This window comes from Symphodus melops (genome assembly GCF_947650265.1).
Source record: "Symphodus melops genome assembly, chromosome: 7".
Taxonomy (NCBI): Eukaryota; Metazoa; Chordata; class Actinopteri; order Labriformes; family Labridae; genus Symphodus; species Symphodus melops.
Genome location: NC_136697.1, coordinates 19,150,338 through 19,294,516, shown reverse-complemented (window position 1 = coordinate 19,294,516; position 144,179 = coordinate 19,150,338). Strand labels below are relative to the sequence as shown.

The window sequence follows — 144,179 nt, the reverse complement described above, 5'->3', positions numbered from 1 at the left end:
TCACATGAAGAAAACTTCCAGGCAAAAAAAAACAAATTTTTCTCGTCTCAGGGAAAAATGAGGGTTGAATTCATGACCATTCAACACTACTACCATGTTTCTAATGATACACAGCTTCATGTAAATGGGTGAAGTATCCCTTTAACCGATAGTTGAACACATTAACGATCAATTAATCATTAATGAGCGACAAAATGTTCACCTTTTTCTCAGTTTGTTTTACTGAAACCATTATAGCAGCACAATAGTTACTTGAAATATGAATTAATTCAATACAAACTGTTTGAGAAAATAAAACAATGAGGCTAAATATCCAACTGTCCTTATTTATTGACGCTGCTAACAAACCAATGCCAATCGGGCACTACTGTCATTTCTAACAAGGCTGACCGAATTCAACTCCTTATAAACATCAAAATAAAGTGGATAAAACCATGTGAGCCTCTTCATTCTACCTCTTCCTGCATCTTGCTACAACAGCACATAGAAAGTCAATGGAATGGCGTAAATTGCATGTAGGGACTCATTGTGCAACGAAATGGACTAGAAATGGTGCGCGAGGGAGGCGTAATTTCTGTCTATCATGGCTTCACGCGAGTTCAAAATATCCAACTTCAGCTAGGCTGACGTCAGGAATGGAGGACAACGTAATAACTGGAGTCTGTGGAAAACTGGAGTTGCGAAACTCTAGTGGTCAGTCACTTAGCACTGAAAGCGGCAGTATTTCGGACCCAGTTCCCCGCTGTGGCTGATTATACAAGATGGAGACGAAAACAAACATTGGTATCTATTTGAAAAGGCCCACCCCCTCGGTTTGTTGCTTCAGGGTCAGACGGGAGAAATTTTGCTTCAATAAATTTGATTAACACAATGAAATTTGCACAAGTGTCTCGAGATTTGTACGAATTGGCGCTATACAAATAAATATTGATTGATAAAGATTGATGTAGAAATTGAGCAATAAAACTGCAAATAGTTGTTCAGCTGCATTTATTTGTATTGTATTTACATTTGGGTTATGTTTATGTTTGGGTTCAAGTTGAGCAAACTTAAACTTGTAATTCATACTGACAGGCATGTCTGTGTTTGCAGATTACAGGACGAGTTGGATTTTTCTTCAGTAATTGGGTTTCAAGTGGATGGTAGAATGAACAACATAATGCAGGGAATATTAATAAGCTAAAGCAATACTGAGGCACTACGAAGCATTGCACTTTGTTTTTTGTGTGCAGGCTTTAGATTGAACTTTGAGATGTGAAATTACTCAATAAACATAAGACATTTCTTTAGATTTATAGGGTTTAGGTTGGTCCATATCAGTCCTAAAACCCAAAAGTAAGATAAGTATGATCTAAAACCAGATCCGACAAAATACCTCAGCTGTTAGGAAGAACACCCTGCAGTAAAGCAGTCAACGTTTAAGAGGACATACATCAAGCAGCAGCAGAGATGCAACTCTGCACTGAACAGAGCAAGCCAGTGTGAGGAAGAAAAAAACACAACCTCAACTACAGATCCAAGCAAAAGTGATCTTTTGCAATTCTCCCCACCTCTGTTTTTCTACTTCAGATAAAATAGCAGCTGGCACTGCAACTCCAAAAGTCAATAATTGGGAGCTTTAAGTTTAAATGTAATAACTTCAATGTAAACCCCAAGTCTCTAGTCCTTTAAGAAGTGTGGTGCTCATGTTTAAATTAAAAATCATTTGGTTCGCAGCGATAGGTAATCCAATCAAAAAAACTCCTGATCTTTTTTGTATCTGCACCGCAGATCTAGTTCTTTTATTGCCAATACAAACCAAATAAGCATTGTTTGTGCAAAAGGTTTTTAATGACTCACTCCATAAAAGATCAATAATAAGCCAAAGGTCAACGCATAAAGACAAAAGGGATAATAGGATGATTTAAACATCAACTTTTTAGGCAAAATGCCTGTCTGAAACATGTACTCTTTAAAATGTAAAATCAATAGACACAGAGTTGACCAAAGGTGATGACACTTGTTGATGCATATTTGTGCTGGTTGCATTCACCTGTAATTAACCATACCCGGGTATATTGATTTTGAATTCTTAAGAAGAGATGCCTCAGATGTGCAAAAGCTAGTGTTTAAATATCTTATTTTGTTCATGTATTAGCATACCAGCTTTATCTGTTTTTTTTGTTGTCTTGCAGCCCTTATGCTGTGCTCGTCTCTTTTTGTGATTCAATAAGCAGCCTAGCTTATGAATTTGTGCATCAACAGAGTAATCACTACAGGTATCAAGTTTTGTTTTGTTGTATTAAGGAACAAACACTGCAGAGAAAAAATAAAGCAAGCACTTCACATAGCCTTTAGCAATATGTCTATATGACAGACAGGTTGTGATAAACATAACAGCCAACTATTTTCTTTTTCTGTGACTGCACAAATGTAAAGAAGCAACAGATGTTCACACGACAGACAGACAGACAGACAGACAGACAGACAGACAGACAGACAGACAGACAGACAGACAGACAGACAGACAGACAGACAGACAGACAGACAGACAGACAGACAGACACCTAAAAGCAGAAATCTGCCAAACAACAGAGAAATACATGGCCTTCCTCATACACTCAACCAATGGTTGCTTTTTCAGAAGCTGCAGATGACCTTGCATAAACACAGCCTTTGATAAGAGCCTTTTCGCGTTATCTACTGCTCACTATCCGTTTGGAGAACTCAAATGAGAGAGGAGATGCAAGGGTTCAAGACCCTGGACACAGAAATGGTAAAATACAGTGAAAAGAATCTGCACTAATTAAATATTCAAGTTGTAACACCAATATGTCATTCACTAGAACAAATGTGGCCTTTACTAGAAAAACAGATAAGTGTCATTTAGATAGTTAGGCAGGGACTTATAGAAATATGTTTCCTTTCTTTTTGTATGCCAAGATATTAAATAACTACACCTTGCTAAAGGTTTTAAGTAATCAGTCCAGAGCTATTTTAAGAGCTTCAATGATGACAGTATTATAAAGTGTTGACACTTAAAGCTGTTTGCCTTAGCTTAACTGTCAATTTACTTCACAACTTGCAGTAAATTTCTCCATGTTTACTGCTCACCCATAAGATGATTTATGGTATGCATGCATCTCAAAATTGTCTGGAACCTCACCGGTATGATTAGATAAATTAGCATGAAATAGTGCTTTGGAGGAATCTGAATGTGTGATAAAAGGTTTTATTTGTAGTCTGTTTCTTAAGGTACCTCAACTCTCATCAACCAGGAATACAGAAGCTACAGTACATCATACAATACATAAATGCTCTTTAGACAAGATGTAAAATCATTTTATGATGTGCCGTATGGGTTTATACTGTCATTTACATGCCAGTATTGGAGAAAATCATCAAGGAAATTAAATACTATTAAAGTAAGAACAAACATGGGGGATGAAACATATAAGTCCCTACCTGTACCATTAGTTTAATCAGGTATGTGTTTCAAGATCAGTTAATGACAAATAATTGTGTATTTAAAGTTGGTGAGCTAATGCAGTATACAACATGACTAGAGCTAGAGATACGGCAAATTTATAAGTGAAATTACATAGGAGAAAACAGCCAGAAAACGTAATGTAAAAGACATGTATGTTTGACAAAATAGAAGCATGAAAATCCTAGGTGTGCATGTGTGAGTGTGTGTTTTAAAGAGTCCAGGATTGGAAAAAAACCTTTCATCTATCTCACAAGACAGGTGCATAGGAGAGAAATATGTCGATGAAAAACCTAACAATAAACTCCTGCACACTGTTTAAATATGTCTAGTACGGAAACAGACAGTGACTGAAAGAGTCCAGGACAAATGGAGATGTAAACAGGGGCGCTCTGGTAACTCACCTGATACAGCATACCTCTAGCGTAAAGTTGCTGGGTCCACCACACATCTCAAGTTCCTTTCAAACTCTGGGACTTTTGCTGTATGTAATCCCTTCTCATCTCTCCCCATGATGTCTTCTTCTCGAAAGCCCATACTAACTAACACATGCAAAAAAGACAGCACAAAAAAAACAGCAAAAGAAATGTAGCACTTCATAATTGAATAAAACATATGGCACCACTTTAACAATCTGCCACCACAGTGTCGCTAAGTTAAATTTCAATGCACATCCACCACTGTGCACTGACGTGTGCAAATTTACTGTGATTTCTTTATAATGGTATTTCAAGTGGGTTTTTTTTGTTTTGTTTTTTAATATCTGATGAGAAGATGTGTTTATCAAAATGTGTTAAATAGTCTAAAACCAATCAGGAGTAAAAAAAATAAATAAAATACTGTGCTTCAGCGGGTAGTGCCAAATAGGAGATTGTAATATGGATTTAACACAGAGCAGCACAGTATTTTTAAAAAAATGCTTTCAGACCACAGATGAAAACAGAAGAATTCCCAAACACATCTGCATTTTGTCCGACAGCTCCATATTTAATCAGACAAAATGACAGTGGGGACATTGAGGATGGGATACTGGGGCCTGTTTAAATCCAGTCTATGTCACAATACCATACATTTTTAATGAGCATAGCCTCACTGTGCATTCATCAATCTGCAAAAAGCACAGGACTTTACGAAAATCAAGAGTGAGCTTACAGAAACATAAATGCTGGTCAAAAAAAGGGTTTCCCTTTTTGTAAATGTTATGGTATTTAGACATTCATAGGTCATAAATATCTCTCAGACTACAAGCTTTAATGAAGATCACAATGGATTTCAATTGAAGCAACTTCAGGAACATAACACAGACACCGTTTCATGCAGTCCAAAAAATTGTTTAAGTGCGCCACCAAGTGGCCGCTATTGTTATGTGCAACAGTATAATTTGCATTGATATAATTAACCTAATACACTTTAAGAAAAGCCCAAATATATACAGTAGGCTATATTACCTGCCTCAAAATAAACGTGTAGTAAGCCGTCTAGCGTTAGTTTGACCCCTTCCATGATTTTAACGTGTACCCGTGATCGTAATGTGGCGAGGAAGAAAAACAAAGCAGGTGAATTTAATCGATCACTAATTAAGGCCAACTACATAAACAGCTTTGCACGAGACAGAAAACTCGGATTATAATCTTCTTGAAACGGGATTTAAAATAGTTTAACATTGTCGAAATTCAAGAACTTGAACGTTTAAAAAATGACTAACGATATACCTAAGAGAAAGGGGAAGACCCCAGGAGAGAAAAGGGGCAAAAGAAAGGCCAAAAGAAGAGAGACTTACGCGATGTACATCTATAAAGTTTTGAAACAGGTGGGTAAAAAAAATAATAACGCGAAATAGCATGAAGTGCATCGCTTTTTTTCCCCCCTCCTGCTTTTCAAAAATACCACTAAAAGACATTTCCCGATGCTTTCACAGGTTCACCCGGATACAGGGATTTCAAGCAGAGCCATGAGCATCATGAACTCCTTCGTGAACGACCTGTTTGAAAGAATCGCCACAGAAGCGTCCCGGCTGGCTCAGTACAATAAACGCTCCACCATCACCAGCAGAGAGGTGCAAACTGCAGTGAGACTGCTGCTGCCCGGGGAGCTGGCCAAACACGCTGTGTCTGAAGGCACAAAAGCTGTCACCAAGTACACCAGCTCCAAATAAATACCGTAACTCACACCTCGAGTTATTCTACACGTTTCAAAACACCGGATCCGTCACTTTGGAACCCGATACATGTCAATAAATGCATAGAAAAGATGATTGTTGTTGGGTTTTTTTTTACATTTTAATCCCCTACTTGTTACTATCAAGAGGGAAAGTAACACGACATTATAACCACTAGATGGTGTATTAGCGCATTTTACATAATAAAAGTGGGACACCTCAGTCTTTGAGTAACATATATTGAATATGAGCCCAAAAATAATGGATGAGATATAATTTCGATGACAATTATAAATGTGGATTATTACAAATCAAATAAACAAACGTTAATTGGTTAAAATAAACTGTTTCGCGTAGCAAATGACACTACATGAGGTCAGTATTTCCTTTATCTTTCATACTGTTTTTCTCATCTTTAAATATTTGCCTGTGGGGTTATGTTTTGCCTTATCCCTTTAACAACCCCACCAAGAAAACAAGCTGTAGAAACATTTTTGCTTGCAGTTCTTATTGCATTCTGTGAGAATGAGGTGTTTTTTTATTCAACAGACTATTTAGTTTATGAAATATTGACCTCTAGCAAATGGTTCAGATGTCAGTTGATGGTTACATATGACATTACAGACAAATAACATCCAACAGTAGTTAAAGTTATGTAAAATGCTACCATAGAAGGAAATTAATAAGACAAACATATCCAGGGTATTGGACAGTCTTATTTCTCTAAGTATGCCAAAAAAATGTTTTTTAAAAAATAGAGCGATTCCACATCAACAAATGAAAATAGAACATCAAACAAGGAAATACTGCATTTTTAGATTTTTTATATTCACTAAATCCATGTTGTAGTGCAAAATCTAAATCCTCAGATTCACTACACTTGCAATTGAACAATATTTTCAAAACATTCATTTTTTTAATTCAACAATTAAAGAAGGAATAGGGCAACATTTGCATCTCTTCAACATTTCTTCACAACACAGCTCAACTTTTCAACTGTTTTCATAATTTAATAGGACATTACAGGAGTCTCTTGGAGAGCCTCCAAGTCTCTCAATGTCACACCCCCACAGCCTAGTCAATCCTTAGGCCGACTCCAGCTGGCTTTGGTTTCAACATACAGTAAATACAACTCACTGTATGCTGTCAACATTATAACTATGTAGTCTGTTGTTATTTTGTACTCTAGGCTATCTCACCAGTAGTTAACTTGGATCACAAAAAACACAGATGAAAGAAATTAGAGTAGGCCTGTTGTAGAAAAAAAATATGTCATCCCCTTCGCTTCCCAGGTTTGCATAATAGGACTACTTGTGTACAAAATTAGAAAGGTTAGTTAGTAGGAGAGGTCGCCTACAGAACACACCATAGACTGTATGTACCAAGCACACCTACTCCAACAGGTGCCTGACATAATTTGAGGGACTGAGATGTAAGAGCTAAATAAATGCAACTGAATTTGTTCCATATTTGTTTTAATGCTTTCTACTGAGTGAAGTCTTCCTCAACTTTACAGACCCACCAATATGATTGAAAAATTGTTTTGAAGATACCTGAAGCTACTTTTGGGGTAGGCCTGTATTTATGTATTTATCGTAATCCTAATGTAAATCAGTGGCTATAAACTATCTGTCTTTTGATTAGTGAAATCATCATCATATGTGCTCAATGCTAGGATGTAGACATTAGTTTAGCTAAAGGGACCAGGAACAAGTTATCATGCCAAGTGTAGATTAAAGAAAGTTTTTTGACTTCACTTACTGATGCTTGGACATATTTTTAGAAACCTTGAAGTCTTATCAAACTGCACATAAGTCCAATTTTGAAAAACAAGCAAACACATAATTAAATAACTTGTTGGCACTTTCCACTGTTCAAGCAAAGATGGCCATTGTAAATGACACAACCACTTTGTTATAGGCCACAACATAATCGATAAGCTACTGGATAGAATTTATCAGAATTTCCTGGATATTTGTTCTGCACGAAAAACGTTTTTAATTAGATTTTTAAAACAAAAATCATACATGTATATAAAACAGATCTGAACTGAACTACAACATAAGAAATTGAAAAACAAAAAACATAATGTGTCTTGTTTAAAAATGTTATTTCACTTCAATAATAAAAAAAACTTTGGTTCTTTGTAAATCCTCTTGTAATATAGGCAATTTGACTGGTGTAGACAGAAGTGTCAAAACCTCACTCTTTATGCACTTTTTAATGCTGTAAACTAATAAGTGTGCTCCAGTCTGCATTCAGGCCCATTTTAAACTTGATAAGATCCATTATTTACTTATCTTAAAAATAAATGTAGCCAGGCCTTTTATAAAGTGACACAGGAAATAATGCAACATTGTATCCTCGTTGTTTATTCTAATCAGGTCTTGAAAAAGACAACACTGTCAACTGAATACTACTTGATTACAAGATAATGACACAGTCCAATCTGCATAAAACGCAGGAACTGATAAAGGTCTCTCTAATTAGGATGTTGTTTACATCCAGTTTTATATACACCTATTAGGCGACCCTTGTCAACATCCTAAGCCGGGTTCACTGCAATAATGCACTTGATGTGACTCCCACCAATGACTGTTATTGTTGAGATACCCATTTTGGTTATTTCCCAGTATTCTTGGTAATGATATGAAATCAACCGATGTTATTATGAGGGGGATACAGTCTTTGATGGCAGTGACTTTGTTCGCGATTATCATGGCCATTTAGGTTTTGTATCTTGCAACCTTCCCCATATCCCCTCATGCCCATGCCAAGTGGTAGTCATTGCTGTCTCCTTTAGGCAGACTGCTATGAACATATTATAGATGGGTGCATTAGTGAGTGATGCAGAGCCCAGACTTGCTTGCCTTGTTTTCGTGTGAGAGTGCATCATTAGAAAATGTTCCACTTGGCAGGGAAGCGCGTATTAACTGCAAGCGCAATGAAATGAGGTTGTGATAGATGGTTAAAGTTATACACGACTATTAGGTTGAAATATGAACCTCTCAATTGTCATGATGAAACAGAGGGCTATTTGCGTGGTGATCAGTGCATTAAGAGACAATTGGAATCTGCAAAGACCGATACAATACATTATAGGTAGTGGGCTCAGCACTGAGAGAGTACAGAAAAAGTAATCATGTCCACAGAGTAGTTTGGAGCTACTGTTCAATTCAGGGCTCCATAAATTCATTTAGGTTATCTACCAACATCTTGAGCATTGTGATGAGACCTGGGGGAGATTTGCAAACAGGGCCCTGAGTTTAAACCATAGTGTGGACTGTGATGAGCCATACATGTGGAAGTAAACCAGTGTTGATTGGCCATAAAAGAAGCGTTGTGTCCTTATAGAATGTCGAGGTCAAAATGATAATAAGAAAAAATCTGAATAAGCTAAAATGTCAATCAGGAACAGTAGACAAATGCAGCCTCTAACTCCCCTTCAGTTGACGTCATTAGCCAATTAAGAATGCTCATCTCTTCCAACCATGGTGACCTTTCGACTATATTTCTGTAAAACTTCCAAGATGTGAGATGATTGCACTGCAACTGCTCTTACAGTAAAACATTGTACATTTACTGGCCTTCATTTGGACTCTTCAGATCGAATTAGAAATCAGCTACATATAACTCATTGTTATATAAAATACCTGAAGGATAATTGAGTGCTCTTGCATACTGGTAACTCTCTTAAAACTTAGATTGTTCTTGGTGTGCACTGACTCTGTCTTAGACTAACAACAGATCCAATTCCAAATCCATTAGCATTTAATATTACTGTAATTACTGTGTACATTTCATTATGTTCTCAGTATATTAAATGACTGCTCAGTGTGGAGGGAAGGCTATAGTTTAATCTTTTTCTGTATTACTGAGTGCCACAGTACTCAAAACAGCATTAAGAGGCACATAATCAGAGGGAACTAATTGCCTCTGATTCCATAAATGAAGTGCTTCTCTCTCATCAGGGCTGTTGCTGATGTCCAGCCTCTCACTGCCTTGGGAAGGGTTGGCAGTTGACCACCAGAAAAACCAAGGAGAGACGGCTACTGGTGGGTAATGTGAGAAAACCAAAGATTTAATATGTCCACAGGGGGGCTGTGAGGGCAGGGGGTGTTACTATTGCTGATGTTTTTTTTGTTTTTTTTTGTTGCCATCAGAGTTTCCTCCGCTGCTGAGAGGAAAAAAAATAAAAGAGAAACACGAATGCCCACCATTTGAGAAATGAATTTATCGAAGTCGCTGTCTTTTTCCCCATTAGTAAGTGTTTAGTTCAGCGTTTTAAATAATTGCGTTACCAGGAATGATATTTAAAATACATTTGGGAGTCAATGAGGCGGGAAAGTGCCTACATGTTTTGCTGATGACACCCGGGCCATTTGGAAGACATCAAAGTAGAGAGGAGGTAGCCCAGATGCATATTATAAACTCATTATGTATATCATTTAAAAGGATGTACTCCAGCCGCAAAAACAATATTCCTAGTCTCTCTCTGGTAATGTGTGTTTTCAAAGTTGAAACTCTTACTCGCCTTCAGTTTAATGTGGCATCTATTACCAAACTGTAACATAAAATAAATGACCTTGATTTCCGTACCAGAACAGTCGTTAAGGTATAGATGAGATGCAGGGGTGCTTTTGTGTGTTCAAATGGCAAAGAAGGTAAAACCTCTCAGCAAATATTATAAAAAATATATTTCTCCACCTGTGGTGCCAACCTGGTTTTCCACAGAGCTTACAGGCACCTTGATGGACTCCAACACAGAGGTGGATAAACAGACATTCAAATATATGCATTTGATGCACTGCATATCCAATAAAGAACAAACAAATCTAAAAACGAAGGTAATTCTTAGTCACACTTTTCGGCCATGAAAACCTAAACTGGGTGTAAGGAGTAAAGAGATGGAATCAGTTTTGTTGAAGTGTTCCAGAAGTACTGGAAAATGGTGGTCCATCAGTCAAAATAGATGTTTATCAGAAGCTTAGCGAGTAAGCTTAAGAGGCTTAATTATGTACCATCCCTCCACCGTTAGAACTCTACACGTAGGGCAGAGTGACACAGCGGTTGCCAGTCATTCAGCCTAATGTTCTAATACAGGGAGTCATGTGGATACACAAAATCCATTAAGGCTGTTGAAAAAAAAAAAATCAGAGCAGAAAAAGACATTTTGCAAACACATTCTCACAGGGGCTTTTAGGGCATCCATATCTGCTCTTCCTCTAAGACAGAATTTGACCTTCAAAATCACCCAAATGTTAAAGTCGGCTTACTTACTGTTATAAGTTTATCAGTAAAAAGCGCTGTTAGGAAATGCATAATTTGGATATAACAGGGATTTAGCCTTTTGTATGGACTTGTCTTGCTCCGTAAATTTAAAGTAAACAAAGAGTAAATGCACAAAATACAGTATACTTGAAAATGAAATCGAAATAAACCTCCTATTTGAGGTTGTTAAAGGTAAGTTCAATAAGATTATGTGTATTTAAAATGCTTTTTCATACCAAAAGCAGAAGTCGTGACCACATTTGATTATCAACTCATGCATGGCTTGCAGCCTGACACAGAAACATTTTTATGGCTGTAACTCTGCTGGAGGCAAACAGGAGAGGCTCAAGTGTCTGCATGTGAGGCATAAAAATAGCATTAGTTGTCACTCTGCAGTGAGGGTCACATACTGAATATCAAAACAAGTCTGTGAACCAACCCTGCGAACAGCCGGCAGGCACATAGTAGACATTAGCCAGAGAGAAAGAAACAGCAACAGAGATAGAGGCCTTTTCAGAGTCTCCTCCACTTCATCATACACATTTTACAAAACCACTTTCCTCGTTGAGAGGCGAGATATCAGCATGTCGCAAGGCAGCTTTGTCTTCACACCCATGGCCTTACGCTCTCTTCAACTTGATGAAGACATGCTGGAGAGACACAAGTACAAGAGGCAGCTTGCTTCCCACCACTTCAATAACTACATGCTGAAAAAGAAGCTCAGGGACAGAGCACAGCCGAGGAACAGCACCACTACGCCTGCAGCCATCTGCCAGGATGTGGTCGTCCAAAATGCTCTGTACACCGGAGACCTGGAGGCCATGCAGCACCTCTTTCCTCGAGGATCCACAGCAAACCTCATCTTCGAGCCGCAAGGAGGGGAAATGCGCTGGGTCGCCACGGGAGAAGGTAAGAGATGACATGCGTCTTCATTAGGATTTAATTTAGCAATTCTTATGATTGTGCACATCATCATTGCTTCGTCTTTTCCTGGAAATTAGCATACATCAATGAAGAGCAATGTGTAACTGGTGCATCTTACTCTGAGGCAGCATTAAAAGAAACAATGATGCCCTATTTATAGCCAGAGACTGCAGGGCAATATTTATACCATTCACCTTTCACCTATGGCAGAATAAGCTGCTTGTCTTTTGATTTTGCAGAGGACTTACATTTTGTGTCCATTTTGACTTGTTGAGTGCCTCGAAATTATCCCCCCTTACATCAAGTTCAAATGTTGGATTGATACGCTGTGCAAGGTTAAATACTACCAAAATCATTCTGTTGTCAAAAACTGTTTTTTTCTGCTTATTTTAATGATTTGAACCCATAAGAGCATTACTGATTTACTTCAGTGGTTTAGTTGAGTCAGTGTAACACACTGATCATTGGCTCCCATATCACTGCACTGGAGAGGTTCGTTAGGTCAGCCAAAATATCATATAACGCCACCCTGAAATAGCACCGTGTGCACAAACAACCAAGCATAAGTGTTTATTTCCTTCATGAGAAAGCACACAACATAGCAGCAGAGCAAGCTTGAGCATGGCATATGTAGCTCCTAAAATGAAGTGGCACAAACAGAAGAAATACCGGAGCGATGTGATCGCCACAGCGAAAGCCAGTGGCTGTGTTCTGCAGTTCTGGAACTCTTTGCTTGTGGGCGATGAACTAACGGTGCTCAGTATCGTGGACGACGATGAGTATTGCCACCTTATTGATGCAGTTTATGACACCAGCAACATAGATGAATGGAAGAACTTTAGATTTAACTACAGAGGCCTGAGTAGGTTTGCCAGACAGTTGTGCTGAAAAGTCATGGCCTTCCTTTTTTTTGGCTATTGGGCTTTTTTTTTTTTTGCATTATTGCATTTTTTGATTCTAGTTATTTTAAATAATTCTATAATTAATGTTTTAGATTTCTTACATGTGGCATGTCAGCTTAGTGATTTAAAAGGAAAGGGTTAAACATAAAGCCTGACTTGATTTCAACTGTTCTACTTCTTCAGGACTGTGGTCCCTGAGTTATGAGCAGGAACTGACCACACCACTTCACATCACCGCTGGCCGAGGCTTCACGGACTGTCTGAGACTCCTGCTGCAACGGGGGGCCAACATAGACCTGGCACCTGGAGGCACCACGGCCCTGCACGAGTCCTGTGAAAACTGCCAACCAGAATGTACTAAACTGCTTCTGATCCACGGCGCCAACGCCAATGCTGTCTCAGAAGATGGTCTAATGCCTCTGCATGTTTGCACTAGCCCTGAGTCTTTTGAGTGAGTAAAGTAGAACAAAAATAGAGGTTTAGGCAGTCAGTCTTAGCCCAGTGTACTTGTGCCCAAGAGGGTACAATTCATGATCTGGTGAAAAACAGCCAAAGTGATGGTGCTCAGCGTCTTATCAGATAAATGCACAAATCTTAGCAGGTGGAACAGCAGCTCATTATGAGAGTCAACAATTCAGTAAGACAGTTTTTAACATTAGCTGTCACATGCCTGGCCTACTGATCATAGAACCATTTCACCTGTTAATTGCTGTTTGACCCAACTTTTTATAAGGAAGAGAGACTTTTTAGCATCATCAAACTAACCATTAGATAATTGGATTGCTACACCAAGGAAGTAGCAGCAGAATCCCTGGTTGAAAAAAAAATAAATAAATTAAGCAAGGGTTTATTAATTGCTAATCAATATGAGTTTTCTTTCGATAGAGATGATCGTTAGTCACGTTCTCACGTACTTTACCATCATTGACTACATACTGGAGGAGAGTCACAATCTAGCAGGGAGAGTATTGAAAAAATATTGCTAAAAGTGCTACATGAATAGATGAAACATGGTGCTCCCGCTAGATTCAACATCACAGATCCCTTGAATTGCCCCTTGGGGACAAATAAAGTTTTTTTAATTGAATTGAACAGTCTTAGTCTCAATATCCTATTCTGAATTGAAGCTATATTACTTCATATTCACATGAATTAAACATTGCAAATGTGATAAAAGATTTTGAGTGAAATAAAACTTCCAGGAGAAAATTACAGATACTTGCATTGAAAGACAACTTGTGTTAAGTTACAAAACAAGGTTCTATGATTCTGTCTGCAGATGTGCCAAGCATCTCCTTCAGTATGGTGCAGCTATTAATGGTCGCACTTTAGAGGAAGGTGACACTCCCTTACATGTGGCAGCCAGGAATGGCCTTCCTGACCTCGTCGATCTCTACCTGCGCTATGGAGCTGCTGTGGACAAAGTGAATGACGAGGGTCTCACCCCATTGAACGCAGCTTGTTCACAACCCCAGGAGCTGCAGGAGCTTCAACATTACTTTACAGTGTGCCAGAAGCTGCTGGGGGCCGGGGCCAACATCCACACCATGGACCAGGACAAACGCAATCCTTTACACATGGCCTGTAAAAACGTCAATCCAGACATAGTGGATCTTCTGCTGGCTAAAGGCGCCTGGGTCAATGAAATGGACTACGGTGGTGAAGCTCCCATGCACAACGTCCTAAAGGTGGTCTGCTACAAGGTTTCCCATCAGCCTGAGAGGATTGTGCGTGCTTTGCTTAACCACGGTTCAATACGAGTGTGGCCTGGAGCTCTGCCCAAGGTAAGAAATAAAAGTCTGCATGTTATCTAGAATAATGTATGGAAAAACATGTGCACATACACTCTGTGAGGAGTAAAGCATTCCAGGATGGTTTGTAGTAGCATAATTGTTTTTTTTTTTCAATGGGAACCAATTATTCATCAGGGTGGCTCATTAAGTATAATTAGAAACTTCTGCACATGTAACACCTTGAAATTCTTGAAACACTCAAGTCTTCCTTGGAAAATTCCAGACTTCACAACTTCACAATTTAAATCATTCCCATCTCATGACACAACATGAAGTGTTGCACTCTCTGCGGGGAACAGACTACAACTATCAGTAAACCCACGTGCATGAGACAAAATGCCTGGTTCCTAATTAGGCAAGTGTTAATAGGAGATTAATTAGCACTAATTGCATAATTTCCAGTTAAACCCCTGGAGGGAAGACCAATCTGTTCATTTCACAAGTGTTTAATTACTTTATTTCTTCAGTTCTATGGAGTCACAGGCTCACTCAGGAACTTCAGTGATGATTATATGACTGTGTAGCCGTGGTCTGTGCCTAAACAAAGACTAACACTGCTATTTCATATATGGTTCTTCTAGGTTTTAAAACACTGCTGTGTGTCTCCACGCACCATCGAAGTTCTTCTCAACGCTTACAGTTACCTTAAAGTCACAGACACCTGGGTTGAGTCTGTATCACCGGAGGTGTTAAAGGCAAGCTTGTTAATTAATCAATGAATATAATTCTACCAATGTGACTGTCTTAATACAGCTTTAGATTTGCATTCCTCTCTCCAGGTTGTGTAAGTTGATTATAGCTGTAGTTGGTCAAATTTGACCTTCACATGATCAATATATTAATGCAAGGACATAACTCATTTTTTTTAACCAGAATGTCTTGCTTTTTTTTGTACTTCATTGTCATTGCTTAGTAATACAACAGCTGACAGTAAAATCAGACAAATGAAATCAGTGCTCATTAAAGGATTTCATATTCATCTTTTTTATCCAACAGGAGCACAAAGACTTCTATGAGTCTGTCTTCTCTCTGGCAATGACTCCTCGCTCCCTGCAGCACTTGGCTCGCTGCAAACTCAGAAATTTCCTGGATGGCCGAGTTCACCAGGTGGTCCCTAAACTGGATCTGCCCACCTTTATCAAGAATTACCTGCTGCTGGAGTACAGGGGTTATATCCATTAAAAAAGCACTGTGGTGAGCTTGTAGTTAGTAAAATGGAGACGGGGTGCTGTAATGTTTGAGAAAGAAGAGGCTGTTCACATTTTAAACGTAGTGATAAAAACACTCGTGACATCAACCGTTAGCACTGAACAATTGAGACACTTTTTGATTGTTTAGTTTTTTCTTCTTCCATCTTTCGGCACAGTTACATGTTTGATGTTGCACCACAAGAGGGCGCTGTAGGCTTGAGTGGATAAACTATACCGTATGTGATATTGTGTTTTATATTTTCTATTTAAGATCACAGTTTTTATTGTAATTCTGCACTTGGTAGTTGAAAGATAGAATAACTAATAAAAGATGTTTGTATTTTTATAAATAAAGAATATCAACATAGTTTGGTATGTATGCACATTAAGAGGATTGATTATAGCTATCAAATGCAGGCATAAATAATTACTCTCACTAAAAATTACTTTAGTAAGGACTTTTATATAAAATAAATAATCTTCATATCAGAATAAAACACCTCCGTGACAAACTTTTTTTTTTTCTCCTTTATGTTATATTGCCTTTCTTTCCTCGGTCCTCTCGTGCTTCGGCTTGTATCCTGGTGTTTTTATGTCATTTTTCCACATTCACGGTGTTTTGTTCAGAAGAAATAAAACAGTTACAAACACTACTTTAAATAAAATCCTATTAATCCTTTATATTTAAACAATTCAATGTGAACAGATAGCTAGCAAATCAACAATCAAACATGTGTTACCACTGCATAAGACGCATTCAAAACAAATTATAAATGTACTCTACTCTGCACGAGATTCCGATGCTCTTCTTCTTTAACCGAACTATTTAAACTTTGACACGATAGGAAAACGAGAAAGAGAAAACTAAGGGTAGTTAGGAAGTGGCACCTGTCAGTATCCATTTAGTCATTCGTAGAAAAAAAAAAGTTCTCTTTGAGGTATAGTTAAGGTTCCATTTAGCACATTTTGATTTACCTGCAGAACTAACTGATCAGTCTACCTTATACTGAAGACAACAGTGAACACATTTTAAGTAGTCTATTTTCCTGACATAAATATAAACATTGATCATGTTGTTGGAACATACTTCAGGTCATCCAATAGAGTAAGACTTTTGGAGCAAGAAAAAGATCCGAATGATTATTATTTTATTTGCATGTACAATTTATTATTATGTACAAAAAATTGGACTAATTGTAAAGTGTAAAGATGGTTTCACTAGATCAAATAGTGCTGCTGCTGCTGCTTCTGCTGCTGCTGGAGTCACTCGCAATTATAAGAATTAGCCTGGCCTGGCCCTCCACCTCTAATCAGAGCCGCTGGTGATATGTTTATGTCCTCGTGCAATCAGACGACCGGTTGGAGAGCCTGGGCACCCAGGACTCAATAGGGCTAATCATCATCAGTTCCCATTGCCATTTAAAAGGTGAAATGATCTGCGATTAAACCAGTGCTTAAAGGAAAGAGGAGAGTGATTTTTTTCTTCTTCTCCCTACATGCATTTTTGATCAGGGATGAATTTCATCTTCTTGAGCGCAGAAAGTGATTTGTGCATTATTTAATGCAGGAAAAAAAAACTTTACGCATGATGTAGGCCACTTGATATATTGTCCGTTAGAAATGTTAACGTTTAATAAAAATTAAAAAAAAACTTGTTGAAATTAATCTCCTACAAAAAAGCGAAAACACTTCGATTTGACTTTGGCCAGTGTCCACGCACTCTGCCGTTGACCTCGCATAAACCTCCTTTATCTGAATCTAATTTCGCACAGAGTATCTCTCTCCAGGGAACAATTGTTGCAGCACTTCTCTTTTTTTCCAAAGCCGCCTAACGCATTGTTTTTATCCGCGGAGAAAGGGCCAGAGAGTGAAGAAACATCTGCCTCTCCTCCCTCCTCACTCTGATGCCCATCGGCCCCAATATTCCAACAAAAGGCTCCGTTGTTTTACGCTGTCCCTTGAATCCAGAGTAATTACTTATCATCAATCAAAATTAATAATAGCTGATTGGGTTGGTGTGGTCAACGATTATAGAAGGGGAAGGGCTGGAGCAGTCTCTCACACCGTTTTGCAGTCAATGGTGAACCTGGCAAAAGGGGAGGGGGGGGGGCTTAAGCGAGGGGGGGCGACCCGTCTATTTGGTGTCCACTGGGAAACTACCGCCTCTCAAGACGGCCAAAAAGTCAGAGGCTGAATAAGGAAATGAAGCGTAATTTGAGGAAGATGGATGAGCCCCCAGGGAAACACCCCCTTTTCATTCCTCTTGTATTGCAGATGATAACCAATGCTCTCTCTCCCTCTCTCTCTCTCTGCGCACACACAGTCACATACTCGAAGCATGGGAGAGGGGCGGAGGGAGGAGTTGGTAGATAGATAGAGAGCGTGTGTTTATGTCTCAGTGTGTGACAAATAAGAGGGAAAAGGTAGCGACAGGGCTCACAACAAAGCGCAGAGAGAGATAGAGAGAGAGAGAGAGAGACAGACAGGGTGCAGAGATCCGGAGAAGCAGCAGTCCACTCACTCCCAGGAATGACAACGCGGCGCAGGATCTACTTTCTCTCCGTTCCGTTCTTACACTGAAAGTTTTACGCGTCGCCGAGGGAAAAGGGACACCTGCTTTTTAAGTTTCCACTCGCAAGAAAATACTTGCCTGCAACATGCAGAGACCAGGCGGCCAAGGGACAGCGTTCTCAATCGACTCACTCATAGGGACCCCACAGCCCAGACCGGGACACCTGCTCTACACGGGTTACCCCATGTTCATGCCGTACAGACCTTTGGTTATCCCACAAGCTTTATCCCACTCGCCTTTAACGTCTGGGATACCTCCTCTCGCGCCTTTGGCTTCTTTTGCGGGACGCCTCACGAACACGTTCTGTGCCAGTTTAGGACAAGGGGTGCCGTCCATGGTCGCGCTCACCACCACAATGCCAAGTTTCTCGGACCCACCGGACAGTTTCTACCCACCACAAGAGCTCCCAGGCCCGCGTTTGAGCGCAGCAGATCCCGGGGCGAGGAGGCTGGAGAGTCCGCACTCTGAGGACCTCCACAACCGGGACAAGAGCTCTGAGCTGCTCAACTTCTCAGAAACTTTTCAAACTATATCAGGTAAGCTTGGCCTCATTGTTTATTCAGTGTATTTAGTCCAAACTAAACCTGACGGTCGTTGCGTAAAAAGTGACCACTGGGCGTAGAAATGTGTTAAAATGACGTTAGTGTGGTCAAAGGGACCAGTTTAAATAGAATTGGGCGATCCTTCATCAGTTTTTTCAGACCATGGTGACAGTGAACTAAAAAATCCTTGTACATTCTTGTTTTTTAATAGCAGGCTTGATGTAGGCCTAAAATATTTCTAAATTGGTCTTTATATGACGATTTTGAGAGCATGCTGAACTACATTTGAAATAAACGAAAGTTTGGTTTGAAGGAGAACTTAAGCCTGTTTCAAATTGCCAAAACCTTGCAGAGCAACAAAGTGTTCACACAATTTTCAACTCTTAACAGGCCAATTCAAATCCAGTTGTTATGCTGCTTATTCAACATTTCAAGTTGTTTTTCGCGGTTTCTTTTAACAGCCTGGAATGTGCCAATGATTGGTGCCCTACATCAAAAGAAACTCATTATCTTACGCCTTTCTTTTTTCATCCGCATTTTAGGTGAGACCAAACTATACAGCTCAGACGACGAGAAGCTGGACCGAAAATCCGCAGACACCGCGTGCAGTGACCGGGAGGACAGCTCCGTGGACAGCGAGAACGAAAGTTTCTCTGACGGGAACAACTGTGGCTCCCTGTCCCAGAAAAGCAAACTGAAAGCCGGCTCTCAGGAGGCGTTACCCACCGGCAGCTCTGCGGGGAAGAGCCGGAGGAGACGAACAGCTTTTACCAGCGAGCAGCTGCTGGAACTGGAAAAGGAGTTTCACTGTAAAAAGTATCTTTCTCTGACTGAACGCTCGCAGATCGCGCACGCGCTTAAACTGAGCGAGGTGCAGGTGAAGATCTGGTTTCAGAACCGCAGGGCCAAGTGGAAACGGATCAAAGCCGGCAACGTGAATAACCGGTCAGGAGAACCGGTAAGAAACCCCAAAATAGTGGTCCCCATCCCCGTGCACGTCAACAGGTTTGCAGTGAGGAGTCAGCACCAACAAATAGAACAAGGGACCAGGCCGTGAACTCAGAAAAATCACAAATCTTCAAGCAAGAAAAAACACTGACATGTTGAGCGCATGAGGCAGGAGGCGCAGGAGGAGCCGATCATCCTGCCTGAGAGCAGAGAATTAAGACGAACAATTATTTGGCATAATGCTGTCATTTTTATTTATTCTTCTGTGAATATGTAAATATAAATGGACTAAAAATGGTACAAAGGGGCACTATGAGAGGAGGCTGTAAAGATTTTTTTAAGTATTTATTTGTAGGGCCAAAATGTTCTGTTGTGCATGTCCTTATTTGGTGGAGCTGGATTTTTGTTTTGTGTTTCGTACATTTGTTGAGCACATTTGCATGTCATGTTTTACGTTTTGTTTGGAGGCTGTAGGTTCCACAGTTGACAGCAATTTGTAAAGAAAAAAAAAAGAGATGTGAAGGAAATAATGACCAAACAGGGGACAAGTGTAACGTATATTGACCTAATAAATCGCTTTATACGAAAGTTTGAATCTTTTATTATTCAGAATACAGAGTAACAATGGTTTTGTTTTGCGTAAATATATCTAATCAAACTGACAGAAAAAAATATGGCGTGGAATTAATTTCAACCAGGCGCATTTGTATATGTTAGAACTAATTTAAATGAAATTGATCGTTACTAAAAATCCTATGGACAAAATTTTGAATTTGTAGTTTTGAAAGAACGCTAACAAAATGATGTGATGTGGGATATTTACAGGATTAATTCAAGCATTTTCGTCCTGCAGCTTTTAAAGTTTACTACAACAATGAACGTTTTACGGACATTTATTTTAGCTTAATTCTTACAGTTTTTCGTATAAATAACCGGATGCTATAAAAAAACAACAACATGTATTTCAATTTAGAAACATCAGCGTCTGAAAGGTACATAGTTAGTTTTTAAAAAACCCATCAGTGATTGATTTGTCTTTAGGAGGCCGGGTTGTCTCAGTTGGACTGATGGATCATCATTAGACTGAATACATTCAACACACCGTAATACAGGTACCTGTCAGTCACTGTTCAGGGAATTTTAAACCCACAGCAGCTCTCATTGGCAGCTGTTTTTGTTGTTGTAAAATCCTAAAATGAAGTGTGTGCAAAAATATATATCCCTATCATTTCACAAGACATGTAATAAAGAGGCTCTAAATCAAATTTAAAACATGCAACAACAACAACAACAAAAAAAACAAGTTGTACTTTCTGTAAAATATTCCAGTGTGTCACATAATGGATCCAACACTGTATACTTGAATAGTGTCATGTTCTTTACCGGATGTTTTCCAGTGTCATTTCATCTGATGTTCACTCATATTTTGACACCTGTAGATCATTTTTAAAAACTAATACTTAAATATGATCATATTTGATCAGCTTTGATAAGATGATTATAGAAACCTGCAGTTGAAAATATTTTCCCACACGAGATTAATATTTACCACCTTAGTGAAAAATGAATGGAAAGCTCCTGCAATTACTATGGAAACTTAGATTGCTAAAGATCAGCACTTTTAAATAATATGCAGTTAAAAGAATCTGACCACATAGCTCTCCTTACAGAAAAAGGCGGAAACATTTCCTATTGTTTTTATGCAAACTTTTACATTTGCATGCGTCTCTCCTGGTTTGGTTTTCTCTGAACTGTTTCCAGAGAAAGCTCATGTTGGAATAATTCAGTTCAGCTCAGATGAGACAAAGTGATTAGTTGTTCCAAAATAGACTCATGCCTGGAGCCATGTTAAACCTAATGCAGTAGCACCTGTTGAAGTGAGAATAGGGCCGGATAATTCAGATTTTTAATTAGAATGAATATTTGATCAAATTAACCTGCCTCATTCTCAATACACATTTAGCCAAAATATGGTGTTTTCTATTCCTGAATAGAGCAGAGAAACACTTTGCTATCTTTTTTTTTTTTTTTTTAAATTCTCTCATGGATGCCAACTCTGAAAAATTAATTTATAGTTTGACCTCAGAGTGTACACAGACATTTGGTGACCTGGGTGTCCATGAGTAGTAAACTTTATTCCACTGTCCACCTCATACATCAAGACTGTGACACTTGGATGGGGATTGAAGGGGAGATGATGGTGTGAGGGAGCAGTCAGTGGAAGTTTTATTAAGTCCAACAGCTGACTAATACAGACGGTTCAATTCCACGACGTTGTGACAGAGTGCAAAAGACTATTTCAGTGTTTATGAGCAGCCGGGTGGAGGTGACAAGGAGCCATGACACAGCACTGGGGTCATGATTGTTGTTATTGTGGACATCCTATAGCTGAAGTGTTTCATTCAAGATTTTCTTCCAAACTATGTTCTGCTCACTAATAACCATCAAATTCTAATAGTTTAAACATATGCTTACACACTGACATACACATATGAAATGTCACACCTGTATACTCTCAAACCTTTGACAACATTACACAGTTTTTTTGGTGTTCCTCTTTTCTTTTTAATCTTGATATGACTTCATACTCTTGCATTACCTTGTGACTTCCACGCCGGTCAAGCTTAATGAAGAGAATTAAACTGAATTGTACACACCTGTGTAAGTACAAACAATATGTTTCTTCCCTGAACAGATCCAGACAATATTTGTCTCATTCTGCAATTCTTCTACGTGATTCACAAAGTAAAATATCAGAAAATCTCTCCAGCAATGATGTGAAAACATTTTTACATTCCTACCTAGAGAGAGATGGAGAGAGAGTAAGAGTAAAGCCATGAACCGCATTAGTGTCTGTTTCTGAGAGTGCAGCCTGCTCAGCGCTGACTGCAGGCCTGACTTCTTGGGAGGGTCCGGACGGCAGCGGCTACAGTGATGTATGGGCAGATGCATCAAATCGCACAAGATAAACAAGCGATGAGTTTCATCAGGGCCATCATAGCTTTAATTTGGCTGCCTAATGAGTCAGATCTAGTGGCGGAGATAAGAGTTGTCAGAGGCCCGGCTCTAATGAATTTCTTGCCACTTGTAATCAAGGTTGCCTGTCTGAGGGGGGATGATTAATGGAACCCTGGAGGATTCCCTCGGCCCTCAGCCTTCATTACAGCTAATGCATTCTCAGGCAAATTAACAGAGAAACGCAGGCGAAAGCCAACGGGGAAGAGGAGTGAGTGAGAGAAATAGAGAGAGAGAGGAAAAGAAGAAAGGGAGAGAGGGAGAGAGGGATGGGAAGGGAGTGTTTATGTAAGACAATAGGAGAGAGAGGAGGTGAAGGAAAAGGTGGAGATGAAGCAGCGATGCGCTGAAATCCTCTGATAAGAGAAGAGTTCAAGGATATGTAAATGAAGGAGCGCAGACAAGAGTTTGGGTCAGTCAGAGAGGGCAGGGGGCAACATGGATGTACTGGTCAGACATGATGGAGCTGAAATTGATAAATGGATGTTCACATCTGCATGGAGAGATGGTCAGATGGAGGGAGCAGGGTGGATGTAATTACTGCTTAAAGAGGTTAAAAGGGTGAAGGGAGGAGGAAAAAACATTGAGCGACTGTAACCTCTCCAAATCAAGACACAAGTATGTGAGACCAGAGCAACTTAAAGCAACATTTATGTTACAACCTGCCATGTCTGTTAAAGTGGCCCAGCAGCATGTTATGGAAATATGATTTTAATGTTTGCAAATATGGTCTCGTCAGGTCTTTGTGTAGCTATCCATCAGCCTCAGACCCACCTCTGCAATCTTGGAGGCAATTTGTCTGAGAGGAGGTGGGCGGCAGAGAGCCCTCCTCACTGTTTAGCAGGCCCTGATGAAATATCAAAACACACAGCAGTGCAGACAAGCGCTCCAGAATCAACACAACAAACACGAGTGGCTGGGGTCTGCAGAAGTGTGTGGCATGGTCATAAATCACAGGACTCTTTCTTTTGGTCGTATTTTTCATGAGATGTAGAGTGAAATGACTCAGTTTAGTAAATGTAAGTAGGTCTTTAAATAATTAGAGCACCTGAACACTAAGATTTAAAACTTTAGCATGTATGATTAAATATTTTCACGTAAAAACAATGGATTACCATTTATTGTTTTATGACTTAAATAACTTTTGACAATTTAAAAAAAAAAGGGTTGACCTAACTCTGCAGTTAATGTCACAGTTAAAAAAAATGGAAGTGTTCTTGTCTCTATTCATAGTGAAGAAGTGTTATCCACTTACTTTTCAGTGAGCATTCCCACAATCCCTGCAAAAAAGTCAGGACACACCTGTGCACTAAAGGTCATCTACAAATTCTCATTACACGTCTTACGTTACTGCATTCTCACTTCCCAATTTTCGAGTCAGACTGTAAACAAAGGTGACCAATGTCCTTAATTGCTAAGCTGCGTCTGTGCTGGAAGCTGAAAAAGTTGTTTGTCACTCTCAGAAGCTTTGCACAATGAGTTGATGGGTTTCATGATTGTTATTGGACTAATGTTTCTCAGGGGAAAGTTAGAGGACGGACAGCTGTCAAGGCCAGTAGTCAATTTGTTTATGATGTGTAAATCTTCAAGCAGAACCAAAACATCACAATATATTCAGTATAGGAATTTGATTGGGTTGATACAAATGCTTGTATGGGTGTTGGATCAGCTTCTAATTGCCTCTCCATGAATGTGAGTCTGATCTGCACTTAAATTTAATTGTACACTTCCACCAAGTTTCATAAAAATTTGGCCTGATTATTGTTTGTAATCCTGCAATCAATTTGACAATACAGACATCCCTTCAACGGTGGTACTGGTAGCTAATGCCATAATCTCTATCTGCTTCGTATATTAATTAGTAAGTATTCTTAACGAGTTTGCTGTAAATACTTTAAGGTGGTGATGAGCCAAGGTTGAGTTTGCATCTTGAGTCTACTGTTAAAAAGTGGCCTACATATCAATTAAGGGAGGTTTTAATTTTTTTTTTTAAGTCAAGTAAAGGCCAAACATCATAAAGAAACAAAACTAAATGTATAAACAAGTTAAAATGCTAAACAACAGTAAACGTTCGAGTAGACACAAATAAATAGGTTTTTAAAAATGACTTTAACTGTTCAGTTGTGGCAGCTGGTCTTATATTAAAAGGTTGTTTATTCCAGGTTGGAGCAGCAATAGAAAAGACCATAGTGCTTTAAATGGAACATAAACAAGTTCCCTTGGGTAGTGATGTGCTGAGCCATTTAATGATTTGACATGACTAAGAACTGTCAAATAAGCTACACTTTGAAAAGTCTTTCTCTAGATATAGTTATATTTAAAACGTATACTTACGTGTTGTGTTTTTGTATGTGAAATTATCTTATTCATTTACAGTAAACAAACCGGTAACTTTCAACAGATTCAGATTCGAGTTATTCTAAACCCAGATTGTTGCAGAGATATTCAACATCAGATTTTTCTAGCCTTGCACACGTCAAACCAGTGAGAACAGTGCACAAGACTAAAAATAAATCTATTTATTTATTTGATGTAATGGAGCTTATAGCAAACTTTGATTGACAGTTGGTTCATTTAGGGTTCCATTGCTACCAGAATGAATGTTAGTAGAAATAAGTTTTCAGGGTCTTTAAGCATGACTTAGTGCATTGTGGCTCCATGTCTACCCAGCGTGGAGGGAGGAAGAGGAAACACTGGAGATAAACCAGGTGATAAAAGCTTAAACAATGGCAGCCAACAGAGAGAGGAAGGGGATGAAGATATGCTGAGACAAGATTAGCAGGAAATAAGAAGTGGATTAGTAAGGGCTTGACTCCTCTGAACACCGAGACCTTTCACTTTTCCCCACCGTGTTGTGCTGCCTGACACTAAGCCTGGCTCTTTATCTTAATCCTCTTTCAGCAACTGTTGAAGAGGGGGGTACCACAAGCAGGAAGTGGAGAGGTTGATTTACTTACCTCCAGAATGGCTTGGCTGAGTTTTCTTTGGATTAACAGAAGTGTGTTTCTTCCACAGATGTTGAATTTCTCTGTGAAGTTTGACGAAGGAACATGAAAAAATGGATAACATAAAATGGCAGCGGTTGTAGCAGTGAAAAGGAGACTTTTAATCTGAAAGCGAGTCTCACCTTGTCAGTTCAGCATCAGCAGAAGCGACAGGATTGTGATGGACGATGACTACACAACACATGAACAAGACAAATGTGTTGATTTCCCTAAATTCAGGGAAAGGCTACATCATTTTATTTGAGTGTTTATTAATAGGTCAACAGTCAGCCAAGCATCCAAGCACACAACAAGTTACTCTTTAGCTTTTGCTTTGTTTCACGTTCTGAACGTTAAAGGAATTACAATAGGAAAATTAACTTGAACAAAAGAAAAACCATAAAACAAAAATATATTTACATACTGCATTATAAATATGTCAAATGTACATCATTATACACAAGTACCAAAGATGGTCAGTTAGTGTCAAGATCAAACTGAGAGTAAAAATATGCCTGAAGATCAAAAATAACAAAATATGGTTCATGGGGTCAAAAGGACTGTTGACCTAAACCAGTTTAGTTTATTTCTCTAGGAGGAGCTCTTCTTCAGATAAAAGCATAACGCTAATATGTACACTTCATGTTTCTATTGGGGGGGAAACAGGCAGGTTTCTAGTGTTTCTTCAGCATCTACAGTATGTAAATAAGGGTTTAGGTAATCACTGTACACATTGAATTCCTCTCAGTTATCCAGTTGGACACTGAAATGTTGTTGGTCAAGTAGAAGTCAGAAATAAGGCCAGAAACACTGTACAGTACAAGTAAACATGAAGCTAACGTGGTTGAATTTGTGGCTGAAAGGAAGATGCTGTATTTTGGAAAACATTTTTAGTGGCTTTCTTTCTGATAGAGGAGAAAAAAGAAAACACTCTCATAGCTGATCATCAAAAATGGCGGTCTAGTGAGAAGGCATTTAGCTTAGTTTGGAAACAGGGTGACACAGTCCGCCTTTCTTCCACTTCTTTCTAACATACATATCCTTTTGTTTGATTTGCTGAATAAACAAAGAAATGGTGTACATTTACAAGAAGTTTCATGTTAGATTTTGCTAAGTCATGCTAACAGTTTGCTAAGCTAGCCTTATCGCCTGCTCTCTGTCTGTAATGCATCGATATAAGAATGGACTTGATCGAGAAAGCAAATAAGCATATTTCCAGAAAATTCGGACAATTCTTGACGATAGATATCACCTGGCTTCATAAACATCCTCTTTTAACCACAAGTTCATCCACCATGGGCTATGAAAACAGAAAGACTGTAAAGAAACATCAGAATAAGGTACCAAGTTTAAAACTTGCTGTAAACATACATTATGCCTTTGTAAACCATAAAATCAAGACATTTAAAAGCTCAATAATGGCAGCTGAACAAAAGGGAAAATACACTGTGGACATAGTGCCAACTCCACTTGAATTCTTTTCTTGCTAAAGTCCTATTTACTATACAAATGCGTTGGCTTATCATGACTGGAAAACTGTACATTTGTATTAAAGCAAAGAGAGTCACACCAAAGATAGTTCCCTCAATAACACTCATTGCTTATTTGATTCCCTAAATGTTGCTTTTTTCTTCATTCACCTGAACTCAGTTTGTTAGTGCCCTGCTTTTAGGCTGACAGGTTGTTAGGACAGGGGAGGTCACATAGTTTTAAGGTTTTTTACCCTTAACGTCAGAGTTAGTTCATTTAACACAACTTTTTATGTAAGGATTAAGGTGAGGGGACAAAAACTACTTTTTTACAGAGGTCTGTACATTAACACACAGTTATGTCCTCAAATAGATTTCTCCTCTCCAGTGTCCAACGAACACAAATGCAGAGTTGCTCTCTATGCACACAATTACAGACACACGCACATACATGTCATACAGTTACCTATGCACGCACACACTGTATATGTAATTCACAGCAACAAAAGAGTAAAAAGCTCTCAGGAGTACCATTTTAGTAAAGTACATTCCAGTAGGGTTTATGGTTTGAAACTGTGCAAATGTATGTCATACAATTATCAAGACTAGGTAGTCAATCGGAAAATTACTCCAACAAAGACATCATAATAGTACAATTTCATAGTTTCAATCAAACCTCTGAATTTGAATGAATTCTGATTGAAGAGGCACTATTACAAAGCTCTGTGGCTCGATGGCCATAAAACATTAGGCCTCTTAATTCCTTTATAGTCACGGACACTTTTGCAGGAAGATCACGATAAGGGTGGCGAAGGAAATGACTCACTTTTACCAGACAGGAATTCGGCAATCAACTCCTTTATGATGATCTGAACCCATTTTCCTGTGAATTAAGTCTCTAAATCATTTGGCCTCTTCAAGTATAATTGCTTTGCCTTTGTATACAGATAGTATGTCAAGAGTTTGATAGCTGTGTTGAAGACATGCATCATTACTAAAGCTGTAACAGCAACTGACATCATGGAAGATTTACTTTCTTTCCCACATCATTGTTTTGTCACTTGTAAAACTATTCCTCACATCTTTTATGTTATTATGCTCCGGCTTAGAAATTTAAAGGAAATTTTTCATTCACGCTCATTATAAACTCTGCTCATGTCGCAGACGGGGAAGACATAAAAGGAAATGTTCAAAGCATTAAGGAAATGCTTTTCGTAAGGGTAGGTATGAAAGTGAGTCATTTGTTTGGTTGAGGCTTAAAAAACAAAAAGCTTAAAGCTGATCATGATCATTTCAGACCGAGACTGAATGAACACAAAAACAAACAAAGATTTAACACAAAACAGATACAAAATAATATAAAACAATAACATGTACAATGTCCAAACTCCAAACGTCACCTTTTTTTGGTGTAGTGGAATATAAACAATATGTCCATCACTCCTGACATCTCTGTATTGGTACTGATTCTGGGTTACACTGTGTGAAACAGAGGAGGAAGTGATGGGAAAAGACAGGGGGAAGTTTGTTTTGTTTATCTGTGGCTCCTCTCCTGCTCCTACATGATGCTGATGCTGCGGTTGAGCTCACACTGGGCATTGTTGTTGTTGATGTTGGGGTTGGGGTTGCGGCGGCTCATGTTGGGCGTGGGTACAGACGTCAGGCTGCTTGTATCGTTGGGACAGCCGTGCTGTAGTAAGATATCGGCACACTCCTGACTGCCGGCTCGCCGAGCATAGGACAGCGTAGTCTGACCCCGAGCATCCCGGCTCTTCACATCAACTCCGTACTAAACAAGTAAATGATGGGACGTAAACAAAGATTACATATAAAACCACAAAAAAGGTTTAACACAAACAACAGTGAACATTGTATTTGAAAAAATTTAATGCATCATCTCGTAGCTGTATTTTATTAAGTTTTATTCAATGCAGTTCATTTTGTTCAAGCTGTGTTTGGGAAGCTTAAAAACTTTGTTTCTTTTTTTAGCTTTTTGAAAACATCAAAAGATCTAATGTCAACTAAAACTTGAGAGACATGTAAAAAGAAACGTCTTAATGTTGATGTCCATTTCACACACATTGAAAACACAGATAAATCTCAGAGAATTCTAGTTCAGATTTAAAGCACTTGGGCATTTTCCACAGCAAAATCAAATCACACTTTACACAATATCTAATCACAATGTCTAATATGTAGACTTTGGTTGCTAATGTTTACCACAAACAGCCAAATTGGCTATAATTAACAATATTCATCCACCACAGACTGGGCCAACTCACCCAGATAAGCAGCTGTGTGATGACGACGTTGGCCATTGCGCATGAGAGGTGCAGAGCAGTGCGTCCGTCTCCATCCCCGTAGGTCTCGTTAACCTCCTCCTTGGTGCCGTGGGCCAGCAGCACCACCACCAACCTCAGGTCGTCCTCCACCACTGCCCGAAGTAGCTGCTGCCCCAGGGGCACGTCGGACTGGGGCAGTCCCACCAGGAACAGCTTCTGCTCGTACTTGGCTCGTATCCAGCGTTCCTTCTCCTCCCTAAAGAGAAGAAATGACAGGGAGGGAAATCAAGGTCAGGTGGGGTTAAACATGGTGAACACTGTTTAGCAAAATAAAACCTAAGCCACACCACTTTCTGTACATTTCATGTAATTCAAATGCAGCGATTTAGAGACATGGCTAAAGGAACAATGTAGATACACAAGGGAAGTATTAGAGTAATTGGCCTAAGAGACACTGGTTTGAAGTGACATTTATAATTCATTAGAGCAAAAGAAAAACCTCTAGCCTCCACTATCACAGTGGGAAATGATAAAGTGAGATTGACTGCAGAGATGAGAGAATGCCAAAGGATGATGCTTTGGGCAATATTCCACTTTTTAGTGATTACGGTCGGCAGAGAGACAGTTAGAGTCTGGCTGGCTTTCTAAAGGTTACACATCTTGAACAGCATGTCTGTTCCGGACAATACAGGAAGGAGGGGGACGTATTTTTATCAGCTCCGTCGGCTGTCAGTCTGAACTAGTGGATCCCCTCCACAAAAGAGCCAGAGTGTCTCTGAGCCCCTGTGTCCCTTGGGGTGGCTGGGCCCTGAGTCAGATCGATGGGGCTGAATGGCAGCCAGAGAGGGATTCTGGGATGTGGGGCTCCGTCACTCCAGTTTACAGCAGAGAATAGAGACTGAGGGGAGGCTGGAACGAATTATATCTATCGCTCTTCATCTTGACCTACGTTTCATTCTATGCCAACATATAAACTGTCCACATAAGAAAGCGGAAGAAAAATCAATATCAATATGTGGATGACTGAGCATGCCCAGTGTGGCAGTAACCTCATGACCCTGTCAGCCAGGGTGATAAGAGGAGCAGAAAGACGCTGTTGTTTGGGTTTGTGGGTGAGTGACAGAGAGGAGAAGGTTTGTTCGGATAAGTTGAATTCGGGACGCGGACTGGAGTGACAAGGCTCCCATGGGACTCACTATCAACGGACCAAGGCTCCCTAACTGACTCATATTCAATTAAATTCTATTTCATCAAAATCACAAAGAAAATAAACTGGAACGGAACAACTATATTAGTGAAATCAACCCTAAGTGATGGGCAACAGTACATCACATCTATGAAAAATACAATGTAATAATCTATTATATAATCTATAATCAGATTTAAATTAATATAAATTGTTTCCTGAAATTTCCATTTTCAACCTCAATACAATATATATTGATGTACTTTTTTTTTGGTTCACAGGTTTGTAAAATGTAAGATTTTATTTTTACTAACAAAATTATCTTTGTGTACAACTTTACATAATATACTCCAAGGAAAAATAAATTAATTCAAAGTTAGAGCCAAACGGCAGCTGTGTCTGGTCGACTTTATTTCTTTTCCAAAGGCTTCTCGAAGAAACTATAGTAGATATTGCCTCCAAGTACTTCAACTAATTTTCCTTATGAATGACCTGTATGACCGAGAACCTAAACATACAACCAACAATCTTACTTCTGACAATAGTTTCCAACTCGGTCTGGAGTAGTTTGACCTTTCTGGCTGGACATGTAAAGGCTCCACAATGTAAAATGTAACATTTATTACTTTAAAGACACAAACAGCTGGGTGATGTCATTTTTACTGAAAACAAAAAAAGTCATTTTATCAGAGTATATTTCCAGCTCTGAATGAATACACAATTGGTGCACAAATCATTTTGATGACAAGACGTTGTATGTTGGTTTCACTTTAATAAAATTCCGTGCGTATGTTAATTGTAATGAGAGACATGTCACCCTGTGCAACACTGAGGCTAATTAATGTGATTTTAATAGTTGGACAACAATGTGGCTCTATGGCACAGTTTAGAAAGGAGGATTACAATTTAGCCACGGACAATGTTTTAGCAGGAATAATTCATGTTGGTTTTGGTCTTTTTAAAGGATGTGTTGGCAAAAAAGTTTAAAGGTTAGGGTTGTCCAGCTTTATCTTTCAAAACATTAGGATTATTTTCTTTATTATTATTTATATTTCATTGTATTGTATTGACCCCCTATAATGGGAAATTAGGCGTTTACAGTCTGGTGACTATGCAACACACTCATAGGCTGAAATATACTCATGCACAAACAGGATCCTCTGGACATGCACTGACGGAGAGACGTCAGAGTGACTGAAATTGCCCCTGGCAGGCGCTCTGGAGCTGATGGGGGGGGGGGGATTCAGTGCATTGCTTAGGAAGTGACCACTCAGGAAGGACCCTCCGGTTCCCAACATACTGTAAGTCCCTAAGGACTAAGCCCTCAAAACTTCTTCCTTTTGAAATAATGCTGTGGATATAAGCCACAGTTATCTGCAGATCTTAGAATAAATAGACACAATCTGCATGCATTATTGCAATTAGCAAAAGGGTAATAGAAAAGCTGTTCCTCTGCAATTTGTGTGAACTGACCCCGAGTATACCCCGAGTAGCACTATTTCAACTACAGCAGCAGTTTTAACAATAGTAACCGGTTCAACATTAGTCACTGGCTTTTATTACGACCTTCACAGCTAGGTGTGAGGGCAGCCAACTCACCACAGACAGCAACCACTTTCAGACTCATATGTCAGCTGCCAGGCTCACTCCACAGAGCAGTCTGTCTTACACAGAGGAGGCTGGCAGCAGCCCAGACTACAGGAGTTAAGGAGGTGATGGAAGATGTACAGGTCTTTATCAGGGCTCAAGCACAGATTGATTAACTGTAAGACACCACCAGAAGCTCATTAAGTAATTTTACCCATATTCTTAAATAGCCTTAAAACAATCATGTTGATAACCATATGGGTACATTTTTGTTATGACCTCAAAGAAACTGTAGGGGAAAGACTCTTTTACCCGGCGACACCACAAGAGAATCTTTTCTTAAGGATGAGGGTATTATGTTTGCAACAATACTGCTCTAATGGCAAGCAATTGCAGCGGCCCAGAGTTTTATGGTGTAAGACCTCCATCAATCCCTACTCAGTCATTATGTGTGGACAAGCCTGTTAGCAAATCAATTGGCCTTAGAAGCAGAGGACTGCTCAGAACAGGAAGGGGCCGTCCTGCCCTCCCCTCCTATTTCCGGTAGACTCTTTGAAAACAAGTTTTTTTTTCCCTTACTGCTTAAAAGTTAAAGTGCGTAAAAAAAACAAAACAACAACAACAACAAAAACCCTTTTAAACCCACCATAATCCTCAAGGCAAAAATAATCATTCTTTAAGAAAAAAACTGAGTGTGGTTAAAAAGCTTGTTGTCCAAAGTTAGTTTCAGAAAGCTGGACCATGAATGAGATGCTGATTCTGTAGAGCCCAGTGAATTGATATGAGCTAAATGAGGCAGAAAGTTAGCACCAAGACGTGAAACAAAAAGGCTGAGGAGGAGAGCCATTAAGAACACGTCAACATCTCAGAAAGGAGCCCTGAGGACACTTTGTTATCCTCCACTTTAAAATCAGCCCCCCAAGAAAACGACAGGAAAAGGCCTCGATCACTGCTGATGCTGAGTTTTAAACTCAACCACACTTCTTTTAATGCGGTCAACTTTTATGTTTATACATATAAAAAAAAACAACAACCAAGAAGTGATTTTTGTAAGTTTCAAAGCTGCTGCCACTTGAAAGCCAGAGTGTGAAAGGAAGTGAAATGGTAATCCCGCCTCTGTCTTTTGTTTGAAAAAGAAAAACAATCCAAACAGAGGTAGGGTTAAGACAGTCAGGGGGGAAAACTGAGACCCTTGAAAAGGACACTTCCTCACCACAGGAGGAATAAAAATAAAATCAGCAGATTTAGCATGTCAAAGCGCCAGGTCAGAGCGCCAGGGTGGGGGGCGGAGAGGGTAGGAGGGAATTTTCTCAGCATGGGGGGATATTTAGGAAATTGAACTGATGGTTACTCTTATATATATACACACACACACACACACACACACACACACACACACACTCCAAGGCATGTGCAGGAACAGACTCCGATTTCCCCACCCTGCCATGAGCACATACTTGTTCTAAATTTCTCTGTTGCTCAGGGGACAGAGGGGAGCTCAAGGTTCCTAATAAAAATGCCTCTGTCCCTTTTAACTAAAAAAAAAACAAGCTGGGTTTGCTTCGCCACAAATGTCTATTGTTATTCAGAGTAATCTCAAAGCAGATAATCCTTGTTTCACTTCCTATTGCTGATTTATTTAAAAGAATCGTGGGCAAACATCAAAATGCTAACTGAGTTTAAAGTGGAAATGGGCTCCTGTCCAGAGCTGGTGTCCCCTTTCATTTACCCACGCAGATCCCACCTAGATAAAGGCAGCCTTAACAGTAGAGAAAGGCCTCTTTTATAATTCTATTAGAGCTCTGTCCTTTCAGCTCTCCGTTGAGCAATGGATCCTGACCCTGACTTAATTAAGTGGCAAATGGCGGAATGATTCTCCTAAACCCAGCCCACAGAGTCAAGAACACATGACTGAATTCAAATAAAGAGGGACAAACAAGGATAATTAGTCAAGCCTGAAAGACAAAGGCGAATGGGAATTTATATGAAGGGAAGGGAAACTGAGACAGTGGGGGCGGAGCCAATGGTGGTGGAGCACCAGAATGACCAATCTGACAGCCTGCAATAAAGGTGCATTGGTCCATAGGAAGAGGAGGATGTCCGTCCCACCACTCACCCATCTTTCAAACACATACTGAGTCCTCCTAAACAATCAAAGCTTCTTCAGCTCCTCCTACTCTTCCACGAGGATCCAAATTCACTGTGGACACATCAAATAGACGCAGTGAAGGGTAGAAATGGTGTTGGGAGAGTAGGATGGGGGGGGGGGGTCCTTGGAGTTTGACCGGCCTAAACAGACCTCGCAGTGGGGGTGGGCGACTAGTATTGGACCGATTCCCATGCAGACAGCAGCTTCACTTCCACAAACCGAGGGGAGGGAAGAGACAGAGAGCAAGGAAGAGGGACAGCAGCAGAAAGACAGAGAGGGGGCTCCGAGGGAAAATGACTGAGATGAAAAAAAAAAAAAAGCCAACACAACAGGGAGAGAAAGCTGGGCCCCAAAGCATCAAAGGTTGCTAAGCAGGAGAAATGAAGGAGGATCACAGTAAACGCTGCAGCAAAAAGTACTAAATAATGCCCCCTCTGGTTCAGCGGGTACAGTGTAGAGTCGACACGGTATGCTCTGCACTGAGAATAACAGCTGCAAACGAGCTAATACAAATATTTTTCGGCAGAAGAAAAGATGCCACTTTTTTTTCCTCTGCTTCCACAGCGAGGTCTGAACAGATGACCAGAATTCAAAAGGTTGTTGTGTCGAGCTCAATAGAGAGGCCAATAGGACAGCATCTGTGAGCCGTAGACAGGCAGAGGGATGAGTTGAATATATTGTGACATTAATGAGGTTGTCAGACTCCTCGTGATGGAGTGGCTGTGTTTTTGTGCCAGCAAGACTAACACCCTTAAATGCTCATGCTGTTAACCCCTGCTGAACCCTTGCCTCACAGACAAAGCTGAGGGGACGATAACACATGCCCTGCTTATGTATGCAGCCTGTGTCACTTATGTACGAAATTTCAGTGGCATAGACGGAGTGTCCTGGTTCCTTTTTGCTTTCATCAGACAAGAGCTTTGGGTTATGGTTTAGTAATGCTAACAGTATTGAAGCTGAATTGAACTGTTAAGTGGACTGAGCATTAATGAATCCTACATCTACCTGGCTCTGAAACCCTGTGGCATGTGGGCAATTAGCTTCTGTGGTACCACATCTCCCACACAGGGCTAATTACTGACCTGTGGGTTTCATTTAGAGAGAGAGAGAGAGAGAGAGAGAGAGAGAGAACATGGGAAGACCCAGTCATTCATTTGTCTTAATTACTCTTCCTCCACAAGGGCTCCTGGCAAGGCCGGCTATTCTAAAAGCTCTTTTGGGAGTTGGGCGTTTCAGCCCTCCTAACCTGTGAGTAGCCCGGAAGTTTAACTCTGTGTTTTGGGCACTCTTGTTCAGAGCAGGAGCCACTTTGGACAAATCCTAGAACTGAAACTAATGGCTGCTGTGCCGATGTTGCAAATGCAACAAAACTGCACATGAGCACGAGGCAAGATGCCAGAGCCGGAGCAAAAGAAGGGGTTAAAAAAAAGACAGCAGGGGCCAGGTTTGGAGAGGTTAGCAATGTGATTCATTTTTATTACCACGCAGCCCCTGCAGGCGGCAGGAGTGGCAAATTATTTCTGAAACAAAGTGGAGGGCTCTCATCAGAGCTATTACCTGCCTGTGGCCCAGGGCGGCGCGGAGCCTACAGAGGGTGACAGTGAGAGGCCCGCGTCAGTGAGGGATAGCCGTCCACATCCGTCCACGCTCCAGGACATCTCCCCCAAATGAGAACTGGTGTGTGTGTGTGTGTGTGTGTGTGTGTGTGTGTGTGTGTAGGCTTGTGTGTGTCTGTGTGTGTGTACCACCAGTAGAAGATAAGGGTAAAGGTAGCTCTTTGGACCCCTCCCACCCCACATAATCCGTCAAAATAGTCTGCAGTGTTTTCTATCACGAACATGCCAAGCAATTAGAGCCGGCGTGCAAAACACGACGACTCCCAGGTGCTAATTAAAAGAACAACTGCCCTCCAACATGCTGACTGCGGAAATCAGCCACAATGCACGGCTTGCATAAGTGTATTATGACACATTTAAGTGTAGCCCACCCTGGTCAAACTTCCACTTTTAATGCATTCTGTGCTACTTTGTAATCAGGAATCCTTCAGAAACAGCTTCTAAAACTGTGACTAACGGCTCTTTATGAAGACTAAATATTTATTAATTACTCTTTATAAGCGATGAATTAAAAATAGAACATAGGTTGCCAGGTTGTGAAAAATCATGGGTTTGTTTTAAAAAAATCTGGACTTTTTTTTAAACATAATTACTGACAGAGAGAAACTTTAAAAAAGCATTTAAAACACACTATTTATCAGAATAACCCCCCCCCCCCCCCCAAAAAAAAAAAAACAGAGTCTTTTTAAAACCTTAAAATCCAAAAATGTGTTTCAATTCATGGATTACAAGTGATTTAAAAATCATCAAGAAATTGTTTCTGTCATTAGTAACATCTTAGATATATAAAGAGTGGCTTATCAGACTAGAGAAGCATGTGCTCTTCTGTAAGTTCTAAAGCAGATTATTAGATGTGATACACATACATATTTCCAACAATGTCGTCTGTAATCAGCCTGATGTGAACATTTCTTGGTTGTTGTGCGCCTCTGAGGACGACAAATCTATATATTGTGTTCTTTTGGATCCAGAATATCATAAGCTTAACCAATCTTGTGGATGAATGCCTTTAAGTTAAATCTCAAAAATGCAAAGGGGTAAAACTAGTCTTGCAGGCGACATTCAATCAGACACTGAGTTGATATTCAGGTAGTTACTGAATCGTTTAGATTAGGTGTCACTAATGTTTAGTGGGACTCGGGAGCCACAACCTGCTTGCCTGGGTGCCATCACAAAGCTGCTGCATGTCACTGAAGTGACACAATTAAAAATTCCTCTTATATGGGCATTGTTCATGTTATGAAGAGAATACATAGAGAATCAAATCAGGATTTATGGTGTTAAAAGAGATCAATCAAAAAAAAAACTACACCCCATTAAAGAGGACAAAATTCATCTTCAGCAAGAGAATTTGATAGCAGCGTTTATCCCACAAGGGTACATTGTTCTATGAGCGACAAATAATCAGGCTCTCAATAACCAGTGGCCATATATGATATTTACAACTGCTGGTTTTTTGGTCTGTAGATTAGTTATGCTGCAAATGAGATTTATGGTTTGACAGGAAAAACTAATGGAGGTGCTGCTGCGGGATAAGATCGGATTTTTTAGACAATGAAGAACCTTCCTGCCTGAGGCGACGTGGGACTGACAGTGGTAGGGAGAGGAATCAACATCAATAATCTTTCATCAAGTCCACAGTGGAGCACTTTAGCACGGATACCATTCAATAAATAACTGTAGGCCATCATTCAGTTCTGAACTGGCCGGAGAGCGCAGGATGGATTCAGGAGGATAAGGCCTGAGACTACAAGTAGAATGAGGAAGACAAACAAACAATGTTCAGTGCCAAACTTAAGCAGCATTTTCAAGTATATATGCTACACATTCTTTAAGTTTAATAGGGTTTTTGTATGCCCTAATATAGAGAGAGGTCCAATGACAGAGCCAGAAATTGAGGAAAGAGATAGGAGGGAACAACACGCAGGTTAAGGAGTCTCAGTCTGGACCTGATCCCGGGCCGCCCGCTTAGAGGACCACAGCTCCCTGACATGGGGCGCATGCACCAGGCACCAGCACCCCATACAAATATTTTTTCAACAAAGTAATTGAGATGCATCAGAAATCCCTCTGTCATCTCTATCATGTCTCTGATATAAATCATTAAGTTCTGTAAAACATGACCTTTAATCATTTCCTTGGCATGCAAATGTCAATTCAAAAAAAAAAAAAAAAGGCAAAGTTCGTGTCCTGTTTTGTTGCTTCTGTTGAGTTTAGTGTATGTCAAAGATGGATTGGCAATTGCATATTATTATGTGTTGGCTAACATGCTAAGAACACTTAACAAATGAGCATTACATCAATGTACAGTATATCTGCCTTAAAGAGCTATGAAGCCTCCGACTTTGATGTATTTAGAAAAGTAAAGACATCTAGAAACCTTTACAATCTCATACTATACGACTTCTTCTTCTTCTTTTTTTTTTTTTTTAACAATTTACAACCTTAAAAAAATATTATGAAATAACCCTCCACATCTCTCCCAGGCCCCTAAAACCCAAAATACCCCAAATCTCCACATTACTCACCATTGTAACACCATCATTAATATCTGTACAGTAACCAGGGTTGTTTTAGCATTCAAAAGAGACAAAATGCTTAAAAACTGATGAATTATTAAAACTTGTTATTGCGCACTTCATGAGTTTTTATTCTTCTTGAACCCACTTGTAATAGCTGATATTATCGGAGCAGCTATACGTGCATTCTGTTTACATGTGCTACAGTCAACATGCTTCTACTTTGATGGACACTTTCATATTGAATCCGTTACTTGTTTCGTGGCCGATGGCAGACTTCTAACCGGATTAAGTGATATCTGGGGACCATTTTTTTGTACAGATAAACACAACAGGACCTGATGAAATCAATATGCTATCAGTAATATGTCACAGCTTAATATTGTATTCATATTATAGTTGTATAAAACTTTGTCCATAGCAGCTACAGCAGCAGTAGTTAGATAAAGTAAGTCAGGCAAGCAGCAACATTTCTGTTTTTGTGGCACTTTTTTAACAAAGTTACAAAGCTGTGATGTTAAAACAGTCTAATGCCATCAGCCAGAGCCCACAGACAGTATTTGCTGTGACAGACAGAGTGATGACCCGGCCTTGTGTGATGGATATGTGACACGGCAGCTTGAGGCCCCAGGGCCAGGCTCTTGGGGTGGGGTTTAGCCATAATGGTGTGCTTAATTACCTGCACAGCCACACAGCAGGTCATTAGTCAGACTGGGACGCTAGGTCTCACCTGTCACCAAGAGATAAACAATCCTCCTACCAGATCTGGGAACCTCAGAGGGAAGGGAACAGATAGTTGTTGAGGTAAGTTGGGGCGGGCGGTACGGGGAAAGTAGCAAAGTCCAATATAAGTGGTATATTTAAAAAAAAAAAAAAAAAAAAGAGATAGAAATACTTTTAGGTACTTTTTAGGTTTCAGGAAAAAGGGAGCTTTTGAACAGTCCCTGCTAAATATTTAACCTTCTTTGATGTAAATCTGGAATATAATGGGGTTGAGATTGAGGATGTTTTTTTTTTTTCTGATTAGCTGACTTGACGTTCCTGATGGATTTGGAGAGCATTGTATTTGATAAGAGCTAAATGATGTCAGACATAGCAGTCCTTCGGTTTTCAAGTCATGTTAGGAGAGGGATAGGGGTTTAAGAAAACAGATACCCAAGTGGAAATAGAAGATAAAAAAGGATACAATAAGGAAACAGAGAGATAAAACAGAGGTGCTGTGATTAGTGTGTACATGGTGGCCTCAAACATAAAATACCACGCTCTGGTTCAAGCAAGCTGACATTTATGGACCCCTGTTGCTTCTTATGGAGCGTTCTCTACTATGAAGTGCCCATTCTGTAATGTAGCTGGCTAATAAACGGCAGCTAACGGAGAGAAGACAGTGTTTTCTTCTCCGTCTATAATCTCTGTTCGCTTCATTGAGCAGCACCTTTATCTGTAGAGGGACTCGTACCTGGTGCTGTCGTTCCCTGGCTTGTTGTAGTTCTCTAAAGCGCCCTCCCACACGCTGTTGGCCATGGCATTACCTATGGCCGTCATCACCATGCTGAGCTCCACTGGCCAGTCGTCGAGGTCCAGGGAGCGGACACGGGATAAGTGGGTGCCCAAGTTTCTGTGTATCCCAGAGCACTCGATGCACATCAAGGCACCCAGGTTCAGACTGGCCCAGTCTGGGTCTATATGAGACGAAAAAGAACCATAAAAGCTTTTGAATGCATAGTCTGACCTACCAAAAGCATTGTAATGTTGATACTGTAATAAAATTCACCAGGTATGAAATAATCACTGAGGGAACATTTAGTTAATGTGTGACCATCTTAATTGTAGTAAAACTATATAACTATATTTCCACTTCTATCTAAAAAAAATCTAAGATACTGGGGGCGACGCGGCTTTAGCTCAGTTTGTAGAAAAGCGTCCAATGAGCAGAGGCTGCGGTTCTAGTTGCACTATTCATAGCTTCGACTTAAAGCCTTGTGATGTTTGGTGCATTTCTTCCCCCTCAGTCTCTACCCACATTTCCCAACTATCTTCAGCTGTCCTGTCAAAAACAAGCACAAAATGTCTCCCCAAACAATCTGGTACATAAAGAAATTTTAGGGTGCTGAAAGATGATATTCTATGAAGTATTATGTAAAGATGAAGTTGTTTCAATAATGTTAGTATTTTTTAAAGCTAATGATAGAAAATAAAAATGTAGGTCTGTTTGGAAACATGCCTCAATTAGAGAATGGTTTCACAGCCTATCACAGGGAGGGATGCAGTAGATGCTGTTTGCTAATCCAAATTAAACTGCACCCAGTTGGTCCAATTTGGTTTTTCCGTCTCTTTTAACTGTCAACATGAGAGTTAACTAGCAAGTGAAAAAGTCGACATAAGAACCAATTCTCATCCATTTTAACACAGGAACTGGTGCTGAAAATGCTCGCTTTGACATATTTGGCACATTTTAAATGCATTTATTCATGGCAAAAGTGGAACAAAGTCAACAAGTTCAACAAATACTACAGGGAGTTAACAGATGTAAAACATAGGTATAGTTTGAGGATGTCTTCAAACAGACCTCTCTCTTTCGATTTACAGCCCTTACAGTAGAATAAAAATCAGCTGTTCAGGTGAATTGTACTCACTGGGAGCATCACAGTCCACGCAGAAGCTGTTCCCCCTCACGTTTCGTATGGACTGAATGGCCATTGCGTCACTCTGGCTTCCTAACCGAGACTGTAAGAATCAAGGGAGAGAAACAAGTCAGCAGGAACTAATCATTGTGAGAGTTAGAGAAGGCAAACAATTATAGCTGGACTCAAAACGTAGACAACCAGCGAGAGGAGGGAGCGGGGGAGAGGTGGTTTTACAAAGTGTTAGGAAAAGACTGAGGCAGAGAAAATATGAATATGAAAATGAGGCCGTTTCTCCCCAGTATGCTGACACAAGCCGTGTTCTATCTCTGATGTCTGTCAGTTCTAATAAGAGATCCCCCACACTGCGGTGCACCTGTCTGACAGCCTCCCACATGTGACAGCTTGAAGTGGGTGAGGAGGGGCGGGGGAGGGGGAGGCCACAACACAGAATCGAAAGAGAGGAATGTAAATGAAGCAGCAGAATTGTAAGATGATGACGGTCGTGGATCGACAGTCCCCTTCCATGTTGTGGATATTTGTCCGTGACCTTTCTGTACCTTGTTCTTTATGCTCTCACAGGACTGCAGACTGGCAAAGATCTGGCTCTCAATGGCTTGGACCCACAGTTCCCTCTCCTCGTACGTGGACGCTTCAAAGTTCCATGTCTGACCCGTCAGCGACACAATGACGAACTCAAAGGAATCTTCTTGCTCTGGAAAACAAAAATTAACGAGGAATCAGTACTTTTGCAACATGTACATGGATTGTTAAACCTTAGCGACACAGCCCTCGAATGGGCAGTGTCTAGAGTTTTAAGACCAGGGTGGTCCATCTGGGGCACACTGACTTATGCACTGTTGACATAACATTGTGTGCACATACAGTATACAAATTAATAGCATTTTATGATTTTTTAACTTTTAAAAAGTGGCACAATAGAGTAGCTGTGACACACAGCCAAAACAGTTGATTTGAACCTAATTCCCACCTCTGAAAAGGTAAAAAGTCAATCGTTGTTATGGATTTTGGAGTGGATTAGATTTCAAGGGGGGCCCATTCCCTCTCTAGACACGTCCCAGTCCTGCTTCCTTTGTTTTTATGACGCATTAAAATTTCAAATCATATTTAATCTAAATCAACAGCAACACAAAACATCCCCCACTTTCAAATCACATTTTTGTCTCTGAGCATCTGCAATGATCTAGCTTTTTACTTTCTTTAATTACCCCCAAGTTTTAAGGATCTAAACTACTTTATTATGCACAAACTTAACAGAAGCAGCACTGACAAAAGGCATTTTCTTTGTAATGATTTCAACTCTTTTCTGAGAAATTGTGTCTTTTGCGCTATTTGCCACGCAGCCGAAGAGCATTAGTTTCTGTCACCATGGAGAAGAGAAGCAACCAGATCGGTCAATCAAAACATTGTGAACAATATTATATATTTTATAGGTTGAACAAATGTTCAGGTCAGTCATTGGATGTTCCTTAATGAAATGCACCTTGGCAGTTTAAGTTTAAGTCAAAGTTTTTATGTGCACAAGCTTCGTACCCTGGATTTAATCAAACAATGGAGTTGTTTTTCTTTTGTTGTGATGGATCGAACAGGGTTTATAGCTTTGAAGAGCAGTAAATCACCTAAAATTGTCTGTAGGAAAGATGAAGGGGACTTTCACTTCCAGAACCAGGGGCGCTAAAACCGTCAATTCCCACTTTGTAACTCTTAACTCATATGAGTTAAAAAACCTTTCCTTTCATGGTAGCCTTCGCTCAGAAAACTTTTTTCTTTTTTTTTTAAATGCATGACATTTGAAGACACCCCATAGAATTTGAGTGATTTTGGGGTTTGTGTAATAAACGGTAAAGTTTTTACTTATTGATTTCTCATAAAACTTCAACAACAAATGTCATTGGCATTTTGAGTATAACGCCATAACGACCGGAGCCTCTTTAAACTTCATAAAAACAGTTTCAAATTTTCTGGTATTGGACTTTTGATCTTCAATCTATTAGCATACAGGACAATGCTACAGTTTGGGTATTTGTTTATGTTCCATGGATTACATTTGAATTCTTGTCACAGCTGTTAATAAGGGGAAACCATTAATTATCTTCTTGTTTTAATGTCAATTATCTCTTTTACAATTTGCTCTGGGTATATCTTTGCATTCATACAAAAATAGACAGAGAGTGGAACCTTCATGCACTATATTCGTGCACAACAGCAAGCATCATGTTCGTTGTTGTTTTCTGATAACATGAGCCCTGTTTATTTCCCTTTAAAATGAGTTTAACATTTATGAATCTGCCGTGTTACGCTCGCCTCTTTGTGTTTAAAGGAGATTTATGGAAATGTCACCTGTCATTCTCAAACAAGAGGTCTGACACGACATATGTTCCAACACATGCTATAGTGCCTCTGCTGCTCAGATGCAATTCATTAACCGTGTACTGTACAATGTAACATCTCTGGTCTGTGCACATGCTTGAGCTCATAGCCAAATGATTTGTAATTACCTAATTATGTCTATGCAAATAGTCAGCTCATTTGCATAAACCATGTTTGGAGGACTGGAGGCAAGTAGACACAAGGGAAATGTTTCTTTTTCCTGCGTAGCTTTGTCATTAATTTTAATAGAAGTAACATTAAAAAGATCAAAATGTTAAATGTACAAAAGATATTTATAATTCTAATGTCTGACTTTTGATGCATGAGTAGATACTTAATATTAAATTAACTCTTTATGGGTTTTAAATGATGCCACTATGATGATGATAAAATCACAACACAGACCATATATTTACGGAAATGTTGACACTTTAGTTTCAGAATCAATTCACCCTCTTTGCCGTGTGGCACATCCCTGTGTCGTCTCACAGACGCCACTAATGTAGCACTCCCTGAGCTGTGGTGGAGGATCATCTCTTCGGGGTGAAAGCAATAATCCAATTAGCTCGACACCAACTTCAATTATCTGATTTAGTTTGTGGAATCGACTACAGGTCACAGAGAATCAATAAAAGGCTGAAAATTCTCTTCATTTAGACCCACAGAAAAAGTCTTCATGTATGTGTTCTAAAGCACCGGTGCTGATAACACTTTATATCTCTGACTTATGAATCAAAACTTCAAGAACCCCCACTACCCAAAAAAAGGATAAGGAATAAACGGGAAAAAACAAGATTTATTGGACTACATGCAGCAAAAATCAATATTTCTTCGCCGATATATAACTTCAGGTACAATAACTAATGCATTTGATATTATGTGGTTCCCGGACTCAAAAGTGCTTCTACTTGTGTTCTCATCTTTTTTAAAAACCTGAACAAAGCTAATTATTCTGTTGGCTGCCCAGGCAATAAATTGGAGGCATTAAAACACTTTCATTATGGAGATTAAAAAAGTGACGGATGGCTGCTTTCTTAAACTGATGAGCATACAAGGGAAAACAAATCTAATTCTCCGTGCCTAGTAATGCACACAGGAGACATACTGTAGCCACTAAAGAGACAGAGGAACATGTGCTGCAGGAATTTTATGTGTGACCGAGGTATTGTCACAGTACTCTTACATCACTTTTTAATGCTGGCAACATTGAAGCGATCCAGCGCTAAAAGCCAGTTATTATACATATGTGAGCGGGTATAGGCAGCAGTAACTCAGTCCGTAGGGACCTGGGTTGGGAACCGGAGGGTTGTTGGCTCAACTCTCCAGCTCTTCTGGCAGCTGGAGAGGTGCCAGGGCACTGCTGACGTGCCCTTGAGCAAGGCACCGGACCCTAAACCTGCTCTGGTGCGCTCCCTGCATAGAAGTAGTTGGGCTCCATTCTAACATCTCTCTACCAAAGCAGGTCCACAGGTCCTGTTTGTGCAATAACAGAGTGTAAACCCACACTTCCCTCAGGGATTAATAAACTACAGTATATCAAAAAAATAAATATAACAATAGAAGCATGATACTGGAGGTCAGTAGTCTTCTCGAGGACAGTAAATCTGAGCAAGAACAACGTCTCAAAGGTGTTGATGCCATCTTACTGGCACCTGCCACGATGAGCTTGTAACAGGGCCATTAGTGCTTCTGTTATTACTCAACGGCTGCAGCCAGCACGCAGCAAGCAGAGGAGCGATCACCTTGTCACATTAACATGAGCATTAACCTCCTGACCAAATCTATCTGCGAGCTCACAATCAACAAGTTCTTGCCAATTAGAAATAAATTAACGCAGCTCTGCTTGTGGGCGGACAGAAAGAACACAATTTAAAGCCAACGTAGGAGCGTGAGGGATGAGCCAAATATGATTTCCCTTAATTAACATGGCATAATAAAAAGGAAATTAGAGGATAATGGCCACAGAGGTACTAAGAGGAAGGAACAGATACAGATATGAATCTTAGTTCACCATTTACACTGATCATTAAACTCTCTGCAATCCCCTCTGTTATAAATGTTATCCATCAGATACATGAAGGCCTCTTTCAGCAACAAAGCGCCACTTTTATTGCCAAACATAAGTAGTGGATTCTGTTTGCAAAAGTAGATGTTAACTACAATTCTTAAACCACTCTAAATCACTTCAATGTATAGAATCCTTCATACTTTTCATGTGACAGCAATAGTTTTTAGATATACAAATTATGATGAACTTTATGAATACGAATCACTGCTGAGGATAACAAACAAAAAAGATTCTTATCCATTGCCCTTTTAATCACAAACAAAAACTCTGACTAATACAAATATTTGCCTTTATATCAATGCTACATGTATTTTTAATGGAATCACAATGTCAACAAAAGAGCGAAGAACAACACACTGGTGAACTGAAAACGTAATGCAGCCGCTTAATTACTTGCACAGAGATCGTAGCAGTCGCATGCAGACACTCTGTGCACCGTGCAGCAGTCACAGTGTAGAAACGTCACTTCTCCCTCCTATTGGCTCGAAGTGAATTCTCTGGAGAATATCCTGCTGCATTCTCACTTCAGCCCACTCGGGCTTGCTGCTCAAAAAACATACTAGGGGTCTGGCGGGAGAAACTCCAGATGAAGTCTGAAAGAAAAAAATGTGGCTGTTCGCATTCATACATCCAGCTCCACCGGCTAGTGGAGGAGATTTTCGCATGTGTGAAAGCACAACATATCCTGAATGTGTCCCCTGGTTTAAATATATTTAACAGTGTATATGGTATTAGCGCCACATGAGCCTGATACATTGGCCAAACACTACTTGATGGATGAGTACTAACAAAAATAATGAATTTATGTTTAATTATATTTAAATATTGTGATACTTAAAGTATCACAATTATGTATCCCATAATACGTTTGTAAATGAGGTGGATGCTTCTTCTGAGTGCAGTACCTCGACTCATGTTAAAGTATTTGAACAGGTCCGGTTCTGTATTTGATATGAATAAAAGATCTGAGTACAGAAAGTTTTCCTGTGTTTAAACTTGTTTAGAAGTGTACATCGCATTTAAATACCATTAAAGGGTGCTAGTTTGACCTGGAAATGAAAGTGGAACACGGAAGAAAAGAGGGTGACCTGAGGACGGTGATTCCTCTATTGCTGTGCCTGCGCAGCTGATGCACCACTGAGGACCTGTGGACCAGATTAGCACCTCGGGGGTTTAATGCTGAAGCCCAGCTGTGCTGTCTGTACAGCAGGCAGCATCTATTCTTTCTAAGCCTCTCAAAGACCTCTGGAGAATGCTCGGACGAACCCTGAGAAGGGACTTACAACAGTCTTTAGCCCTGAGGTTTCCCCTTTTTATCCATTTGTGTGAACAGTTGGCTGAAACGATGACGAGGTGCACAAGGTGAGCTATTGTTTTGTTGTGCCGCGTCGTATGCATGCATCAGGCAGTCACTTAAAGAAGTGCTTGCCGTTCCTGTGAATTAACGAGCAGTTGGGAAGAACAGGCCAAGGCGGTGCCATCTGTAAATGTCACAGGCACTGCTTGCTCATTTTACACATCATTAAAGCCAATATTCCTAACCTGTATCAGAGCAATCAGGAGCAGGCCATTACTGCGACAGGGGCCCCAGGGGAACCACGACCAAACTCCGAAAGAAGAGAGCAGGGGAGGAGGGGGGGTGGGGGGGGGGGGGGAAATAGAGCGCACTCTTCTCTTATCTATCTGACACGCATACAAACGCACGCTCCTGCACACACTTTCACATGCGCACACACGAACGAAACAAGGAGCACGACACACCTTCCAACAATAAACAAACACATGAAATCAGCACCAATACAGCTACACTAATAGCTAGTGCATTTAACAACAGTGCAGAATGAAAACAGGGCCAATTATACATGTATCTGTGGGCAGTGTGTATGGAGCCCAAATGAGAATCTTGTTATTCCTTTCCCTCCGTACTGTGGCGCTCAGAAAGCTAAGCCATTACAACAGCAGAGGCTCCAGGGACAGCTTTCGGAAATGAGAGCGAGTCGGGGAGTGACAAAACAAAGTATTGAGATAAACACCCACCATTAGCACAGGCAGTTAAACCTCCATTTCCTAATCCTCAGCTGGACTCCAGAGGATATTAACCCTTCGTTTACAAAGGTGCGGGACAAAAGGTTCCGGATTAAAGCAGCCTGACAATGTATAGGATCGGACACAGTTTGAATTCAACAGTTAGTGCTGGTTAACATGTTGTGGACATCAAAAGGACCACGATCACTTGTTTCAGTTAAGGTGAAGATGAGATAGAAACAGCGAAGCACTGTCTTGGTTGGACTCAGTCCTACTGCTTTAAATTAAAGGACATATAGGAAGTCAGACATGAACAAAGCAATTAGGGGGGAAATAATCAACATAAAACGAAGGCAATAAAACAGTCTCTCAATCTTTAAAGCTCCTGTGAGGAATTTTTTGTTTGTTTTCATTTTGGTGTCCGCAGTGCTCAAAGTGATACATGATATCTCTGCTGGTTTTGTCCTGAACATCTGTTAGTTTTTTTTTTTTTAAATTTTATTATAAATAGCCACCCAGATGTGGTGCCGGTAGCCTAGTGGTTAATTTGCACGCCATAACACAGGCTATAGTCCTTCAAAGCAGGCAGCCCAGGTTCAAATCAGACCTGTGGCTCCTTTTCCTGCATGTCACTCCCCAATCTCCCAATCCTTTAATTTCTGACTCCCTTCTATCTCGGAATAAAGGCAAAAAATAAAAATAACACATGGAAAACATCCTACTTTCTTTAAACGGTCACATGTATCACTCATTAAGAATCTTTGCCAGTAAAAATGTAAGAAAAAAAAAAAAGTATTTCACTGCAGCATGATGTTAATCATCACTGACACCTACCCCATGGCAGCTCTTTAAGACCTAAAGAGTAACTTACAAACAACAGTTCAGCATGATGGTCATATTTGCTCCTCGCAGGAGCTTTGAAGTTTTGGTTAATGTGAACTACGTGCATTTATGTATAAAAAACGCCAATTCTGATTATTACATATGTAATATTAAAAACAAAACTATTACATTTGGAGTAAATGTAGTGGAATAAATGTCATTTTACAGTGGACTAACATCTCTTCTATCCGAGTGTTAGAGATAGTTCTGAATCTGAAAATCTGTAATTATTCTACTAAAGCTCTTCATGCAGGTGTAAAAACATGTCATTCATGTAAGTTAAGTCATCATGTGCAGTTAAAGTCTTTCACATACTTTGTGTACATTACAGTCAATGTTTTGCTCTTCTTGAACTAATTAGTACTACTATGTCTTTTTTATTCCCAGTGATTTCCAAAGTGCATATCCCAGCAACTGTGACAATGAGTTAACAATTAATTTCCCAATCCTCCTCTAACTGCTATTACAACCCAGTAGAGGAGTTCTTTCAACCACTTTAAACTCAATCAATTTGAACTACAAAACAACAGCTAGTTGATTAAAATCTGTTTTTTGAACCTTTCATTAGAATAAGTGGATTATAAACCAATTCAAGACAGATTTGATTATAAAATGTAACCATTCAAAATGAAGAGAATTGATTCCAGTCCTTCACAATACCAGTTGAAGCGTATTTGAGTTCATTAGAACTCACTGCAATTACAAAAAAAACAAAAAAACAAGAACGTTTTGATTTCATGTCGGCCTATAAGATGTTTGAGATCAGATCTTTGCAACGTAAAGAACAAATTCAGAGCCTTTAAAAGCAAACACGTGGCTCTTGTATTCCCCCTGTTTATCTGTGACCTTAGCATGAGTAAACATGTTGTTCCATAAATCTTGAAGAATCCAGAAAGAGCCTTGTGTCACTATTTCTTTCCATTCCTGCAACTGCTCCTCCACGCTCACACGAGGATGAGCTGAAACAATGAGTGTTTGATACACTTTCCTTAAAAGAGAAATACATTAATGATGCTCTCTGACAGTCTGCATTAATCAGAGGGGGCTCCCCCTGAACACAACTCTTTATCGGCCATCGATTTTCCAGTGGGTTTATGGCGAGCGACACACCGAGAAAGCTCGTCGCCGGGCGGCTGCTGGGAAACACATTACGGGGCTGTCAGTTGTCTCGCCATGCATCCTGCATCATTCTTTAAGCACATGAGAAGTTCATTACACTGCACAGCTCTGACAGTGCATACCATATTAGGGACCGTGTCCATTGTGCATATAGTGAAGAACAGAATAGGTATTCTTTTTTTTATCTAAATATAGCTTTAGTGTGATAAACATTCAAGAGAACAGATGAATTTAGCTTCAGCATTTCTGGAAGTTTGCTGAAGAGATATTGTTTCTCTGCAATAATTGTCTGTCACGTAGCCTCTTATACCTAAAATAATGAAGCTGGTGCAACTTTCGTCTTGGGTTTTCACCATTTTCAGCCACCATTTAGTTAAGTCATGCTAAGTACTTTTGTATCATATTTGTAAATAATGATGCAGTAACCGTTTTCTGCACATCTCACGTTGACCAAAATGATTCCTCACCTTAAGACATGCACGCCGTTTTGATTTATGATGCTTCACAACTACTAAAATTCAATTTCAGCCTGCATTGCACACTTCTGATTGCCCCGTAAATGAGATAAACTGATAGCAATTTATTCAAGGATCCCACCTCTCCTCCTTTTTCCTTTCTCTCCAATAGGAGACACAACTACCATTCCAGACTTGGATGAATCCAATATTTAAGCAGCGATACGTCTGTATTGCAGACCACTCAGCAGAACAGACAAGGTGATGCTAATAGAAAAGCTCGAAGAGAAGCATGAAAGAGATAGAAAACAGTGTGCGTGCTTGACGACTTGAGACACATTTAGAATCTGCCTCCTCTGGTCTTGATTACCCTTAGATTTTCTCCTCATGAAGTCCAGGAGCAATTCGACTCCATGGCTGTGGTGCGAGGCGTTTATTGATGAGATTTGATGCTATTTGATAATGCCAGCCATCACTCACTCTTGGCTTTAATGTGGGTTTGTAACTCTGCCACGAGAGCCCCATTAAGAGCTAAGTAATGCCAAATAAAACACAAGTAATGGCTATACCGCTCAAAAACTGTGCTGCTGCACACAGCTTCTGTACCTGAACTCCTCAGGTTAGATCTGAGAGTAAAAAAAAGATCAAATCTGGGATTAACTTTCATCGGTATTTTGAAGAGGAAATACTCCAACACTTATCTCACAGCACTTATCTTGGAGATGGTGATGGTGATGATGTTCCCTCTGAACAACAATGTGGTCAACAGACCCATTCAGACTTTAAAGAGAAGCTGTCAGAGACCATGATAAAAAAGTATAATGATTATAAATGCTTAGCCCCATTTAGGAGGCGTCAATGCCATTGTTGTTGTTATCCAGCGTATCAATCTTGTTGATTGATCATCCCGCTCTTGTGACATCAGTTTTATGGCCTCTGAAATGCGTCCCAGTGTTTTCACAATGCCATCCAATTAGGGTACTCCATTCATCATTGGGCTGGAGAATCATTATTAATTGGGTGGAGAGCTGACTGCCACTCCCCTGCTGAGGAGGGCCACGGCTTCTGGAGATCAGGCCATTCAGACAGCGGTGAAAGAAATGGGGGCTGAGGGTGTGCAGTGTGCAGGGGGTTCACATACAGATACAAAACCACACACATTTTGGTACGGCACTGCAGAATATACAAGACTACATATCTGATTTTTGGCTGAAAGTCATTGGCCATCCTTAAGTCTGTGTGTGGATATTTTATGACTGCACACCTTTAATTCAATCATATATGCAACATGTCGTTTCAGAAAATAACTAACTCTAATTACTATTATTCATCTCTAATTAGTTGCTGCTTAAGACAGCTACTTGACTCCTTACTGCACTAAGGATCCTTAACTTGCGTCCCCCCCGCCTCCCAAAAAAAAGGAGCCTATCGTGTTTGTTTCACACACACACACACAACACTTTTGCGCTCTTAATACGTTTGCAAGTGTTCATGGGATTTAATCCTTAATGAGCTCAGTTCTCCAGATAAATTAGGCTTTAATAATCCAAATGTATGAAAAAAGTTGACTAACTTTTGAAAATTCTGCAAAAGAAGAGCAAATTCATGCATTTGTCCACCCTTTACTGTTTTTTTTTTGAATGTATGTGTTGACAATGAAACATGTTAACACGTAAGTATTGGTCATTAATGACCTGTGAAATACTGAAAAGCAACATCCAATAAAGTGGTGGATATACGGTATTTCATGTACATATTTGAGGACCATTAGTTGCATAGAAAATCTACCCAAGAGCTGTTGGATCAAAAAAGCGCCTGCAGGTAAAGTTTTGCTGGTTGTTCACTTGTATATGTCATGGTCATCTGTCTTTGTGTTAGAACATTTGGTATGCTAAAGCTGTATCAGAGTGACTGTGCTGTACCTTCATTGCCTGCAGATAAGCCATCTGGCTTAGTGATGCCCGTGCTCTTTTTCCGTCTGTGTTTCTTGCGGTTGGCGTGCGGTGAAGGAGGTGGTTCAAGTTTAGGACTCGTAGCGCTGCCCACACTGGAATTTGCAGGATCACTCATTCCATTGGCTGAAGAAGACACAAAACGAGAATAAAACATGAGTCCTTTCTTTTATGTCTAATTAAAAAAGAGTTTCATTGTTACGGCATCAGCCTGTGAGCTACAGTCAACACTGACCGAGTACAACTTTGCAATCCTCATCTATGGACAAAAAATAAATACAGCATGGTCTTTATATATTCTAATTATTCTGTCAGTATAACAGGGACTCTTCATTTTGTTCAATCCCACAACATCATAGCATCACCTCAAAGTTTCAAACACTAAACAGTATCGAGGTAGATTTATCAGTGAAGCATCTAAAGAAATGATGCTTGAAATGATAACGTTTTTAAAATAAATGGAATGAATACTACCAAAAGATCATCACACTGTTTTACTCTGAAGAGCGCTTTAACTTCAAACCATGGGGAGGAAGATTACAGGAATAATTTAAAAGTAGAAATAAATGTCTGCTGGTTGGTTTAAGTGCTTTGATGAAGCATCAAATAAACATGAAGACCTACAGGAGATTGAGTAGACGTCTATTCTAATCTAAGTCTATTATTAATTACACATTGCTTTCATCTAAAGCTATACGTGTAACATAAAGACAGAAGTGTATGATATTTCAAATAAACATATTTGCATTACATGTGTAGAATATGAACGGCACATTTGCAAAACATGAAATTATTCTTTTGAAACAAATGAATCATTGAAAACTGACAATGAGCAATGAATAATAAACGATGTAGTCTTTATTGGAAGCGTCATGCAAAGTCGAGTTAGACTTGTCACATCTTTAAAATGTGTTTGTCAGAGTTGGAAATGGCTTTGAGTGCTCCAAAAGTAAGCGCGTTGCTCTGGTTTTAGACAGAGTGAAGGACAGGTACGAGGCTATCAGTGAACAAATGGTTACCTAAGTTAGCCTGCAGCAAAGCTCTCTATATGACTGTCTGAGAGTGACAGGGGGCTAAGAGCCGGCTTTGTTTCTTGTAAGTGATTTTATAAATGTGATATTAACCTGTGCTACCGTTGGGCAAAGGGATAGGAGGGATGGGAGGATAGGAGGGGGATGTCAGCTTGCCATCTTTCTGATTTCCTGACATTTGACATCACTTTCCCTTCTTTCCCCCTCCGGATGCCATTATGAATCTGGGAGCGGGGGCCAGGGGCCTGGGGGAAGCAGGGAGGGAGGGCCGGTAGATGGGCCCCATATTGCTCTCCTCTTACCACCCTGTGTGGTGCTGGCAGCCTCCTCCATTGTCTCCCATCAAAAGCTCATTGTAGTGTGGCAAACTCCATTCATTTCCCTGTGCACCGTCCCAGCCCCAGGGGTGGAGTGCAGGAGGACAAGGGGCTCAGGGATTATTTCTGTTGTCGTTGCCAGTTGCACATACTATAATGTGCGGCACTGTGCCATTAGCCAGTGTACAACATTAGGCCTAATTCGGTCATTACCTTTAGGGAGATGGGGCTGTCTTGGAGGAGTAAGATGGGCTCAGCGGGGGATTGAAGATGCTAACGTGGGCGGAGGGAAGGGGTGATGGTGGGGTGGAGCTCTGAGGGCCTGGGGATGCTTTAGCTTGAGCGTGGGCAAAGTATAGGAGACATCACCTGAGACAAACAATGTTTCTGTACTCAACTTAGTGATTCCTCTTAATGAGGGGGGTGTATACACACAATAATGTCACGAATACAAATTAGTAACAACAGCTTCCGTGTTTAATTTGCAAGAAGATAAGTGAAAATTAAACACCTACGAAACAAGTCATCTGAAGATTTTGGCATTAAAAAGCTAACTTCTACTTGGAAAATAATAAAATACCTATTAATAAACACAACACTGGGGCTTGTGCTAGCCTCCTCACATTAGGCTTCTCTGGTGTGTTTTGAATGGCAGCACGCAGCCACACATGTAGCAGCCCCTAGTCGAGGCGTCTGTTTCAATTTCCCTGCTCTCTTACAACAGCCCCCCTGAGACGAGTCATTAGCTGGCTCAGACAGCTGGGGGCACAGGGGTCCTCCATGTGCCTCACCCCCCCCGCTCCCCCCTCCCGCTTCCCCCCCCCTCTCCATCCCAGCGTCTGTATCGCCAGCACGGCTCCGTATGGCGCAGGGAAGACTTGCGCTCCAACCTGCCTCCGACGTGACAGCCAGCATTTGTTTAATGTCGCTTGAGGTTAAAGGGGAGGGCTGCCCCTCGGGGGCCCAACCGTGTCATAAACACCTCTAATTATCAATTTCTGCCCTTAATGTTGTGGAAAATGACCCTGGCTCTGCTCATCGTGCACCTCCTGCACCTGAAACATATATTGGGAGGTACTCTTCCCTTAGTTAAATTAGGCTTTAAGAATTCTGGAACATGACGGCATAGGAGCAGAAAATGGATAATACTACAGTCCACATCTCTGAGGAATAATATCAAAGCACCTGAATCCTAATGGTTTTACAACTCACAGTCTCCTGACTCTATGAGGTTTTCAGCACCAAACTATACAAGAGTATATTTCTTAAGTAGAGAATGATCAAGTCAGAATTGGACTTGTTCTGTGTTCACTGTGGTTATTAGCGAACTGTTAGTGTGTATGAGAGCCATCAGGACCAGGCTGGGTAATGAAGCACCCTGGGGATCAGGAGTCTCTTTCCCACTCAACTCCCATCACCTGGGCAGCTCAAAAGGTATGAGCCTGACCTGTGATTACTGCATATTACACTTCTACGAGGAGATGACAGTTTAAACATGATTCAGGATGAAGTCTTTGGGTGAGACAAAGAGGGGGCTGCTAACAGCTTCCTGCCTTTACCAATGTCACGCTGAGAATGAATGAGAATGAAAAAGGGGTGAGAGAGAGGAAGAGAGAGAGAGGCTGGGGGGAGGGTGTGTGTGTGTGTGTGTGTGTGTGTGTGTGATGAAGAGGAGGGGAGTCATTTCATTGTTATTCAAGAGGCTCCGGGTGAGGAGCACTATGATTCCACCAGGCCCCTTGACATGGCAGCCCTGCCTGTCCTCAATCAAAGCCAACGGCTGCAATTAATGGCAAAAATTAGAAACAATCACCGCCTCCCCCTTATTATCCTCAATTAGAGCGTACTAATCAAGGCCTGATCGCGCTCTGCTGCTCTCTCCAAACTAAATGTCAAACTTCATTATGGCCTGGCGTAGAAATCAAACGCCCCACATGCTATCACCCTCACATCGGGAGGCCAAGGTGTAAAGCATAGTGCCACAGGAAAAGGCTATCTGTGCATTAACTACACGCGTCCTGATACACAAACTTGAGGGGAGAGAAATAACTTAGCAGAACTAACTTAATACTACTAAGAAACAAGCAGGAGGCCAGGAATGCAGGATATGAACATGTGTAGAATGATCCGTTTGTAATTTAGATCAACTTCAAATTATTTTAGGAACCATTTTTCCCCCCAGATTCTGTCCAGAAATAAATGTAAATAAAATGACAAATTAAGCTTCCCAGAGCCTGAAATAATGTTTCTAATTAAAGACATAAAGTTGATGTCCAACAAAGAAACACAGCAGTTACCCAACCTGTCGTGACTCGGACCAGAAAGTCTTTCTTTCGGTTGACCTGTTGTCTCCTTCTGTTCAACACCTTAATCAATCTATTGAATTTGACCTTACAATGGGTTTCAGCACGAGAGCATGAAAAGCCCCAACAACAGGTTAACACTGATTTAAATATTGAATGAGGGAGCACACTGATCCATTGTAATCTTGTGCCTTTGGGAACGTGACATTACTCACACTCCGAGCAGGATTTGAGTTCTTGTCATCAGCGAGCCGCTCACATTGTTCACACTGTCTGTTTGAGCCTCGCGCTTTTAATTCAGGTTCAGAGATTGAGGTGTACCAAGGAGAGCGGAATCTAAACAAGCACCCAGCGCATTAAGAATGAGTGTTCTTATGAATGCAAGCAATAGAAAAATTGGGCCGGGATTTAATCAAAAATCTGCGCTCAATATTCAAGAGACATTACTATCTGTGCTTCTGCCTTTGCTCAATAGGTTTACAAATGAGGACATTCTTTAAATAATATGGAAATGGTTACCTGGCTAAGATGCATTCATTCACTACTGAATCATCAATCTACTGTTTATGCATCTCAGAATCACATTTTATGTTAACCTGCAACCTTCACCAAGGATAATGGAGTGATTGGTCGTGGTTCAAGTCAATTCAAATGGCAAAACATGAGCACCCTTCACTGAGGAACACCCTCTATTGATTATTGAAGGCACATTAGATAGGAAGACAAGAGAGTCGCATTTCAATCAGGCTTGTGTTTTTGGAGAGTCAAGTCACATTTCACACCGCAGACAACTCGGATTTTTAAATTGTAAAGAGACAAAAAGGAAAGATGTTCAGAGAAGTTTTTGATCCACAAAAGCCGTCTTCACTGACTATGCACTATGATTACAGAGAAACTCCTTCCCAAAGACGTGCAACATATCTATCATTTGACGCAATGTGTCTTGCCATTATTTTCAGCTCATTTGCCTCACTCAAGCTCATTTGTGGTTACCTTAAGAGTAGCACGAAAATAATTGAAGAAAATAGAATAATGGAGCAAATTGTGGATCTGATTTCGTTGAAGACTGGATGCTGGTTAATGAGCTATGATCAAATCGAGGGCTTTTCAGTTTAGCAAACATGAAAATGGGGAACTTCTAGGCTTCCTTATTTTCCAAACAAAACGTTCAGGAATCCAAACGTGTCCTGTGCAGCCAAACGCACATTTACAAACATCCGCTATGAAACCCTTTTCTTCTCCTGCATATACATTTTCATATAGAGGAGAACATGATTTGCTGGGGAAAAAAAAAAAATCACATACAAATAAAAAAAAAAAAACAAGAACACACACACATACACAACACACACTTATGCTCATTTATTTGAGGACCCCACGAATCTAAGTAATTCTGCTTTGGGCATGCCGCTGATGGGAGACAGGGGTAGGGGGTGATGGAAGTGCCTGCGTCCAGGCAGAATTGATCGTTTGGCAGCTCCAAATGAGAGACAGTCTTGTCTGCGGAACCACGAGGGTCGTGCAGTTGGACTCCAGCAGCGCTCGTAAAGTGCGCTCTTTAAACTGCCGGGGCCCCTGGGAGCCCATGGGGAGGGGGGGAGCCGCCGCCGCGCTAATGAGAACTACCAGAGTGCAAACATGCATGGAAATGACTGTTATTCTGTTGATGTGCATTTAAGTGCTTTTTTACTGCCAACCACAAAGAGAGGGAAATAACTGGTGATGAATGGTACCCCCAAAAAGCATTCATTTTCCTCTTCAGAAGAAAAAGAGAGGAAAACAGAGGAGGAGAGGGGGGTTAACAGTAAGATGGAAGGTAAAGACAGAGAGACAGGGTGGGAGAGGGGGCTGACATGCATGGTGAATATATTATCTTACTTCAGTCAAGAACAGTGACAGGGAGGCAGTAAGCAGGGATGCATGGAAAGCAGAAAGTTAACATTCACTCTTCTTCTCCTGTGAACAAGGTGCCGCTCCTTTAAAAGAGCAGCAGCCAAGAAAGGTCACAGCGATCAGAGCCCTGATCACCTAATTATGAAAATGAGGCTTCATCCGTCTGTCTGAAAAACGTACGAAAATTCATTTCCATCCCACCGCATCTCTGCATCAGATTCCTTTATTTCGTCTTTTTTTTTTCCGGTTCGCATATTTGATTTTGGCAGCTAATGTATAGTGAGGTCTTCGGACATGATTAAGGGAAAGGTCTTACGGGCTCCGCTGCTTGTACTGGTGTTGATGGCTTCATTCCACTGGTCGGCGCTGGACACAGAGAAGGAGCGTTGGTGCATGCCATCTTTACTGCCGCCAAACACAGACCCGCCCGTCTGGAGGGATGAACTGCTGTTGGAGTGAGGGGCACCTGGAAAACAAGCGACACACATGAGAAAATGAATCCTGTATCCTTGTGTTTCCTCACTTAACCTAACCTGGTACGACCGTCTTCTTCAAATGAAAAATAATTCTTTCATGAAGGTTATAAAGTTGTAAATGAGTTAACAGCTCTGGAGGTTTCTGCAGCACTGCTGCTGCTACCTTATTTGTGCACATCCCTCTGTCAGAGACCCCCCTTCACACAGTCACACACACACAACCATCTCCCTCCACCTCTGCCTCTAATTAGCCCTTAATTAACAAGATACACTCTGAACGCTAATTATCTCGCCTCATCCCTCTGACTGCCACATCGATCTCCACTGGCGTCAGCAGGCGTTCTCTCCCTAACTTCCAATCAGGCGAGCCACAGACGCCTGGCACTCTTTACTAATTCATGGGTTAGGCAGCGCCATGTGGGGTCCTTCCCAACTGTTCGCAAGCAGTCGCTACAACACATCCTAACTACTCTGAAGAACTCATCGATACACTTCAGGACGAGTGACGGATTCCAAAGCGGATCACCTGCTTAAGCTTTAACATGCATCAACTGAACTGAATATACAGTATGTCTCAGAATTAAAAAAAAAAAAATCTGCTTGACGTTTTTTCTTGGAAAAAAAACAAACAAAAAACTTCTTACTTAATTTAAAACATTACTCAACTTGGAATATTTTTTAATGACCTACATTTTTTTTAATAATTGTTTTACAATAATCATTTTCCATTCCATTTTTATCTGAGCTATGACACAATAGCTCATTTACAGGCTTCATATGTACTTCATAAAAAACAATGTGATTAAATTAGATAAATACAGATGGCTTCCACTCTCAGAGGTTATGTTTACTGAGGCATTGTTTTTTCAAAAACAAGCCATATCTTTGATTCTGTCATCAATGCTTCCTCATCTTCCAGGTAACACACATCAAGGCCTTTTATTCAATAATTACAAGTAAATATCACTTTCTGATTGAGGTGACAATAACAGAAAATACAGAGTGTGGGTCGTGTGTAAAGTAAACTAAGCGGCACGGGTGCTTGTTAGGATAATATGTCCTACTCATTATCTAGAGTAATAAGTGTATCAAATTCACATAATCATGTCTAATTAGTATCAGTAATTATCTTGTTGGGCCCAGGAATATTAATCTTCAGGTCCCAGAGGGGAGGGAGCAGAATCGCAGCAAGAATGGCAGAGAGAGCGAGGGAATCATGCTGAGGAGCGCCGACTAAATTAGCATGCTGAAATCAGAGCAGAGGAGGAGGTGGGAGGAGGAGGAGGAGGAGGAGGAGGAGGAGGAGGAGGAGGAGGAGAGGTACTGAAAAGAAAATGTAAAACTTTGTTTTACAGAGAGTGATGAATACATGATATTTAGAATAATCTCATCAATCTACTGTTGTTTTTTTATGGGTTAGGAATTATCAACAACATTAAAATAACAGAATATTTCAAAATTCTTTATAAACACACAATGTGCATGTCTTTTTTGGTGTAGCAAAGCCCAATCTACAAAGCTAAATACTCTATCACCTTGTTGCTATTGGGCAATTCCTACATTTCCACCTTAGATACCATCATCTCACTATTTCCAAAGTTTGACTCTTGGACGTCTTAAAAAGACTTAAGGAAAAATAAACTGTTAGATAACTACACTGCAACTTGGATATTTAAAATTCAACAATCAGGTCTAATTGTCAAATTGGATGCTAATGATGAATGAATTATACATGGCTGTATCCATTAGTCCCCAGAGACCACTCCTGCATAAAGGGGAGGATAATGTAATTACAGTGGAGAAATAATCAGCTTGTGGCATTAAAAGAGCACTGTACCCGCAGCTCCAGCCAGGCCTGACTCCAGTGTGTTTTACAGCTTCAGAGGAACGGCGCTGGACTGACAATGACCTGAAGACAGCACACTGAAGTCCTAATGATTCCATTTGATAATGGAACAGGGGCCAATAAAAACTGTTCAAATCAGATACATTTAGCATGGCTCCAAGTGAATTAAATAAACTCACAATAACTCAAAAGACATGATGTATTCAGGCTGTTAACATTAAAGTGCAAAAATATTCTTTTCATAAAGACAGTCTGCTTGAAAAAAAAAAAAAACAGAAACATGATTTTAAACATTTCCTGACAATTGTCGAATATATCAAACCTTCATTTAGTGAATACAATTAATGAGCACTGATTGAGAGTACAAATACAAACAAGTGACAAGAATGCTTCACTTTTCTATGAATTCATTCTTCGTTTTAAATACACAATTTTTTTCTGAATGGGAAACAAAACAAACAACACTGTTTTATTTTTGGAACACCATCCATTTCTTTAAATTAAATCCCCAATAGCATGAAGCAGAAAATGTTTGCACAATCTTGGTCAGCTAAAATATTAGCGTGTTCATGCATCAGTAATGGTGATATGATATTTGACTACACATGAGTAACTGCAGAAAATCCATGGAATTAAAAGCAGTCGTAGTCTTAGTATCCAAATCTCATTTTGATAAAAATACATTTAAAATTATAAACTATATCTTTACAGAGATTGTTTCTACATTGTGATTTTAGCAGTTAGCAGCATTAGCAAATAAGGAAGTATTACATTGAAAAATATTATCAATGGATTGCTTTTAACATGAATACTTCTGGAAACAAATCATATTATTGTTAACATCTTTATTAAAATTAATGAACACTTTAAAGAGCAAAGTACCATTATGGATATTTCTTCCTCACTGTGTATAAAGTGAAAACAAAAGCCATAGCGTGTGTTCTGCAGGCTATCTGGGGTTCGGGTGTTAAGTAGAGGCGATGGATTAGCGGGGAGCAGCGCTGCCTTGCTTCCTATTTCTCTTTAGGCCGGGGCCGTCAGTGGGTTGATGAGCCGTGACAAGGCCTGACCCCTCCGTGGAGTTGTTGCCATTATGTACAAGTAGTGGGATAATGAAGCATTCATGGTAATGTGGGCCGGGCAGAACATCATCTGCGGCTGTGTGTAATCCACTATCATCTTCCTCACCGAGGCCCAGACAGACGCACCCCTCCACCTCTGATGCTGCTGCGGCTGTCAAGCCCAACACAATTCACTCAGACGATCATATATCAAGACTGTGCATGATATATGGTTTTAATAAAAGTACATGTTGAAACAACTTCTAATTAATCTCTTTGTACAGCTGTACCTCTGTATTTATTTTCTTGCTGAGGTCACTATCTCATTTTTTGGCCATGTCTAATGTCTTCTGTGGACTTCATGTAGGCCTGAAAAATGTTGCTTCTTAATGTCAAGATAAATTATTCCTTTATTCATCTCACAATGTAGACATTTACATTGTTACAGCAGCAAAGAGCAAGTATTGCTAACAAAAGAAGCACATAGTGCACACCGTGCACAATTCAATAAAAACCAAAAATATAGAAATATATAGATATTTATATATATATTATATATATAATAGCTGAGAGCTGATAGTCAAGGGATGATTTTAGATATTTCCAGCCCGTGACTACTATTATGTAACACTCTGACATTGAATGTAGTCAACTGTGCCATGTTATATACTAAGAAATAAGTGACTTAGATGAAATCCAGGTTAATCTCTCCACAGATAAAAAAGAAATACACAAACTTTATGTGTAACCCAAGCTGTACTCATACAGTTGTCAGAGGTCATGGAAAAAGAGAGGAGTAATTTAGCCTATAAAAAGGGGAAATCATCTTAAGAAGAGGGTTAAGTAGTGGAAAATGCTTCTAATTTGGGAGAAGTACAACATACACGGCCATGACTAGATTTCTACACAATGACAAGGGCAAAACAGCCATGACTGGTTCACATTAAACATAGATTACTTCTGAATGATAAGAGTGTGTAGGCAGGTTACTGAGAAAAACAAATTGCGAACAGAACGGTGGTTTAATGCCGGCACAGGGCAGGTATTTCTGATCAGAGAGTACTGGTTGTGCTCTGCTTAAGAATAAAGCTGGTAACAAATTGTACTATAGTACCAACAGGGAACAAGTTAAACACTTCCTCATGCGTCCCTCTCTTCAACAGGATAGATTCAAAGTGACTGAGCCCATTAACACTTTGATAAAATGTATCTGTCGCCGGTGACACGGCAGGATGTGTGTTAACACGCAGGATCATATTTTAAACGGTTCCGCTCAGCACCCAGCAAAGGAATTAAACCTGGCCGCTCGTGGGCGCATGCGTTCGCTCATTTACTCTCTGTCTCCTCAGCCTCTGCTCTTCATCTTCCCATCTCCCCTCATCCACCCGCTCCCTCCTTCTTTCCGTCCCTATCCCCCTTCTCCCAGTGATTATAAAGGTCTTTAGATCTAAGGAATGAATGAATTACCAAAGGCGCAGACAAGGCTTGTGATTTGGACGCCATGAATGAAAAATTACTCCTTTGTTCCCTTCATCAATTGCACGTCTAATGAAATCAAAATCCCGATCACATAATCAGAAGAGGGTCCTCCACCCAGAAAGAGACGAGATGTGAATATAACCTTTCTTTTCCGTAAGTGGAGATTAAGGCAAATCTCTCTCACATTGTTCCCAGAGGCCCAAATGGATAGCAACTGAAAATCTTGGGAATTTTGTCATTGAAGAGTCTTTGTCCAACAAACACATGCAAACCACATAACTGAGTTTGAAAAAAATGAACAAAAAGAGAAAACAAACCAGTTGATGCTGGTTTAACTAAATATGGTCTGGCCAAATTTCTAAGCCATTGTATGTGTGTCCCTTAACCTACTACACAACAGTTTGGGAGTTGAAAAAAAAAACCCTCTATGAAACGTCCTCTGTTCTGCACACTCCTACATCTTTCTGCTTGTGACTGATTAACTTGTTCAGCAGTGGCAGCACCTTGGCCAGGTTTACCAGTAACCTGTCTGGACAGTGTTAATGGTCCCTGCTGACCCATCTTCAGCTCTGAACCCACTGTCAGCCAGTTAGCCTTAGCTTGTGTGGTGGAAACCCTCTGCCCATTTTACAGCCAATGAAAGGTCCCCGCCTCCCTCTGGGGATAGCTTTGCTAATTTGAATTAATTACTCTTAACTCTAACCCCTAAATCCAATCACTGGCTTCCCCTCTGTTAGCCTGCCAGACTCTCTTGCAGCCTCCGGTGGCACAGCTCGCTGGGAGAAGAGCTCTATTTTTAAAACTTGAAAGGTGGAAACCCTCACTCTGAGCTCAGGACCAAAGTGATTTTGTTGTTGTTGTGACCCTCCTTCTACCAAAGAGGACAACAACACAACTAGGTCAGTGTCACAGTGGCAAAAAAAACCCTCACCTTTTTCAACCCCCCCCCCCCCCCCCCCCCCCCTTTAAATATAGGCATAATGTTTATACATCCTTTCTAATTCCCAGCAAAAGTAATTTAGAGAATTAATAGATTTTCTCATAGACACTCATTAAGTCATCATTGTGTATACAATAAGGAGGTTAATTTGCATGAAACAAACATACCATAAGTAGATAATTAACCTGTTGGGACTCATTTGTGTGATTAATCACAAATTGAGGATGTAGAGAATGAGTACAGTAATGAAAGACTCATTGAGTAACCATTACATATCATACCTGTAATGGGTTTCCTCTTTTGGGGCTACGCAAAATATGATCAATCCCTCTTTGCTCTCCATGTCCATCATCCATAAATGTACTGCCATGAGACGATCTGATTATCATTATATTAGCTATTCGTTACAACTACTGTTAATAAAATGGAGAAGCATTGTGCACAGTGTCAGAGAACGACAGGAGGAAGAGGAGGTGACTGCAGGGTGGTTCAAAAAGTTGAACTAGGTTTTTACAAAGTGACACAGACATCCTCTTCACAGGTCTCTAGAAATGAAGATAATGTTGATACACAGAGGATACACTAATGACTTGAAGTCAAACAAAGTCCTGTCTGTTAACACACATGTTATTCCCTATTGGTATACAGTTCTATGTTTTCACATATTTGGACAAAATATTTTGTCTAATATTACATTATTATGAGCTGGCTAAATCATTAGAAAGAGTTTAAATACGATACTGTACACGTCCATTGTTGTGTTTTTTGTAGGTCATTCCAGATGTGTATGTTCACCACCTTATTTGCCTCTATGAAGGTTTATTCTCTGATGGGCCCACTGCCCAACAGAACTGTAGTATTGCTTAATATGTAAATGATGTAATCTGAAATTTGTGTTTTTCCAAGACACATTTTGGCCTACTTGCCTTTATTTGATAGGACAGTGGATAAGAGTAGGAAATTGAGAGAAAGCGGGGAAGGACGTGGGAAAGGAGCCACATGTTGGACTTGAACCTGGGCCACCCACTACGCACATGAGGCAAACTTAACCGCGAGTGCCTAGATTTTCAATGGTGTGCGCCTCTCCAAAAACACTTGAAGGTTTAGAGCCCAACAACTAGACCTACCTTGATTTTAAAGGAAAAAAAACAATCCTATATTCTGATAAAACCAGTGTATCAATCTCAGTTTTTCAGTTTGTCGCAGATGTTCCATTTTTCATAAATATCTATGTTAGCTCATTTGGCTAAACAAGTGAACATTTATTTATCAGGTCTGCAGCCTTATACAGAGGGCAGGTAATCTTACCTGTGTTTCCTATGCCCAGTTGCAAGGTGCTGCGGTCCTTGGTCAGCCCATTCGTTTTTGGACTAGCAGTGGGGGCAACAGTGGCGACCGCTCTCGGAGGTCTCTTTCCAGGGATCTTGACAGTTGTCCTCAGCAGGTCGATCTCTTTCCCATGCACATTTTGCATGTAGTCCTATAAATGAAGGAACATAAACACTGTTGTGATTGATCTGCTCTCTGTTCAAGCATTTGTCTGAATATTTCCTTTAACCCTGAGCAGCGATTACGCACAGTGGACAGACAAGAATCCGGGAATTATGAAGGAAAAACAAATTAAAAGACAATTCAATCTCCGTCCCCATTAGTCACAACTCATCTCAGAGAGTCCACTAGAGGTGTGTGATAACGAAGACGTGATTGTAAATTCATTATACATCACCTGTGCCTACACTGTCTCTCCTAATAGCGAGAAGTAAGGCTTAATGAATGCAAACAGTCTCATTCACTTTCAATTTGGGCATCTGATTTGGTTTAAAACGACTACTGCCCAAATGTGGGAAGCCAAGGTGAAAATCATTGGGCTCAGCAGAAAAAGACCCAGATAGAGGCGAGCTCGGCCTTTGCCGTCCCCCCAACGGCTCCTCTGCTTTATTACCGTGTCATAAAGCACTCATTTCTTTCCCAAGCCTCCTCACTAATTACCCAGTGAGCGCTCTCATTTCATTTTATTGCTGGAATTAACAGCCAGATCGAAGCGTGCAAAGCTATTAAGATGTGTGATTAAGCCACATTCAATTAGTTTCTACAAACAATTTAATTGATGTAGCAGATAGAATTAACAGAAGGTGATTGTGTGGATGGCTTGGCTGACTGCGAAATTAAAGGTTCCCCTCTTCCACTCTTTTTGCCTCCCTCCTTCTTTCTTCCTCCCTCAATCTCACTCTCGCCCCCCGTTTTCCCTTTCTTACTCCTTCTCTGCTCCGCTGCTCAAAATGAGCTCGAGCTGTTCCCGCGCTAATGCAACTGTCTCCCTTATTTCACCTCTCTCTGTAAGTCAACAGATTCATAGATTCATAGATTGCCCCGATGACCTGTAATAGCTGTAATGATCAAGAGATAGCCTGTTCAGTCAATTACATACATCACTGTAGCACAGCACTGCTCTGCTAATAACCGCTTGTAAATTAAACTACTAACACACTGTCAGTGCAACACAGCCGCACACACAAGGTTCAAATCTAACCGGTGGGCTTCTGCTCAAACTTAGAGACAAGATGCGGCTGAAATCGGTCTTTTTTTTTTGGACCAACCCAATTGCGTTACAATCGGAAAACACGGGGCTGAAATACATAGAGAGTGATGGGAGGAATTTTTGTCGGGGAGAGACGGGCATTTCTGACAGTGGCACAGGGCTCCTGAGCTGTCTGCTGCCAGCCAGCCGAGTGTTTAAGAGGTATTAGCGGCACAGCAGGATTCTGACAAAGATGGATGTGGGAGGCTGGTCAGGCTCTGCTGCCATGCAGTGAGAACCGTTATAAATACAAGCCAGCGTGGAGTCTAGGCGCGGCAGGCACGCAGCAGCGCAGCCATGTCTCCATTAGCGGGCATGGATGATGTGCACCGCAGGGGGAGCAGAGATGACCACTAGGACGCACTGTTTCTTAACACTAAGCTCAAAGCCAAGGGTTAGCTAATACAGCTATTATATACAGCTACATGTCTCTGTTGAAATCATCAGACTATATGGTTGTAATCTAGTTTGCTGCAGCAGTGGTGGTAAATGTAATCGCGTCGAGTGAATTGTGCTCAGTGGTTGAAAACATCCTGCATTAAAACCTCCAGTAGTACCCTCAAGTACAAACAGTAGTGTAACAAACACATAAAGACGATTGGAAAGGAAATGGGAGAAGAAATAAACGGGGGTTGGGGGGGGGGGTGTTTGGACTTACATGTAAACTGGGGTGGTAAGTAAGGACGCCATTATCACACAGTGTGACATATTTCTTTTTCCACTCCTTGTTGAGGGATTTGCCACTCCGCTTCAGAAGGATTCCCTGTAAGAGACAAGACATCACGGTGAGCATCTGCTCCTCTCAGAGCAGCATGGTGGAGGATATGAGCCATAATGGATGTTAAATACCATAAAACAGCGTTATTATTGTTATTACAGATTTGTTTCGGCAGCTACAATGAGCATTTACTTTGCGGTGAGTAATAAAACAAACAATGATAATTTCAGGAGACAATTAAGAACCAATATGGAAGTCGTTATGTGCAATATAATCCCATTAAAGCTTTTTTTTTTTTAAATATTATTTGTTCTCTCATCCGTTATCTGTGTCTTTGATATGTTAGTTTTTCATAGTGACATCTGAACCTTCGAAATTTCTGTCACAGAGACTTCTCAGAAAGAAAGAGACAATCCAATTTGCCAGACCTCCACCCTCCATTCATTCACATAACATGCTGAACTCTGGAAGACCTTTCAATCCAGGGATTAGGGAGTGTGATCTCCCCTCTTCAAAGTCCACTCAGCTCTTATTTTTTTCTACTTTATCTTCCGGGGCCTTTTAAGGCTTCAGATGATTTCCTTATCTGCTGAGTAAATCCACTGGTAAACAATGCAGTTCCTCTGCTGGAGGTGACCAAACGCTGCTGAGTGCAAGGGCCAGGAGGCTCTCTGGGGTTAAACAGTGAGGAGGGGCTCGCTTAATTAGGGGATTAAGCCAGGGCAATGTTTGTGCTTTTACAGCCAGGGCCTGTGTGAGTGTCTGTGTGTGTGAGCTGAAAAGGGAGGGGGGGTTAAAGGGATAGTATTTTTGCTAGCCAGGCCCATCCTGCAGGCTTTAATCCTGATTAACACATCAGGGAGAGCTGACCCTCGGTGACCCGGGCACCAGGCTGTTTGCCGACAATCATCCTAATCCAGGCCCTGTTTCATCTGGACGGGGGCGAGCAGTGCATGCTGGGGCTAAAAATGTTGCTTTTCTTGGTATCTAATGAATATTCCTACCTGTAATCACTTTATAACAGGAGCTGGACTAAAGTCATAAATGTACACAGTATACTATCACTAATATAACCTCTTAAAATGAAATAAAGTTATTTAAAGGCCCCTATTTGAACACATCAACACCAAGGTTGTCTGTGTATCACTGAAGACCATAAACTAGTTTGGGAAATATATATTTTAGGCAGTGCAAACAATTAGTCAAATCAATTATAAAAAGTCATAAAAATTCACAACAAGACATAAAACATTAATTTATTCTCATTAACTTAATTTATTAGAAGCACCTGATCAAACTTAAACACAAATTGAATAATGTCATTAAACAAACCCCTGGTTAACTATTTTGTAGCTGTTGATTCTTAAAAAAAAAAAAACCCTGTCCTTCAATCGATAAGTTGCTGACTGCTCAGACTCCTCTCAATTTAGTCAATAAAAGGAATGTAAACACTTTTTAAATGGCTCCCCAATCATACAAAGTAAATGACCCAGATGCAGGGCCTCCGGCAACTTTATAATGTATGTTTTACAAGCAGATATGTTGCTCATCTCGTGGCCTTACTGGAGCAGAAATAAATCTATACATGCAATCAGTGCAGAGATTCATATATTCATCAGAGCCTTGAAGCAGATCAATATAAAATACTTTGACAATAATGTGCACATCTTTACACCTGGAGACTCATTTTTCTGTTGGGTTTCATTTAATCCTGTGATCTTTATGGCCGTGACATATCGTCTCAATATCAGTAATTAGAGGCTTGGTAAACACCTGAAATTATTTATTGTAATTGTTGAACTGTTTTCCACTTTGGATTTTCCTCTTTATGTGATGGTTAGACGACAAAAGGCAGCATGTGTGGATCCATTTAACACTGCCTGAACACACACACACACACACACACACACACACACACACACACATAAAGAGACGTTCAGCCTGTGCAACATAAGGAAACAGGCCGCTGGTCAGACACGCTCTCTGTGTTCACACAATTGTGATATCTCCACTGAGGAGATCTCTGTCTTTCTTGTCTTTTGTCAGTTGACCAAGAGAAAAGCTGCATCCCGCCACTGCCGCTGACTGATAGGCCAGCCCTTTGTGACGGACCGTGGAGGAGAAAAAAAAAAAAGTGTGTGTTGGGTTTGGGGGAAGGTCTATGATGGGGCAAGAATGCAGTCCCCGCTGAGAAGCTGTTGGCTGCTTCTCAGCAGTGACAGCATTGTTATCCTCACTATTTTTATAGATGGGGGGGGGGGGGGGGGGTAATTTGGCCCTGTGGGGAGGGGGTGAGGGGAGTGGTAATTAAGCACACATTGACACTTTGATCTCCTTGATTGTGCATTTGACTGGCCTGTAGATCAGCTGGTCACAAATCCCAACCAACCATCCCTCCACACATCTGTAAAGCCAAACTCCAGTCCCACCACTACCAAAATAAAAGCCTTTGTAGATAAGGGAGGGGAGGGGTGGGAGGTAACTTGTCAAAAGTTGCCATGATACCCAGGGAAACTGGCCCCTGCCTTTCGAGGAGGGGCTCCGCAGAGTGTAATGGATAAGAATGGGGGAGTTTACAGTAAAGACTGCTCTGAGGGGATTCTTTCTAATCTGTGAAAACCAACCTCCTGCTCACCTGCACTCATCAGATCTGCCCTTTTCTGCAGGGAGTGCCACTCATCTGAATGCTCTATAGACATGTTCACTGATTGTCCACCGCAAAATGTTATATTGCTAGATTGTTTTTTTGGTATTCTTGAGCTTTTTTCAGGTACCGTTGAGCACAAATAAAAACATAATTGAAACTTATATGGGGTTAATAGAAATGACTTGATTTTAAAAGACATTGAAGCCCGATTGAAGTATTTTAATTTGTTATAAAATAAACCTTTTTTCAACTGCTACATGAACATAAACCAAAAGTGACAGATTGGTGGACTGAGAGATACTGTCTCTGCTACACCGTTTCCCTGAAGCGTTATTGTCTGATTGAGCGAGGGGACTTGGAAGCATCACCCTGTCATTATTTCAGCTGGACTGAAGCCTTGGCAATTTTCCAAAGGGAATAAGAAGGTCTGGTTCATCATTCTAAAAAAAGGAGGACATTATCTTGTATGATTTACAGGTAAAGAGGATAATATAAGGATGCTGACCCATTTACAAAAGCCCTCGTATAATCACGAGTGATTACTAACCAATGTGTCAATTACTTCTCCTTCGCTTTGAGCCGGGACCTTTAGAAATGCTCCTTTATGAGACGGGTAATTCAGTGCTCTCCTGCTTAAAGCAATGCATGAAGATATATGAAAGAAAAAAATATGACTAAAACCATTTTAAAAAATAGTAGGTAGAATTTTTTCAAATGTTGAAAATCTCCTCTAACAGGAAATGACCCTGATTAAGGTGTGTAGTATTTTATATAATACTGTGATCATGTGTTTTTAACTGCCAAAACTACAATCATAATAAACCGTATAGGTTAAAAATATTTTTTTTTCCAAGTGAATCACACAAAAAACACCCATTGAATCTGAGCGATGATAACATTTCAAAAAGGACCAAGTTTTTTTGTTTTTTTTTAAAATTAGAGCTACAACAATACAAACGCAAGATTACAAAAACATCTCATAAATCTATTGACAATCCTTAACATAAAGCAAATGACCTTCATGAACAATATAGCCTTCAATTTCCACTTGAAATGATTTGACTTTGTTACCAATGGATATGTTTCAGAAGTGTCCACATTTTCAGTTGAGGTTATCTGATAAATACCTTCTTTTTTTTCTTTTTTTTATTAAATCATCCTAAATTGAGCTCTTTGATTAAGCTTGTGAAATAAATCGCAATCTTTCTGGACAAAATTAAGCTCAACATAAAGTTTCGATACCAAAGCATGTTGGATTTGAAAGGAAAGCATTATCTATGCTTATTTATCAAATCTTATTTTAGCTTAACCATCCGCATTCTTCTCCCTTGTACCTCTGCTCAGCTGACATTAAGGTAATTTGTTACGTTGTCTTATGTCTCCATCTAGTGGTTAAAGAAACACATGACTGTCCACCTTAAAACTTAGACCCATTATCTGGGCTTAAAGTGAAAAAAAAATCCTGAGCCTGAAAATTTTTGCTTCAAGGACAATTGGCAATAACAGCTCTGAAATTGGTGGAAAATGTCTTTCTGTCTGGGTGATTTCTTAAAATCATAGTACAAATCAGAGTATAATTCTCCAATTTCCGCCTTACATGGGTGCAAAAGAACCTCATGTGGACAGTGTCTGAGATGTCGAGCAGGTGAGGGTTGTTTTTCCTTGCTTGCGTCTCTTGTCTTGTTGCCCCTCATCACAGCACAGCTATCCATTTCATTTCTTGAATGAGTACTGCAGCATTGGCAATATTTATAAATAGAAATAACGGGTTCTTTTCTATTTATTGGGTTAATTATTTAATCATTTCACGCCACATGCCTCACGCCTGAGTTAAGGCACGGTGCCTGAAAAATTTAAGCCCTGCATTATTTAAACAATAAACAGCACATCTGCTGACAGGAGAAACATACTTACCCAGATATCTATAAGAAAAGAAGGGTAAGAAGGAGAAAACAATGCTTACCTGTTTGATAGGTATGGCCCTTCCACTGCCTATGCTGTCTGTTTTACTGTCAACGCTCTTTGATTGCTCACTGGCTTTCCGTGACTGTAAAAAAAACAACAAGAAAATCAGTCAGTTACTGCAGCGACACACTGATGGCAAAGCAGGGAGCTTTTGAGTGTGAGAGGAGTTTTGGGGTGTAGTTGCGTGTGTGTCTGGGGTGTGAGAGGGTGAGGGAAAGAGAGGTAGAGACTGGGGGTCAGAGGTGGAGGTGAGGGTTTTGTGTGTTGCAGTATTTGTGAAGAAATTCGACGTTGCAAAACAAAAAGTCTCAAAAGAAGCTTGAAATTAACAAACAAGCAGACCAGCGGAACAAACAGCAGTAACACCGACGTGCAAGTTAAAAAGAAAATAATTTAAAAAAAGACCAAACCAAGACCACACTAGACACATCTCAACACAGAGGAGACCAAAGGACGACCACACATTGAGTCATGACTCAGCCCTGAAACCCTTTGGGCGATCCTGTTCCTCTGTTTGAGAGCCAGAGCAGGCCCTTAGTTGACCTGCAGACCAACAGCTAGTATATCAGCATAGCTGCAGTGTTGCCTTTAGCATAGTAGCACTGATAAGGGCTTTGATTGCATGATAAGTACGTTAAAGTGCATACATGGTTAGAGGGAAAGAAGGGAAAATTGTTATTTTACAGAAGGCTTAAGAAAAAGATCTTCCTCCAACCTGCAAAACCTGGTGAAACAACACATTTATTTTGAAATACCAAACAAGTTCAGTGACAACAAAGCAGGATCACATACATTTTTCATGTATCTGGTCATTCCTGTTCAAGAGGGAAAACATGTTAGAAAGTAAACAAAACCTTGAATATGAACCAAACCTTAAATTAACAACATTCCCACCCCAAAACAAATAAAGATGAGGTACAGGTAGGGACAGACATGAGTGTGTATGGTCTCACTCAGAACATGAGAAATGTCCAGTCACCAATGAGGAGGAGAGGTAGAGTCTGAGTTCAAGTAAACCAACTCTGGCCTTTCAAATTTTTCCAACATTTTATTTTTTTTTTAATGATGACTTGTTTAGCTTCTATACAGACACCATACAAAGCAAGTCACAAATTCACTTCAAAATATTCAACAGATTGAGCCAAACATTGCAGTTCCCACAAAATATAGGATGGACAATAAAGGCATTATTTCATATACTCCTTATATGTATGTACTTTGTATAGAGTACCAATGTAAATAAAATACAATACAAGATATACAGCAGTCTATAGTTTGTCAATCCGTTCATGATAGAAAAGCGATTATGCAAGAGTTCATAATCTCTGTCCCAAACCTAAACTGAGAAAAATGAAAATAAATAAATAAATTAAAAAAACTAAATGTGCAAAAATAAATAACATTTAATAAATAAAAGGGAAACAAACGTTTAGTTTAACTACATTCATACAAGTCGGTGCAAACCCAGTTTCATTTGATGGCATCCTTCAGTGTAATATCTCTCTGTAATCTCAACGCCCTGACTACCCTAGTTTTTATGAAGGCCTTCATAAAATAACCCCAATTTAACTCTGCTCTAAAATACCTCTGTTATAAGACATATAAACCACATTTTAAATTCATTCAACTCTTCAATACTCCCCGGTGGGGGAAAAAGTATTCAAATAAAAACGGACCAAATAAATGTAGGAAAAAAATCTAAAAGTAAGAACAAATAAAAACAACTTGGCACCTCTAGTCCTTGAGTCCTCATTTATGGCAAAAGGCAGTGTGATGTCATGTAAGGAAAGGTTGTGTCCTTTGGGGTGGCTGGATAACAGTTCCAAGAGTGACTTGACTGTACAGTGTGTTTCTGTATAGGATTTTTAAATGGGAGTTTGGTGGGCAGGGGTAGAGTAGGGTTAGGGGAGGGGGGGGGGGGCAAGGGATGGACGGGGCATTTCCGGAAGAGTCCCTAAAATCAGTCTCACTTTGTGACATTTGACAGTCTAGTTTGAGTGTGCTTGAACACTCAAATGAACTCGTCTGTAGGCTGCGTTACACGCAAAGTCCTATGGTTTCCGTTTAGTTCCACTTCTTTGCATTACCCTCAATGCAAGAAAGCATAGAGGGTAAAGCGGTAACAACAAGCTTCAAGTCCTCACTAAATATTCTCTTCCTCTATCAGGATTGGCAAAGCAGGGGGACTCTTTTTTGTTTATTTATTTTTTTTAAACCATCATGCTCTTCTAATTCGGAAGGATGTGGAAAGCCCTTTTTGTTGAAGAAAGGTTGGAAACAGAAGCACAAATCTGCAAATATTGAAAAACAGTGTCAAATGGTTATTTTTTTGTTGTTGTTTGTTTGCCTTTTTTTTTTTTGGTAATGTTTTGTTTCATACGTTTTCATACGTTCCAGCATCAAGTCAAGGGACTAAAAACGTGATATGGACACACCAAATGGCGGACGTAAAAATAACAATGTCTTTAATGGAGATGGAGGAGTGTCTGAGTGGGATGGAATGAAGTATAAAAAAACGCCGCATTATTCATCTAAACTCCTTAACAGTGTGCTTTTGAACACGAAAAAGGGACGGACAGCCTGAAGACATCAGGAACCCACAGACACATTAGAAAACAGATTGTTTAGAGTTATTGACCATGGAAGCGCTAGGAAAGAATAATGTATACTGTGGTGACACCTAGTGGCCGAGGATGGCGATGTTTAAAACCGGCTTGAAATGATTGTGGTTGGTGAAATAGATTTTGTGAGGGCGGTGAATAGATGGAGAGTGATGAGATCCTCTGTAGTAAAGCTTTGATTTGAGCTCACTTAAAAAGAAACAATATCTCGTCAAAAAACGATTCACCTCTTTGAAAGGGGTTTTTATATAAACACGGTCTTATGTCTCTGCTATCAATTCAATTTGACACAAAATATCTTAACTAAAAACACTATAACTCAGTAAGCCGCTCATTGCAAAGGACTTTTTTTTTTTTAATTTAAAGAGTCCCAATGCCAGTGCCACAACCGTGACAAACTTTCATTTGATATCTCTGGATTTCTGGACCTCTCTCCTTAATATAACAACAAAATATTTTGTGTGTGATGACTAAAGAGAGTCTGTCAAAGCTTGTCAACTAATGACATTAAGGCATTTTTTTCCTTCAATGAGTCCGTCTCTTAAATCTTCCAAAATGAACAGAAAGTGAACTACTTACAGATCTGTAGCTAGAAAATACGGCAGGCTTGTTGAATGGTCGCCTGCTGTCTCTGAATGAGCAGGTCTTAAAGAAAACTAACAGATTTATTTTTGAAAATGGAAAAAGCTAGGACAGGGGACATCCTCGATATTGGCGTGTCGATGAAATATTTTTCTCGTTCTGTGGGTCTGTGAAATGGCAAAAAAAGGTCGGCACTGCGAGTCTTCCTCTCCTGAGCCCATCTCACTCTTCAAGTGTCACTGAAGAAATGTCGACATTGCCCCCGTTTACTTTCCTCCTCCTCCTCCTCCTTTGCTGCCTTCTTTCCTCCTCCTCCTTCTCCTCCTCTCCTCCCTCACCCTCCCTCCTCCCACCCTGGGCTTGCTGCTCCTCAGAAGGTCATGAGCTGAAACTCCCGCTCGGCTTGCCACTCCGGCACCCACACCGGGTAGGTGGCGTGCTTCGGCATCTCCATGACGCGGACGGGGAGAGGCTCATTTCTCTGGTGGACATGGTTAGTCACTACCTAGCAGGGGGGAAGGGAGACAACAAGGGGAGCTAGCACACAGCCTGTACTGCTCGGAGGCCACAAAGGCTGCGGCTTCCACAGCAGCTGGGGTAACAGAGTGAAGAAAGAAGGAGAGGTAAAGGAGGGGTCAGAGGGGTAGATAGAGGCGTTACAGAAGGAGTTAGTTGGAGAAAGATGGGAAGAGGTAGGATGAGGGTCAGAGGTAGGAAAGAAGAAAGAGGGGGAGGAAGGGGATAATCTCGCAGAGCCTGATAACTGCCTCATAACGTTTACAAAGTTCTGCAGGAAAATGAGAAAAGCTCTGAAAAAGCTGCCGTAGCTTCTCCGTTTGATGTAACTTTAAAAGACATGCTGGCCTTTTTCAAGAGGTCATAAACAGGGCTACAGTAGTCCACTCGTTTGAGTAGTAACAAACCCATTTTTGGTAGAACTTCTACAGACCTCTCTAAACCAGAGGAGGGCAGAGGTCTGGCTCAGCGAGGTTAGGAGAGGCTTAGCAGCAGAGAAGAAGGCTGGTGTAGGAGGAGACAGGAGAAAGGAGGGAAGGGGGGAGCAGGCTGGGTAGAAGAAGAGGGCAGAGGCTACAAGTAAAAAAGACAAGCTTAGGACAGCTAAGGAAATTAGAGTGGTTAGTGCACACATATGCTATTGGTTAGAGAAAATACGACAGGACATGGGGGATAGAGAGCAGGCAGACAGGGGTCAAGGGATTCTGGTGAATCTTGGTGCTCAAGGTCAGATTTGGGGTGGAGTAGCAGCACGTAGATTGAGGACTTGGGGAGTTATTTAGACTCAGCGAGACGGTTAGAAGCTTGATGAGCTCTTGTATCTGGAGCTGGGGTGTTGTTGGAGGGGGAGGGCATGAGATATTAGCAGCGTGTAAACAGGGCATTGGCTGGCTCGGACTTTTAGTTTAGCTTGGTCAGGCAGGGCAGGAGAGGGCAGGAGGGTTGGGCATTGGCGGTTTGTTGCTGCCGTTTCTCCCAAAAAGGGAAATCACTGCAAAGAAAGGATCTAGTGAAAATAAGAGGGGTGGGGGGAGGGAGGTCAAAGATTTAGACAGTACAAAGGGCCTAGTTTGTTGTGGGTAAGATGAGAAAATTAATCCATGTGTCCAATCAGAAAAGGAAACGGACATGAAGTTGTTGGGTTTTTTTCCACAGTGCTTATTTGATATTTGCTTTAAAGATTTTTTTTTTCTTTTTTCTTTTTTTTTTTTTTGAAAGATTCGGGGATCTAACATAATTTTCATTTCGTCTTTTCTCCTTTGCCCATTGTGCTGTATGAACAAGACGCTTCCTTTGCCTGCGTGGGAGGCAGGAGAGTTGGTTGTGATGCATTTCGAGCTACCTGTCTCCCTCTGGTGGACAAAGTTTGCCTGGCAACGTGCCTTCTAGTAATGTGAGTGGGTGTTGCTTTGCATCAGCTGTCGCATACTTACTGTGAAAATATTGGAGCGGCGCTTTGACTGTTTGCGGATGGGCGTGGGCGTGTTCGAGGCAGCGATGGTCTCAATGCGCATCTCCCTCTGACTTATGCTGGGGGTGGAGGGAACGGAGGAGGAGTAGTCGCTGAACGCACCCCCACCATTTGCCGCCTGGGGAGTGAGAGATTGAGAGCAACGGAATCAGAAGAGATAAAAGGGAGGAAAGAGGTAGGAAGAGGGTAAAGGAGACAAAGAAGGAGAGGGAATGAAACAATAAACAAGCAGGTAAATTTAGGATGGCATTGTTATATCAAGGGCAATGTTCATAACAGTAAATAAGATGATCCTGAAAAATATGTAATGGAGAATGTTGAAGACTTCTTTATAACTACATGACATCAAAACAGAAATCTTGTATGGTTTGGATCTTACCTGGTTAATATGAACAGAGGGTATAGATGCAGCGGGGACTGAGGAGTGGCTGGGAGAGTTAGGGAGAGATTTGCATGGACCAATTGAGAGCTGCTGCTTTTTCCTCATGGCCACAACCTTCTGGGCAACTGGAGAGAGAGAGTGAGGGTCAGAGTAACAGATTGTTTAAAAATACTTTTTATATCCATCCTGCTTCAAGCAGAAATGATTTCAGACAGGGCAGCGGTTCATCCAAGCGCTTCAATTGCGCCCCCTGTGCACAAAGGCGACAGAACTCTCACCCATGGCCATATGTCACACGCGATTCCTCACTCTGTCACCCCTGGTTCGGACTCTAACCATGTGTGTCAATAAAGGCACGAAAAGCCTTAAAAATATTCTAGAGTTTTAAGGGACTTGTTAATGAAACAATGATCAGACATGTGCTTGAGCTGCTCCTTAATGAGACACGCACACCGCTTTGGTGAGCAACAGAGGTTGGTTTTAAAATCTTGTATCAGCTACATTCAGTCTATATCATTAATAAACAAACTAGTTAAGGGCAGATTTACCAAACAGTAACTTGTTATCAACCCACCCTGAAGCAAAAATCCAGTATCCAAATAAAAAGCTGCCTCGGTCAGTTGATTCTTTGTCACATCCCTTTTGCTAATCAATTTACATCAGCAATCAGTGAAGATGGATTAAGAAGAATAGAAAACATATCTAGCTACGCTGTGCCAGCACAGAAAACGTTCAGTTGTTGTATGTTTGCACAGTAAGCGTTATAAGCGCGATGATTTCTTCCTAAATGTTGTGCTGTTCAAAGTGCTCGCAATTCTGTAGGTTAGGGTGTAAACACAGCGTGAGCGCGGGTCAATAAAATCCTTGTCAGTTGGTTTGAAAAAAAAAAGAAAAAAAAAAAAAAAAAAAAAAGCAGAAAGAAAACACATTTTCTATTGTTTCTTCTTAAATCAAACACAAACACTCAGTTAATCCTATAAAGCACAGTGAAGAAAATGAAGCTAATTCCAGGTATATGAGCACATTATCACAACCACCTCGGGCTGTTTGTTTTTCCAGTCAGGTAATAAACAACAAACTGCGAGGTGGATTAAACATATCTCCTGGGGAGGGGGGGAGGGGGGGGAGGGGGGAAGCTTCCTCTGTTTCCAAGAAAAGTAATCATACACAATAATACTTTTTTTTTTCTTCTGTTGTGCATGTTGTCGTCAGAGTGATGGAAGCCGAATGAGACTATTGTCACCTTCTGAACAACCTGATTTGTCATGCAATGGGTGCAACCTGTCATCTAATTCCTGGCACATTGGAGTGGGGGACTTTGTGAAGCGTGAGTGGAAGGGAGGAAGGCGATGTTCATGAATGCGTGATGTAAATTAGCACTGATGGACAGAGAGATGATTTGAAGTTGTGATGACAGCTGGGACCATAACGCCCGGCTAACTGCTGCAGCATAGCAAATAGGGAAGGAAAGAAAGAGAGTGATGCAGGGCAACTTCTGTGGGCAGAAAACACTCCTTCATCTCGTTCAATTATTTCACTTTGGGCTTCAGGAAGCAATTAAGACAAAGAGGAGGACGGCAACGTGCCTGTGCATTAAGCCACTGGAATGCAAAGAGAGCGGTGTGTTATGTATTCAGATGTTTGGTGAAGGGATGACAGGCCTTCAAAGGAGCTGCAGCCTCAGGAGATAACGTGCCTGGCAATGAAGCTGCCTTGTTTCTCTCTACAACATTTTCCAGGAGCAGGGAAAAACTTTGAGATATTTTTAAGAGACATAAAGGGGTTTTAACCGTTCCTACAAAATGAAATATAAAGTGCTCTCTGGATAACATCTCAACATTGTAATAAACCTTACATACTTGAATTTTTATTATGATTTCTTGACAATATTATGGGGTTTTATTTGAAATACTTAATAAAAGGTCTTTAATGTGAGCCTGCTAATGACAAAGTATACGACACACCCCTGCTGCTTGGCACAATAAAAAGAATTGAATTTGTAGACACTAACTCTGAAAATGAGTCATGATGACGAGGGTTTTTCTGAATGTTGCAATTAATACCCAATCAACAACATGACAGTTATCCCCTCATGCTTTAAGTTATTTCATTTAAAAAAAAAAAAAAAAAGTAGACCAAGTGACGAGCAAAGTAGCAAAATTGTTTGGCCAAAGTTTTCAGAGTTGCCTTAAATTTTGTTACTGGGCATTACCTCATTGTTCCGAGCTCAAACTAAATATTTTTTTTTGTTCCATCAACTGTCTCTACCTTCTCTAATCCATCATGTTCAAGCTGAAACTTCTATTTCCAGCCACTATCATCTGATTAAATGTGTTTTCGAGCAGCTCTCTCACCATCCTGGAAGACTCTCTCCACATTCAGGCCATAGGTGGAGCAGGTCTCATAGTACGTGCAGCGCTTCAGATCGTTTGACAGCTTTCTGGCCCGTGAGTCATCTATCACTCGGGGGTTTGCGGCACTGATTGCATCTAAAACAACAGAATAAGACAAGATACAATTTACACAGTTCATTCGAGTCATCAGGGTGTTTTACATACACTTTAAAGATGTGTAACACAGACTCAGCACTTCCAAAATGAAAAAAAAAAGCAGTGTAGTTTTTACAAAGGGTACTTTAACAGGAGCACATTGTTGGGGACTATTTTCAGATGCGTATTAAATTACATCTAAGCAAATGTCAATTACTTCTGGCAGCAAGAAAGTGTAAACACCTTCTCAATATAATCTACTTATAGAGTTCTGACAGACGTCACCCACTGTGACTATGTGGCTAAATAATGAGTGTTTTTATAGCTCTTGGACATTGGGGTATTTTGCATCTAGAAATAGTCTTCTGTATATCAGGTTTTAGATGCATACACACATTTGACAATATAGTCAAGTACATTCAGACAAGACGTGTCCTTTCTCACATCATCTAAGAGTAAAGACAATGTAAGAACACATAGTCTTTTGTCTGTGTGGAAGTATAGTTTGTAGTTCTAATATTGCAATAATCCTGACGAGACAAATGTATCAGATGGAGGGCAGCACCTTGTGTTCCGACGAGGACCATGGGGACCTCAGCTGTGTTCCTGTAGCTGGATAGGCGCAAGAAGTAATTGTAGACCGTCTGGAAGCTGATCTCATCCTCCAGGCTGAAGACGAAAACCACCGCGTCCACCCAGGCAGCGAACTGAGGACAGGGCAGAGGTGGAGTGTTGAAGCGCTGTGAAAAATGAGCTGCCTCGCTTGTCCAAAGAACTCTCACACTTGTTTCCATCTCAGTTAGAGTGTTGACAATGCAACTTCAGGTTCACTTCACCTTTAAGTAAACCTTAGATAGGAACTATGTTAGTTCAGAGATTCACAAGGAGACCTTTTTACCCACTGAAAAGGTTAAGTAACTCCGAGCTCACCTTTAAACTGAGTTTCCGATTAAAGGATTAAAAAACAGCCCCTCATTTGGAAAACAAACACAGTCCAAAGCTGCAGCTTATACAGGCATGATGTAAAAAAAAAATGATTGGTAGACAAACTAAAATTGAACTTTTCAAGAAAGCGGTCTACTGTTTGCACTTTGAAGATCAAATCGGCTCATATCTCACGTAGATTAGCAAACCCTGCTAATCTCTGCACCTTCTTTAGAATCACTCTTCAAAGCCGGCTTTATCAGGAGGCTGTTTGATTGAAACATGTTTTATTTCCCCATATTCTTATAATAGAAGACTTGTGTTTTTACTTTTTTAATTTCTACCTGAGAGGCACTTGTAAATGTGATTGAAAAAGAGTTTTACAAATAACTCATCATGATCACGATTAATTAATTATTCTTTTTAACACTTTTAAACATTTGGAGAAAAAAGATGACAATGTCAGATTTTTGATTGTGGCTGAACTTTTGTTTAAGTAATACAAACAGTCATTTAAATACTTTCATGCCACATTTGTTTTTATTATTTAGTAAATTTGCTCTTTCAATGGATACCTTAACTTTGTTTCACTTGCATGTAGACAATATGACTGTTGTGTTATGGTTCCTTTTTTTTAACTGTAGTTCAAATATTCAGACAGAAGGGGGCAGAGTAGGCACAGGCATTGTAACAACAGCCTTGTTTTCATGCACAGTATCAGCAGGTGGAATGACAGCGAATGATTTAACACCATCACTGCTTCCAATCTATTTTTCTGTATTCCCACTGTTATCATAATCTAAGAAACTTTTGTATTATCTGCGTCATATTCATCCATAATCGTGGAATACGTCTTTGTTCGAACGGGGCAGAGAGGCTTCCCTCGAGTGTAGGAAATCAATCCTAATCACCATCCATTATAGAGAAGAGGCTACACCGAGCCCACAGAAGCACTAACAGAGACAATCAGGTGATGACTGTCCTCCTGTACGGCCCTTTTCTTCATTCAGATTCCAAGTGTCACACAGACCCCCGAAGGGAATGAATAGCGAATCAAGCCTCAAAGCCTCAGCTCTGCACGGCCTCCTGTGAGTGTGAGCATAATGGAGGCCTTTAATTACGACACTAATTATACAGGCAGCTGACAACTGAGCTGAACTCGACTCCATTCGCTAACCTCACCAAGCGTAATGCAATCGAATTCATGATTTTGCCAATGCAAAAGGCATGGTTCATTTACACAGAGCTTACACGTTACTAAAAACACAGAGTCTTGGGAATGAAGCTGCAAGCAGCTGGGTTAGTGTCCTTCAGTGGAGCGTTGTCTTGACTTGCGAATCAAATCTTAATCAATTTGGTAACTTTATTTAGGTTGAATTGACCCGAAGCTTTAAAAATCAATGCATTCTGCATAACTGTTGCGATGTCTTCCCTTGAAGTGAATTTGATAGCTCGTTAGCTAGTTTCCCTTTTGAATATCCAACCGATACAGGGAAGCATTAGCGTTAATATGTTGTGCTGCTAACACCAACAAAAAAAAAAAACGTCAACTGCACCTGACAAATGACTGACCTGGTGTTTAGCTCCGGGACAAATGGCTCTCTTCAGCCGCATGTTTTTCTTTCTGTCTGACCACCCTTTGGGGAGATTTCATGTCAAAACCGTCTGTCTGCCACATCTAAACATGAGACCCTTTCCGCTTCACAGAATTTTTGTAGTAAGTATTTCTGATGCTGATTCTAAAGAAACTGGATCCATTACTTATGTAAAAACATGGATCCGAAAAGCTTATACAATCATTTCTCAAATAAGTTTCAATGTTAGTTGTATATTCTTGACACAAAACAATGATTACCCGAGAAAATGTAATCAGTGGATCTGGGTTCAACACACGGCAGCGTTCATTATACACGAGAGTCTTCACACTGCTTGGAACTACAGGATAACATAGATGCTATGCAATCATGCAAAGCTGAAAGTTAAGAGGAATCCTTGAATGTTTGTCTTCAGACAACTCAGCCTGGATGAAGTGGTATTAAACACAGATTCCTTTTCTTCAGCACAATTTAAGTCCTGTAAGAGCTACAAATGGGAGGTAAAAACCCAACACTGTCTGTTAAAACATGGTTTAAGAATAACAGCGGATAAAAGCCCGATGTCTACTCTGTCACAACACAAGGCTGGATTACTACAAGGCATTTCCTCAAGAGTTTCAGAGCATGAGGTGCGTGTTCTCGTTTAAGCCCACTTAGAAGAAGCATCGGATCCATTTCTCTTCATCTTTCACATACTAATAGAAAAATTAGATGCTGCATTGTTCCTTTGACCACAAAACGATTTTGGCCGAGCTCACTCATTGATCTGTTGTTGCCCCTTAAATGCTTCTTAGTAGAGCGACTACAGAGTGCTGTCGCAGAGCTCCTGACAGTCCTGCAGGGAAGCAATGGTCCGTGTCTGAACACTTCCTGTCTGCATGACAGTTTTTAGACACTGCTTTGTCTGATCCATCTCGCAGCTTGAGAGAGAGAAAAGGAACATTTTAATCGCTTACCTGCAATTCTGGAGGCCCTCCCTCATCTCTGATCAGAAGTAGGTAGCTCTGTCCATCCACCACTATTTCTTTCTTGAACCGTCCACCTAAGGAAGACACATTATCACACTTTAGTTCAAGGTCATACTTTTAACACCGAAGGCTGGTTTAGAGATGGTGCAGGATGAAGCGCAAAGCGTTCCCCAAAGTAGAAACAGCCTGCAGATATTTTAGACTCATTGTAAAAACAATGACAACGTACCAAAGAACCCACATTTAACATGAACACAAAGCTTGGCAACAAACAAACAACAACAAAAAAAGTTTGGAGAGATGTGAATCTGTTTGACATGCAGTTCTTTTTTAAGGCCTCCTGAATGTGTTGCTGTTAGGATCATATGCCGACAGGAAACCAGGTCTCTCTGGAGCCAATTACGTGGGCGCAAAATTGCCATTTAGCGTGTCTAATACACAGCTGCTGAGGGAACAAGTTCAGTGCCACCGCCACCAGTCCTGGAAAGGCTCAACTTTCACTTCACAAAGATTATCAGACTGCATGTGTGGGTTTGAAGACTGTATTTTAGATAATGAACAAGACAACGTATTCCATTTTGCAAGGGGACTAAATATAGCAAAGGAACTCAAAGGAGATAAAAACCAGAGTCAAAATGCCATTGTTTTTATTCTGAACTGGTTTGCCTCAGGTCACATCGAATCCCCAAAACAGCAGCGAGGAGCTAGCAGTTAACCCAAATGCAGCCTTGACTTTCCCTCCCTCTTTTCTTAATTTCTTTTCTAATACATATCCATATTCCTTGCCGATAGCAAAGCTTTCTGCAGATAAAAAAAAAGAGACCGATGGCAGAACGACGCAGTAAATTAGATTCTGCATGTCATTTGGGTGGTTTGCGATCCTGTGGAGATTAGAAACATTCAAATGAGAAAGTTGCTAGGCTAGAGACGTCCCTGGGAGAGGAAAACGAGGCCTTATGAATACAAATATATGCAAAAAGACTATTGTACAAAATTGAATAATGCACACATTTGAGAAGGTCGAGGAATGATCATGAAATGTACCGAGTAATAAATGATGCTGCAGACGGCAGATGTTCCACGACGAGTAAAAGTGCACCTGTTACACTTCTCAGGTTCCTGTGAGTTTCATAAACAGACAGGTTGGCTTAGATCTTCAAATGATTAGATAACAGAGTGTCAGGGATCACCATGTTCAACCAGCATATTAAGAACTCCAGATGTCACATCACAGAGGAGCTGTAAGGGCCATACAGAAAACAGGAGCTTCCATTTGCATAGATGGACAGTATCCCTGTCTCAGCAAGCAATATATATCCACTTGAGCCATACTTCCACCCTGTTGAGTCCACTTCAGCCTGCTTGGCAAAAAGGGGATTCTCCCAGCCTTTAGCACAGGCTCTTGAGCCCTGCTGGATGCTGGTTGTGTAATACAGAGAGACATTTGCATACTTCAAGCCAGCTTCTTTTTCCTTCTCTTTTCTTCTTTTTTTTTTTTTTAAACTAAAGTCACAGAGCTTTGGAGATTCTGACAAAGGACTGAGAAACTATGCGTCTGTGTGTCTCTGAGGGGGAAAAAGAAGATGAGGAGGATCTCATTACATAGCGCGTAAAGACTGGATCAAAACGGAGCAGAGAAACCAAAGATTCATCAGAATGGTTTGTACAGAGCTCTGCAAGCATGTTGATATGCCTGTAGAGATTAGGGAACGTCTCTCTGAAATCAGAATCTGTACTGACAGCACACTGCTCTGGTTAAAACATGAAGTAAACATTTCTGTTACATAATCGTCCAGGATGCTGTCGTCTTTATTTTAACATGAGCCAATACGGCGCATGCATAGAAAAAGATTAAAAGCCTGTGCTGAGGATAAATGCTACAGACTGCTCTCTTCAGCATTTAACACATTCCTTCATCATGATTAAAAGCGATTAAGAATTATTTGAATGTTAGGCTCATCCTGTAAAGAAGCGACTAAAAACCTTGCAGAGAGACGGTAAGTTGGTAGGCACAGTTAACACGCAGTAAGCATACTCTGCTTACACGGAGGCTTAGACCTTGACACAGAGCCACAATCCAACAGAGCTCCATCCGGTGTTGCCATGGTAACACACCCCAGTACCTTTTTTTTTTTTTTTCCTTCAAGATATCATAGCAAAAGCCCAGGAACAAAACACTGAAGGAACCATCGCTAAACCTTCATCTGCCGGGCAACGCTGCTGCAAAGGAAGCCCGGTTGAGCACATAAAGAGCAAAGGTCGCCCGAGCGGGTGCTAATCATGAGACAGGTATGTTGTGTCACAGCAACACGCAGCAATGACAAGGGGACGAATGCATATTTCATAGCTGACATGTTTCCTTGATTACAGCAACAGTTTTCCTGCATTTCCACCATTGATTTCTCAAAGACTAATTAAGCAATGACGATTTTTTTTTTCCTCCCTCGGTGCAGCAAAATGCCAAGAACTAATTATGTGCTTCATGTCTCATCCTCACTATAATTACACTAAAATGAAACACTGCACAGCCCTCAAAGATCAGCAGTTAACTCTGGGTTTGCCAACATCTTTGTGGACTTGTGATAGGAGGACTTGCCTTTCTGACCAGAAGGGGGCACTCTCATTATGACTTTTTCTTTCTTTTTTTTTTGGGGGGGGGGGGGGGGGGATAAATTGAAGGATATCTGATGATTAAATCTCTGAGAGAACATTTTCTCCTGAACACAGTCCAATATTTTTTTTTTTCACTTTCAAGGCATGCTGGAAGTAATCTGCTATGATTGCAATAAAAAAAAATAATAATAATGGGGTTCAGTTTATGGCAAATATTTCTACAATTACTTATTTTCACAGTCCCAGTTTACAGGAACTGTGAGCTGTGTCATTAACTCATCAGTTCCATTGAAGGTAAAAGTGTCATCTGGTCAACAATATTCTAAATTAAACTATCATAGAAAAACGCTTGTAGGAATGAGTGTCACTGCTAACAGGGGGTGTTTTTCTTCTGAAAGACAAAAGAAAACCACTGTTTTCTGTATTAATTTCCCTTTTCAGAAACCAAAAAAAGTGTCTACCTGCTAATATCAACAATAGTAGCCTTGCTTTCTGTGACGCTGATACTATTCCCCTTCTTCACTGGACTCGCTATGACAAGGTGTGAGGTAAATTAGCAGCTTGACATAAAGGTTAAAAGAGCCAAAGCAAACAAGCCGCGTTAATCTAAATGTCGGAGTATCTGACATGTTTCTAACCACCTCCTGACCCACCCTCTCCCCACAGCAGACTCTTACCTTCAGGAGACTCCTCCTGCACATATGTGCCTGTCAAGTACCGGTGGACCAAGGCAGACTTCCCACTGGAGAGATTTCCAACAATGCCCTGCAAGGTCAAGAGCAAAATGCAGTGATTATTTCTGACTTGTGTTACATGGCAGGTACAAACCACAAGCATGTGTTGACTCAAAGGACCATAATGGGGACCTGAATGGTAATTCTCAGCACAAGGTCCTTTAACTTTGTGTTTGTGAAGCTTTCAACCTTGCTTACAAACTGCACACGCTGGTTCAGCTACACGTTGTGGTGTGAAGCTTGAGAAATACAGTTAGTCGCCTCCCGTGTTGAATTCTTTTCTGTAGTTGTTTTTAAGGACAAAAATTAACCATCCTGCTGAGTAGAGTTTAATGTTAATATTAAGTAAAGCCAGGCCGATAAACCAGCCAGCCGATATTAACTGACAACACTATATTAGGATATCCAGTGACTATCAGTATCAGCTAATTTTATCGCAGATACGTGTATATTAAAAGATTTATTCACCAGTCAAATGGCATTTTGTTTGTTTACTCTAGCAGAGTGTGCTTTATGAATTACAACAAATATTCTCACTCCCCAGAATGTCAAGCTATGATTCACTTACATCCATAGTTACTTTCCAGTTGAGTAAACATCTTGTCTACATTATATATCTGTAACACAAGTGTTTGATAAAAATAAAAAAAGAGCAAAGGAAATTACCAGCCGACATATCCGATTTATTTATTTTTTCCTCCCCAATATCAATATCGGCCCCAAAAAGCCTGTATTGATCGGGCGCTATAGTAAGAATGTTTCCTTATTGTTTTATTTTTAAGCTTACAACATGATAACAAAATAATAAAGTAATAACAAAAGAGAAGCTAAAACACCCTTTTGGGGAAATGTACTTATTACAACTGCAGAGTGAAGTTAGAAATAAATGCAATTATAGGATCATAGTTATTCAAATTCAAAGTAAACTTTTCATTAAAATTTACATTTGAATTGTTTTTTACTTCCATGGATAATATTAAAATGTACAACAGAAAATGCTTAGTACATTTTTAGAGTAACATTAATTAGCACTGCTTATTTTAACTGTTCTTAAATGCATAAACTCAGTAAAGTCTTTCAAACTGTGCCTGCTCACAGCAACATTTCCTGTAATGTGAGTAACCTACGAAACAAATGGCAGACACAGGCTTGTATGTGAGAAGGTGGGTAACATTTTTATTTATCATGTATTCTGAAAGGCGTCTGTTCACTTGTAAGCATCAGCTTTGAAATGGTAAATGGACTTCAGCTTGTAAAGCTCTTTTCTTGTCTTCTGACAACTTAAAACACTTTTACATTACAGGTCACACCTACACATTTACACCCATTCACACACTGATGCCAGAAACTGCTACTGTATGTAAAGTGACTATCAGAAGAAGAACTTGTCCCATTCGTACACATTCACACTCTGCCGACGAAGCAGCAGGATGATCATGCGGTTATGCGTCTTGCCAATGAGGACACATCTGGCATGTGGCTGTAAGAAAGGGGGATCAAACCCACGACCTTCCAATTAAGAGACTATTTATGTGATGATGAAATGTAATGCATCTTGATTACCTAATTGTACATGAGGGAAATGTATAGGAAATGGTGGTCAGTAATATGGGAGAACATAATGTTTGCAGTTAAGGAAGAAATCCTTGAAAACCACAATATGCTCCTGAATGTGTTGAGGCTCTGTGGGGCTGAAACATTAGGAGGAAAGTCCTCTAACACTTGGACTTTGCTTTGGTTGCAATCTTTCTTCTGCTTCCTGTCCCTGGTGTCTAGACCAGACCTAACAACTCTGCCTTCAGGGTGATGCATGGCTGAGGGTGGGCTGATGATGCCAGCATGTCTGGGAAGAACAAAGGCTATAACATACTCCCATCTCCTCCCTCTTCTCCTCTGCTTCTACCCACCATCGCCATCTTTTCCTTCAGATCGTTAGTGGGTGTTAAAGCCAGGTATGGTTCTAATTATAGGGAAGTTTGCAGCACAAGAGAGGAGATCTGTTTAAGGCCTTTCCCAGCCGACCCTTTCTATAAGTGAAGTGTATATATAAACCGAGAGGAACCCCTGTGGAATAAACTATTTATATGCTCTCAGTTAGCTGAAGTTGTAGGCTGTGTGCAGTAAAAGCTGTGAGTCAACGAAAATCGACTTTAAAAGCACCACTGAACCGGTGCTCCTGCTGTTTTAACGGTGGGGCTTTGTGACCCACTAGCATATAGGCCTCGTGAAAACAGAAAGCTGTATCAGCACTATTACAGCACAAGACTTTCAGTCTTTCTTTTTTTTTTTTTGTGGTAGATGTTTGAGCTTGATCTGGAAATATCAAAGAGTGTGGATCAGACAATCAAAAGATGCCAATAAAATAAAGTTTTAGTTCCCACCCTCAAACTATAATAGAGTACAGCTCAAAGTGAGCAGTTTCCTCGCCGTTTTAATCCCAGAAAAGTCAAACTGCTATTGCTGTTATGTTTAAAAATTTTTTTTTAAAAAAAGGCTTGTGAGAAATATGACAAGACTCTTTTAGTTTGACCTTGTCCCTGAGCAGCAATTCTTTGAAATGTTTGAAAGGAATGATAGATATTTCCAGATATTTAATTTAGTCTTTCCAGGTCTATTTAACAAACCCCCGTGTGGAAGCTTGCTGCCAATTAACACCTTAGAAACATTCAAAAGGAATCAGCTGCGTTTAAAGTGTTTGAAGCCAAGAAAGCAGGTTTGTCTTTGAGCTCCCCGTGAGTTCCCCCCCCCCCCCCCCCCCCTCCCTTTCTCTTTCCACTGAAGTTTTCCCTTTTGCAAGGCGCCACATCAATGAATTCACCTAACATGGAAGTATTATATTAACTGTCAGAATGGTGGAGTGCAGTTTTTTCTTCTTTATGGGTGCAAGGCATTAAAGCGTGAGGATGTTAGTTGTGCACTTGGTAGTAGATGTGTATGTGTGTGTGTGTGTGTGTGTGTGTGTGTGTGTGTGTGTGTGTGTGTTTGTGCTTTACTTGCGGGTGGGATCAGACCCAGGATGTGTCACTAGTCTAGCCCAAAACTGTCACTCATCTCGGTCCGACTGAAAGCCACCCGGCATCTCCATGCCAACGCATCTCATTAAAAATCACCCACCATGAGCTGGGGAAAAGTCCAGCCAATCTCTCTAAGCTGATGCAAAACCAGTATCACATGGTCAGAACTTTCCCCAGTGACATTTAAAACCAGTAAGATGGGTCCCCTGATGAGAAATCCACACAGGGGCTATGATAGAATATATAATATGTAAAATGTTACCCACCACTTTCAGCTCTGGCACTGATCGACTCAATGTCCATTCCTGGCTGTTGACAAAAGAATCTGAAACGAAAAAAAGTAGGAAAAGGAATCAAGACAAGCAGAAGTGAAATCAATATGTTTGTGTCCCATTTGACCCCAGCCACCGATATCATGATTGTAAAAGAATTTCCCCACTGGATGACTGAAAAGAAACAGAACCCGTTTATAGACTTTCTGTAGGGTGTGCAACAAGTTTTATGATGGATTGTTCAGCAGTCACGGAGATATGACTAATCCTATCCACAGTTTGGTCAGGTGTTCAAGTATTCAGAGTTGTTTTCATAGTATGGCTTTGAAAGAAAATAATCGTCATTTCCTTTGGTTTTCTATCCTCATATATCTTATATGCTGGCGCTGCAGACACAAAACTCCACAGTTAATAAGTATGCGTGCATTTGTTAGATCATGTTTTTCAAAGTCTCTGAGGTAACAAGGCGTTAAAGGTCTAAAAAAAAGTGACACAATGTCATAATTATTTATGCCTTGAGTAAGAAAGCGTGTACTCTGGTACCTTTAGGGACCCACTTTGTCATTCAAAGCATCTCTGAATAATACAATTGGCAGACTAACTGAAATTAAAGTAACTGTTGGTTTTTGGCCTGTAACAGTTGATGAGCTCATGAGCATGTCCAGTTTTGCTCATGAATTTCCAACTGAAAAAGGTGGAACTGAAACACACCTACACCAGGTGAAACACCTAATGCAGCACAGTGAAATCTATGACTAGATTAAGCTAATCCCGTATGAGTGACAGCCATTATCAGGCTAGATTCAACTTGTTTGGCTTTCACGGTGACATTTGGAGTCTTTGACGTGAAGATCATGCTTTGAAACAGGGCAGTGGGAAAGAGCAATTTGAAGAACAAAACAAACTCTCAGAACTTAAACACAAATAACAATTCAACACGCTGTGCCTATTTCCCACAGAGATGGAGTACACATGTGAGTGTCATAACAGCTATTAGAACAAAGACCACCTTCCTGCTTTGGATCACGGCTTTCTCACTGTCTGAGCCCCCCCACCCAAAGAAGCAGATACCATCTTCAATACAGGATCGTAGACTCCCTGTCTCCAGGCAACACAGTGTCTAATACCAGGTGACCCTTCCCTCTCACATTCCCTCCCCATGTCTGAAGTGTTCACGCAGCAAACAGGGAGCCATCACTAGAGTTAGCCTGTTTATAGCAGTATATTTTACGTCAAGAGCGACTCTAATATGATACAATGACAGCATAAATAGAAAGGTAACCACTGTCACTCCAAGACACGTTTTTATCTTCTCTCCAAAATGTTTTCTAAAAGCATTCATGACTCATACCGGAGGAGACCAGAGCCAAAAATTCTTTTACCACTACAATTAGATTGAAAAGACACCACAGCTAAAACGTTTGCTTATTTTTGACCTCCATTTACAAAGAGCCTCGTGCTGCTTTGGATGTCTCACTTGTTGTGGGAGAGGAGTAAAGTGCACCCCCAACAGAAGGGCCTTTCATTGAGCATTGTGTGGAGCAGAGCAGTCTTTAAACAGCACGCCTCATGTTAAGCCCTCTCCGTGTGGGTTTGACATGTCAGGACACGAGCAAAGACACCCATCTGATTCAGTCTTTTTTCTTCTTTATTTTCCGAGCAGGAAACAGAACACAGGTCTCTGAGATGATGTCAGTAAAGATCTTTTTTTTTTTTTCTAAAATGTTTTGCCATTTCAAAAAGAAACACAGTCATAACCACCAACAAGAAAAATACATGGAAGGTCCCAGTCATAGAGTCAATGATAAAAAAAATCAAAATAAACAACAGGGACTACGTTTTAAGAAACAAACAGAGAAAATGTGATGCATAGGTGTTTCCAACATTTTGTGTCTAGAGGTGGACACATTCAAACAGAGGCCAACACATTGATAACTGAGCAGGAAAATTACACATCAACAAAGGCCTATGTAGAAATTGAGTTCCTGGCTACACTTGTATTATGCATGATGCAAGACAGACAAAGAGCTTTAACACGAAATTGGACAAAAACCCAATCCCTGTGCAATTTTCAGAACAATCACTGAAAGTCTTTTTTGGAAACATATCTCTTCTAACAGACCCACCCAAAACAAATTGCAGCACAGCGATGATACCCAATCTTTGCCAGCCTTTGAGCAAATACAGTACAACCAGTTTGGTATCCTGCCAGGAAGAAAGCCATAATTGAATCCATGTGCTCTGTTACGTCATGGTTTAAATATGAGCATCCCCACATTACTGTGTCCCAGAATGCCTATGGAAAGAGAAAGCCCAAGCTTTTGCTTGGTGGGACACCAGTGTCTTTGTCTCTGCTCGGGGAAAAGTGCTCTGCCAACTTGTTTGTTAGGTTTTTCACTTCACTGATCATGTCTACTCAGATAAAAATGAACAATCAGTCTGTGGGTGGGAAGCACAATCAGCCCACCACCCACTTTATGAGAAAAGAAAATGCAAAGAGAGCCAAATCTCTGTGCATATTGTAGTATGAGCGTGCGTGCACATATTCATACATGTGAGCTTTTCTAAGTGCAGTGAATTTGAAGTGGTTTTTGGAATGAGAGGACAACCTTGAGGTCGACATTTCCACTCTAGCCTTACTGGCTTTCCAGCTATACTTTCCCACTGTCATAAATTACAGAGTAAGAACTAAGCTAGCAATTAGTATTTCTACTTCCCCTATTTGCCAACCTCATGACCAACCATCGCTCCTTCTCAGACTACTTTATTCATGCCCATCTTAAAAATTGGTCGTCATCGTTTTCTTGTCAGCTCTCCAGATCAATTTGCTCATCAAACATCAAACTTCAGTACTTAATTCTGCTCTCTGGAGCTCCCAAAGACCAAACTCTTCTATCAAAGGCGGTAGAATGAAAAACACAATCATTCAGTAGATAAAAATGTGAAAGTCTTTATGCTATCCAAATGTAAAGCTGTTAAATGTCCTGGCCTACTTAAGAGTAAGAGCCTTGCAGCACTATCTTGATCACATCCAAGAAAATAAATTGGGCCTCCTGGTTCAAGACGATTCTCATTCAATTTTTAAATTAGGTTTGGTATTGTCTTGCAGGTTGTTGGCTAAAGTGAACTGACTGAATTTGTCAAGTTGACAGAAAAGGTGCCAGGTTTAGCTTCTCTGTTCTGCTACCCTATAAAAGTGCAAGAGAAGAAACCAATGAAAACAAATAAACCCTGAATTAAAGAGAAAATCTCATGTAGCGTGATGGAAGACCTAAACATTATAAAACTTGATTCAAACTTCTAACAACTTGTGGGAGAAAAGTGAACTTTTCACAGAGCAGCAGGATGAAGGCTCACTTATTGAACTACAATCCTGATGAACAACATGCACACAGGCTGACATGTGATGAAGCAGATGTTCAAATATGAGTCATGTTCTGTTATTAACAGGTTTGTCTCTTCTCAGGATCAGACTGTATCACTCAGGCCTACATCCAGGCATCTTGCTGTCTCCCCATTTCCCATGCAGCAGGTGAGAGTGCATAAACACAGTGGTACCAATTTCACAGAAAGTAACTATTTGTCTTGAACATAGATACCCGCTGGCTAATCTACCCCCTGCTGTATGGAATGAAGAATAGAATGCATCTTTTTAATTCATTAATATGCACACTTTTAAGCGTTACGACTGACTTACTGCAAATGAAAGGTAAGGACGATAGAAGTACTGTTTGCAAAAATTCACATTAACTTCTATTAAATAAGAAAAAACAACTGAAAGAAATAAAGGGAGATATATCCTCATGAATACATTTCTTATCAGATTCAAGTTGAAAGAAAATGGATTTTCTTAAAATGATTCCTGGGTAGTGGCAAACCAAGGCAGGTAAGAATAAAAACGCATCACTGAGCACTCCCCTGGATACCTGACATAAACCAAAGCTTATTACAGAGTTCTATCTACAGTTCTATTCTCCCATTCTTTAACATTCAACGGATGGGAGCACTGCGACCACCTAGGCCTTGTGACTAGCCACCCCTCCTCCAACATAAGACCACCAGAGAGTCCCCCATCTTTGCACATGGTTCACTGATCATTCATGCCTCCACTGTCATGACAGAGTGGCTTTGTTCATCCACAGGTGGGGGTGGGGACAATGTCTGCACACCTCACACACCTCTCTCTGCATCTCCCTTCCCCCAAAACTCTCACACACAAAAATGTAGAGTTTGTCTTGTCACTTGAACTGAGCGTGTGCATGTGCGTGTGTGTTTGATGGATCTAATTTAGAAGCAAACACTTAGGCAGGTAGCTACAGGCGCAGAGAGTCCCGCCCAAGGCATTGAACACCTAACTATACTCAGGCTGATCGGCACACCTACATTCCTTCTGCCTGACTTACTGACTCTTCAGTGGAGTAAACGGACATACAGCACTTGACACTCCACCACAGGAATAGGTATCCTTGGCAACATGGTGTGAGATTACAAATAAACAACAAATAAAACACATCAAATTAGAATAAAATATCTACTTTTACCTGTTATGGGGGGATTTTTTGAGCGTAAACATAGGTACGTGTGTCCTGACTCCTGACATTAAAAGCATTCATGGAGCAACTAATCAGTACTTAAAGCAAAGGAGTGACCAAACAAATCACAGGTAGAAATTCATGAAGTTGCAAATATTTGCATCTCGTCTGCTATCCAAGGCAACTCGACAAACACTCTCCGGTGTCAGAGTTAACCTTTAAGCACAGTGCTAAAGTAATCTCCCTTTCTCCCTATCATTATACCATGTAAGCTCTCTTAATTTAGCCCTGCTAGACTGCCAAACACATCCCCCATTACAGCCACTAACTGCTTTAATTCTACTGCTTTAAGCTGTGTCTCTGTGCGGCCAACAGTAGGCATTATGAAGGCTCCCATGTCCTGCAGTGTGGTAACGTAGAGATAGAACTGGGAGCATGTTATGCCATCGTTTAACCGCTGTTAAAATAGCCATTATGGTCTGTTCTTATCAGGAACTGGTGGTTTCCTTTTACTGTTCTTACCCACTCATCTATTGAACTTCAAAAATGTTAAGCAAGGAAAACTAATCACTGTGTAAGGGCACAAACACATAAAAATCAGTGCAGAAATAAGAGCACCAGAATTAGAAATTCCAAACAGACTCTCTGGAAATAGACTTTTCTGAATGCCATCCAAACTTACAATTCCCCATGTGTTTTTCATTTGCCTGCTGGTCTAAAAAAATGGAACCTTATTTGTCTCGAGCTGTAACTTTTGTGCAGTCCAGGAAAGGCTACAAATGGAGAACAGAGCTGAGAAATAAATTCAGCAATCATGCAGGTCTTACCTTGACCTTTGTGGGAGTCAATGCCTGTGTGAGTCTCTATAGCGACTGGCTGTGACTTATTATTCCTGGCTAGGGGAGACTGGCTGGTGTTGTTGCTCTGGGGCTGCTGGGATTCAGAGCCACTGGGTTGCTGCTCTTTCCTCCTGAAACGGTTTGTTATAAGTTGCCATAAGCTCGGTTCTTCCTGAACTGGTTTGGAAGACAGTTTTGCTGGACAGAGGGGTACCTCCATTACCTTGACCTTCCCCCTGCTATGGTACTGAATATACTGTATGCCCCCATCATCAATCTGCTCACGAGAAGTTGGAAGCATTCTTCCTGTGAGATAAGAGAAAGGTCGGGTTGACTCCATTGTTGATTCCTCAGCTGTATTTTTAGTCTGAGGGCAATCCTTTTCCTCCGTTTCAGACACTAAAGTAACTTTCTCTCGGGACCGAGTTCTTCTGATGCGCAAACTGAGGCTCCGTCTTAACGAACTCAATGTAGTTCTTGGAGAATCAGATTTGCTTGATTTGGGGGTACATTTAGCGTCTTTTTCGCTTTCCCTATCCTTGCTTTTATCTTGAGGTGCTTTTCCAAAAAGCCTCCATCGGAAGCCCCCTCTCAGAAAGCCTCCTCCATCATAGTCAGTATGGCTGCAGCTCCTTTGGCTGTCTATTTCATCATCAGAGCCCCTCTTTCCAAGCTCTAGCACTGTCATACTGACAGGCCTGGGTCTCGTGCTCCTCTTACGAATACTTCCGATCACTTCTGCCGGAACCGAAGGCCGCTGAGCCACAACAGGATTGAGGCCATCCACAGCCCTCAACTCAGCCCTTCTGCTCCTGTATGGCTGGTTTTCTGAAACTCCATCCCTATTGCAGGGGTGCTGGGTGCGGGTGTCTGACAGGACTGAGCCTGGGCCTGCCAGCATGCAAACACTCCTGGGCCTCCGCAGCCGTCTTTCTTGTTCAGGCTGAGAATCTTTCTGCTGCTTGATTGAGTCTCCATACATGCTCACCGTCTTCCTACCCCGCGAGGCTTGTTCGGGACGTGGCTTTCGCAACACGGCCCGAGGCAGAGAACTTTGTCCTGCAATAGTGCCATCCTCCCCAGAAAAAAGACATTTAGTATAAGCATCGGGTGCTGCGCTTTGAGTGTGTTGCTCCTGGATGTTTGTCGGAGGGACTATCTCTGCCACGTCTGTATCTTGCTGTGAGGAGTTACCTGGGTTCTTACAGAGGTGATTCAAAAACCTGTCTGTCTTCATTTTTTCCTCCACCTCCTCAACCTCCTCCTCATTCTCCTCTAGAACAACCTCCTGTCTTTGCCTCGCAGCTCTACCTGTGCTGCTCAGGGAGGGCCACCTGCTGAGCTCCCGCTGTGCCTTGCGCAGCCTGGGGCTTTTCTCCAATGGCACAACACTAATCATCTTCTCTCCCGGCTGGCAATTCTCCACAAGGGTGTGGGTGACCCGGCTGATTCCCAGCCCTGACACCGGTCCATGTCCAAGTGATTCATTCAAGATTACCGAGATGTGGTAAACAGTGTTTCCCTGCTGCTGTTCACAAATAGCTGTACTCCTTGGGGTCGCATCCACGGTCCCACTGCTAAGGAATAGCATGGCACTTCACATAATAACAAGACAAGCCAGTAACAAATTAATGTTCACATTCGGCCCATGAGTTATGAAGATCCAGCTCATAAAGTCCTTCATTCAGACTAAATTCCTATGCCAGGCATAATCCTTCACCTTTGACATGGAAAAAAAAAACTTCAAACAAGTCAGAGCAAAGCCATGCTGCCACCTGCATCCTCTGGCTCCTTCACTCAGGCAATTAGATGGTAGCTGCTCTCTCTCCACACTTTGTTCTAACTGTTCTGCACGGACAGACGAACTCAAGAAAAACAGGTCGTCCACTTCTTGTTTGCCAACAACGCAATATCTGTTATAGCTGCAAAAACTCCAACTTAAAAAGCACTGAATCATCCTTCCTCCTTGGCAAGTTATGAACTGCAAGAATGTGTGTTGTTAGCAGAGCAGACAAACCTCTTAATCTCTGAGCTCTTGCCATGCAGAGCATGAGGGAGTGAGGCTCTATTTGAACTTTCAGCTGCCTTCCAACCCCCGGGACACATGGAAAACAAGGAGTGGATCCCACAAGTATTAAACACGCCCTTGTGATTTCTGCAGAGCTGTGTGTAGCTCCAAGGGAAGACTATGCTGATTACACAGTGCTGTAATTGAACATTACTAATAGCCATGACTGGGCATTTTGTGTTACTCTTACCAATGGCAAAACAGAAAGTGGGATACCCTTCCATGTTTATCAGAAACGCAGATTTAACAGTCAACTCTTTTGTTTATTAATAAACATTTTGGAGACAACAAAATATTAAAGTTCGGGGTCAAATATATATTAGCAACTACATCCATTTGTTAACACTAAATGATCAATGAGATCACATATACCAGTGTAAAGTGTCTTTTTCACATGGAGTATCCACATTACTTTACACCACCTCTCACAGTGGGAGCCAGGCTCAAACATCAGACTTCAGCCTTCAAAAGGTGGGAAACAATGTTTTAGAGAACCCCAATCAATCAGTCAGATATGAGGCCATGAGCTGTAAAGTCCACCATCTCAATCAAGCCAGAGTTTACCTGTCCAATCCTCAGCTCTGCAGTTACTGTGGGGTAATAGCTAGAACACTGCCACCTTGTGGTTACAAATTTGAGAAAGTTTGACCTATAATCTTTGAAACAACCCCAAAACAGCTTAGTTATATTAATTAAGCATGACTTTTAAGAGAGTGTTTTTGCAAAGAAAATAAAAAACAAAAGGTCTTTTTTCAAGGCTTTTACCATTATATATAATTGTTGATTGAGTGCAGATATTGGAGGTAGTTCTTGTTGTAGTTTTCCTTTAGTGTTATGATCAAGCATAGTGTTAGAATGAAAGACATGGAAAATATTGAAGGTAATGTGTATCTAAAACCCTGAGCTTTATATTTTAACAATGCAAGTTACAAATGAAGTTTCTTCACAGAGACAGTGTTGAATATCACCACTAATGTCAAGATGCTTTCATCTTAAGCTGTCCAAGCTCACCATGCTGGCCTTTACCTGATTCAAGGAAGCAGGGGTTTACAATGATCTCAGGCTCATCATAGAGCAAACAGTCTTTATCGCTCCATTGGATGTGGTGGTTTCGAGTTCGTCTGCGACCCCCAAAGCACAGCAACATAGTCCCTTTATTTGTCAGAGGGATCCTTTCCGACTCAAAACAAAAACTGCATTCAAAAATAAAGAAAAATCAAATAAATTTGCCAAAAAATATCAATTGTTAAGCTATTGGTGTTAAAATTTTCTCTCCGACTGTGTACAGGCTTCTTTTGGGTTTTTTTGCAAATCTCTCCATGGAGCTCGGTTTTCAGCTCCGGCATATGTACACGTTCTTTGCTGTATTTGTCAGACCAGCATGATTTGAAAAAAAGAAGAATAAGGGAAAAAATAATTTTTTTTGGTCCGCTTCATCATGCTGTGGTCATGATGTTCTGTCCCAGCAGACCTGATAATGCAGTTACCCGTGTCGTGAAAGTAGCCCAGAGGAGTGTCACGGTTGGCTTGGAGTCCTTTCCTGCTGGTAATTCATAATCCAGGTGTTGGTTTAACAGGGTCCCGACATAAGACACACACATAAGATTCAAGTTAATCCACTGTCCCGTTGTCTGGGTTGCAGCTCGGTTCACAGGAAACCTGTGTTGCGGTGTGTGGTAAACCTTTGGATTTCAATGTGCTGACAAGGTAACAGAGGCTCTCTTGTGTCCAACAGCTAAATGTTTCTACCCTCTGTAACCGTATCTTGATGGAAGCTGGGAGGGTTTCTCAGCAAAACTGGATCTGCATGTTTTGAAGATTCTAGGATTACCCTCCTCCTCCATATCTCTGTGTTTGTGTGTACACATCTGACAGATATACTGAGATCGTTGGCCGTTGACTGTATCCATTCACCTGTGTATGTCCCCATTACAAACATTGTAGTCTTGTTTTTCTTTCATAGCTGTGATTTAACATTCTCCTTCACTTTTCTTTAGTTACAGTCCTTACTTACATAAATTTTTTTCGATTTTATTACCAAACCAAGCAACAGTTTAATAAAGCCATTTTAGAAATGCAAAAATGCATTATTAAAATGTCACACATTAATCTATTTTGAGTAAATTTGAATCAAGAAGATATGTTATCTCTGCTTCTAACAGGAAATAATAACCCACATTTAATTTAGAGCAGTTTGTCATGTAATGTTAGAGTAAAATAACAATTCAGTCACTGATGAGATTGTCTGTGTGTATGCATCATCTTCATTATGGAAATAAAAAAGGACTTTTAGTCAGTGGAGCTCATTTGAGCCAGTGTACTTATTGCTCCAGTGGGGGGCAGTCACATCACTGAGGAACTGTTAAAAATGTAATCTTTAAGTTTTGTGAAGCCCCAAATACCACTAAAAGAAGTTTAAGTTTGAATTAACTTTTGAAATGTAAGAACTTTACTAAGTTGTCCCCCTGTTGCAGTGGATTTCCCAGCATTAATAATTACAGTCATGGCTTAAGCAATTTCAGGGGTTGTGATACCTTTTGAATACATATTAGCAAAAACCACAGGATAGATACATTTCAACAGCAGACGTGACAGACTGGCAGCTCTGGTGTGTATAAGGACACTGACACTGTGCGCGACAAAATACGCGTGTTGTCTAGCAGAGAGCGTGATGAATCCGAGCCATGAGTCGAGCCAATAACCCCTCGTCCATATTCAAACATGAGTCAGTGTTAGCAAGATGATCATGCACACATGTACACTCTCTTTCTGTTGAGACAGAGTGCATCCTCTGGCACACAGGGTAACATGAACAGTCAGTGGAGGCAGCTCCCTGATTCCCGATAGGCAGCGTGCAGCTGGTTGGTGGTTGTGGTGAAACGCTGCTCCCCATTTTTTGTCAATAAAGTTTTGCTGACCTCATTCACACTTGCTACCAGACAAGCAATCTGCATACCCCAGTACAGCAGGGAAATACAAGAACCTCTGGTGTTATCTACTTTCTAAAAGCACACACACACACACACACACACACACACACACACACACACACACACACACACACACACACACACACACACACACACACACACACACACACACACACACACACACACACACACACACACACACACACACACACACACACACACACACACACACACACACACACACACACACACACACACACACACACGTGTATCTGCCTTTTAAGAAGTGTTAGGTGACAGCTCTGCATGACAAATCAGTGTAAAAGCTTGCAGCAGTGACTCACAAGGTTAAATGAGAACAGGAATATTCGTGACAGTTCATATGTGTTGATGTAATGGGTTAAATATAGCCTCATGTGAGAATGTGAGGGTAAATGAACACACTGCACAGGGAGGCCAACATGGAGAAGACAGTACAGAAAATGATTCACCGCTACCAGAAAGAGTCCTTCATTAAAAAGATGTCTGAACTCCCAGGACAGAGTGAGAAACAGTGATTAGTATCATCACAGAGCAGACACGAGTTCTGAATTGCTAATCAACCCCTTCACCACATTCTGCCTGAGGCTTCAACCAAAGCAAAAGACTCCTGGTGCCATGTTTTGGAGCTTCATTTCAAGCAAAACATACAACTAACTGTGCTCATTTTGGTCAAAAGACACCAGTGAAGAGAAAAGTAATTTGTATATCATGCTTCCAGAAATGATATACCAAAATCAATATAATATAATGTAGTTCTTATATCTGTAGGACTACAAAATAGTATTATGTTGAATTAAAGCATCTGGAGACGTACTTGTTATGTTGCAAGTTGCTTTGTCTGGACTGAAAATATACGTGATGAGACTTGGTGTAAAAAGTTTCCCTCTGGGACTTCTCATTAGAGCACACTCAGAGAGGGCTTTAACCACAGATACATAATTGAGTCTGTCCATGAATCCATAAGAGTTCATTATGGTTTATTATTATTTATTTATTGCTTATTGTTGTACTTTGTGGAGTGTTTTAATTTGTCCAGTGGGTTTTTTATTTTTTATGTATTGTGAAACTCCGTGATGTCTGGTATTCAGACAATATCAAACTTCAAGCCCTACAGTGGATGTCTAAAATTATCAAAGGAACATTTTATCAATACATCCTATGACATATGTGTGCACTAATTTCTACTAACAATCCCACAATGCAGTTCTCTACATTTTGAGTTTGACTCACAGGAGCAGATGCTAAGTTCAGATAGTTGCTTATTGATGATTTTATAATTATAAAAACATCAAAACCCAAAAAGCAGCAGTCCATGACATATTATTGATGCAGAATTGAATTGAATTGCCCCCCGGGGACAAATAAAGTTTTTTGAATGGAGTTGAATTGAATTGAATTGAAACTAGAGATGCACACATTGCAATTTCATTGGCACATTCAGATTTCTTATTTTTTTATGGTCTGACCTGATGATCCAAATTTTGGCTGATTCCAATTTCAGTTCAGAATAGACACTGACTATTATTTAATAAACCTCACACTGCAGAAGGTTACGGACAAACAGACGTCGCCCAGAAAATGTTTAGTGTTCAGTCCTTTATCTCTCTCTCATTCTCTGCTTTTTTCATGCTATAATTTATGGTGTAAGTGCCTTTAGTGATATGAGTGACTGACAGCTATTTCCTCATTATCAGCTGTTGTTTAATATACAGAAAGTCATTAATAAATCAAATACAAATGGAGAAGTTTACTGCTTCCATCTCGTCTGCTTCCCAAGAAATAACTCAAGTAGTGACGGATACGTCTGGCTATTGCTTGCAGTCTCCAACCTGTCTGCCTCTCAGTGTCTTGCTACCTCAGTGAAAGGTATTTGTGGCTGCAGAGAGAATGTACTTATCTTGGGTTATATCCAATCATTATCAATATGCGTCTGCTATATTTCCTGCAAAGTGATCCGTCTCTAAGCAGCTCTAACTTTTACATCTCCTTCTCACACGCTGAGCTTTTGGAGATTATTAGGGAATTTAAATAGACGTCAATCTACTCTGTAGATACAGGGATAGGCAGTGGGAGAGCATACAAAACTGCAGACAATGCAGATGAGGTGCTGCTACCAGCTAAGAGGAGCAAGTGTTGGGAAAAGATCAGAGTTTCGCCTCTGCTGATTGGCTCTTCATGTCCACACTGCAGACAGAAAGCACTCAGGTCCACTCCTTTCTAACTACGGCGCAAGTGTAACAGTTTTGTGGGCGTGTGGTTACAGTTACTTAAAATTCATCTTTCACATTGTGATGAAGTTTATTAACAACCAGGTGTTCCCTTGCAATAAAACAAGGGACACAATGACATCAATTAAAATCATGCCACTATTTCTAGCAAACCAGGAGGAATAAATGATCCGAATTAATAAGAAGTGTTAGCAGTCATAAGGGAGTTCCCCAATAAAAGGTATTAAAAGGTTTGGTCGCACAGCTAATTCCCCTTGAAAGATCTGGATGATAAATGGATGAAACACACATAGTAATGGCTGTTCTGACTGACAAACTTTTATTGAATTTTTCTTCCTTTTAATTATTATACACCAGTCCTTAATCCCCAATGAGAATCAGTAAAAGCCATCATGCAGACAAGCTGCAGAGTAGGTGCAGCATAAACCAATCTGTGCATCCGTGCATGAAGAAACACAGAGAGGGTACCGGTCAAAACACATAGAGCAAATAATATGGAAACGTGTTTCTTTGATTCCCTGACACAGAGGTGATAACAGCAGCAGGGCTCACACAATGAACCACCCATTTTCAAAAGAAATAATTTAACAGAGCCCTCCTCCCGTTCCCCCCCTTCTGCATCAATTCTGAATTAATATCTGCAACTGAATAAGTCAGTAGAATCATACACAGAGACAGAAGGGCTTCAGACGGCAGGGAAAGTTTATGATAATTATGCTTGCAGTAGCGGTATTCAGCGTGGGTGTGTAGAGCTTTTTAAAATTCAGCTGCACTGGCGACGAGCATACGTCACCATTGCTCCACTGCAGAGAAAATGATAGGTTCGAGGACGTCTGTGGGAGGTTGTGGAAAAAAAAAAATCCAGACGCTTCTGTCTCTGTCTCTAAAATTCAGGTTTTGACAGAGAGCTTGTGCAGTTGTATAGCATGTGTGTGATGGAAAGAGAGACAGAGATTGTATGAGAGTGATTGGGAGACAGACAGGGGCAGAGTGTGTTAGGAGTTGCATAACCTAAGATCTGTCAGCAGTACAGAGCCTTTGTTGAAACAACCAAGATGCTCCCTGCTTATTTTTCTGTGATAGAAAATAATATGTGAATGATTAATGTTTGTTTAGTGCGCATGTGTTTGTACTGTACCTGGAAATGTACTGTACATGCATGGGTGGATGAATAGGCGGCAATCTTGACTTGTTGACTATTTGTTCCTGCAACCATCACAAACTCTCTGCCAGCTAATATGTTTTTTTTTTAATTAATTCAAAGTCAGATTAAGAGCCCAATATGCAAAAAAACAACTAAAAAAAACCAGTGGGTAAAATTAGCATAGAGGGAAAGCAATAACAGAATACAGAAACAGCATTTCTTTTATGAACTGGAGATTAACAGGGAAACACAGAGGCAGAAACTGGTTTATAGAAGATGACAAAATGACCATTGAGAGAACGTAGGAGGAAGCTACAGAGATATGCACAGGTTTTTTTTGTTTTGTTTTTTTACAAGCAGGTTTGTGTGGGCTGGTGGCTCCCGGTCCTCCTCCTCCTCTTACACATTAGTTTGCAAACCCCCGCTCGCTTCTGGTGTCATCTTTCGAAAAACTTGCCTCCAAACTCACGTTTATGCAATAGCTTTGATGTGGTACTGCGTTATGTAATCGGTATTACAATGTAGGAGGAGTAGTAGTAGAAATAATATCAGGGTTTTAAGTGCTTATATTACCCTGGAACACAGAATCATTCTGAAAGATCACGATTATGGAGCATAATCGTGATAAAATACGCTTCACTTAAGTGAAGAAATACACTGAAAGTGATTATGACAGCTCATATGTGGTCAATGTGTTGACATCTTTGTAAAGCACCAGTCTACAGTGTTGATACCTTTGGAGAGGTCACAGAGTGGTCACACTTGGAGCTTGGATTACTGGTGGTACCTTCACGTAGCTATGATGCTGCCTGGGTCATCCTTGTCTCCCTCTTATAGAAACATGTAATCTGGCCTTCAGCTGCTTTATGTACGTCACACCCTCCTGTAACAATCCTGCACATTTAATATAAATTGAACTGCCAATCACAACATCAGTCGACCGCGCACTGACGCCATCTTGATTTCAAACAGAATTCTTTCTGGACTATTTCATCTCGCTGTATTTTCCTTCTGATGTTTACATTATGACCAGGCTTCCTCATGAATATCTTAAAGGGGAAATGTTGTGAAAAATCCACTCTGACAGTGTTTTTGAACATTTATTTGGGTAACCTGAGTGTCTACCGATCCACAAAATGTGAAATAAATCCATCCGGTCCTTTTTTTGTGGTCTGCTTAAGTCTTACAACATGTGTTGACTCCATCCCCAGCATTGAGCAAAACTTTTGCGCAGGTATGCCAGTGTTTTTCTCACTAGCAAAGGAGTGATGATACTGGGTAACTCAGGGGGGGCTCATTGCATTTAAAGAGACACACGCACAAAAACGGGGCGTTTTCAGAGAGCTGGTTCATACAGTGTCTCAAACCTCCTCTGCTGCTTGATTCCTGTTATATGTTTGACCAGGGGACGGTTTGAAAAGGTGGAAAAGGGGAATAATACGTCCTCTTTAAGATGAAGGAAGAGAAATATATTGTCTAATTCAGTTCACTTTTACTTTCCAATCCTTTCATAGTTTTTTTTTTTTTTTTTTTTTAATACTTTCCACGCTGTTCCAAAAAGAGTGCCAAGAATAGCGGCACATTTGGGCACAAGCTCCCATGCAATTTCCCACGCCTTTTGTCCCTGTTCTTGTGCCGCCCATGCATGCTGAGACAATAAGCTGGGAGCTTGGTGATGAAGCCGACAACTCCATTTTACAAAGAAGTCAGGAGGAACACCATCATTCCTGCCGGTGCAGCCCTTGCAACAAGTGCTAATTACACGCAAATACATTAAACCAGCCGCTGACTAACATAAAGCAGAAGTATTTATTTTAGGTTTACTATATATATATTAAAAAAAGTGTGTGAAAAGACGCAGTGTTCCTCCCTTGATACACAGCCATTTGCTTCTGCAAACAGTTATGCAATCAGTTCTCAACAGATAATGGCTCCAGGATAGGGACTCATCATCTATTCTGTATTCAACGTGGGATTAATGGCCGTTATGTTCATTTAAGTAGCATATCTGTGACTGATGAAACTTTAAAACCCTCAGCCGCAGGGAAATAGCTCTCGGAGATTTAGCTCCAAAAGGTGACTGACAACAAAGCTACGCTCCACCGGTTCAAGGTAAATGGCGCAGAGTAAGACGGGCACCGTGGTAAGTTGGTTACTTACATTTAGCATGGTAACTCAAGAGTGAAGGGCACAAAAACAAAGACAGTAAGATAAACAAAGGTATGTGCAGAATAATTCATGTACTTTTAATAGCTCAACATTAAAGAAAAAAAAAACAAAATAATTGACAAGATCCCCTGCTGCTATAGGCCTGAAATCTCCCCGAGGCGTCAAATCCAGGGCTTTAGCATGAAATTGAATACCTTTGAATTCATATGTATAATAACAGTCTTGAATCTCTATCAGAAATGACATGTCATCAGTATTCTGGATGAGACTAGTCCTCACTCATACTGCCAGACTCAAAGGCTTAGTTCCAGCTCAGTAGCCTTTAACAGCGTCTCAATGACAGAGACGTCGAAGCTGAACAGGCCAAACATCTGTATCCTTGTTGGTGAAGTTTCACGACAGCTCTATTTGTCAAAGTCGGTATGGAGCAGTTATATTCCTATGCTCCTCATGACATTTTTAGGTGCCCTTAACACAATGACAAATCATCCGATCCCTGCCAGGTACATCAGGGGAGAAACTACTTCATCATGCTCATCACTTCAGCTCAGTGCTATGAGGGCCCGAGCAGCAGGTCGAGGGGAGTCCGAATACCTAAGAGTTATTAAACTGGATGCTGAGACACTGAGGGATGACGCCTGCCTATGAAAGTATACAGATATCATGTATCTGAATATTTTGACTCTGAATTAAACGCGTCTCCAATCCTCATTGTTTTTTCAGTGTCCACAAATTCAGAATAAAAAAAGTTAAAAATTGAATTGACCAAATTCAGATTTATAGATCTGATTAAACATCTGGGAAGCAGAGAGTTTCTGTTTTACCACAGTCTTAGTCAGTCAGTCACAACTGAAGACTTCTAAAGCATGAACAAAGTATTATCACTGAACTCTCTGCTGAAAAAAAAAAATGCACCTTTATTATCAGACAAAACGAAAAGCAGACAAAAACTATATAGTCCGATTTAAGTTGGTTTGAGGTAAAATAAGTTGCAAAAAGAGGGTTTGAAATGTAAAGGGAAATGTTCTTAGTATTTGGCCTGAAGGGAAACGAGGAAATATAGAATATGCTTGGTATTCATATTAACTGATCTTAACTTTTGCTCAGAGTAACTACAAAAGATCCTCTCAACTTGTTAAGACTAACATCCAGCCTGGAGATTGAATTCTTCCAAATGCTGACGCGCCATCTTTGTTAGACGAGAAGGAGTTTTCCTTCCGGGAAGTGTCAGAATGGAGCCGATGTAATGGAGGAACATGTCTGCTGAACCAAAGAGATGTATCTAATAACTTCCTGCAGCTCTGTGGAGAATATCCAAGCTAGCAGCTTCCATTACAGGTGCAGTTTAGACCTTGACGCTAACAACCGTGGGAATGATGCAGTCATCACCTCCGCACTGAAAGTGATGAAATGCCATGTTCCTGTGCATTGTCGAGGGATGAAAAAGTGGATGTTAATTCAGTAAGTGGGAAACGTGCCTTACGTCTCTCCACCTGAAATCAATCTTTAGAGGCAAAGACAATTAAATCGAAATTGCAATAAATAGGCATTTAATGAGTAAGATTGAAATATGCAACACTTGAAGCCACTTTTATGGAAGAATATTAAATGCAGAGCGTTTACCGAGAGCATTATTATTCAGCATTACTGCCTTGTTGAGATTGAAGTGTCAAAACGTTCTACACCTCCAATCCATGCTGACTTTTCAGCAATTGATTATTTCCCCCTGCCTGAGGTTGAGTGTGTTTGACTGTGATGCACACACGCACACACGCACACACGCACACACGTGTCCAGAGTGAAGCAAGCTGCTTAATGAGCTGAGAATTTTGGTTTGGGCAAAACAAAAGCAATTCTCCGCAGCAGAAATGACACAAAAAAAACAAAAAACCTTCGGGTTCTACTCCACCTCCTCTTCGTCTTTCTCCTCCTTCCTACTGCGTCTCTTCATCCTTAACTGCATCCTATAATCCTCCCACAACCCTCCAACCTCCCCATGCAGGATGAGCACAGCATCAGCAGCAAACCCCAGGAGAGGGCAGACCTGTTCTTTAACCAGACCCTGACAAATAACTGCCACTTCAAAAAGCAGCCCAGATGCACCAGCTTTATTCGCACCCACACCTTCAGGGACGATGCACTTCTATAATGTGATTCTGTGTTATGTAATCCTGCATGATGAATAACTGCAGACACTCCAGGATTAATGAAATTCAGGGGAAGCCCACCCCCCACACTGCACTCGCTACAGTACTGCTATTTTTACTCAGGCTTCTCCACAGGTACTATAGTTTCTGAGGTCACATGGCTGCCCCCCCCCCACCCTCCCCTCTGAGACACACACTGCTGCAGTGCACTATTTCTGGGCTGGCGGCAGGAAGAGACAGGTGTGAGCGCTTGTGGAGGGAAAAACCTGCTGAAAGGTGCTACAACACTCCGCTGCTTCAGGGCTGAAGGTGGAAAGACGCCACATGGCGCAAAATATAACGAGGGTCTTAAGCCTCGCCTTGTTTTACCTCTGTTGTACCAGAGTAGGTATAAACAGTCCAAAGAGTCAAGGTCAACGTCTGAGGAAGGTAAAGGCTGCTGTAGTCTGCTGTTATTCTTGACTGATAGGCCATTTTGTCTGTATTGAGTCTGAACCAGCTGCATGGCCGCTGTTGCTGCATGCCAATGAGACAAGCAAAGCAATGTCAGTTTTGTGCCTCATCATTGAGACAGCTGCAGGATGGTCGGCATTATGCCGACATCAGTCTTCCTCTCTCATACCACAAGCCTCGACTATCTGTTGAAACAGGACTGCAGGCTTTCAGTGGGCTGATAGATCACTTCAGGAGTGAATATACAAAGTAGCTAGATAGTAGTATGTGAGTTGACCTTCTAAGATAATGGATATCAAAAATGTCGCCTCTTAGTGATTTTTGTAGAAGAAAAAAAGATATCCAATATATCAGATTTTCGTTGTCTGAATGCCAGCAAAGTGCTGAATACAACAAGCCGTCTCTTCATGAGCAGAAAACTACAAAAATACATTTGACTTGAATGTCGATCTGTTTTTAGAGAAGTAGCTTTCAAACTTTTGAGGTTATAAAAGAAGTGCTAGCTGTAAACACTTGTTGAACTTGAGACCCGAGCCTGCCTGATAAAAAAGTGAAGGTAGCCTACATGACGTAATTTATTGGTTTGGTTAATAGGCTGTAATGTTGACGGATGAAGAATTAGTGATGTCACCAATCCTGGGTTTAAAACCCAAAGGCTTCTACGCCTCTTGATAATCTGTTACATCGCCCCCACCTGTCAATCGATCAGGAAAAGCTCGCCATTAAAACCTCTTTTAAGGTTAACTGTCAACAGGTTGGTCACATGAAGGGGGATAAAAATAGCCGAGTCTGTCTGAAGTAGAGTTGGGGAACTCTGTGAAAGACTGCTGTCGCTAACAATGCAACTATTTCAGAAGAATGTTTCTCCACAATAAAGACATTTTTGGATTTCATCATCTTCAGTACATAATATCATGGAAAGATTGACAGAATCTTAACAATTCTCTGAATGGGGACAGTATGAACAGTTTCATATTGAACTGGGGCATTCGTGCACATGGCATCATGGGTACCTTAACATTTGTGAAGGCATCATGCGGCCTGATGCTGAAACCGATAAACAGGTTTTAAAGTGACAAGGCAATGTGAAACACAATTTCTTTTTCAGGGAAGGCTTTGCTTATTTCAGCAAGACAATGCCAATCCACAGTCTGCACGTATTACAATATGGCACGCTGTAGTTAAAGAGACTGGGTCATAGACTGTCCTGCCTGCAGTCTCAACATGTCATTCATTGAAAATCTTTTGCTCATTATAAAGGGTAACGATCAACAACAGAAAAGTACAGAAACCTGTCTCCTCCACTCTCAAACAATAACTGAAATGATGCACAAGGTGACACTGTCCTAAACTTTTTTTCAAACATGCTGCTGGCATCAAATTCAAAATAGGTAGAATATTTTACCCAAGCTCATCATATGCTGTTTTGGAAACAGGGTTGGTTGGGTGCATGCTTGTTTTATTTGCTATAATTGGGGAATTGTATAGTGCAGTCTCGCTGGGGTTTGAATTGATGTTTTAGTCTCCTACTGTTAATCTTTAAGCCCCAAAGGTGGGTACATGGTTGGAAAAGGCTCGAGCAAATCCCACGAAAAGAAATCCTTATTGTTCTGTTTCCCGTTGTGTCTTTTTTTTTTTGTGATCAATTATTTATTTTGTACTTTACACTCAAATGCAAATAATTTTTTTTACAAGGAAAAGAAAGAAAGGCAATAACAATAAAAAAAGGAGGCACATTTAAAAAAATAAAAATAAAGTGTTTGTGTCTTTTCATGTGGTGCTCCTTACTTTTATCTCGCACCTCATGCTGCTTTGGTTTGTTTTTGGAACATTAAACTGACTCTTGTTGGTGCTTCAAACTTATGAAGCAGGTAAATGGTCTCAAAAAATGAAGTGGATTAGCCTGGTCAAATTCACTCGGGCACGGTCAAAATAAAAGAAAAGCGGTCCTGGATTTGGATTTGGGACATTTTGGGAAAATGATGCAACAGGAAACAAACTAAAAATCCTGTAAGAAAAGGAAACAAAGATTTCCTAGAACTCCGTAACAAACATGTCTCTATTTTTTAGATGCTATAATGCAGTGTGTGTGTGTGTGCGTGTGTGTAGGTGTGTGTGTGTGTGTGTGTGGTGGGGGGGGGGTTGTCTCTGCTTATCTCTGAACAGAATCAAACCCATGATTGAAGTCCTTGAAAGCCGATAACGCTGCTGTAGTTTAAATGGAAAAATGAGTTGGTGCAGGCTCTTTTGCAGTGTGTAAAGGAGAAAATTGATACCATCTCTATATCACATGAGGCCTTTTCATTCTGACTGCGGCGAGTTTCATTATCAGCCAAGCAGCACTGGAATGACTGCATGCGTGTCTTCAGGTGACATCACTGCTTTCATCTGGTGCTGACGTCAAAGTGATCATCTCTCCCCTAACAACACGCCGAGGTGTCTGTCACAACGAGTGATCATCTTAAAGCTCATCAGCTCCATCTGATGTACTACGGCACAAAGGTGATCTGATTAAGTCAACGTCTGATTCTAATGCATAAATTAAGGTTGGAGGTTTTGGGCTCACAGTTCTCAATCTGCCAGAGATGAAATGATTATCCTGGAGACAGGGAGTCCTTTTACTGTCCACAACAATCACATATTCTGTAAGTTCGTTAATGCAGGGCAGTTTTTGTGCAACAGACTTCTAAATAGTTTCAAACTTGTGATAAGTTATCGCAAATAAAACCCTGGCTGGGAGATAAGTGTCAACATGGCAAATGTCTGGGGAAACAAGTGATTGTATACAGTCTCAATCTTGATGCTAATTTCCTGCTCATCCAAAAGCAAATTAACTTCCTGCGTAAACTGTGTGAGAAGGTAAATACATGTTTGCTCATGAAATACTTGACAGATAAGCAGCTGCTCTCGGGATTCAGCGTGATTCGCGCCGGCTTTCACTCTCTCCGAGCTAAGTCGACTTTGCTTCGAAAGCACTCAGAGCAAAAGTCATGACACATGCACATTCGGTATGAAACAAAACACCGCCGAGAATGCAATGTAGCTCACACCCAGGCCATGCTTGCAGGGAGCCTGTAAGGAACTGACTGTGAACAACTTCTTCCTGACTGTTCTAATGTCTGTTCTATTAATACCAATATGTGGGAGAAGGATGGCTAATTATGCTCTTCACATGTAAATAGCTGCCCAGTTTGCTGTAATGGTGTCTCCATATCTCCAATGATGAGTCAACGCTGCGAGAGATCTTAGAAACATAGATCCATCCTTCAAGGTATCTCACTCACCAGTACTGTCACCACACACTTCAGTAACATGAGCATCAGGATGTCAAAAAGGACTGCTTGTCAAAGAGGAATGCACTGCATACTTCAAAGCAGACGTGGTTTATGTAAAGAGCAGCAGAGGTGCTGGACTCATTCTGAATAATGTCCGTCGCAGTTAGACTTTCCCCACATCTCAATCGGAGCATCTGTGTCAAACATAAAGAAGCTCGAAGGCAAAGTCAAACTTTCCACTTGAAGTTCGATCATGAATGTATCTCCCCAGAAAATGTGACTAAAAATAACTCTGCCACAGAGAATACCTAGTTGTAAGAATTGAGAGATGGACGTCTTCAAACGTGTCACATGGAGGTCAGCTGGGAAAGGTGCCTTTGATGTCCTTGTCCACTCAACCGAAGACACATAATAAATGAGAAATAAAGTCAGTGGAGGGATACGGACAGAGTTTCACTCTGGCACAGTTGCCTTTTTGAGATACTCCAGAAGGAAATCGGAGATTCACAGGTAAAAAGCAAACATAATAAACATCTGTGTGCGTCCCCTGAGGGAAGGACAGCTGCAGAGAGTAAACAAATACCTAATCTGACTTCAGCCAACATCTGAGCGCTGCTTTGACACAATAAACGGAGCAGATCTGTCTAAATCCCAACATAAGCTCTGCCCACATACAGAGCAGAGACAAGCACAACACAACAGACACCCCTCTATTTCTGTTCCTGCGGGTGCTCATGGGTAATACTATTTGTTGCTGGGACTCTGTTGGAGTCTCACTTCAGTTTGATGCAGTGAAGGTACTTTGTTTCTCTTGCAGTTTTCTCAGAAGAGGTCAAAAAGAGAACTCCCCTGGTGGGCATGTGGTTGCAGAGCGTCACCACAGGGGGTCACTGTTGCTTTATGAAAATGCTTAATACTGTATAATGCAGCTAATCAATCATTTAATTATTTACAGCTTTAATCTCCATTTACTGAAAAAGTCTGAAAGGTTATCTGGGAAGCAGAAAACAGATTTTTTTTTTTTTTGATTGTGGATTTCAAGGACAACCATCAAAAGATCCGTTCTCTTCTTTCCCAAATAATCCTGTTAAATTATGTAAAAGGATATCAAAAATTTAAGATTAATGTGCAGACATTTATGCTTTGAGAATAAAAAGAGAGAGAAATGAAACCCACAGGAACACCAAGAGCACAATCTGCCAGCTTGCACACACTGTGGACGATCCACCACCAGCATGCACAGAGAGGTTGGAAGACGGATATTACATAAGAAGCTCATCAGTGGGGTAGTGGCCCACGCACTCCGCATCCTCAGTGGATTCTCTCGCTGTTGATCGCCCTCTCACTCAAAGTAAGAACAAAATGGCTGAGGTGACTGGCTGAGGGGTTGTGGTGGTGGTGGTGGGGAATGCAGCACGGAGGCTGCAAATTTATGTGAATAATTAGACAATAAAGAGGCGCCACTCGATGCAAATGAACCGGGGCGATTATTTAAGTCGATAGAAATGGCAGCATACGTCCCCATCCGCTCGACATATTTACACACAAGATGAAATGCTACAGGATGCAGATTCTAATTAGGCTCCCACAGCAAAAACAAACATTATTCATGCACTGCATTCATACAAGCACCTATGGAAACTGTTGTTGAGTCAATGTTGGCCCCGCTGAAGTCAACACACTGTATAAAGGCTGTCATTTCGCTCCACAAACTGTAAACAGACAGCACTGTGCGGTCACAGGGGTCTTCACTGCGGTTACACAGAGCAGGAATGTAAAAACCTCACCATCCTTAACCTTTGATACGAGGTCGGTGGTTTTGGTTTTTATGATTTAGACCAGGGGTCTCCAGCAGGTAGATCGGGAGCTACCGGTAGCTCGCGGGCAGGTTTTCAGTAGCTTGCCTATAAGTTGACCGACAGTTAAAAAAATATATAAATAAATCCAACAACAGTAATTGCACCTCTTCCCACTATTTACATATTTGACCCATAAAAACAGGTGTAAAGTAATCTTTTCTTCTTGGACATAGATGTGAATTTTCAGTAGCATAGCTCACTGTGCGGCACAGTGTGTGTAAACTACTCATTTGTTCTTTTCTTTGACTTTGATGTGAATTTAAGATTATTGATATGCATTGTCTTAATGAAATTTTACACATGTACAAACAGCAGCTTCATTCACCTGATGTGTGCCATTTGAATAAATGCAAGCAATGTGATTTAAGTAGCTCTTGGCCACTCTCATTTTGCCAAAGTAGATGAAGAAAGGTCGGAGAGCCCTGATCTAGATCAATTAGCGCCTTTGACAGGCTAACCCGGACTGTGGTGCTGATCAAAGTTTGGACGCATCCCATTACTGAATTATCGTGCAAAACATTTACTATTACCAATTCATCAGCTGATAATTCAATCAACAGACTGAGAGTTTGAAAACGCTAAATGCAATAGTTTAAGGCTAATGTACTGTTATAAAGCTACTCAGACAAGCAGAGTCCAACAGGTTGAGAGTGAAAACACTTTTTCTCATGTTTATGTGATCAATGCCTGATCAACAGGGAACTATTCCGATGTTTGATGACAGATCTGGTACACAAGCGTTCCATTTCTACCACAAAGACAGCGATTTAAAAAGCAAAGACAGCTGAACGCGACAAATCCTCCTCCAACAGGTGTCCCCCTCGTTGGGCTGTTTTCACAAACCTCTGTCAGCTTCCATCTGCAGCAGGTGTGTGTGTGTGTGTGTGTGTGTGTGTGTGTGTGTGTTTGTGAGCACTCCCCACATGTCACATTGTTGTGACCCTCCTCAATTCTCGGCAGATGGACGTTGGGTCAACACTACCACTGTCAGATCATCAGCATTGAGCTCTCCATCTGTGTGGCGTGTGCTGCTCTGTTCCAATCGCCTGCCTCCACTCTTACCGGCCCACAAACCCCTGTTGACTCCACGCCCACTTGCCCATCCATTGCACAGGCAACCAGTTGCCTAGGCAACCCCAAAGCTCGCCTGTTTAAAATTGTCAGGACAAATTCTGTTTTACATTCCACTTGCAACAACAACAACAAAAAAAAGGGTAAATTTTTCATTCATCCACCCATTCATGAATTTATTTCCACATCTGCCCGTCTCTTTCTGTGAGCAAACCAGACACTAAAATTTCAACTCTTCTGTCTCCAAATGAAAAACACCGGAAATGGAAACAGAAACAGAAACGTTTGTGTTACGATGACAAGATTGTAAAAACTGCCTCAGTCTCTTCCATGTTTACAAAGAAGACCATGAGCAGTGGGAAAAAGAAAAGTGAAAATCAGCTTTAAACAGCTCCTGTTGATGAGCATAATTTTATTTCTAATAACTGATATTTCCACCAAAGCACAAAGCTTACATTTCAAACATCCACAGATATCAAAATCAATTATAAAACATAAAACAACCAGTGAGCATCATGTCACCAAATGAAAAATGAAAAACCATCTCAGTTACGTAACAGCAGCAGGAAACTGTCCTGTTGTGCAACCCACCTGTTAAGAATCGGCCATAAACAAAGTGCCCAAAGAAGACTGTAACAATTTAACTGTATATGTATTAAACCAGGCTATGACTGAGGCTGTTGTTTTTTTTGTTGGTTTTTTTTTATAAGAAATGCCCTGCAGACACATCAGCTTGAGAATAAAATGAAGATAAAGCAGCAACAGCTCAGTTTAGTAGTATTTCTCAGACACTATGTATATATTATTCCAGCCTACAGACATTTTTGCACAGTCACCTATCACCCAGGATCCCTGGCAGCCTCGATTCCCCACCCCTGCATACTCGTCCAGCTGCCCAACCCCATTCCTTTTTCTTTTTTTTTTTTCGTTCAGAAAACAACACTGGTTGGAAAATTGGAAAAATGTCCATCTCCTGTTTGGTTTGTGTCAGAGACAGAGAGAAGCCAGAGAAAAAGTTGCAATTCAGTTAAGCGCAGCTGCTGTTGCATTCATCAATGCCAACGCTCTGGGGGTGGAGGGGTGACAACACACACCACTAAACTGGTTAAGAGGCACATGCACACACGGCCACAGCCACACACAAACACATATGCAAACGCGTATGGAGGCTGATGCTATACTCATCAGTGTCACTGTAGCCGAGCCCCTGGCTGCACAAATCGCAGCAGGAGTACAGACGATGGACGGAAGATGACGCTTACATAAAAGCGAGCATGGCAACAAAGGCTTGCTAGGATACAAACATCTCCGAGCATGAACATAGACAAAATATAGAGTAAAGAGAGAGCAAGAAACAAACACTATTTCTGAAACCGCTGTGAAACTGGAGATTAGTATTCAAAATCAGCGAGAGGAAGGCTTTGACTGCCAATTACAAGAAGTCTCGCTATATAGTCTTACTCTAAAAAACTATACGCTAAACAAATGTCCAATTCACCGCCATAAATACAAACAAGCACCTTTATCTGGACTGGCTCAGTGTTTCCATGGGTGTTGTATTTCTTTATTCCTCATTTCTAGTCTACATTCAATAGAGCACTGCTGTCATGCTCTGTGCAGCCGCCCACGTTCACCCTTGCAGAGTGTGAGAGAAAAGAAACAGAGAGGGGGGGGGGAGGTTGGGAGAGAAAGGAAGAGGGAAAGGGAGAGAGTGGGAGGGAGGTAGAAGAGAAAACCTTGCTTTCACAGTGAGAGACCGACGATACGTTATGGGAGGACAAACCATATTGCTCCATGCTGTGTTTTTTTTTTTTTTACAAACCACTACATGACCAAACAATAAGCGACATATTGTACAAACCCAAGGCGGCACGCCAGGTCTGGATCACTACACTGGAGAACTGGTTGCAGGCCTATAGTCATGATAGAAAATCTAAATCTGCAACTAAAAAACTAAGATTTATGTTCATTACATAAATGGAAGCATGTTTGCCACCCCCTGCACTTCCAGATAAAAATATTGTGAATGGAAAATTCCTTGTTTTATTTGTAAAGTCAATTCCAAAGAACTATGGATCGTTTATCTCCGAGTTCAGAGCAACATTGATTTTTATGGAGGGATGAACAACTCCGACGTCTGTTTTTCTTACGGCGTCAAATAGTGGATACTGGAGCAAAATTGTGAAAACTGTGTTTCTGAACAGCTCTCGTTTTAACAAGCAGAACAAAGGCAACTAAACGCAGGCCTGCGATGTAAGACAAAGCAAGGTGTTGGAAACTTAGGAGAAGTTTCACTAATTACAAACGTACACAGGGAGTGTATTTTCATGAGTCGATTATGACTTCATACAAACTTGATATTAAATTTGTTAAAATGGGACAACTTTTTTACAGAACGACTACGAATACAAGCTTCCAAATTTCTCCCGCATGATTTTTTAATTCTAACAGGAAGGGAAGGCCAATTAAGTTGCCATGACATCATAGGTATGATTAAGTATGTTAATGTCACATGGGCCTTGCTTTGAAAGTCCCTTATGAGCCCGTAGCTGGTCCAAACATTACAGAGAAGTACTGAAATTGAAGGTGTAAAAAATTGAGTTTGTAATTTCCTGGAAAGCATAAACAAATATTGACGACTCCTGGTAGGGACAAAAAAAGAAAAGAAAACAAATGAACAGCATTTGTTTGGTGTTTCAACTTAGCAAAAAAAAGGAACAGAGTGATGAAAAAATTAACAGTTTACCAAACAAATAAAATGTAAAAATGTTCAATTAAAAAATATTTATTACGGACCCTCTGGGGTTTCTGGCGCAAGAGCTGTGCAGGCTTTCTAAAATCCTGTCTGGAAGCTCAAAACAAAATAGCATTAGCCTGAGAGAAAATTGGAATCAAATTGGACTTGCCTGATTTGTTAGGATCTAAAGATCCCTCGTGACTGTGACCCATTTTACTCCGATGGAAAAGGGAGTTCAAGAGTGAGGGTGAGCTCGTTTGCGGGGATGAGTCTCATGGCTCATATTCAAGACCGGCTCATTTTGTGCGCGTACACAAAACACTGCCCTCCCTCAGGCGGCCTATTATGACTTCCTGTCCTCGTCTCGTCTCCCTGCAGGCTGCTGGGCTGACAGGATATGAAAGGGGAAAGTGAAGCTGTGGCCACCAGTTCATTACCAACAGACTGACAGGTGGTTATGAAGAAAAAGAGGTGTGGAAAAAAAAAAAAGTCAGATGTTTTGGCACCAACACTCCACATAGTAAACACACATGTTCCTTAATGAAGCCTAAATTCCATCGAGCTTTCCTAAACATGCTGCTGGAATCAAAGTGTTCCTTACCGTAGCTTGCTAGCATTAAACCTGGTTACTAATGGGAATTACTTCACTCTCCATCTAAGCTCACATCAGCAATTAGCCAACCTGTATTGAATCAAATGACAAGAGGGTCAAAGCTAACTGCATCTGATGCACTCTCCATTAGCAGCAGCAAGAGCAGCGTTATTAATAAAGGACTCCAGTACATGGCAGGCAATATAAAGTACAGCACACAGTCTGAACATATGCCCAGTGCTTTATCCGCTCCTTTATTGATGCAGGTCGGTAGCTAACATTCTCATTACTAGGAGAAAGATAGCTTTCTGCAGTACAGTGCTCTCCAAGGGAATGAAGCTTAGAGGGACCAGGGCAACATTCCCACAAATTTGGCCCTAACTGCTTTATTTAGGTCATTTATTAAATTAAACCTGCACAGGGAAAAATATAAAGGGAAGAGCTCACAGAACAACCACATTGATGTAGGGTGCAGCGTGGCCTGTGTCTAATCCGCGATGCTGGGATTTGTTATGGGCATGTTTTTGGATGCCAGATGAGCTAGATGTTGTCTTGTTGAGAGGCAGTGCAGCCTACGTCAGCACTACAGGCTGCTGTCCAGCACCACAGAGGGAGGACGCGGGACAGACAAGCATGAACTGCAAAAAAAGGGGCCTTTTCCCTCCAGGATTTTCCTCTCGAGCCTGGCAGAGCGCTCAGCCTGAGAGTCTAATTCTGCCACCAGGCCAGTCCCTGGCATCCTCTCCAGATGGCGGTGAACGGGGGGGTGACCAGGGAGATTAGGAAGAGAGTGATGACTGGCTCCTGACTACACATCCGGCTGCTGAGTCCCATTCACCTCCTCCTCTTCCTCTTCCTCCTCCTCCTCCTCCTCTTCCTCCCCCGTCATATGCCAGGCATGGCTACAGAGACCGGATGCTTCCCTGTCTCTCTTCTTCAGCAATGTGTTAAGCTGTTTATTAGTATCATGACATGATGCTGCTGCAGTCAAGCAATTGCACTACAAACACTACGAGAAGCTACAACCAATTACGATAGACAGTGGAGATTATGATGCGTTTACTTCATGTATTTATTTTTATGAATAAAAATAGTGTATCAAGTTTGAAGCCAGACAGAGGGCTTGTACAATTTAAAAACAATCCTATAAGGAAACTGTACCGGCTAAAAGCAGGAAAATAACTTTTCACAGAACATCCTCCACATGATAGCTAAAACAGATCCCTTTTAAGCTTCATTGCAGATAGTTAATTTAAACAGTGAATCATTCCGCGCCTGAGTTTGACTAAAGCTGCGCACATATAAGAGAAAGCCAGTGGAGAAGAGAAAGAGTGGTGGAGAGTGTTTCTGCCGTCTCCATTCATTTTACACACGGAGCATGAAAGGCCATAAGAGAGAGCTAGAGGGTCACAGCTAATTTCACACTCAAAGACATGGCAAAGCGAGTCATCGGGGCGCAAAAAACGCTAAACTCAGCTATTGTGTAAAGTGTTGCGACGGCTTCCATTTTCTCAAAACTTTTAAAACACTTTCAAGAGAAGAGATGCTCCGTCCACAATTCTTTATGTGACGCAGAAAGAATGCAAGGAAAGTGTGGAAACAAAGACTAGACAAGGAAAAAGTGTCAACTCTTGCAAATTCTTGGCACAGAGTACACAGCAGTGAGTAAATGTTGGGAGAAGCTGAAAAAGTATTGGACACAACATACTTTGTCATTTTAGCCAAATTGCTATCATGTACAATATGCGTACTCCCAGAGGCGTGAAGAAAGAACAGTTAAAAATCATCAAAACTGGTAGTGTTGTAAAAAAAATGCTACCATCACCTCCTTCTCAGTCACCTTTAGATTACATAAAGGAAAACAGAGAGGTAAATGGAGGACAAAGCACAAGACAAGATGAGAAGCACTCAGAACAACTCAGGCAAAAGTTGCTGTTGATGCGACTTCATGCTGATTTATGACTCTCCTGGCTGTTTAAGTTAGAGGTTGCAGATCTGATGTCACGCAATCCAACTGTGTAAACCAGGAGCCACTCTACAGGATGGCAACAAACAATTCCTGCACCGCTTGTGCCCCTGTTCTTTTGTCAAATTCCTTGATGGTATAGTCAATACAAAACAAGACTGGTGACTTCAGTTTTATTTAGCTTTTTTTCCAATCACAAAACCCTCCAATCACCAGAAGCGTTTCTCGACCATCACATTGATTACAACACAACAGCATTTGATTTGACAAAGACATTAAATACACAAAGCACACCCAAAGTGGTGTCCTCCTTTGATCTGAGACTGCTAAGGAGCCTGCTACGTTGTTAAATGAGTAGAGTAAATAAGATCATTGTCACAAGTAGTGCTTTAAACGCTGACAACAGAATTACAAGATGCATGCCATTATAGGGCTATGTGGTATGGACACGTGGTTACATAAACACGTTTCTCCCAAATTTGAAATCAGAAACAGCATAAGTACACGTGGTGGATAACAGGGGAGGACTGAATGACTGAAAGAGAAATCAAATGATGTTCTTGTTACAAGTAGATCATAATTTTTTTTACAGTAAATACAATCTGCCATGTATTTAATATATTGGACTTTGAGGAATGTATAAAAAAACATAAAAGTCAGCTAGGAGTCTCATATATTTACACAGTCAAATAATCAGTAAATTATCCAGCTGCACGTATGCTGGGTGCTTGTAAATTCCTTTTAAAGAAATTGAGACTGGAAAGTTTCAGGTTACGATTTTCAGTCTGGCCATTTTTTAACATCTTCAGCCCTGACCAGAATATTAGAGTGAGCCTTTTTGAGCATGAATTAATGTTCCTATGAAGTAATTTAATTTGAATAACTTTAATAAACCCTCAGATGTTTGTGCCAACATCATGTGAAAATGTGTCATGACAAATAGACCTGTTTTATTCCCGGGATGTTAAGTCAACAGAAAATTAAAAGCAAGGTTAGCGTTAGCAACTAATGTTAGCTAATGATACACCTAGCAACTGGCAAATATATGAATAAGCACAAAACTAAGATAAAGAGAAATCAAGCATTCCACTTAAATTGATCCAGTGATCGAAAACACAACTCCCATTAAACAACAATGGTTTGTCTTTAAAATAAACAGGGAATGTTTGCTATCATCCAAAATATCTTGAGGTTGCTTGCATCTGTAGGCTTATTTAAGGTTGTCTGCCCCCTATTGGTAGGGGTTATGAATATGTGACATATTTAATATGATAATCTCAAAATATCAGTTATATCACATAATCTTAATATATGTGAATATGAATAAACAGATGAAATGCAGATGAAAATTTCAGAATGATTTTTATCTTCGACACAAGGCTGCAAATTAATCACAGCAGTGATGATATTCATACATCACTCCCTCATGTGATATTGCTAGTGAGATTCACTAGAACATTTTTACAAAGAAGGGTGAGGGTTAATGATAAGTGAGTGGTGAATTCCAAAAAAACAAAGGCAAAATATCATTCAATATCACTGTTAAAAAAATAAAAAAAATATTGTGGTATCTTTTGAAAAAAGACCATCAAGAGAACAGAAGACTGGGATTAATTGAAAAGAACCACTTTGTCATTAGTAGAGGTTGAACACACCTTTTACACCCATGTCAATGTGATGACAACAAGCACCATGACTAAGCGTTTTTAACGAAGTCCAAACTTTTAGCAGGTGACAAACAGAGCTTTAAACACAACCCCACACCACACACTGCCAACCCTGACTGCAGCACGACCATGAGGACCTCTCAGTCTGTAAAAACGTAGGTGGTGTATTTCAACTGACACATCACACATGAGTCAGTGTGCATGATAATTGCTTGATACTGATACCATACCTGTGCTAATACCAAACACTAAATGGCAAAATATGGACACAAACACTGGACTCAACTGCATGAAACAACCCTGTTAACATGAATCAATGCAACAAAATTATAAAGTTAATTCCAAAGTTGACTCTGTTGGGATATCTTCCTGAGTTCTTAAGCGTATTGTTATTACCCTTACAAAAAGATTAAATAAACATGAATGGACTTTGTTTTGGTGAGCTTGAAGTTAAATCCGGTGTGACAGATGACTCAGCCACTCTGAAGTTAGGTCAGATTTCTAGCTTGCAGTACTTTTCTCATACAGTGGGGTTTCCTGTTCAGTTTTAGGTGATTACTGCTGACGTTTTGTGTAATAGTCACTGGCATGATTCAGCACGCCATCCTGCCTTTGATCATATGTACGCCAATAGCATCATCAGAGCTGGAGATACCCGAGCTCACCCTCAATATTGTGTTCCTACATGAGACGGTTGCTGCGGCAAAAAAATCTGTGCTATTGAGCAGAATTGATAGCACCGTATGTGTTGTAATGCAGGTAAAAAAAATAAATAAATGGAATTCTCCTCCGTTGAGTCACATATTGCCCAGCTAAATAAGAAGCATCATGGTGAGCATTACATTCCTGTCACTCCTGACATGCCAGGCCCTGACCGCAGAGCATTGTGGGATTTCTCAGCCATAGGAGAAAATCTCTATGTAAGACAAGTGTCTTCCACTTCAGCAAGGCCCAAATGCACACAATAATTACATGGCTGGCTTAGCAAGAGAAGATGCACGAGCAGATTGGCTAAATTGCTAAGTGTAAGGAGTGGGAAGGAAGTAGGCCAGCTGAGAGGATGTCATGCCCATCTGGGATCCTCTGTGGAGGTTATCTCTACGAGCAGTCTCAATGCTCCACAAGAGGGAAAAGATACCCTGTGTTCCTAAGACCTTTTAATAGATCATTAGTACTGCCCTGCTTATAACCTGCCCTGGGCTATACGCCCCTTTGCTTTCACGAAGCACATGTCAGAAATAATAACACTGAAAATCTATTGAGAATCAAAAAACAAAGGATTAAGTGGCCTCCTTTTTGCTCCTAACTCGACAGATTATGAAGCAAAATGTTTGATCAACATTTCAAAGATCTTGATTGAACCCCTAAACACGTCATCTCTATTCATCAAAATGTAATACTTTGCTTTTTAAAAGCTTTTTAAAAAGTCCCCTCACACAGCTGAGATGTTTTTCTTCATCTCTGCTTTCATTTCCATATGCAAATATCCTGCCCTAAAATCTTAAGCCACCCCTCCACTGCTCACCTGCAGCCTGATTCAAGTTTGCACATCAAAACGGTGAAATATTTCATGTATAGCTCGGTACAAGCCCTTCCTCTTGACCTTGTTATCAAACAGCTAAAAATGCAAATGACAGAAAAAACGTGTAATTTCCAGCTCTGACCAATTCATGTCAAAAGTATATATTTCATCCCCTCAGCTTATCCCTAGATATCCTTTGCTTGTATGTTGCACCTCCCTGCAAGATGTCCTAATTGGTTCTTTTTATACGTGACAAGTCTGTCACTAGTGCACTGCAGTTTCAAAACTGAAATACTCAGCCATGACTGTTGAGTGTTGGTCCTGCTTGATATGTCTTGTAGCATATGAAAATACCACATGGTCATGTTAACAAGGTTAAAAACTTGAATTTCATTTGAGGGGGGCTGTAAGAGGCTTATGGTTAGATTGGCTGCCTGCACAATGTAGAAAAAAAGCCTCATATCTACCCAGGCAGGGAAAACTCTTAAGACATTGGAGCTCATAAAATGCAAATATTTTGGTTCTTCTTATTCAGCCCTTATTAAGTCTCCTGACCCTCAGTTTACCTGCTGTTACTCACAGCATCCAGATGGCCGTGGCCACAAAGCACAGCATTTCAGATACAGAGGTACTGTTACACAAAGTTTGACAGCTGGCTTGTAAAGACTGCTGGGGGGTAAAAGGGCAAAGAGTCAGGTCTTTGTCTGGCTTTAAGGATCCTCAGACCAGACGGGGGGAGGTCAGTGCAGTGTGCCAGGCTAGCTCCCACTGAACTCATGAATGAGCAAACGTCTTTCAAGAAACAAGCATTAAAACTAAACATTTTAATGTCTAACAATGTGAGCGCTGCTTTGTGTTTAGACATACCTGCGGAGTTGCATGATGTTGGGATTTCACCGAGGTGGGCCGAGGCAGCGAGGGCATGAGAGAGAGGAAACAAAGGAAATCAATGAGAAGTTCGATAGATGCTAAGTTGCAGATAAATCAGTTGGTTAGATCTCAGTGGGTTACTTAATAAGGTCTTGTCTTCCATTATGAACCCATTACATCTGTTTGCCTTTATGTATAACCCAATCTAGTTGTACATAACCCCTGAGAGTAGTTACCGTCACATCCTGGGCATACATATCAAAAGGATATGTGAGGCAAAAAAAAAAACCATTTCATTTATTCCCATGCCATGAAATATCCTGCTAGATAACATTTCTGCAATATTTTGACATTTACCTCTTAAGGGTCTGCTGTCAACAAATATTTGTGTTCACGTCACTCTTTATTCCAGCCCGTTCCTTTTCATTCAAGCCAATATATTCCTAAATTTGATACCTTTCAGAATACATTTTCAAATCTTTCCCTTTAAGTTGTGTTTCATTAGTGTAATAATCAGTGAGGACAATTGGCTTTGTGTAGTGCTGACACTTTGTTTATACTTGCTTGTGACACTGCAATCTGTTGTAGGTAACTCAATAAAGGCGTTGAATAATATCTCCCAAAATTTTGAATGAATAATTCATGAAGTCAAGGCAGATAAACACAAGTTGTCAGGACAGGCTTTATCAAGTACAAGTCCCCATAATGCCGACATTGCCACATTCCTGTTCGTTGTCAAGAATAAGCCTCAGACATCACAGCTCAGTGACAGATTTGACTTTTTCATGGCACAGGCTTGGTGCAGTTGTGTGTCGGATCTGAATTGCTGCACTAAATGAAAATACCAAACAGACATGTTTTGGGGTTGGTTTTTTTTAGACAAACCTTGAGATTGTAGATGTCATTCCCATTCAGTGACATCACATCAAAGTCACCTCAGACATCAGAGATGCTCCCTATTGAATAGAGGGTTGTGCTGCTTGACAAAATCTGCTAACGTCCAGATGCTTAATTGAGTTAGTCGACACTCTCATCTCTCCATCTATCCAAGCACCCCTCCCCACTGCTTCTATCTAAACTGATACAGAAAAGACAGACATAAAAGGAACTCTCACTGAACAGACATTATGGGGAAAGGCACATTTCTTTCTGTCACCACTTGTATTTACAGTCATTTTCTACCCATCTACAGCCATTAAGGTCTGACAGACTAATGCAGCACAAGTTCAATGTGACCTTTATCTAAATAATCACATCGGGAGCTTGGCTTTCTCCCACAAGTACACTGCTACATCTGATGCATGAAATTGCAGAAGATGGTTGATATTTGGTATTTTCTGACATATTTTCATATTTCCATTTTAAACACAGTACTCTTGGAATCCTGCATAGAGGCCTTCATAAGCAAAGGCATCCAACAAAAAGTAAGAGATAGAGTGGGTGTTTTTTCTCTCCAGATGGACACTAGAGGACCAATTATCCAGAATGCTCAAGTCCAGCTCCGTGGAAACGACCAAACAAACCGAACTGCTGTCATGTAAAGGGAAAAAATTATGTGTGTAGTGCTTCTTCTGAGGAGGACTCCATGTCCAATAACTCTAAGTCATCAAAAGGCACTCCATGTTTGGTTTTGCAGAAGAGTTCCTGCTCCTTGAGTCTGTGCAGGCAGAAGTGTTGCATTGCTAAGAGCGGGTCATATGCGACCAGAATAATTTGCACTGAGTCATCAGCATACCACTTAATTCACACAGATCATCATATCATAGCTTACTCAGATCTTCCTGCACTCAAGTAAATATCTGTGTTTTCTGAAACTGAAACTAAAAAAACACATTTACAAGAAAATGTATGCAACAAGCTTTGGAACAAAAGTAAAAGTAACTAACAAATATTCATATATCAACTCATGACAGATGGCTTTTTTTTACCAACAAGTCTGGTTATGCTTGAGGTTTCAGTGTTCAAAGATCATTTGTTCTTGTCATTGTTGCCAAGGGCTTGCCCATAATGGATTATTTGTTGGGTTTCCTAAATAGCATGAAGAATGCAATTTGGGCCTGCTCTTTACGTTTAGGTTTAGGGGAATAATTGATTGATTGGTAAAATACTTTTTGGCTGCACTTATTGAATAGTCTGCAGACTATCTCCTCAATAAATCATCATACAAAGGTTAAAAAGTGTGAAAAATGTTGCTGAATAATTGAAGTGCTCAAGATGATGTCTTCAGATAGACTATGCTATTTAAACAGCCATTCACACTTCAAAGCTCCATATTCCACCATTATGTTGGGTATATAGCAAATTAAAAAAAGTATAGAAAATTCGAACATTTGTGACATCTATAGGAAATGTGTTGATGAATTATTGTCTGACGACTGATTCATCATTAATGCTACTAAATGTTGAAGCTCCAACACGTTCTCTCTGAGTCAGAGAACATGCTGATTATACTGAGTGGGATTACCTGCAGTGACTCTGGGTGCATTTCTCTGCAGTATGTGGTCGTCAAACATTTTTGTGCTTTGCACACTGTGAATGCTGCGACGTGACTTCAAGCTAAACTGAATAGATTTTGAATTCATGTTTAAGGATGACTTCGAGGTTAAAATCTCTCTCGAGTGCACTGCTGCAAACGCGGATGTTTAAGGGAATACATTATGTGCTGAAGTATCCCATCCATCCAAATAAACACAATACAGCAGCAGCTCATGCTCAGACAATCTCAGGCTGACCTGTCCTCTGGGGACTCTATCTGATGAGATCTGATCCCTCCTTTGTCAAAAATAAGGATGTCTGGTCCCGGAGCACTTGCAAACAAAAGGGTCTGAGCCAGCAGTCAGGGCTGAAGATGGGGTAATTATCTGCAGAGGCTATAGAGATATTGAGAGGTCAGAGTATAAAAACTGGTTCTAGAAAAAAGGGGGAAATGAGGCTTCCTAGAGGGCAGACTCACTCTCACAACCCCGATACCTCAACCTGCATCACAACATGACGCCGCTCCAGCACCTTGTCCCCCCCCCCCCCAAACTCCCATTATATCCAGCTCCTCGGGGGGAATCTCACTCCACCATTAAGGTCAGAAGCAAACGCCTGTTTGCGGCGAAATTCACACATCCACATAGTACCACATGCACACAACAAACACACACACTCACACAAAGCTACTCCAGCCACCTACTCCTGTTACATAACACACGCACACTGCCTACCCATCCACCGACAGCTCTCCACTACAGTCAGCCAACAACGAAGCATCTAAACTGTGAAAGTACGACAGTACACTCCCCAATTTCTCATTTCAGACACGAGCACAGTTCCTCTGGGCCGCTGACGCTATACGACCTTTGTCTGTGCTGACAGTGTAAACTCCGAATTCACTCACATGGACTTTTCCCAAACGTGATATCTGAAGAATCCATGAGTACGAGCGTGGATTTGTTTTCTAAAGTGGACCACTAATCGTGCCCAAACTCACTCCCCAGCCCACTAAATGTAGGTTCCTATTTTCTAAAAAGCCCTATTGGCATGCAGAGAACACAGGAAGAGATTTGTTTTATTGTCTTAACAGACAAAATGTTGCTTTGAATTAGCTTGGGCCTAAATTGGCATCATTTTTTTTTTTGGCCAGTGCCAGATTTCATGCCAGATTCTGACACAACAAAAGACACCTTTGTTTGTTAGTCGAAGGTCTTTTGATGCCAAATATGTGCAAAGCAACACATTTTAGTAGTGTGAACATTTTCATAAGCCCTTCATAAATTTGAGAAATTTTTGATACTCCTTGGTTTTTTGCATGTTGTTGTGCAAGTATACTGAAAATCGTGAGACGACAAAAGCACTTAGCAGCTAACAAACCAATTTGTGTGGTAGTAAATGTCCTCTAAATGACTCACAAAATGGATACAAATGGCTCACTATGCTTTAACACAGCAGCAGGGTGCATCTCCGGACACCAGTTGGTCCAATTTCACAACAGAACACACTGTGTGGCAACACAAGTGTCATAATTGCTCCATCTTAACTTTACAGTGATTTATTTGAGGTCCAGCAGTTCGTTCCATTGCAAGAGCACCAAATAGAGGGAGAACTCATCTTCTGAGAACAGAGTCAGGCTGCTGAACGATGCACTTTTCACGCCAGACACCTCAATGAGGAAAATCTCATCATCCAAACAGGAGCTTTGGAGGAGCTGCACTGACACAGCCCTGAGCAAGACTGAACGGCTTAAAGGCACAGCAGAGTGTGCGTTCACACAGAGGACGCGAGAGTTTGCAAGATTTACTCATTTCAGAAACGCTGCATTTTAACAAAAATAAAGGACCAACTGGTGCTGGGTGAAAACTGTAGCATTCTGGTATTTTTTTCCTTCCAAATCACCATAGTAACACTGCTCCTGACTGGCAAGCTAGTCAAGTAGGGACTCGTTAGATTTAAATCTTAGGATTTTATTCACTTTTGCATTCTGATGCTTGGCCTCTTGTGTCATGACATTTTGTGGCCTCATATAATTTAGTTAAATGTTGGATCTTGTTTCCGGGCTCCCCTCTTGTTCCTCATAATTTATGCACAAGTACACAAACACTAAAGCTAAAAGTCTTTGGGCTTCTTACACACAAAGTGATATTAAGCATCTGCCCCTGGAATAGTAAGAATATTAAGGCCTAATGTTCAATAAGCTAAGACCCCTAAAACCACACAGGCATGATGCATTAGGGAATGATTTGTGCTCACCGCAGGTCATTATAGGATCACAGAAGGGGAAAAAATCTTTCCAGACTTTATAATGTTCCAGTGTTTTAAAGTAAAACCTCATTAATAATGCAGTTATCACTTATCTGGTCTACTACACACCACTTTTAAATGGGTGCATTTAAACCTGAATGTTAAAGCTACAGTTGATAGATCACATAAGAAGAGGGATTCAGCTAAAGAGTGCAGCAGGAAGTAAATCCTTTCAGCCTGAATGGACTGTGCACTGGGAGGTTATTCTGAAACCCCTTCAGATGTCGGGTCCAAATTAGGAACGACGATTGTGTTCCTAAAGGGGTTGTTGTACATGCAGTTCGCATACCCCGCTGCATGACAGGAGTCCTGGGTCACGGCCAGGGGGATTCAGTCGTGGAAAAGCTTGAGGTTATTCCAGTCGAGGGGGGGAAAAGCAGGAAATGGGGGTATAAACAGTAAATGGGGGTCACGTTACACTTCCTCTCCAGTGATTCCCACAGAAAAAAAACGCTTAGTTTAGATATGATTCACAAAACAACTGACCAAAATAACTCTGCTGATCCAGACTTAAGCTGTGGAACAGATGCTTCAAACTTTAAAAGAAAAAAAACTTTATTCAAACCAACTGTCCAAGAATGCGGCCTTATTTTCCTAAAAGTTAGAGCTATCCCAAGCATTTCACACATCAAGCGACAAACCAAACTGGAAAACAAGCAACTGGCATGTTGCCTAAGTGTGCGCTTTGAAGGCTGCAAGCACAAGGCCAGAGGACATGTTAGAACAGCATCAAAACAATGACATCTCCAAAAGGAATGTAGGACCTATGAGATAACGCTCAGCTGGCACATGTCGAACAAGATGCACTGACTGGGGGAGCTAACCTCAGACAAGCAGTTCTGGAATAGGGGAGACTGTTCACTGTCAAATTAAAATAAACAAAGGAGAAGTGATGGGATGTTCAGGAAGAAACTTATATTCATATAAATGTAAAGCTGCTCCACACATTTAGCCTCATTAAAAGTACTCCACATGAAAGAGGTCAAGAAAACTTTTGTTCAAAATTCTGCACTCACAAAATATCCTTTTAAAGCTCCTGTGATGATATTTTACGTAGTTATAAAAGTGACAGAAATTAACACTGAAGCCTCTATATGATCTAAAAAAGCAAACAAACTCGCAACCAACCAGATTGATGACTTTATATCGTCATTTTTAGTGTCTGAAACCGCTGCCATCGGGTAGGTGTCAGACAGAGACGATGACACTTCTATAAAGATTTACATGGAGTAAAAGGAATGGCTGCTGAAAGAAAGCAGGATACATTTTTGGTTGAGACGATCACACATTTCCAAGACAACACAGCAGAGATAATGAAAGATAAGCGGAACAAGTTTTTCCATCGGTGTGAACAAAATTAACACAAACTAAATGTACCTCACAGAAGCTTAGAATCCTTGTTTATATCTCTCACTGATAGGATTCAATGTTGGTTTATGTGAATGACTTTACCGTCCACATGTGGAGACAAACAAACTGAAAAATGTCCTTGAAGGCTGACTGACACAGGAAAACTGTGACATGCCCCTGAGCTATGCAAGGAAATTACATTGGCTTTCCACTGTTCTGAAGCCTCTCAATAGTGTGTTCTCAATTACATGGCTTTCCGAAAGCAGGAGCAACTGACTTCTAGCTAGCCCTGTCAAACTCCACAGCATTATAGGCTTTCATTCTGGAGGGCACACTTCCTTTATCCGGCATTTTTCTTCTTTAGTGCAGAAAATTTGCTCCCAGAGGCCAAGAAAAGTCCCTGTGTGAGATTTAGCTTCAAAGAGAATAGGAAAACAGAGATTACTTTCCCCCCAAAAACGGGAAAACTCAAACAATATCACCGCTTTCTCTTCTAAATGGTACTTTCTTGAAAGAGTTAGAGGGCCAGATTCGTTCTTTACTATATTTCTCATATCCATTAAACAAGACCTAAATCCTATACAAAATGCATATATCATAAGACAAAGTGGTCTCAGAAAGCCATTTTTCCTTTCTAAGGACACTTCATCCTCCAACATGATCCTCCATCCATCCCCAACCTGGATGAGGCCACAATCTTCCCACAGTTAGTCACGGGACTGCTGGCAGGCTGAGGGGACTTGGAGGCATATGCGTCTTTCCATCTGTTGCTCACTCACTGCTTTCCAAACCCCTTCCTCTGTCAGCAGCCATCTGTTTACAGCCCCGCTGGCAGGAAACACGAACACTTCCACCATAGGATACGGATGATGCACATTTTGAAAAAGAAAAGAAGTAGAGCCTATGGCGAATTTAATTGACCGCTGTTTCAGCCTCAAAGCAAATCAAGAGAGTGTGGATTAAGGGATTTATAAATATCACAAGACATTTAGAACTTTAGGTTTAAAGCTGCAACAACTATTTTTTTACCTATTCCTATCCTTTCTGTGTCACTGAATCAAAACAAGTGCATGCATTAGTTGATAGCCAATGCAACTGTATTGAAAATGCATATATTACTTCAATCATTTTGAAGCTCAAAGTACAAAGTATTTATTATATCATTTGACATTGTTGTCCCAAATGTCTTCAGTTAAGTTATTTGTTTTATAGTCTTGCTTTTTTTTTATTTAAATTTGTCATGTTCATTGTTTTTTTTGTTTGTGCTCTTTTTTATGCACTTCAGGTTTGCACTGCGGGTTGGGGGGATTGCAATTTCATCTGTGCTGTATGTCTAACATGGAGCATATTTGATTTTTTTTTGTTTCGTTGATAAACTAAGGATAGTGAGAACAAACAGGATTATTTCTAGAAACAATAAGTTATCTGAAAAGTAAATAACTGGTGAAAAAACTGCTTTTATCTGACAAAAATATTGTTTGATTCAGCGTGAAATGTGTGATCCTTGCATAACAGTTTGTCGAAAAATGTTGAAAAATCGTAATGTACTTTTTACTGGACAATAATTAAAATATAAATGCAAACTGACAATTGAGTATCCTGAAATGAACCTAACTCTCTCATGTATTTGGCTTTAAAACCAAACAAATGACATTTTATTGTACATGTTTTTAAATCATTTGATTTTTTTAGTGTGCATACTATGGGGAATTTACAAGTGTTTAGTTCATTATTGCAGCATTCTACCTCATCATCAAAACCAACAATAATGTCCTTGCAGCAAAACCCATAAAACATAGACCGAGAAACTATAATTTCTTATTCTTTTATTCATTCAAAACCATTGAGGCAACCTAAATCCAGACAACCATTGATTAATGTATGGTTGAGACACTCTTGGATCGCTTACAGTCTTATTCTGTAGTAAAAACCCTTATGATTCAAAATGAACTCAGCTTAGAAATTCAATGGCGCTCCCCTTCAATAAAACATTAGATCAAAACTACTCCACATAGCCAATAACAATGTCAGAAAATGGCAGACTCAAACAAAAAAACAAGTCTCTACTATCAGCTCCTAAGAGCTTGGAATGAGTATGCCCGAAATGTTCCTTTACGAGAAAAAAAACCAAAAAACATGACAAGCTCATCCCTTTACATTCAGAAGACAAGGGGGAAAAAAGTAGCTGCCCATCAATGGGAGAGAGGGAGTCTTTGTTCAATGGCACAATGGAAGACATTATGCAGGGGAGGATAGCGTCACATTCAATAAGCTAATGCTAAGGTGCTGCAGCCCACAGAGAGGACAGCGGGGCTGATGCAGAAATGACACCCTCGACCCGGCAGACCTCCCAGGCGTTTTGATTGAGGCTCTGTTTACAGCTCATCACTGCTGACCCACGGTCAAGAGTCAGGGTGCAGTGTCAAAATGCATTTCAGCGTGGGCGTAATAAACACTCAAAAGCCGCAGATGATACAAACTGTACAGACTAATCACCAAAACAGGGAGCTTTTAGAGAGGGAGGCCTGTGCAAACCCTGTTATCTGCTGTGCATCTGTCAGGGGTAAAGTCTGTTACTACTGCGCTCTCAAGAGTAAACCTGTGACGTAGAAGTGTTTCCTCAACACTGCTCTTGAAGATTAAACATGGCTGAAATCAGATACCTACTTAGTTGAACATAGAGGCAGATCAGTTGCTACAGATGCTGCAAAGGACCAGACAACATCTTCAAGTGCACAGGAAAATGAAAAGCATACTTTTATCAGTGCCCGCCTGGAAGATTTGATATGTTAACTGCATGCACATTTCAGGTGTGTGGATTAATCCATGTTACATCACATCCAAAGGCTTGACTGTGAGCTTGAAAGTAATGCTTGGACCTCTGAGACCTACAATACAGTGAAGGAGCCTTTGCCTCGTTGAGATGCAGGATTTTTCTTTTGAAAAAGTGTAATGAATATGTTCAATGTAATTCTGTGTTGCTCACAGCTCACTGCCGGAAAAATTTAGGATTTTCTCAAAGCTAACCAGTCAACAGTGCCTGAGACTCACAGGTTGTACTTCTAAAGCGTCTGTTACTATTTGTTTTTAAATATATCTTACAAATGGTTAAAATGAATAGTTTAGTCAATAACCATATTTGTTATTTTACCAAGAGTTTGAGGAAGAGATTAATGTGTTATCTCTGTCATGTTGGTGCATTAATTGTAGATCTAAAGAAAGCATTTAAGCTAGCTAAGATTAGCAAACAGACTTAAAGCAGGTTAGGAAGAGATCAACTAGCAGAGAGATTTGTTTCAAGCTCAAAGATACATCAAATTAGGCCTAACATCACGTTAACATTTACTTCAAGCAGCGAAAAAATGCAAATGTTAATATGAGAAGAAGTCATGCATTGTAATGGTTTCATACAGTGGCATAGAGATTTAATTTGTACTAATTTTCTTTTTGTGAAAAGACTAAATAAAGAATGAAAAAAATGTGTTCATTTTCATTGTGTAAACAGGTTTTTAACCTTGGATAAATGTTTGTTTGTTTTTTTCATATACTTTATTAATCCCGCAAGGGGAAATTCGGTTTTCACTCTGCATTAATGGAGAGGTCTCAGAGTGAGGGGGCTGCCCACAGAGAGCGCCCCAGAGCAGTTTTTGGGGTCGGTGCTTTGCTCAGGGGCACCTCGGCAGTGCTCAGGAAGTGGACTGGCACCTCTCCAGCTACCAGACCAGTTTCCGGACTTGGTCCGTGCCGGGACATGAACTGGCGACCCTCCGGTTCCCAACCCAGGTCCCTACAGACTGAGCTACTGCCGCCTGGTTAGCTTCTGTATTTATTTTCAAATGCTAACAGTTAATACATGCTAAGCTAGAATAATTGCTGACTGGCTCTAGCTCCCCAAGCCACTAAAAGGACAAACCCTCCACATTTGAGAGGTAGCACAGCAGTGTATTTCATCATAGGATGTTTAGCAGTTCTTTAAATGATAAATGTATCCCATTTACATTCTACAATGACTATAAGGTCAAATCCTGTGACCTAGCCTATTAGTTAAATGTCACTTTCTGTAGTGTATTTTGGTTTTGTGGAAGTAACATTAAAGACTTTATGCGTCTATCCAAATGCTAGCAATTTGAGGTGTTACAGATAAAAGCTCTGAAATAACGGTAAAATAATAAGTATCTCCAAAATACAAATGTTACAGATCTCCAGTTAAGCTGTGTTTGACGTGTGTTTTTATGAGACTCGATACTTCAAAAAAGAGAAAATAAAAGAGCGAAAATACAGGCCAGGTTTTGGGCTGCTAAAGGCGTCACAGATGTATTTGTGTGTGGCTTTATTTAGGCACGACATCTACAACTAGAAAATAGTGAGCTACTCCATAAACAGTAGCATTCCACATTAACAGCAGTTTACATTGACATACTGTGTTAGATTCACAGCTGGTGGTATTGACATTGACATTTCTAACTCTATAACAGTTTCTAATCCATATTCACAGATACAGCTTTAAAATATAATGAGCACATTGTGAAGATCTCACTTGCCAGAACAAGCGGCAGCATTTTGTTTTTCTGAAACAGATGGCCCACTGTGACCACTGTAAACCCAGTTCTTGAAATCAATTTCAAACCACACAAACCAAATCTTAAGCTTAAAATTGTTCAAACTAATTGGAAAACAATTATAAACTAAATCCGCATTTTCATGTGTGATATATAGGCCCTAACTGTTAATAAATCAACAATCATGACTTTAATTCAGGCACAAAAGCAGTGTTATATGTAACATACAGCCTGACAGCAATGTGGTCAATAATAAAAATGTTAATTAAGATATTCCAGTGTTTTCCATCTCAGAGGGGGAAATTAATCGCACTGCTGCTGCAGTGGAAAAATGCATTATCATCTTTCTCTGCGTCTGATTTGCAGATGAGCTCTCATGCTCATGCTCTCCCTGGCAACTTACTACAAGAGAGACACAGTGTGTACCAGGGAGCTGCTTATAGGTGCCACACAATGCCAACAGAGGGCTATGAGGCTTCAGTCTGTTGGCTTTTTGTAACCCTCAGTGTCGTCCCTATTGCTATCTGAGCACACAATGTCCTATTGTGCAGACTTATTAGCCCTTTCTTGAAATCCTGAGCACCCCTCTTGAGTAGCAGTGGATTTAGGGCACTGCCCTTGCTTTGACATTGGACTATCAATAGAAAAATATAAATGTCAGTATGAGCTTGTGCAGCTTTCTAAAACGCATTTGTTGCTCAAGACACAAGATGACATTGCACAAATGTAAAATAGAAATGGCCGGCTCAAGGAAATCCCTTAAAAAATACACAAAGGTCCACAACCTGACACTGAGAAGGAATAAAACCATCTTCACCACCATAACCTGATTATTTATTTTCATTTTGCTTTATTACTGTAACAATCTACGGGGCTCTGATGATTTTTATACTATGTTCTCAACAACCAAAAGAAGATACGTAGACAATAAAAGATCATTTCAAAACTTTGGCAAGACCATAAATTAGAGTAGCAATCAGAGCTCCCTTTGCAAATAGGACAAAAGACAAGTATTCCCAGGGCTTACTCTTGTTAATAGAACACTCCTGCACATTGAGATGAAAATCTAAAAATATAACTGAAACCACATCACAGATTCCATCTTTGCAGCTGTCTCTATATCTCAGTGATCCAGCTTTTATTCGACTTGCAAACTCTCATGTATTTATTCCCCCAGATGAAATCCCTGAACTAACCCAGGATTCTGCTGTAGTTCAAGAGTTCAATCTGGTTCTGATCCAGTAGAACAACATTTGCAGATAATATTAGTTTGTTCCTTTGAATTAATGATTCTGAGACAATTAATTATGCAGCAAGGACACAGTGTCCAGTGTCATGCCAACTGCCGGTTGAGTTTTAATTAGCCTGGCTATTACAGTCTATGATCTGAACTGACTCTACTGTATTAAGACTGTTTAAGCCAAAGTTTAAAGTTGAAGTAAGGTGCATTGAACTTTGCACTGTATAGTCATGTCAAACACATTTTGCAACTTTTCTAAAACGTCTTTATTTCCTTTTTTCTCTCCATGACAATGTGCATCTCCACTCATTTGATGGAGTGTAATCTTTGATCAGTTGATCATTGCTGTGGCGCAATCATCCTTCTCGGTGTGCATTTCTTGGCTGACAGCTAAAGAACTTTCTACATCAGACTTTCATTTCCTGCTCTATCGTCCATGTTTCTTCACGGTGAGGCTTACAGATGGCCACTTGCAACAAGACCGTCCTGTTTAATCATTTCATTTTCAACATGTCACTATCAAGAGAATTCAAAGATTAGGCTGTCAGTAAAAGGCGACGCTCGGCTTCAAACTGCAAGGACATCCTCTGATTTAAAAAGAAAATCAATGATTACAGTAACAGTCAGTAATTACATTGTGGTCATTATGTGCATATCTTTTTCATCTCAGCTTGAATGAGTCAATCTGTTGGTCAGTGTGTCCCAAAAAAAAAAGTCTAAAAACTACTGATTATGTTCCATCACGGGACACAGTTACAAAGAGGATCATTGAGCTGTTTTCTAAGTAAAGAGGCAGGGCATATTTCTTTTAGATATGTGTGGGCCATTCCAGGTCTTTTTGGTAGGACAGCAGAGAGAGAAAGGAAACAATGGGACTTTAGCCTCCACATATGGGGCATAAGAAACAACCTCAGAGCTAAACTAGCACCCAGAGATAGGGGACAATTTCAGACCACAGATAAAGTCCTACTGACGATGCCACTGAAAACTCTAAAGTGCCAAATCACTATCCAGGAAATTGGCCCTTTTCAGTTAAGCCTGATCAATAAAGTGTTGGATTGCCGTGCTAGCTATTCACCATCTAATCCTGAGGATTTTGGAGTCATTTTAGCATTACATGAATTGGGATTTTAGTCATTGAGGTCATAAGTCAACAGCTGCTTTAGCAATAGCATTTTTTTAACAGGCCTTTCATCAGCTTTTCACAAAGAGACAGATAACCCAGAAAGTAGAGGTTGATTTCCGGCACTCTATGCTAACATTTAGTGTAACCCAACATGAGAGTTCATCTCCAGAGTTTCTAAACAGTCACACTCCTCAAACATCTTCAAGACTCACCAACCACTGAGTACTTCTCTATAATTTCCCTCTGCCGTTTTGCCTGCCTGGCCTCGCCGTTGGGCTTATCATGAATTACATGCTTGTCTAATCTAAATCACCTGTTGTCCTGCAATAACCATCACTGTTTTCAAACAAAAAAAAGAGAAAATATTATGTTATTTGGAAATGCAACAGGCAGCACCTTTAATATCTGTCACTGCCAACAGACCGCTGTGAGGCAAAGAAACGCATCACAAACAGCCAGCATGGAGTGTCATCAGTATAAAGATCTTATTAATCAACAGAACAACAGGAGAACCTTAGCAAGGATGGGAATTCATTTCGAAAGAGTCTAAGGCTGTAATTTCTATTCACTCTTTCCCTTCAGCATTTTCTGTTAAATGCACGAGCAACTGGTTCCTTAGCAACAGACTCTGCAATGATGCAAGATTGAAGAGGAACGGCTCTGCAGCTCCACAGCGCAGGTGAAGACAAGTCGGCCAACGTCTCCTGTTGCAGCTCTTCAAAGCTTTCTCCGAGTTGAACTTGTGAAGGTGACTGCATCTCATTTCACAGCATTAGAACACACCAGAATGTACATCAAAGCTAATGCACTGTTTGTGAGGGAAGAACACGAAAATGGGCTTTGCCTTTTGACATCCTGTGCTTACAAATACTATCACAACACAAAATCTCATGTACTTAATGTTCAATTTTACCCCAAATATGTTAACGACAGACAAAAAAGATAACATTAGTATCTTTTTTAGAACATGAATAGACCATTGCAGGGGCCATGGTTTGAATTAGTGATTTGCTTTCAGAATAGATATTTCCTTCACATTTTGGATGTTACCCCACTGGTGTGGATGGGATAGTAGCAATCTCTTTTTTTATGCACTCAGAAAACCATCAGTGTTATATCCTACTGAGACATGTTGTGTCTTAAACATCAACAACAAGCCTCAGGTTAATAAAAAGCACTTAAGACTAAGAGCATAATTGCTTTTTTTTTTTTTGCTAACATTGAAAATCACGAGTCACAAAACTGTGGCTAAGAGGTCACAGAGGTCATTATCTCAACCAACAGATGGGGCAGTAGAAAAATAATGTTGTACACTTATCCACTTGTGTTTTGAGAAAATAAGTATGGAATAGTCTTTATGAACATGTTGGAAAGCAGGGGGACAATGCTTACTCTGTCTCATATGATCGATGTTGCACTACAAAATTGTACAACTACCTACAGCTTATAGGAGAAAAGAACACAATGAGAGTGCATCACTCAAAATTGCTTTGAAATTATACGGCAAATAACACTGTAAAATCATAGTGAAATGTTCCCAAAACATTAGTATCATAACAGATTTGTGAATGAGGCAAGTAATAACCTTTCTATTTTTAAAAGGGGTGTCTCTCAGAGAAAATTCATAAAAGGCCCCATTGTTGTCCTATCATGACATGAAATAAAGACATCCTCATTGAGACATTATGTAACAATCCTAAGGCAACAGAATGAAAGGGAAAATCTTCCATTGCTCAAATGGTGAACTGACCTGCTACAGACAACCAGATGATTAAACACATGAACATGAGTTTATTTTTCAGACCAATCTATTAGAAACCCTTGAGGGCCAAATTAACACAATAACGTGCCCCTGGGCAGAAACATTCAAGTGCCCTTCCAAAAACCTGCCGCCCACCAAACAAACCAACACTAAAGCCCCCACTACCACAGAATCAGAGGATTTGTATGACAGCTTGCTGTGGCACTGTGTGAAAAGCTGTCGTGGCACCAGCGGAGAGCTGTAACCTGATTTTTTTTTTTTTTTTTGCTGATGCATTTACTGTCTCTACAGATCTCAGGCCCCTGCGCAATTGCCGGGTTGCCGTAATGGTTAATCTGGCCTCGTTAAGAATCTGCTTTAGGTTTGATGTTGTTGGCCTTCACAGTGGTTGGTGTAGAGATGTAAATGTTGACTGTTTATACAGTTTTCTGTCAATGTAACATTGTCAACCTCAACAATAACCTCCTGAATTTCCCTCGGGATCAATAAAGTATCTATCTATCTATCTATCTATCTATCTATCTATCTATCTATCTATCTAATCACGTAGTATGATATCCTTTATATATCAGTTTAACACTTCAATCAGCATGTCTGTCTTAGATTAGAAATAGGTCTACGTACCAATTTTTTTAACATTCATCCATGAGCCTTTGCCATTGGCTTAAAAGGCTTTACAGGAAGTGTACCCTCGGTGCTGCATGCTTACAAAAATTCAGACCAATACACTGTTTTGTTTTGATTAAAAAAAAGAGTCTAATAGAGTCGCCTCCCTTCTACATTTTGGATATTTAGTTAACAAACTATGTCAAAAACAGTTCAATAGATAATCAAACATTCACAAGCGCAATCTTTCACTGCCAACTCATGATTGGTGCCAAACACAAAGCAAAACTGGGTCCATTTATAGTCCATATTCTTTAAGAAATAATGTTTGCTTAATTTTATCTTTACGCTTTGATCAATTTAGACTTCTTGCTTCTTTTCCTATTTTTTTTTTTAATAAATTGCAACTTATTTCACTTAATTTGTAAATATTAAATGGCTTTAAATCAAGATAATGCTTCCAAAGTAGACAGTATTGGAACCAAAGCTGCATACACATATTTTCAGACAGTTGCTATGATATTCCTGGAGGACCCTCTGACAGCTGAATTTGATGGACAGCTCACTGACTGCTGTGTCACTGGATGCATGGGGAGGGTGAGCAGCATGGGAAAAAAACACATGAGAAACCTCTACCATCATTTATGACAATGAAATGACAAATGACAATCATCCTCACTTAAATCTGACACACAGCAAAAGCTTGTAATATAGGGGGGGTCTGTGGTACAGTCATCTTCTCTGATCAGATGATAACATATAGATGTGATTTCCAAGAGTGTAGCTGCTAATTGGCTTTACAACAAAACCAATTTTATCCACCACACCAAATCAAGAAGTACATTTGTCTGCCTTCTGAGTATAAGAACTCTGTGACTTAACATTGTGCTGCACAGATATAGGCTTAGATTGAAAATAAATCTCAGACATTGATTTGAGGTCACATTTGGTGCAAGATCAGAAAACCGTGTTCAATTTGGAAAAAGTCATTAAGGAGCTAATTGGAATGGCTCAGGCTGCCTCATGTCGGTGAGATTAAACATCTGATGGTTAACACTGCAGTGCATTTGGGGGGCAACTCATTCCTTCCTTTCGCAGGACTATGAGATCGACTACGCCCCCAGACTCAAAGTGCGATTGTTGACACTGTGACAATGTTACCAAGTGTACATAAAAGGAAGGGAAAGGAAAAGACCCCCCCCCCCTTTCCAAACCCTCAATGAATGAAAAGACCCAGAAAAGCCCCAGTATGATCCCCTCTTATACTCACCTTCAATGGAGATTACATGCTCTCTGATCTGGTTCTGCAGGGCCAGGTCATCAATGCGCTCGATCAGGTCGTAGATGGCGTAAATGTTCGGGTGGACTGACTCGAACCGGTGGATCTCTGCCCTGATGGCCGCAGAGTTGGACAAAACAAACGGCGAGCCCGCTGAGCCGGGTTGTGAAGCCTGGCCTGAAACAGTCCCCGAACCGAACTGACCGGCCCCTGAGCTCGCGGACGATCCGGATCCGTACTGGGATGGGATGGACTGGGGCACTGGGACGGGAACTGCCACTGGGACAGTACCTGGAGTGGGCATAGCCGGCTGAGACTGCTGCGAGATACCAGAGACTGGGACGCCCGACTGGTAGTTCATCTTGGCTTTTTTTTGTTTTCTTCTGCTTTAGGATCTTTTCACTCTTTGAAACGACAACACGGATCTGCAGACTAGAATTTGGAATAGAGGCGACGCTAACAAAAGAAGTCCGCGCGAACTGATGGTGTGGAAAACGATCGGCGCAGAAGCATCAATAGTTGGTCGCCAATTGCATCAAACGCGGCTCTAGTTCATATTAATACAACTTGACTGTGATTCATTTTCCGTTATTGGCCAGATCTATCCAGGGCCCTTTTTTGTTTCTAACAAACCCGCAGTGCCTACCACTGGGACACTCCTCTCTTGCCTACAACGCTGTTTTGGTCAAACCCTCCTCCTCCTCCTCCTCTTTCTTTTTCTTCTTCTTCTTCTTGCCTGGTTGCTGTGTTGGAAGCAGACAATGGGCTCGGCTTCAGCACGGCGCCCTGTTCCTCCGCTGCCGTCAATGCGTTGTTTCTGCTCTGAAACCAAATAGCGTTTAGTCCTCTTTGGTCCAAGTGGTCCCTGCCCAGCGCCCTCCTCCGCATGCTCGAACGTCACCCATCACGTAATTGTACTCGAGATGGGGGAGGGTGTGATCGGATTTGTTCGGAGTGTGTGTGTGTGGGGGGGGGGGAGTCCGCAACGTGCACATCATTATGATAACCTACCTGACAGTTATGCAACCGCAAAAAAATGCGCAACACTCACAACAAGATGCAACGATTAAGGTGAATTAATTGTTATTGTCTTCAGTACATAAACTGTAGGCCCACAATAAGGCTACGGATCTCTTTGCAGACCTCCACAATCACACTTTCACACGTGCGTGCACGCGCACGTTGACGCGCGACTACACACACAGATCTGCTCTCGTGGGACTTTTTTTTCGCATCAAATGTTTATCCTTTTCTAACTAAAATACTAATTGTTTGCTCCGACTCTATGTCTGATAACAGGCTTCAGGGGGATTTCGGGCTACTGTTCATTTTTAAGCTTGAGCATTTGAGGTCAATTGAAACTCAAAGTAAATTAGTAAACGAGTAAATAGGCCGTTGCTATAATTTGTATAATTTTAAACCCAAACTTGTATCTTATAGGCTACCAGTCACCACCCCACACACCCTCCCCCCTCCCCACCACCACATCGAACAACATGCATCATCAAACATTCTTGTATGTTTCAAAGGCAAAACATGATATATCCTTTTAATAATGAAAAAAAAGATGTGATATGGTTAATGGGATATTTTTTTTTACATATAAGGGAGAAACAGAGTCCCCTGGTGGTTTCAATTCATACTACACCAACAGCTGCTCAAGGCCAGATGACTGTCACAGTCAGTCAAGGTTCTGCTGTTTTTGTGAGTGTGCAAATAAAGACTGACCAAACACTGCCAAAGAGCCACAAATGTAGGCTACTTTGATGTAAAGTTCAGTTCAAGTGATTTGACTTTTTTTCATATAATGATAAAGAAAACTGTGCCAAAATGAAAAAGTCTGAGATTTACAAAAAAAAAGTAATTTCACTGTAATAGAGGAAAAATTAAAGCATTACAGTTCTTGAACCCTCTGGCAGCGAGCAGCTCTAAAACTCCTTCCTCATACATTAATAATACAGAGTGTGATAACTATTTAAAATGCATTCTGCCCAGCATAAATCACGGCTCCAGTCTAGAGATGAATATTGGTTTTACCACAGAGAATTTCCAAGGGACATGAATGAAGATGATTCAGGAAAGGGGGGGGAAGAAGTTTTGCGTGTTAAATTTCCAGGAGTTTACACAATCTGAAAGGATGTAATGGCATTCTCTTAACAAGATCATTATGAAAGCCAGATGTTATCCATATTTATGTAATCATCTTTATAATTCCTTATGTAACCAACCTGTTATGACGAAGATGAAGATGATCATCTCTGAACAGCATTGTGACGCACAACTTGACTCTTCTGTGCAGCAGCATTGTGTCTGAGAAATTAGAAATTCTGTATAAAGAGGAAAATGCTGCAGATTACAATCAGTGTTGATACTTTTCATGAACTAATGCCCAATGTTGCCAAATACACATACTGCAACATGACCATAATCTTCATTTTGTGCTTTAGTGCAAATCAGTTTTAACCAGAATGATTGTTATGACGCTTTTGATGTTGGCTTAATATTATTCCCTGGAAATGTATTGCTATACAATGTTTGAATAATTTTAAGAAACTATAAACCAAGTATTTTGTTATTTAAATATGATAATGAATGAAGTCTGCAACATAATACATAATGTTATTTTCAGCCCTCTGGCTCCATCTGTTGGCCAAATGTAGAACTTTGCTGTGCGTCTCCGATTTGATAAGAATAATCTATTTATCACTTATTTGCACAGACATCACCTGTTTTGTCAATGCTCTCTTCTGATAAATATTAACCAGGAAGCCACAGATTCATTTGAAGGTCCTAAATTCACTTGATTTCCTTTTTCACATTTCCTGTAACTTCATCATTCTGACAGTCTGCAGTTTATAGGCCTCATTTTCTTTTTCTTTTCTTTTCTTCTCAATCTTTTCTTTTTATGACTTTTTCAGTTTGACTGAAACATAATGTTGGCAATATTTTTATCCTTCATTCATACAGCTGTTTTATATGGATATCATTGCTAGTGGCTTGTGATGGAAAGTACCTCAATAAATGTAGATCACAGTGTAAAGTATTGAGGAGCACTGTAATGTTACTTCTAACAGACAGCTCCACTGTATTTCAGAGGGAGACAATGGAGGCTACATTTTCAATGGTATGCATGTGTTTAAAAAACTTTACACAATGTTATTAAATAAACTTTTAGAACATATTCTGTCAACAAACATAATACTCCATTAACTCTTGAGAGACACTTTAAAGACTAATTTGTAGTGTACTTTAAATTGATTAAACCACAAATTGATTGAATTAAAACATTCATGCATGAACAGATGTCTCTTAATAAAAGTGACATTAGTGACAGGGTATTCATTTTTGAAATAATAGTCATCTTAAATTGGCTCTTAAGGTATTTGTGGGGCACCTGTAGTGTTGTTATTACTGTGTGTGCTCCAAGTACAGAGGCTATAGTCCTCCAAAAGGATGGCCCGGGTTCAAATCTGACTTATGAATGTCTTTCCCCACTCTCTTGCTCCTGGATTTTTGAATTTATGCAATCTCTACAATAAAGGTACAAAAAGCCCAAAAATATATTTTTAAAGAATATGTTATCTTTAGATGCACAATGTCTAGTGTCATGCGTATATGTAGATGAAAAAAGTGAGAGAGGATATAGAGTGAAAACTTTGGGTTTAACTCCTCCTGGCACTGTTTTAAGATTGCATAAAAGTCATTATCTAAAATTAGTTGATATAAAGTTTAAGTCTATTTCATGATAAATCCATTATGAACTCAGACTACTGAACATTTTATCTCCCAATTAACTCGTCTCATTTCTCACTCGAAATGATCTGTGAGAGCCCCCGAGAGCTG

The 144,179-nt window shown here is 40.6% G+C and overlaps 5 protein-coding genes across 11 annotated transcripts in view; 3 read left to right on the top strand and 2 right to left on the bottom strand.

The window, feature by feature from the left end:
- Window positions 1-3,994, bottom strand: part of asic1c (acid-sensing (proton-gated) ion channel 1c) — a 92,136-nt gene extending 88,142 nt beyond the window's left edge. Inside the window, exon 1 of the mRNA XM_079349281.1 lies at window positions 3,871-3,994. Within this exon, the coding sequence (XP_079205407.1) occupies window positions 3,871-3,882 (12 nt within the window). The 5' untranslated portion in view covers window positions 3,883-3,994. The remainder of the gene's footprint in view (window positions 1-3,870) is intronic.
- Window positions 3,995-5,041: 1,047 nt separating this feature from the next.
- On the top strand, window positions 5,042-5,718 carry h2bk1 (H2B.K variant histone 1). Its single transcript, XM_079347991.1, has 2 exons — window positions 5,042-5,276; window positions 5,385-5,718. The coding sequence occupies exons 1-2, from the start codon at window positions 5,163-5,165 to the stop codon at window positions 5,619-5,621; spliced, it is 351 nt and encodes a 116-aa protein (XP_079204117.1). The 5' UTR covers window positions 5,042-5,162; the 3' UTR covers window positions 5,622-5,718.
- Window positions 5,719-11,318: 5,600 nt separating this feature from the next.
- Window positions 11,319-17,648, top strand: asb10 (ankyrin repeat and SOCS box containing 10). 2 transcript variants are annotated; one of them, XM_079347999.1, is made up of 5 exons: window positions 11,319-11,804; window positions 12,905-13,172; window positions 14,001-14,505; window positions 15,096-15,209; window positions 15,511-17,550. In XM_079347999.1, the coding sequence occupies exons 1-5, from the start codon at window positions 11,480-11,482 to the stop codon at window positions 15,694-15,696; spliced, it is 1,398 nt and encodes a 465-aa protein (XP_079204125.1). In that variant the 5' UTR covers window positions 11,319-11,479; the 3' UTR covers window positions 15,697-17,550. The 2 variants fall into 2 exon arrangements, with proteins under 2 accessions (XP_079204125.1, XP_079204126.1); XM_079348000.1 differs by lacking the exon at window positions 11,319-11,804 and adding an exon at window positions 12,293-12,681 and having other exon boundaries at window positions 15,511-17,648.
- Window positions 17,649-18,125: 477 nt separating this feature from the next.
- Window positions 18,126-20,372, top strand: gbx1 (gastrulation brain homeobox 1). The gene is made up of 2 exons (XM_079349173.1): window positions 18,126-18,812; window positions 19,361-20,372. The coding sequence occupies exons 1-2, from the start codon at window positions 18,362-18,364 to the stop codon at window positions 19,873-19,875; spliced, it is 966 nt and encodes a 321-aa protein (XP_079205299.1). The 5' UTR covers window positions 18,126-18,361; the 3' UTR covers window positions 19,876-20,372.
- Window positions 20,373-25,863: 5,491 nt separating this feature from the next.
- Window positions 25,864-143,285, bottom strand: agap3 (ArfGAP with GTPase domain, ankyrin repeat and PH domain 3). 6 transcript variants are annotated; one of them, XM_079347673.1, is made up of 18 exons: window positions 140,328-143,285; window positions 89,516-89,574; window positions 86,179-86,266; window positions 82,877-82,962; window positions 79,967-80,108; window positions 79,267-79,401; window positions 76,910-77,037; window positions 76,493-76,648; window positions 71,339-71,422; window positions 66,669-66,773; window positions 64,741-64,912; window positions 57,947-58,096; window positions 52,057-52,212; window positions 41,755-41,909; window positions 41,207-41,297; window positions 40,030-40,252; window positions 29,517-29,772; window positions 25,864-29,023 (listed from the first exon to the last, which is right to left on the bottom strand). In XM_079347673.1, the coding sequence occupies exons 1-18, from the start codon at window positions 140,695-140,697 to the stop codon at window positions 28,793-28,795; spliced, it is 2,787 nt and encodes a 928-aa protein (XP_079203799.1). In that variant the 5' UTR covers window positions 140,698-143,285; the 3' UTR covers window positions 25,864-28,792. The 6 variants fall into 6 exon arrangements, with proteins under 6 accessions (XP_079203799.1, XP_079203798.1, XP_079203803.1 ...); XM_079347672.1 differs by lacking the exon at window positions 140,328-143,285 and adding an exon at window positions 94,881-97,098; XM_079347677.1 differs by lacking the exons at window positions 25,864-29,023; window positions 29,517-29,772; window positions 40,030-40,252; ... (5 more) ...; window positions 66,669-66,773; window positions 71,339-71,422 and adding an exon at window positions 72,531-73,631 and having other exon boundaries at window positions 140,328-141,292.
- Window positions 143,286-144,179: the final 894 nt, after the last annotated feature.

Excerpts from the sequence above, each read along its gene's own strand:
- asb10 (XM_079347999.1), top strand. The coding sequence starts at position 11,480 with ATGTCGCAAGGCAGCTTTGTCTTCACACCCATGGCCTTACGCTCTCTT. Across the intron at positions 11,805-12,904 it reads CTGGGTCGCCACGGGAGAAG|GACTGTGGTCCCTGAGTTAT; the intron begins GTAAGAGATGAC and ends CTACTTCTTCAG. Across the intron at positions 14,506-15,095 it reads GGCCTGGAGCTCTGCCCAAG|GTTTTAAAACACTGCTGTGT; the intron begins GTAAGAAATAAA and ends TGGTTCTTCTAG.
- agap3 (XM_079347672.1), bottom strand. The coding sequence starts at position 96,483 with ATGCTATTCCTTAGCAGTGGGACCGTGGATGCGACCCCAAGGAGTACA. Across the intron at positions 64,913-66,668 it reads CTTACCACCCCAGTTTACAT|GACTACATGCAAAATGTGCA; the intron begins GTAAGTCCAAAC and ends CTTCATTTATAG. Across the intron at positions 52,213-57,946 it reads CAGTACAAGCAGCGGAGCCC|CCAATGGAATGAGTGATCCT; the intron begins GTAAGACCTTTC and ends TGTCTTCTTCAG.
- h2bk1 (XM_079347991.1), top strand. The coding sequence starts at position 5,163 with ATGACTAACGATATACCTAAGAGAAAGGGGAAGACCCCAGGAGAGAAA. Across the intron at positions 5,277-5,384 it reads TCTATAAAGTTTTGAAACAG|GTTCACCCGGATACAGGGAT; the intron begins GTGGGTAAAAAA and ends ATGCTTTCACAG.
- gbx1 (XM_079349173.1), top strand. The coding sequence starts at position 18,362 with ATGCAGAGACCAGGCGGCCAAGGGACAGCGTTCTCAATCGACTCACTC. Across the intron at positions 18,813-19,360 it reads AACTTTTCAAACTATATCAG|GTGAGACCAAACTATACAGC; the intron begins GTAAGCTTGGCC and ends TCCGCATTTTAG.